At 41.2% G+C, this 144,179-nt stretch overlaps 1 protein-coding gene across 1 annotated transcript; it reads right to left on the bottom strand.

The window, feature by feature from the left end:
* Positions 1 to 69,235: 69,235 nt before the first annotated feature.
* Positions 69,236 to 140,275, bottom strand: SH3BGRL2 (SH3 domain binding glutamate rich protein like 2). The gene is made up of 6 exons (XM_068550863.1): positions 140,087 to 140,275; positions 125,105 to 125,322; positions 124,532 to 124,739; positions 92,583 to 92,768; positions 75,529 to 75,609; positions 69,236 to 72,173 (listed from the first exon to the last, which is right to left on the bottom strand). Exons 1-6 carry the CDS (start codon positions 140,273 to 140,275, stop codon positions 72,162 to 72,164), a joined length of 894 nt encoding a protein of 297 aa, XP_068406964.1. The 3' UTR covers positions 69,236 to 72,161.
* Between the last annotated feature and the right edge of the window lie 3,904 nt (positions 140,276 to 144,179).

Here is a 144,179-nt window from a genome sequence, read left to right as displayed (position 1 = left end):
TGTGCCCTGTATTTTCACTTTGCACAGGACCCCAGTGCAAATTCTGTAGCCCACCCTGCTAATGAAGGATGTTTTCTCAGGGGTACTTATAAACCAAGCTAATGTCATTTATTTCACTTGAAACCTCCAGGGATACACATAACAACATCTGAGCTCTTCTGCTGAACTAAAACCCCCAACAAATGGACGATGTTAATTACTTGATGAAGCATTCTCATTCCAGAGAGAAAGTCACAGTTTGATAACCTGGAGGGCCACAGAAGCTCATCAGAAGACCACCTGAGACCAGATTAAAGCAATGCAGGTCCTGCACACACCCTGATGCTTATCAGCAACCCTCCTTGAACCATTGCTATAAATCTCCTCACCAAATCCCCCTGGGCTGGGACACACAGTTTTGAAGGCATGAGCCCTTGTGTCCCCCTTTGCCTGGCAAAGCAGTAAAGCTATTCTTTTCTACTTCACCCAAAATTCTGTCTCCAAGATTCAATTCAGCATTGGTGCACAGAGGCCAAGTTTCAGCATCACTACCACCTGTATGTATTTTCTGTTTCTCCTTAAAGGAAGGTAAGTCTCATAGAGCTGGGCCTCTGTTGTGTTCACACATGTGTCACCCACACCTGCAACATCTCCACGTTCCTAGGAAATATTCAATATATGTTTGTTGGGCTTCTCTGGTGGTGCAGTGGTTAAGAATCTCCTTGCCAATGCAGGGGAAACGGGTTCGAGCCCTGGTCCAGGAAGATCCCACATGCCGCGGAGCAACTAAGCCCGTGCGCCACAACTACTGAGCCTCCGCTTTGGAGCCTGCAAGACACAACTACTGAGCTCGCGTGCCACAACTACTGAAGCCCACCTGCCTAGAGCCTGTGCTCCACGAGAAGTCACTACAATGAGAAGCCCATGCACCGCGACGAAGAGTAGCCCCCACTCGCCGCAACTAGAGAAAGCCCGAGCGCAGCAACAAGGACCCAACGCAGCCAGAAATAAATAAAAATAAATAAAGAAAATTTAAAAAATATATATACGTCTGTTGAAGTAGCCGACAAGTGAATGAGTCATCACTGTTCATTTCCCTTCCGCCCAGTTGCCTGCATGACTACCTCCCAACAATGACCCCTCTTTCACAAGAGAGCAGAGGAGAGGCCAGCATTACGGTGGAGAAAGATAAGGAAACCTGCAATAGGGCAGCCGCTCCCAGATGAAGGAAACTAGACTCACGTCTCCCTCCACAGAGGCCTTGGTTGAGATTTCCACCCTCCACTTTGCCACTTCCAGCAACGCTTCCTTCAAGTCAGGAGCTGGCGGAAGAGATATGGAGGCTGCCAGCTCCCAACTTCCTGCTTCACCTGTCTGTCTGTGGCTTCAAGCCCAGTACCCTCACACTGCCTCTCACCGAGATTTACGCAAACGCAGACAGGCCTCGCCCTCTTAGAAGAGAACAAAATAAGCCAGCTCTTATAAGAGAAATGGGTGGATCGGTGGGGAATTTAAGGTTCCTACCATTTGTAAGTGCAAATTTGTTCATCCTGTAAAATTTGCTAGCAGACATTCAGGCATCCCTAACTTCTTCAGGGACAACGTAGAATTCCATGGTGCAAAGCACAGAAAATATTCTACTGGCAGAAGTAGGAGAGGAATTCTCTACACTGCTCAGTATTATCCGGCCGCCCTTTCAGAAGAGCACAGGGGTAACGTGGTTGACTTGGGATGCCCCAGACGTCTGCCCACACCAGGCCATCTTCAGTGCACTCCCAAAGCACGAGTCTTGGTTTTGTCATCACTTTGATCTACTCTACCAGCGACATCTCAGATTCTAACCCAGACACCCGCTGCTTACCAACAGACTCTCCCTACCTCTCCCGCTCCAAGAACTTCCACCAAGTCTCCTTTCCTTTTCGACAAGACCTCCCAGTTCCTTCCACCCTCCTTGGGTATCTGGAATGCAGGATCGCTCCCTATCAGCGGTCTCCTGAACCACACTTTTAATTCCTTCCATCTCCTCCCCCGTGATCCCTCTGACTCACCTGCACTGCACCATCTTGCCCAGACCATCTCCTTTTTCTCTCTCCTCCTGTTCCAGCATTGCGCGTACTCTAAGGGAGACATTAATATGCCAGGCAGCTGATGGGCTGCTCTCTCTGCTGGATCGCTGGCCCCCGACCCCTCCACCAACACCCGCCCCCAACAGCAGTACAGACACCTCCATCACTTCCTTCAAGCCTTCGAGGACAGTGAAGACTTCTGATGTAAAGTCACAGCTCCCCAGCCCACACGTCTGATATCCTTTATCTTGATCTATTTCCATAACGCGCATCACCTTCTAGCGTTCCATTCTTCTCACTAATCAATTATACTTACTCTTTATTTTTAGTTTTCCTCCCCAACTAGAATATTTCCCAAAGGCAGGGATTTTTTTCTACTCGTTCACTGATATATCTTCATCTCTCTCTCTCTCTTTTTTAACTCTTATAATACAAGGTCTCTCTCTCCGCATTCCCCCTTTTCTGCAAAAGCGCTTCACCTTCACTTACTGTTCTCCTCCTCACTTTTGGACACGACATCTGTATCTGTTTCATAATGAAACATGGAGGGAAACTGGCCCTAGTTCTCCCCAGTTCCTTTCCCTCCAAAAGCATCTACCCACCCAGCCTCCTTCTCTCCTTTTAAAGTCTGACCGCCCCCCCCCTTCTTCTGCCCTCCCCATTTCTGAGGAGGGAGGGCTTGCTCTATAAATGTTCTGGCAAGTTGGTGGGGTTTGCACCCTGAATGAGGCACCCTTCTTTCTGTGCGAAGAACTGACAGAGAGGGGCGTTCCTGCACTCCGGGGTCGGGAGGAAAGCTCTAAAGAAGAAGAGGGCAAAGCCATGCGGCTCAGAGTTTGTGCCGCTGAAGCAGGATCCCTGGACCCAGCCAGGACGGCTGTGAACGTGTGCTTGGGGAGGTTTGGGTAGTAGACTGCTCAGGGAGACACCCCTGAACACAGTGAGTCAGCAGAGGCTCCAGGGGAAGAGGCAGGATCTAGCTCTCCAAATATCTTTTCCTCCTAAGATGGCAGCTGCACAAGAGGTGTGGTGGTGGGAGTGGAGGAGGGGTGGAGGGAGACGAGCCAGCCGGCAACCTCCCAGGACTCTGGTTCCAACTGAGCGCCACCTCGTCCCGCCGCCCCAAGACCACTGGAGAATCAGCACCACCTTGCGGCCACAACAACACTGGCTGCCCCTGCAGACAGAGCTGGCCTCCCCATTCTCTGTGCTTCCTACCACTATCCAATGGACGCATAGAGGATGCTTCATGGAGGGTTCAGTGCATAGGCTGATCTTAAACGAGATTCAGGGGCCTTCTTGAAGGATATCCACCGCACTGTCAATGTGATGCTTTCTTCAGGTCTGTGTATTCATTTCCTAGGGCTGTCTTAACAAAATAACAACAAACCGGGTGTTTTAAAACGACCACCAAGGGGTGGCTTAAAATGTCTTATCTCCTAGTTCTGGAGGCTAGAGGTCTGAAATCCAGGAGTCGGCTGGGCCATGCTCTGTCTGAAGCCTCTAGTGAAGGATCCTTTCTTGTCTCTTCTGGCTTCTGGTGGTCGCTGCCAATCCTTGGCATTTCTTGGTTTACAGATCCATCATTCCAGTCTCCGCCTCTTTCTCCCCTGTGTGTGTCTGTGTCTTCAAATTTCTTTCTCTTTGTAAAGATACCAGTCATTGGATTTAAGGCCCCCCCTAATCCAGTATGACTGCGTCTTAACTGATTACATCTGCGAAGGCCCTGTTTCTAAATAAGGTCACATTCACGGGGTCCAGTGGTTAGGGCTTCAACTATATTTGGGAGAGATAACACAATCCAACTCATAACAGCCTGTGTGTTGGTGTTTTTTTTACGATGAGAATGCATGACTTCTATAATCTGATTCCATTTATATAAATTTCTAGTGAACGCAAACTAATCTATAGTGACAGGAGGCAGATCAGTGGTTGTCTAGAGATGGAGGAAGTAAGAAGAGGTGAAGGGGAGGGATTACAAAGGGACCTAAGGAAACTAAGGGGTGATAGAGATGTTCATTATCTTGACTGTGGTGATGATTTCATGAGTGTATACATATGCCAAAACTTATCAAATTATATACTCTTAAGTGCAGTTTATTGTACGCAATTCCATCTCAATAAAACTGTTTTTAAAAACTTAAAAGAACACGAAAAATTCATTTTTATCCTATTGGACTAGCAAAGATTACAAAGAATGATAATGGCAATTAAAGATAGGCTAGGAGGGAAGAGGGACTCTCACACTATGGAGGAAGGTGGGATTGGTTCAATCTTTGTTAAAGGCTGTGTGCAAATAAGTTTAAAATTTTTAAATGAGCACGTGTACACTTTGACTGGAAATTCCACTGCTGAAAATTTAAATTAAGGAAATAGATGTCCATTGACAGACGAATGGATAAAGAAGATGTGGTACATATATACAATGGAATACTACTCAGCCATAAAAAAGAGTGAAATAATGCCATTTGCAGCAACATGGATGGACCTAGACATTATCACACTAAGTGAAATAAGTCAGAAAGAGAAAGACAAATATCATATGATACCACTCATGTGGAATCTAATTTTAAAAAATGATACAAATGAACTTATTTACAAAACAGAAATAGACTTACAGATATCAAAAAGAAATTTATGGTTACCAAACAGGAAACGTGGCGGGGGGAGGGATAAATCAGGAGCTTCGGATTAACATACACACACTACTGTACATAAGATAGATAACCAACAGTGACTTACTGTATAGCACAGGGAACTCTACTCAATATTCTGTGATAACCTATATGAGAAAAGAATCTGAAAAAGAATGAATATATGTATATGTATAACTGATTCACTTTGCTGTATACCTGAAACTAACACATTGTAAATCAACTATACTCCAATAAAATTTTTAAAAAAGAAAGAAAATATTATATAAAGCAACATGCTTCACTTTGGCGTTTAAAAATTATATCTGTTTTGATATAGAGAACAAACAAGTGGTTACCAGCTGGGGGGGAGGGGCAATACGGGGGGGGAGTGGGAGGTACAAAGTATTGGGTGTAAGATAGGCTCAAGGATGTATTGTACAACACGGGGAATATAGCCAATATTTTGTAATAGCTGTAAATGGAAAGTAACCTTTAAAAACTGTATGAACATTTAAAAATTTTTAATTAAAAAAAGGAAATAGACAAATGCTCAAAAGAATGTATGTGAAGATATTCACTACACTGTAGTTTTACGAAACAAGTGAAAAATTGAAAACTACTTAAAATGTTTTTTTTTTTTTTTAAGCAGATTATCAAACAGTATTTTGGTGAGAGGGTGTACGTGTGTGTGTTTACAGAGGAAAAGGTATGGAAGGATATCGATCAGAATATAAACACTCACAAGTGTACAGTGATGATGTTAAAAGTGGGGTAGGAGAAGGGAGAGTCCAGAATACCTGATCCTTACCTGAAATCATTCTCACCTCCTTCCCTAATGTCCCCTCATCCATGCAGGTCCTCTAGAAGGCTGGTGCCCGGTCTCTCTCCTGATGGTTCTCCCCGAATGGCTTTGCTGAAAAGCTAAGATGGGAGAATATGTTTACCCACCCCAATTCTAGGCTTATTTCTGGGTGGTGGGTTTTTAGGTAGTCTTTATTTCTTTACTCTACTTCTCTGTACTTTTTGACTTTTTTGCAACAAAAATGTGTTATTTTTATAATAAAAAAAGCATTTCTAGTCTTTTGATAAGGAGGTGGGTAGGTGTTTCCCAGGCAGATGGCTGGGGGCGGCTGGGGGAGGGCAAAAGCGCTTTGCTTTCCAGGCAAAGCGCAGCAGAAGCGCAGGTGGGTTGGAGGGACAATGGAGAATAGGGTGACATTTTAAGCAAAGTGCACTTGGATCAACATGATGAGAGTTTAGGGATTACAATGAGGAAAGAGGGATGGAGAAATCAGGCAGAGGTCAGCTCTGGGAGGCTTTGTTTGCCATGCTGAGTTTGCCTTTTTATATGGGTCATAGGAGAGAAAGATTTTAAACAGGAGAGATAATTGATCAGAGATTGCTTTAGAAACAAGACTCAGATGTATGATTGTAGTAAATAGATGAAGAGGGAGAGGGAGATGAGAATGGATGAAAGTTGGGGGACGACCACAGTATCCCAGGCCACCATGAGGGTCTGAGACAGGAATAAGGGGTCGGGAGAAGTAAATGGATATGAGAGATACTAAGAATGGAAATCAAGCTAGTCTATTGAGGGGAAAGGGGAAGAGGAAGTGTTTGGCTTGAGTGACCCAGTGGATGGTGGTGTCAATCACCGAATTAGAGAATTGAGGAGGAGGAGGAGCAGATTTGGGGAGAAAGTACATGAGTTCATTTTGGGACATGTTGGGTTCTGGGTGTCTGGGAGCCCTCCAAGAAGAAGAAGGGCAGTTAGGCAATTCCATGTGCAGATACAGAGCTCATGAGACAGCTCTGGGCTGAAGATAAAAGCAAGGAGTGGGCTGAAGCCATGGGAGTTGGTGGGATGCCCAGAAGGTCATGTGCAATGAGGAGAGAGGAGAACTCAAGGCCAAATCCTAGAGTATCACTTAGAGTTCTCTAGTTACAAGGAGAGAAAACAAGCCCAATAAATGTAGGCAGGAGATAACAAAAGAACATATTGGAAGCCTGATGGGTAGGTCACAGAATAGCTGAGTAACCAGGCTGCAGGGAGGATGGGATTGAAGGGAGCTCCAGGATCTCCGGGAAGAATTTGTGGCCTGCTGCCTTTGTTATTTCTGGTTGCTATAATAAGAATATCATAGATTGGGTGGCTTAGACAGCATACATTAATTATTCACAGTTCTGGAGGCTGGGAAGTCCAGATCAGAGTTCCAGCAGGGTCAGGTTCTGGTGAGAGCACTTTTCCTGAGAAAGAGAAAGTAAGTACTCTTTTTCTCTTTCTCTCTCATATAAGGGACGTGTCTCTTCTTACAAGGGCACTAATCCATAGGGCAGGCCATCAGGAAGGGCAGGCTGGGTCTCTCCTGCACAGTCTGAAGCTGCTGTCCGTAGGCAGAATTTCTTCTTTTCAGGGAAACCTCAGCCTGGATTTTAAGGTCTTTCAACTGATTGAATCAGAGCCACCCAGATGATCTAGGATAATCTCTCTTATTTAAAGTCAACTGATTATGGACTTTAATCACACCTACAAAACACCTTCACCATAACACTTAGATTTGTGTTTGGTTGAATCACTAGGGGCTAGAGCCTAACCAAGCTGACACAGCAAAACATCGTCACAAACATATTCTAAATATTTAACATACTCTAAACATTATTCCAAATATTTTAGCCAGAACATTCTTTTGAGGTTCTATGTTTACTCTTTTTTTTTTTTTTTTTTTTTGCAGAAGAAGACATTAAAACTCTGAATGAGTGAACAACTTGTCTAATATTTTGCAGCTAGTAAAAGGTGGAGCTGGAATTTTACTCAGATAATCACTCTACAGCCAACCAAATGAACCATTTGCCCAGCTGCCTCGTGGGAGCAGAAAAGGAGTAAATGCCTAGAAAGCAGAGACCAGCTATACTCATTCTGTGTTCTTAGCACCTAGCCTGGTAGATAATAGGGACCCATTTGTTGAGTCAACAGTTAAGGTATAACATTTAAAACAGTCTGTGTACACCCAAGGGAAGACCAGTGAAATCCATGTAATGGATTCTTTAAACTGCAAACTCCTAAAAACAATTTTCTTAATTTCTGTTTAATTGTTCTTTGGTTATCGAAAGGAATTAAGTGGTATTTAGTTCAGAGCTGAAGTTTTAAGAAAAATACTTCATGAGAGTTTTTCCTAAATTGGCCCTTTAATTTTCTATGATGTGGCTTTATCCCTTTATGCGTGACATGAAGCCAGATTCCATATTTAATTAAAATTCAATATTTTTATGAGACTACAGGAGGTATTTTTATGAGTTCTTTTTTGGATAACTAAATAGAACATGTTTAAATATACTTAGTAACAAAAATCAAATTGGGATTTTCAGTATTTAACTCTTTTACTGACAGTAAACTGTCAGTAAAAGAGTTAAATACTGAAAACTACAATCATACATCTGAGTCTTGTTAAATACTGAAAACTACAATCATACATCTGAGTCTTGTTTCTAAAGCAATCTCCGACTGTGAATCACTTATAGTGATTCACGATTTTTAAAGGTTATCCTCTATTTATAGTTATTATAAAATAGTGGCTTTATTCCTAGTGTTGTACTACATATCCTTGTAGCTTATTTTATACATAATAGTTTGTACCTCTTAATCCTTTACCCCTATCTTGCCCCCCGCTTCCCTCTCCCCACTGGTAACCACTAGTTTGTTCTCTATATCTGTGAGTCTGTTCCTCTTTTGTCATATTCACTGGTTTGTTGTATTTTCTTAGATTCCACGTATAGGTGACATCATGCAGTATTTGTCTCCGTCTGACTTATTTCACTTAGCATCGTGCCCTCCAGGTCCATCCATGTTGTTGTAAATGTTTTCACGCAGCTGTCCTGTCCCACACAGCCTTCTCATCTTCCAGAGAACAACCAGGCTCTCTGCCTTACTCCCCATTGCCGCTTCCAAGTCACTGTCTCATTTTTCCCCCTTCAAAATTCCCAGCCTCGGTCATGCATACGACATTGCATCGCATCCTCTTTGAAATCCTCGTTTGCAGGCTCTTATTCCCCTTTGAGACAATGCTTAAAACTCTGCCCACTCGCTCATTCTCCCTCCTGCCATAATGCATGCAGTTTCTGCTCCTGTCCGGCCCCCTGGAACACTCCCTGCCCCTCTCCTCTCCTCTTGCAGTTTTCTTTTTCCTGAATCACCCCTTTCTCCTCTCTACTGAAGCTATGAACATGCACTAGAATCTCCCACCTATAACATCCCCTCCCTTGGCCCTCCACCCTCAGATCAGACCCATCCTTGTTTTTATCTTCTCTCTCTCCCTAGGGGATTTCATCCAGTCTCGTGGCCACTCATACAGTCTTTAGATCACATTCTAAGTTTCCATCTCCAGCACTGACTTTTACCCTAAATTCCAGACATCTACCTGCCAACTTGACATATCCATTTGGAGAGACATCCAAATAGATGTCCCCAAATTAACAACTCTTCCTCATCTCTCCACCCAGTTCTTTAAGCCTATACTCGAAGAATTGGGAGACTCTGTCCCCATCTCACCTCTCCCCTGAGGCCCCTACTTTAAGCCACCCTCATGTAGCTGGTTTATTGCAATCAACTCCTAGCTCTTCCCCTTGCACCAAATCTCTTTCCTTTCCCTACACAGTACTTAGAGGGATCTTTTCTTAAGGAAGAACAGCTGCATAAATAAGACTCTGTCATGTTTCAATATAAAGTACTTTGATTACTTTTCATTGCCCTTTGTTCACTGGAATGAAATCTGAACTCTTCACCATGGTCATATCACACTCTATGACATGATTTTCTTTCCTCCAACTTCTTTTTCACTCTTTCCTTCACACACTACACACCCTTTAGCCTCTGCTCTCTTCCCGGATCACCCTTCTCCTCTTTGGCTCTCGATGTCTCTGACGCAAAAGCTCTTTCTCCTTGCTGGCTTCTCTCCATCTCTTACATCTCAGTGGGCCTGTCCCCAGTGCAGATAAGCCTTTCCTGGCCATCCTTTACCTGAAATAGACACTCCCCTCTACCGCCGGACCCACGTCTCATCACTCTGTTTACTTCAGCCACAGCAATGACCAGTTTCTAAATTTTTCTAACTTGTTTACATTCTAGATTAGAAGCTTCACGAGGGTAGGGCCCTTGTCCATCTCATTCAGAAACCCTGGAACTGGGGATGGTTCTTGACAAAGTGAAGTGAGCAGTAAATATTTCTCTGCAGGAATAAATTATGTGCCTTAAGCTCATATTAGATTGGGGGGGCATTGTCCTCATGTGGTACCTCTAGTAATTCCTAACATTTTTTCACCAGCACAGCTAGTTCATTTATCTTTGTTTTCTTGCTAACTGAGTCAGAGCTGTTCTGCTTTCTAACTTAAGTATAACATGGATAAAGAGGATCAATTTGGAAGGCAAAATGGAGTCCATTCCCTAATGGCCTAATTGTTTTGAATAGGAGAGAACAATATATGAGTATGCATGCCCATATATGATAGTCCTCTCTTCAGTGAAGCTTCTGTTGTATGGTAGGTGTTATGCACTGGGATGTGTAAGATATGCATTTCTATAACTTATACATATAATTATGCATATAGAGAAATATAGACATAGATCAATGTCTCCATTAAATATGAATACAGATACTCTCCCAAGACCCAGCTGTTCATCAGAATCAACAAAACGGGTCAGAATCTCAACCAAGGTAAACAAGCTAAACAAGCTAACAGGATGTGGAACAAGAAGAAAAGATGTGCAAAATGCATTCTAATCTTGATTCCTCATTTCTCAGTCCCACGTCACAGGGTTCTTGTAAGCATTGGGTGAGATGCCCACATAAGCCTCTCGCCACACAGCCTGGCACAGAATACGTGTTCAGTAAAAGCTAGCTCTTTCCAAGGACAGTTTCTACTCATTGTATAATGGTCTTGCCTTTGTGACTGCTGGGTGAAAGGGCTTGGCCTCTGGAGGTCAAGGAACTCTTACGGGGGCCTGGACGGTGGGGCTGGGGCTGGGCAGCCCCCCTCCACAACTTCCAGAGCCGCGCTGCAACCCCTGCAGCAGCCAGCAATGCCTGAGGCTCCTGATTTCTCCCCATCCTCCCCAAGTCTTCCTTTCTTCCTCCCTCCCTTCCTCCCTCCCTCTCCCTTCCTCTCCCTTCCTCTCCCTCTCTTTCTTCCTTTCTTTCTTTCTTCCTTTCTTTCTTTCTTCCTTTCTTCTTCCTCTCTCTCTTCCTTTCTTTCTCCCTTTCTCTTTCTTTCTTTCTTTCTCTCTTTCTTTCTTTCTCCCTTTCTTTCCTTCTTCTTTCTTTCTTTCTTTCTTCTTCCTCTCTTCCTTCCATCCTTTCTTCCTTCCTTCCTTTCTTTCTTCCTTCCTTCCTTTCTCTTTCTTTCCTTCCTTCCTTCCTTCCTTCCTCCCTTCCTTCCTTCTTTTCTTTCTTTCTTTCTTTCTTTCTTTCTTCCTTCCTTCCTTCCTTCTTTCTTTCTTTCTTCCTTCCTTTCTTTCTTTCTTTCTTTCTTTCTTTCTTTCTTTCTTTCTTTCTTTCTTTCTTTCTTTCTTTCTTTCTTTCTTCTTTCTTTCCTTCCTTTCTCTCTTTCCAGTCAAACTAGTGGATGTGAATGGTGTCTCACCGTGACTTTGATTTGCATCTCCCTAATGACTGATGATGATGTTGGACCACTGCCCTACCTGGATGCAAATCCTGAATCTTCGTTTCGTCCTCAACCTCAGTTTGCCCTGTATAGGCCACATTTCCTTTTACGTCAAATTGATCTCCTAATTTCAACTGTTCTTAGCATCCTCTGTGCCTGTCCTTCATTGATGTTCTTGGACATGGTAAAATCCATGGTCTCTACCTGCCCGTGAGTCTATCTGAACTCCCCATTCTGGCTTTTGTGACCTGACCCATTTCACAATACCCCATCTCTAGTTAGGACAAAAGTAGTGAAAGATCTGGGAACAAAGGACAAAGCTGAGAAGGGAAGAAGCAGGCCACTGCCCAGAGTCCCGGAGGCCATTCCAGAGTTTAAGGGTGAAACTGGTACAGACAGGATGAGTCAGCCTCGGACCTCCTTCACGTATTTCTTGTTAAATGTGAAAAGAAAATTCCTAAAGAAAGAACTTCAGCCAAGTAGATCACAGGTCAGTGTTTCTCAGACCTGACTGAGCATTAGAATCACAGGCAACACTTTTCAAAATCCCACTTGCTGTACCTCACCTCAGAGAATATGATTCAAAGGATCTGCTGTGAGGCCAGTGAATCAGCATTTGTAAAAATCCCCCCTCCCCACACCTCCAGTGATTTCCATGAGCAGCTTGGGTTAAGAACCACCAGACTAAGGGGAACCCTGATTGTGGTCAGCAAAGAATGGGAAACCCAGGTGAGCAGAAGTTGTTTAAGTATGATAGCTGCAGTTTGAGAAGAGACATGCCCTCAACCGCACAGAAAAATACAAGGGAAAACATCTGGCTCAAAAAAGCCATCAGTAGAACGTGATGTCAATAGAACGTGATGTCCACTCTAGCCATTTTTCCTAGAATGTTTCCTCTTTAGAATAAGCCAGGAAAATAGCATCAATGTCTAAAAGTGTATTCATAAGCTTTAAAAAATATATCACCTGCACTGTTCCATTGCTATGCCTTGCTCAGCACAAGGTTGGAAAAATGGCCCGTATTTATATACAGTGTTCCATACACATTAATCAGAGAAACGCTTCAAGGGTTAGGAAGGACCTGCCGGAGGTGAGCTGGAGCCTGCTTGTATCAACTCTGGAGATCCAATTGTTATTATTTCTCAAATCCGTGGCCAGTCACGCTGCATATGCAGCTTGACTCCGGCTATTGTGGGAGTATTTACTGCATGAAAAGTGGCAAATGCGGGCTTCCCTGGTGGCGCAGTGGTTGAGAGTCTGCCTGCCAATGCAGGGGACACGGGTTCGAGCCCTGGTCTGGGAAGATCCCACATGCTGCGGAGCAACTAGGCCCGTGAGCCACAACTACTGAGCCTGCGCGTCTGGAGCCTGTGCTCGGCAACGAGAGGCCGCGATAGTGAGAGGCCCGCGCACCGCGATGAAGAGTGGCCCCCGCTCGCCGCAACTAGAGAAAGCCCTCGCACAGAAACGAAGACCCAACACAACCATAAATAAATTAATTAATTTTAAAAAATTCAAACCTTAAAAAAAAAAAAAGAAAAGTGGCAAATGCTGCAAATCAAGACTTTTCTTTTGGACTGCCGATTCTTGTTCCCAGCACACCCCTGGGCCTGATCCAAAAGTCTGATGCTCACTTTTTGATAAACTCATGCCAGCTCTTCCCCTGCATCATTTGCTTTCACTGAAATGAAATGCTACTGCTGACTGTGCAGAAGGGTGGGGGGAAGGGTGGAGGGTCAGAGCACTGGGACGTGTCAGCGGGCGCCACCCCCGAGACTGAGCCCGGCAGGACGGGCACCAGGTGGGTCTGTCCATTCAGTCATGCTGCTCGCTTTTACCCACACTGATTGATCTCCATTGGCTTTGCATGTTTCATCCTTTTGGGAACTTTGGTTCGAATTCTATATCACTTAATAACTAGACAGTTCTATCGACAGTAATTATAGACGCTCTTTTAAGTCTTGCAAATTTGAAAACATAGACTGTGACATAGGAAACATCTAAAGAGAAAGCATGAAAGGATGTTCTTCAATCAAACTACTGAAAGAAAGTGGAATTCCTCTCTCATAAATAAAGACTATGCATTTTTTGTTGCTAGGTTAATGTATAGGCTATGTACTGACCTCATATATATGTATTTTTTAAATTTTACCTGTTTCTTTTAATTTTTTTATTATATTTTTTATTAAAGTATAGTTGATTCACAATGTAAAACATTGCAACTCATATATATTGTGTGTATATATATGAAGACTAACTTTTTTGCTCAAAGTAGTATCCTGGGAAATGTAGAGACAAAGCCAATGTCATCTCAGTTCAGATCGTAAAATTTCTTAAAAATCTTGTCTTCAGAGGTCAATTCCTATCCTATCCCAGGACTGATAGACTTGCTTCCTATTGATCCAAATCATTTTAATGTAGAAAGACAGGTCCCTTCTGTTACCACTTGATAAACCCCTTGATAAACACTCCTCAAACTCCTCACCCTTGGCCACAGCATTTAATCTCCATCTGACATGGTATATGCAACTGGATTCATTATTCTCTGAAGGGCTATAAACGCTGAATTTTTATCTATTGCCTCACACCATCAGCCCCCTGAATTATCTCTATTTTCTTGGCTTATTATTTGTTAATGTTTGGCATCATTCAATACATAAGGTGCTGCTGGTGACAGGAACGGGGCAGTTATTTACCTCAAGATGGAGTAATAAGTAATAAGTAATAAAAAATTACTAGATTTTTTTAAGTATCTAATCTATGCCATGTGTGGTTTTGAAATGACTGATAATTCCAAGAAAAACTGAGACAGAATTCTGAATTACTTAGCATCCATTTTCCCAGGGTTGCCAGAAATGACTATTTTGGGTCTTGGGTCAATGACTGCAATACATTTATGAACAGAGTAGAAACTTATTTATAGATCTCTGTTAGTCCACTTCCCAGTACATGAGCCAGCATCTCTCTTTGGAGTGATCCTGTCTGTATGTCAGCAATGAAAAGCAAACCTCTGTGTGCAAACCCTTGAGGAAAGAAACGTCTTCCAGCGATTCCCACGCTTTACCACTAGGGGCGCCAAAGAGCCAGTCATCCAGGTACAAAGCCAAGAGGCAACCAAAGAAATTGACGGACGTATTTCACGTAGAGTTTGCCAAGTAATTCTGCAAAAGGCCATAAAATGTATGCAACTTCGTTTTTCCCGAATGGAGTGTTCTCTTTTCCCGTGCTTTTTCCCACAGAGCCCAAGCACATGAAGCCTTAATGCCTTTCTGACATTTTAACAGAATTTCCAAACATTTATCTGTTTAAATCTCTAGATTCTTTTAAGTAGCAAAAGACAGGAAAATTAGGTAGTCTGAAGGAAAGTTCAATTCATTACGACTTATCTGGGAGCTGTATGCGCCATTCCAGGTATGGAGAATCAGTCCTTCTCAGGGAACTAATGAGCCCTAGCTTCTGCATTAAACTGGTGCCTGCCCTTTAAAATTATACACGGATGTGTACATACCTACATGCGGAGTGCGTTATTTATATGTAAATAGTACATATACCCAGTTTGTCTAAAAATCAATTCATTTGCTCCAGACTTTAAAATCTGTCTTCTTTACTTGTACTTTAAAAAAATATTTTATCAGAGCCCGAATTTATAGTTCTTTCTTCAATCAGCAAGAGAGAGTAGCATGAAAATCCTTGAAGAGATATGTGATGCGAAAATAACATGACTGTTCAATAATCATATCTGCGTGTCTGATCCCAAGCTTACGTCTGCCTCCAAATAGCAAAGGAAGGCCAAGTGTCCCCCTCCCCCTCTCCACCAAAGGGTACTAACGTGTTGGATTCTTTTTCCATTTTCCCTCTTCATCAGCACTGACATCCAGCTTCCATCACGGCTGTTAGGGCTACTGAGCCTGAGCCACATGACAGGGTGTGTAGAACCGCAATGGCTCAGATGAAAACAAAAGCATAAATAAAAGAAATAGCTACAGTTTCTGTGGGTGAGGAAGGTGGGGTCTGGAGTGAAGGCAAGTTCCCTCCACGGGAAAACTTGGGCGAGTCAGCACACCGACAGGAAGCTCATAGCCTCCGGATGGGAGAGATTTAGACATCCCAAGAAGAGTTGTTTGTTTTGTGAGAGATCTGTAAGTCGCAAAGTGAATCACCCTCTTCCTCTATGGGCGTTGTCATGTGATTGGCCTCAGCAAATACAGTGCATCCATCCAAATTTCCAGGCAAATGTTTATTCCTATAATTTTCAGTTATCTGTGAAATGTGAAAGTCTAAAAATGAGAGTGAATAGAACTATTTAATGTAATGACTCTAATGATAGAGCCCAGAAAAAAATTAGAGCAAACATGAAAAGGGCAATTTTAATAACAACGGAAATCTCAAAGTTTTACACTCAGTTGACACAGACTTTAAAGTCTTCACTGCTGTAATTTTAAAATTTTATTTCAGAGTTGAGTGACAAGATGGTGTCAATATACTAAAAACATTTATGAAATATTTGGGTCTGCCCTACACAAAATTTTGTAAGAGGTAAGTTTGTCTTCTGGGGTCTCAGCCTCTGCTTGGGGGGAATTTTTCTCTGCACCACTGTAATGTCTTCTGTCTTCTAGCTTTATTCTTTTACTTATGAAAAACTAATCTTAGCAAAGGAGCTGATAAATTCAATCGTGATAAGGTATAAAAACAGCTGGAGATGGACTCCCAGGGGTTAAGCCTTAAGCCAACACTAAAACAAATTCTGATAGTGGAATTCTAACCAAAATCATGATAAGAGCCAAATTTTAAACTTAAAAATATTAGAAAGGGACTGGCAATTTTGCCCTAAAGCGTAAATAATATCTATGGATGACATACCTTGGCTAAATTCTGTAATTATAAATGAATGTAATGTAAAATTTTGCCAGGACTGGTCATTTAAAAATTCATATCAAAATTCCATGGTGAGCTAAATCCATTTTAGAAAATCTCTTTATCCACAGTGAGATGCATATGACATGTACGTTTAGATTCATCACAGCAGTATTTGTAATAGCAAAAACTGCAAACAACATAAATACCCATCCATAGGAGAATGGTAAAATGATTGAAATATAAAGAATTATATGTATGCCATCATTTTTCGGTGATTAAAAAATTCTGGTAAAATAGACATATAAAATTTCCCATTTTAACCATTCTTTAAGTGTACAGTTCAGTGACATGCAACCATTTAAATATCAGGTTGATTTCTGTGTGCTAAAATGATTAAAACCTCCAAGATATATGGTTTAATGGAAAAAGTACAGTGTAGAATATTATGTACTGAATGAATCCACTTTGCTTTAAAATTTTGTATTAAAATACATTTAAAAGTAAGTAATGTACAGAGAATAAGTTTCACCCATGAACCTACTCTCGAAAGTGGCAATTGTTAACATTGGTCGTATTTCCTTCAATATGTGTGTATGTAAAAAAACTCCAGATAAATGTGAAGTCCCTTGTCCTTTATTCCTTATTCTTTGCACCTTACTCACCTCTTGAGAATCATGAGTTCAGTGTGTATCTGATTCATCTATTTTTATACTTTTTCATACATATATAAGTAACATGAATACAGCATTATTGTTTTGTGTGCCCTTTAAAACTTGCTTAAATGTATGGCCTCTTCAACTTGCTTTCTTATTTCTCTATCACCCTGAAGCTTGTTTTCTTCATTCAGCATTGTTTTTGAGTGTGAATGCTTTTTGTTAAAAAGATATATGTATATACTTGGTTTTGCAAGACAGCTTCGTGGTGGCACACATAAGACATTGTTAATAGTATTCAGGGAATTCCCTGGCAGTCGAGTGGTTAGGACTCTGCACTCTCACGACCCAGTTCAATCCCTGGTTGGGGAACTAAGATCCCACAAGCTGCATGGTGTGGCCAAAAAAATAAAAAAAATAAAATAAAATAACTCTCATACTTTAAAAAAAATCGTATTCACACTTGGAAAGAAATACTGGGAATCTGTGAGGGGAGGTAGGATTTTGCTTTTCATTTTATACCCTCTGAAGTGTTTGAAATTTTATTATAGTTGTTATTTTGTAATGAAATAATTAAAGATGTAAAATTTTGATCCTGTTCACGTGGCAAGGGATGTAAACCTATCATGGCAGCTTATATGGGTTAAATGATTTTTCCCTGTCCACACACCATGTGGCCCATGTGAAATGGGGCTGTCATGGATGTCATGCATTACAATGAAAGGAGCAGAACTTTTCCAGAAGTTATAGGTTCTAGGAAGGAGGTAGGAGGCCAGGAGATTTCGCTGAGGCCACTCAGCTTCCAGCTTGTTGAGTTTATGAAAACTGAAGGAAATCTGTCCTCTGCGAATGCGTTGAATATGAGCAGAGAAGGTGACTGAAAGGGCCACCAAAACATGCACACATGTTTAACGGGAATATGGAATTCTCAAGTTAAATGAGAATATGGAATTTATTCTACATCTTAAAGTTTAGACTTTTAGATTTCCTTAAAAATTTAAGTGTATGAACTTAAAAATGGCCGACCACATAAACTGTATAAGTAACTAATGAGAACCTACTGTATAGCACAGGGAACTCTACGCAATGCTCTGTGGTGACCTAAATGGGAAGGAAATCCAAAAAAGAGGGGATATATGTGTGCGTATAGCTGATTCACTTCGCTGTACAGCAGAAACTAATGCAACACTGTAAAGCAACTATACTCCAATAAAAATTAATTAAAAAAATAAATAAATAAAATGTAAAACAAAAACCAAAGATGGGTCATATAGGAGGTGGAGTCACTTATGGGGGGAATCTCCCTTTTCATAGTGTAATTGCCTATACAGCGACTGCAGTGATACCATGAGTCACGCCGAAGAGGTTTCTATGTGCTAGAGGCTGAGGAGTGTTCTAGGGCGTTGTCTAGGCTTCTCAGTGAAGAATTTGTCCATGAGAAGTGGAGCCAAAGTTGTGGATGAGCAAAAAAAGAAACACTGCCTGCCTTGGGATTAAATTTTGAGGCCCGTGATTTAAGAAAGTAAATTAGAATCTTGTAAAACGGGGTTAATAATACCTACTTCAGACGATTACCATGAGAAGGAATAAATTTTAAGATGTGGACATATGGTATAAACTATAAAGGGCTTTACAGGCATGAGACTATTATTACTATTTTAATAGGAGCTCTGGAAGATATAGGTAATGTATTTCCAGGAATTGTTTCATTCCCCGGACTCATGAGATGTGCCGAAAGCCCTGTCTATCTCAAGCCTTATCCTGTGGACAGCCGTCTTATCTCTTATTTGTGAGAAGGACTCTCATTCCTAGAGGGTAGATTATGTGACCTAGTTTAACATAGGTCTGAGGACACTTAGAGAAATATGATTTTGACAAAATCCAGGCGGAGAACTCAGATGGGCATTTAAATCAGGAAACACAAACACACCAGAACCTTAAAAGCCCTTATGGGGTTTGGCTCATGATGGCAAATGAGGAATTGAATTACAGTCTCTGTCTTTCTTGGATCATTCTCAATTCTTCCTAATTATGGCCAATACACTGTCCTGAGAATCTGAAATCAAAAAAGGCATTGTCAAAGACTTCCAAGCTAATAATGGCAATGATAAAATTTGTCTTGCATCTTTTTTTCTTCATATCCTTACAGTTTTTGTCACAAAAGATACAGTGCTCAATAGCTACACATTTAGAGAGAAATGAGCCCAAAGCTAAAACACTTTTGAAACTGCATGATTCTTTTTTCTGTAAACACAAACAAGAAAAGCAATTTCTTAGCCCAATACAGTCAATATCCTCAAAAGATTTTCCAGTGTTTCAATGATGAAATGCTTTCTGCATACAAAACTCAAATATAACAATTTCTAGTCATCATTTAAATGAGAAACTTGAATATGTTAACAATTTAGAAGATGTTTACAAAAAGAGATCATTTCGACTTGATAATTATCCAGTCCACAAGAAAATCATGGGACACTCCTCTGGGAAATACAGAGCAGAACAAATGGAAAGAAAAAGAAATAGAATACAATGGAAACTTGGAAAATGAAAAGACGAAATCATGTCATTTGAAAAAGGATAAGTTGCCCTGATTCATGCAATAGCTTTTGGCTAGTTAGTGAGAGAGAATTTTCTGCATGTTGGACCCAGGTACATATTTTTGGAAACAGCTTCAGAACTAAATGTTTCTCCCTTGGGGTTCTTGAAACCTTAGGTGATATGGTGATGAAGTCAAAGCCCAGAGGTTAATGTCAAAGGGAGCAAATCCCTGAAAGAAAATCATGGATCAGACCAGCACAAGCCTAGAAACAAAGGACAATTAGAACACGGGCCAGACAGGCAAATGGTGTAGGTTTCCCGCAAACAGCAGTATGGAGACAAGAGTGCATCAACGTGTCTTGTACCAAATGGCCCATGAAGAATCTGAACTTATCCAAGTACAAAAATGAAGGTTTCTATTTTCTTCCAAAAACATCTACTACCTGGGCATTGTTGACACCTCACTTGCATGCATTTTCCCAGTAGGTGACAGACCCCCCCCACACAAGGACATCTTAGTCTGATTCCATAATTAGTCAAACATGCTTGATTATTAAGACAGGGTCATTTTCTTTGTTAAAAGTTAATCCTCTCCACTTAGAGTTTCACTCCTATATTCAATTAAAGTCTCTTCCTACCCTCCTGCTTCTCCCCTCTGCCCACCCATTACCTAGCTTGTGGCTCCAGAGGCTTGATGGGACGACATGGGATGGGTTTTGGGGCAGGGAGGGTGGAAATGGAAAAAAGTTGTTCCTTATGAGGCTCCACAGAGCAAGTTGCCTTCCTTTTTTTTTTTTCTATCAAGGGGGCAGTTCTTTGTCCATGGTAATGAGGTTGCTTTTCCTGTTCTTTTGCTCATATGGGTTCATTATCCAGACTTTTCCCAAACAACTTCCCTAGGTGCCATAACCCAACTCCAGGGCCTCACAGGCATATGCTCGGAACTTTGGGGACAGTCTTGTCCCCTCTCCACCAGGCTGTGCCACTATGTGAGCTTTCTTTCTCCCAGTTGGAAAGACCAAGGCATGGCATCAAGCCCGATGGCCAAGCAAGCACTCAATCAGGAAGCAAGAAACCAGTTTCCCTTATTAAAATAAGACCACAGATCTTCAAAATGATTCTCTTGGCTGGAGAATCATTAGAGAACAGTGCTGTACCAAGACAGGGGTCCACAGTGCAGGCGGTAAGGCAGTGCGTTATCTGTAGAGAATTTGAAAACAATAATAAACCAGCTATAAATTAGTATGCTTTTTATCATCACCATACACTGGCAGTTCTAAACAACATCAGTGATAAAATACTTCTCCCTATAATTATCTTTTGTTGGTCTAAGTTCTAAACAATTATTGGTGTGTGTGTGTGTGTGTGTGTGTGTGTGTGTGTGTGCTTCCAATTAATACATTTTTATTGCTTATCTTTTAATAGATATTAATTCTATATGGAAGTTAATTTGGAGACCTCCCCATTAATCAGCTGGCTCCCAACACACAGGGATTCTGTAACTTGCATTCCCTTCAAGAGTAAGTTCATAACAGTGCAATTTGGACACCACCACTGTGCTTCTCCATATTACTTCTTTTCAACAGTGATTCAAAGTTAAATAGTGGGAGTCTGGGATTAACCTACACACACTACTATATATAAAAGAGATAACCAGCAAGGACCTACTGTATAGCACAGGGAACTCTACATAGTATTTTGTAATAACCTATAAGGGAAAAGAATCTGAAAAAATGGATATATATGTATATATAACTGAATCACTTTGTTGTTCACCTGAAACTAACACAACCTGTAAATCAACTATACTTCAATTTTAAAAAAGCAAAAAAAAAGAGAAACATTAATTCTCTAATTAATAAAAAACAAAGTTAAATAATGATAGCACAGCAATTGTGAAGAGAAAGAAAGAGAACTACAGAACTTCAGTTCTGTTATTTTATGTGGCCACTTGGAGTTTTTATTTGTGTTTGAAATGTAAAAGGGTAAAGTTACAAGCTGTGAGGTATGACATATCTGGTTGGTTTGTGCACACTTCAGTTTGTACGTGCAATATTTTAATATTTTACTGAACTTGAATGCTATCTTTTTTTTTAAGATTCTTTTTTTTTTTTTTTTTGACGTGGACCACTTTCAAAGTCCTTATTGAATTTGTCACAGCACTGCTTCTGCTCTATGTCTTGGCTCCTTGGCCATGAGGAATGCGGGGTACCAGCTCCCCGACTAGGGATCGAACCCACACCCCCTGCCTTGGGAGATGAAGTCTCAACTGCTGGACCACCAGGGAAGTCCCGAATGCTATCTTTAAAGAGTTGAAATATATTCTTCTTTTTAAATTGCTAACTAAAGAATGAATCAACAATGCTGCTATACATGTCTTGTACATATCTTTTGGGATCCATGTGCATGCATTTCTGTTGGGTATATACCTAGAAATGGAATTTCTGGCTCATAGGAAATAAGTATATTCAACCCCAGTAGAATATGCCAAATTTTTGTTTCCCCCAAATGGATATACATACTTACATTACCACCAAAAAGTAAATAAATAAATAAAATCCTAAAAAAAAAAGAATCAAGAAAATAAAACATTAAATCAATGGTACCATTCAGTAGTGGCAGATATTTTAAAAGCACAATGCTTAGGAATTATTTTTGCTAGTACCCTCCATGTTTCATACACTAATTGAACATGGAATGTATCAGATCCATCCATATTGAAGATGGTAAAGTTGAAATAAAGGAGTCATTCTTGGGCTTCTTTGCCATTTCTGGAAAATTCATTGCTGAGCCCGCAGAAGAGATATTGAAACAATGGATAGTGGATGAACATAATCATCTGTCAAGGTCAATCGTATGACAAAGCTGAAACTGATAGATACTTACAGTGGTGTCAGGCACCAATCAAAAAACTACTCCCAATCCTTCTGTGTGTCTTGTGTGAAGCACTTTTTGAAGCTTTGCAGAGTTCATTTATTTTGGAGGTGTTGTTTTACGTGTGGTTCTTCTGGAACGTTGGAAAACATTTATTCATTCATTCAGTTCCCATCTCATTGGTGGAAAACACCACAGAGTATGCGTTTAACAGTGAAAAGACCTTCCCAGACCAGATGGCACACCATTATGGAGCTATACAGTCAAAACAAGTTTGAAAAGTTGATTTCAATCTTCAAAGTACAATACAATCCAAAAGAAAATGTGGAACCAAAAACATTAGCTTAAAATTTCCCTCTGCTGCATGCAATTTTTCTTTTCTGAGTTACCTTTTTTCTGGTGGGAAGTGTTAGATGAAGTTAATCAAACCTCAAAATTTTTGCAAACAGCCCAAATCAGCCTTGAACAACGTACGGTGAAACAGCAAGCTTTAAAATTATTGCGTGAAGATCAACACTGAGAAATTCTAAAGAAGGCTGTAGTTATGCCACATAACATTGAAAGGGCCAAAAGCCCACCAAAATGGTACCAAAGTGAAAACAACTAAACTACAGCAGACGCAGGAAGAAATTGTACCTGAACTTTCCTTATCCTTTACAAAAATCAGCTGTCATAGAGGCAACTGTCCTTACGCACTGGGATATTCAAAAAATTGTGTAAACAAGCCTCACTGGAATCTTCTTCCATCCTCTGAAGCTCTAACTCAACACCCCTTCCCCTTATTAAGCTGCTGTATAAAACTTTTTTCCTACATGTCTCTGTAAAGTATTCCCACATGTATAATACATTTTTGTCCTGTTAATCTGTTTATTGTCAATTAGTTCACAGGCCCCTGACCACACGGTCCTAAGTTGATAGAGAAAAAGTTTTTCTTCCCAACAAGATATAAGAAAATGGATGTTTACATAGAAAAAAATCAAATTTTAAAGAAGAATGCCAAAAGATATAAAACAAGAGATGCTGATCTTACATTACTAGGAGATAGAAAAACAGCTAGGATTGAATCACCTCATTGTTTTTACCCAAAATTGGATACTTGTTCTAAAGTGAGGGATCAAATAGCATCTCTGATTTTTGCAGAAGAAGAAAAAGATCCAAAAGTTTGTATGAAAAATGATAAAAATTTATGTTGAATTTACCAAAGATATTCTAATGAAAAGTTTTGGTTTTTATTAATGTCTTCTATTTTTTTATTTATTTGTTTGCATTGGGTCTTCGTTGCTGCGCGTGGGCTTTTCTCTAGTTGAGGTGAGCGGGGGCTACTCTTCGTTGCGGTGCGCGGGCTTCTCATTGCGGTGGCTTCTCTTGTTGTGGAGCACGGGCTCTAGGCGCACTGGCTTCAGTAGTTGTGGCACGCAGGCTGAGTAGTTGTGGCTCAAGGGCTTAGATGCTCCGCAGCATGTGGGATCTTCCCGGACCAGGGCTCGAACCCGTGTCCCCTGCATTGGCAGGCGGATTCTGAACCACTGTGCCACCAGGGAAGTCCTAATGAAAGGTTTTTTGATGAAGACATTTGAAAGCTGCCGGAATGGAGCCCAAAGAAACAATGACATGCTCAGTATTGCAATTTCTGGAATTTATTGTGAAATGGGATTTTTATGAATCTCTGCCAAACTTATCCTTCTGCTTAAGACTTTTCACTACTCTTTGTATATGTATTGCATCGTGTGAAAAAAACTTGAAATTAAAATGAATAAAAAGTAGTTCTTCAACCAACCATGAGGGAAGAGAGATGGACAACGCCAGCAAAAATGTGAATATGCGAAGAAGACCCATTTTGAAAAAAATTAAGGTTTGAAGACAAAAACTGTAATGTTATTCATTACTGTGCCTGACCAATATGAAGGAATACATTTTTCCCTTTTTTCAAGAAATGTATTAATATAATTAAAATATATAAAGCCATTACTTTTTACCTTTTTCGGCAATATTTTGTTAATTTTGTATTGCTTTTTTACTAGCATGATTATAGTTACAGAGATGAATGAAGCACTCTTCACTGTTTACATTTCTTTTCTGTCCATTATTATGTACTTGTTTCAGTCTGTGATAATTACTGAAACAATCTTATGATGGGGGGTATGAAGAAACTCTCAAAGACCCTAGGTGGACCTCTAGAGGCACCACTGCTTGAGCCCCTTCCTCAGCCTGCCCCCACAAACTTGCATCCCACCCAGCCTCTCCATATCAATCAGGGAGGCTGAGGTGGAAATGCAGGCTTTGCGCCATTAAAGGTCAATCAACAACCCATCCCCACCCCCCACCTCCCCCACACCCCGGCCACACACACACCTCTAATCATTCCTGGAGCTAGAATGTGGGGTACTTAGTACCATTTGTTCTCAAAATTGCTTTTATCTTCAATTCTGGAAAACAGGAAAGATTTTGAACAACCCCTCACACCACCACACTTTTTTTTTTTAAATATATCTTTATTGGAGTATAATTGCTTTACAATGGTGTGTTAGCTTCTGCTGTATAACAGAGTGAATCAGCTATACATATACATATATCCCCATATCCCCTCCCTCTTGAGCGTCCCTCCCACCCTCCCCAACCCACCCCTCTAGGTGGTCACAAAGCACCGAGCTGATCTCCCTGTGCTATGCGGCTGCTTCCCACTAGCTATCTATTTTACATTTGGTAGTGTATATATGCCCATGCCACTCTCTCACTTCGTCCCAGCTTACCCTTCCCCCTCCCCGTGTCCTCAAGTCCATTCTCTATGTCTACGTCTTTATTCCTGCCACAGGAATTAATGTGGCCGTGCCACTAGGTTCATCAGTACCATATCTTTTTTTTTTTTTAGATTCCACATATATGCGTTAGCATACAGTATTTGTTTTTCTCTTTCTGACTTACTTCACTCTGTGTGACAGACATTTTAAAACAAGTAGGAGATCAGTTCTTGAATCACTTCTATTGAACTTGATCGTACCAGATTGGCATTGCTTAATATGCATATAAAATAATTTTAGTTTAACAGGATAATTTTGAGGCTTTCCATAATAAAAATTTTTTTAAAAAATTCTCAACTTTAAGTATCTTATATCACTTAAACTTATAGTTTTAAAATAGAACGGGAGAGAAATTTAAAATATGTGATCATACCCCTTTAATGCACAGGAGAAAAATTCACATGAATTATCATCTTTGCAGCTGCTGCAATACTGACAGTATTTGCCAGTAATGGAAACTTTGCTTCTATTCCCAGGTGAGAAAGACAAAAATGGTTCTGATATGCACAGCGTTATTTTGCAAAGATGTATCCTTATTAAATTAGGTTTAAAAACTTGAGACTGTGTGACATAAATCCTCTCTGCAATTGTTCAGAGTTGCTCTCAGGCAAATCATTTTCCGATTTCTTCATCTGCTTTTGCTTCTCCAGGCTGCACGTATGAGAGTTTGAGGGAGAATGAGTCTCTGTGTGGTTCCCTCCTGGGAAGAAGTCCTCAATGCAGGACCACAAATGAGCAGCCCAGGCTGTGTTCCTTGGTTGATGAGCAAGAAGCCTGGGCAAATGGAAGCCAGCTTTTGTTTCCTTTTCCTCCTGTTACTGGCTGGCGACTTAGGGTCTTGAGATCAGTGTGTATTTGATTTTTCTCTGTGTAAGCTAAGCCCTTCAGGTTCAGCCCTTGGTATAACATTGCAGAAGGGGAAAGAGAAAAACAAGATCGTGAAGCTTAGGTGTCTTCTGCTTTGGAAGGGGATTTGTACCTTGTTTAGTGATTTCTTTATACTATACACTGCATGTAACGAGAAATGAAGGCTTTTAAATGTCTGCCCTCCATTTAAAGAGAATATTGGTTCTAGGTCACTGACAGAGGCAGGAAAATTAGTAAGCTGAGTTCAATCAACCTAATTGATGGCTTCCTGAGAAAATCTTTAAAATCATGCGTCTTTTATCTTTTAACAAGAGAGGCTATCTAGATCTGATTTTTTAAAAAAAATCCAAAATGTTTAAAGACTGAGACTTCAAAGGAATAAAGCTTAATCATAATGGTGACAGTACAGTCTTGATCTACACAGTAAGGCCTTTTAATTTGGGCTACACCACCAGCATTAGGCCATTTCCTTTTTAACATTCTTTGAAATAGTGATACTTCAATGAAATACACTGAGACCTGAAATAAACATTTTCCTGATTAATTAAGATTGGCTTCCTGTCACAGACCCCTTGGGTTGGGTGCCTCAAAACTTTTTTTTTAATGCCTGTAGTGTTTGCCAGAGTAAGGAAACAATTGTGAAACTCTAGGTGCTGAGTAGGAAGAGAATACTGGTTGTGCTAATTTTACTAATTTATGGTTAATGAAGTTGACTGAGCCTGTGACTGGATTTTGTCCGCCCCAAAAAGCTTGCCAATCCCATTCTTCTCAAAACTGACCCTGGTCCTTTGGCCACAGGGGTGGGATGAGCTAATCCTCGTGCATTTTCCATCTTGGCAACAGCATTGATCAAAGTGTGAGTTTCTGTCCTCACAGGGCAACTCTTTCCCCGGAATTGATAAATAAACACTCAGAGGAAAAAAAGTGCTTTCTCTCTGCTAAATTAGGACTGCCGGGGGACAGGTTCCCTGACACAAGGAGATCGATAGGAGAGGATGACCACAAGTAGAAGACTTGAAAGCCAGATGTGGAGAAAGAATCTGGCCCCGGTGATCTCCAGGTCTGTCTCTGGTTCCCAAAGCCCTGCCTTTAGGTTTGGTATCTACCACAGTAGCTCGCCCTGCTACCTGAGCAGTGAATCAGCTAGCTCGCTCTCCCTCTCTCTCTCTCTCTCTCTTTTGCTTAAAAACCATTTGTTTCACTTATGGTTACCAGGGGGTAAGGGGCTGGAAGGACAAACTGGGAGATTAGGATTGACATAAACACACTACTGTATATAAAATAGATAACCAACAAGGATCTACTATATAGCACAGGGAACTCTAGCCAATACTCCGTAACGGCCTACATGGGAAAAGAATCCAAAAAAGAGTGGATATATGTATGTGTATAACTGATTCATTTTGCTGTACACCTGATACTAACACAATGTTGTAAGTCAACTATACTCCAATAAAAATTTTTAAAAAATCATTTGTTTCTGCAACTTGCAGCCTCAAAGTCCAAATTCATACATGTACCATTTTTCTGCATTCATTTTTTTTTTTTCAGTTTACATACAGGAAGACTCTTTTTTGTTTTTCTGATGTGCAGTTATATCAGTCATGTTAGCTTGAGGAAATGCATAGAGGCATGTAACAACCACTGTAACAAGATACAGAACGATTCCATCACTCCCCAAAATGCCCTTATGCTGACCCTTTATAGTCACTCCCTGCACCCAAGCCCAGCCCCTGGGAACCAGCAATCTGTTCTCCATTCCAATAGTTTTGCCTTTTTCAGAATGTTATGTAAACGGAAGCATAGAGTATGTAGTCTTTTGTGTATGTCTTCCTTCACTTAGCACAGGGATTGGCAAACTTTTTCTATAAAGGGCCAGGTAGGAAATATCTAACTTCCTGAGCCTTATGGTCTCTGTTGTAACTACTTAACTCTGATATAGTAGCATGAAAGCAGCCACAGACAATACATAAATGACTAGGTGTGGCCAGAGTTGGCCTGCAGATCATATAGTTTGCTGATTCCTGACTTAGCATAATGCTCTCGAGTTTCCTCCATCGTGTTGCCGGTTTGTTCCTTTTGATTGCTGAATAATATTCCATTGTATGAATGTACTACAGTGTATTTATTCATTCAACAATCAAAAGACATTTGGATGGCTTCCAGTTTTTGGTAATTATGAATAAAACTGCTATCAACCTTTGCATACAGGTTTTTGTATGAACTTCAGATTCATTTCTCTGGGGTAAAATATGCAGGCATAAGATTTTGGGGCTGGATAGCTGTTGTATGTTTAGTTTTATAAGAAACTGCCAAACCATTTTCTAGAGAGGGTATACCATTTTTACCATTGCCCACCAGTGATACATGATGATTCCACTTGCTCCTTATCCTGGCTAACACAATATTGCTAGCTGTTTTTGTTTTATTTTCAATTTTTGCCATTCTAATAGCAGTATAACAGTATCTTATGTTTTTAATTTGAATTTCCCTATTGAATAATAATGTTGAGTATCTTTTTAGGTGCTATCCATCTATCTTGTTTGGCAGAGTGTTTATCCAAACCTTCAGCCCATTTTTTAATTGGGTTTTTTGCTTTTTTGTTATTGTTGAGTTTTAAGATTTTTTCAGATATTTTGGATACAAGTTCTTCCTCATGCGTGATTTGTAAATATTTTCTCTCTGTCCGTGGCTTGTCTCTTCAGTCTCTTGAAAGTGTCTTTCACAGAGCAAAAGTTTTAAAATTTTGATGAAATCTGATTCATCATTTTTTTGTAGTCATGCTTTTGAAGTCATATCTAAGATTTCTTTCCCCAATTCAAGGTCACAAAGCTTTTCTCCTACCTTTTCTTCTAAAAGTTTTACAGTTTCATATTTTACATTTAGGTTCATAACCTATTTGGTGTTAATTTTTGTATAAAGTGTATAATGTCAAGGTTCATTTCTTTGTTTATGGCTGAATGACTATTCTTTCTCTGTTGAATTGCCTTTGCATCGTTGCTAAAAATCAATTGGCTATATTTGAGTGGGTCTGTTTCTGAACTTTCTATTCTGCTCCATGGATCTACACGTCTATCTTTTTGCCAATATGACACTATCTCGGTTACTGTAGCTTTACAGGAAATCTTGAAATCAGGCAGCATCCAACCTCCAACTTCGTTCTGCTTTGAAAGAATTGTTTTGGCTATTCCAGTTTCTTTGCCTTTATATTGATATATAAATTTTAGAATAAAATTTTTGCTATCTAAAAAAAATTCTGTTAGAGTTTTGATTAGTATTTTCTTGAATCTATAGATCAATTTGGCAAGAATCTACTTCTTAATGATATTGAGCTTTCCATTAACATGGCACATCTATTTATTTAGGTCTTCTTTGATTTTATTCATCAGTGTTTTATAATTTTCAGCATGGAGAAACTGCATATGTTTTGTTAAATTTATAATTATCTGGTGTTTTTGAAAGGATAATTTCCTATTATTACTAGTATATAGAAATACGATTGATTTTTATATATTAACTTTGTATCTTGTGACGTCGTTAAACCTACTCATTAGTTCTAAGAGCACTGTTGTAGATTTCTTGGGATTTTTCAGAAAACAATCATGTTATCTTTGAATAATGACAGTTTATTACTTCCTTTCCAGACTTGATGCCTTTTATTTCATTTTCCTGCTTCATTGCACTGTTTAAAACTTACATTATGATACTAAGTAGGGTAACTGTGGTGAGAAAGAACATCCTTGCATTGTTCCCAATCTTAGAGAGAAAGTTGGCCAGAAGTTTATGAATTTTATTCATCTTTTAAAAAATACTAGATTTTCATTGCATTGATGTTTTTTCACTGTTTTCTGTTTTCAACATCACTGATTGCTGCACTGATTTCCTTATACTTGCTTTGCATTTAATTTGCTCTTCTTTTTCTAGCTTCTTCAGGAAGAAGCATAGAACATTGATTTGAGGCCTCTCTTTTCTAATATGAGTTAATGCTGTAAGTTCCCCCCTAAGCACTGCTTTAGCTACAGTTGGAAATTTTGATTTTCATGCAGTTCAAAATATTATCTAACTTTGAGATTTCTTCTATTACCCATGTATTATTATTTAGAAGTATGTGTGTGTTAAATTTCCAAATATTTGGGGATTATTCAAATATCTTCTTCTTACTGTCGAATAGGCACATAAGATGTTACAAAACCATCTAAGCTTTCATGAGAATCAGAAAAGTCTGAGAATTTGTGGCAAAAATTGCCAACACATGGAAATATTAATTTTAGACAAAATTGTTAGTCCATTTTAGTTCTCCTCTCCTCTTTTCCTCCCATGTTTTTACACTTTAGAAATTTAGATAAATGTTTTCATACTCGATATATGCTTAGCAATTTGCTTTCCCCTTCAGTTTATCCTGAGATTTATACCTGCTGTTCTAGTTTATTCACATGACCTACTCTATTGTTAACCACTGAACAATGATGCAAGCATTTATTTATCCATTCTCCTCTTGATAATGCTGTTTCCTGACTTATGCTATTGCAAACAATGATGTCTTGCTTCTACCATCTTATTTCATTTTTTTTGTTTACCCTAATTGTAATTTTCTTTAATTTGCCCCCTGCTAATTTGGAAGCTATGGCTTGTATTTTATGCAAGACAAATTACCTTCAATTTTTAAATATAAATATTTAACTATATATTTTTCAAACAATACTTAGAGTTTTTCAGTATTGCAATTGTTTTCCTGAATAGAATACAGGCCATAGCATGCTTCAGCTATTCATTGAACAACTCCTTCCTTCCTGTTATTTTTATCTACTTTTAATTTTTAAATTTTTTGACACAAAAAATAGTAGAAGCTGTATATTAAATAGCTAATCTAAGACTTTAATCTCTTTCTGTGATGAATTTTGTTTCTTATAATTCAAGCCTTATGAATTCATTTCTTTTTGTATACAAAAAGGTTTTATAGGTTGTATACTTTCTTAGTTTTGGTCTGAAAATATCTAGTTTTTAATCTCAATCTTGAATAATAATTTACCTAGGCTTAAATAAAAGTCTAGGTTGATACTTTTTGTCCCTTTAGCACTTTAAGCATATTAGTGTGTTACCCTCTGTCTTTCTTTGCTGCCCGTGACAAATATGCTGTCAGTCTGTGATTCCTTTGTCATAACAGCTAACACTCTTTGAGTACCTGCTCTGTACCAGTGTGCTAAGCACAAATAGGAACTGACACTTCACAACAACCCTCTGAGGTAAGTATTGTTAATATTTTCATGGTATAGATAAGGAAACCAGAGCACCTAGAGTTGAAGTGTCTTGGTCAGAGTCTACAGCCAATTGGTGGTAGAGCTGGAACCGTGTATTGATCTTTCTCATGCTTAGTATTCTGACTGTGCTTCGGGATTAGTAAATCGTGTCCTTCAACTCTGGAAAATTCTCAGCTCAAATCTCTTCAAACACTGCTTTCCCACTATTCCCTTCTTACTCTCTTATCAAATTTCTATGTTGGCAAAGGTTGTGCAGGTGGCACACTGCACAATTCTAGCTGCACCATTCACACCCGAGGTTATGAGCCTTTAATTTTCAACTCATTTTCAGTCAATTAGTAGAGAGTCGATTTTGTCAGTTCTCCAAGAACTGATGTATAATTGAGAAATTTCTACTACATGTCTATAAAATAGCAACTACCTATCTGGTGCTCCAGAAAAGAAGATTGTTTCTGATGACAAATTGCTAAGTCATTCAGAATTACCTTGGCTTTTATGGTAATAAAAATAATAATGATGATGATGATTATAATGTTAATGATAATACCTTCCTCATGCTCCACTGTCTTAAAAATGATGCACATACATTATTTAACCAAACTATCTCATCACAATCCTGTGAGATAGTTTGGGAGTATGGTATCATTACCCCCATTTATTGCATAAGGAGACCAGATCTTAGTGAAGCCAAGTGGCTTACACAAGCTCACAAGGTTACAAAGCTTTGAATGGCAATTGGACTCAAGTCTGAATCTAAAACAGTGCTCACAGCACTCTCAGAGAAATAGTAATGTGCATAGTAAGGTCCAAGACCAAAGGAAGACCTGTGGAAATCAATGAGGTCTATGGTACCACCCTTGACTTGTCATTACTATTATTAACTTTACCATAAAATAAACCACATTCAGTAACGTAATTAACTATGGTACAGGGTAGAAACTTTTGATGTGACACGTAATTGTTTAACATAAATATCACCAGTGGTTTCCCATGACTGAAGGACAAAGTCTAAGCACCATAGCCTTCCACATCTTGGCTCCTCCTTACATTTTTCTGGTCACTTTTCTTATTAACCCTCTTCTAGGCATTATAGTTTTTCAACATTCCTGAGCACCTCAAGCCCTTTCAGAGCAGACTTTTCTCTCCTCTCTGGTTTCTGCTTCCTCTGCCCCTCTGTGAAGCCCATGGAGCAGGAAACCACTTATGAAGTTGCCATGGATGAGATCACCTCATCTGTGACTTCTTTGCCAATTTTCTTCTTTTCTGTGCCTGTTTCTTTCCCACTCAACTATGAGCTCATAGAGAGTGGGGCTAGTTCTTAGTTGTCTGTGAATCCACAGTTCGCAGCACAGGGCTTGGGCCATACACAGTGAGGGCCTAACATTTTGTGAATGAATGAATGAATTGAAATACAAAAAGTATTTCCAGATATAATAGTTTTATGAAGTTTTACGGTTTGAAAACCCTTTCATATGTTAATACTTAACCTTGTATTTTCAAGCTCTCTGAAAAATACTGAATACTGCATTAATATATGTCAAAAGAATAATAAATTAACTAATGAATAAATTAGTGGATCATAGCGATAAAATAATGCAATACCTCCATGTGTATTTAATAATAACTATTCTCACATTAAAATTTAATGCAGTCAGTTTCATGTGCAATTAACTCTTAACCTTTACTGAGATTTAAATCTATAAGCTCACACATTTAATCTTTAAAATGAATGCGATGGAAAATGTTTAAAGTTTGTCAGGGAATCTGAACAAAAAGGCACGAGCAAACACAACTTGCCATGTTAGATATTGATTTCATCATTTCTGACCTGGGAATATAAAAATCAATGTTTAATATGGCAGCCGATGATAAATGCTGAGGGCTAGATGAGCTTCCTGCGTGTATTCATTCCGATGATGAGTGAAACAAAAGGGATCCATCGTGAATTACGTCTGTGGCAAAGTTGATTAAACCTGCATGCGCAGTCACAGTGTGACTGAAATATCGTCGGATCCATGATGCGTTGCCCTTGCAGAGGCTGTTTGCCTGGAGAGAGCAGCAAGCAGGCAGATCCTCCGCAGTTCAGTGATCTTACTGCATATATACAATTTCAGATAAGTGCAACAGAAAATACTCAGAGTAAGGGCAGCCCCGGAAAGACAGCCAAGCCGTAAATGACAGATTGGCTGTTCTCAGAGATGCAAGGCACAGGGCTGTTTGATAAGCCTTAAGAAAGGAGCAATGGACGTCTGGCATTTCATTCCATTGTCAGAGCCAGACTAAAGAAAATCATGTCTCTGCTGGGTTTGCAAGCAGTCTAGGAAGGAAAACTACACGCAAATATTCAAGAAGAGAAAAACTGTAAAAGCACTCTTTTCACAGCTGGCCCAAGTACCACACTAAATTCGAAGAGGAATTTAAGAGCTACAGAGGGAGGAACGACCACAGGGAAAGAAAATTCCATCACAGGGTTGATTGTACTGGTCCACTTCCCTTTTCATTCAGCAGGTATTAATAAGGGTCTTGCTAGGATATATAGAGAATGCAAAGGGAACAGGTCACACCTGTGCTCAGGCAGCCTTATTTGGTTAAAAATACCCTTTATCATTATGGATGTGATTGCAGTTGGAGGTTACAATGAAGAATGTCTGGTTCTTGCATGAACACATTTTCCCACGGACTCCAGTGAATTCTCTATTATACTAGATTCCATTATTATTATGTCATCTTAGAGATATTTACTTTGGGGGGTGTTTAGCATCTTTGGGGCCATCAGAATGTTGTTTAGGGAGTGATTTCTCCAAGTGCCTGGGCATTAGGATCTATTTCAGCAGAGGGTAAGAGTTAGGGGTGTTTTATTTACTTATATGTTCAAATTTGGCAATTTATTTCTATCCTAAGGCTTTTTGTTAATCTGGTGTTCTCCCAGGCCATTTTAGAAATCTCTATGAGGCATGCCCATTAAAAACTGAATTATATTTCCTCAGCAGCTAGATAAGGTATTAATTCTAGGTGTCAGTTACTTATAAAGTTTTTTCAGCTTTTATTCTAGTATCACCATAAAATAAACATGGATCCAGATGCTCATAGGCTAAAATACCTGCCAAAGAGAAATTGGGGGGACAATTTTCCTTTTGTGGGATGCTCTGCATTTGTGGGTCTTCAGAACAACTGGATGTAAACATATTAACATAATCACTTCACAAGTTGAACTGAAGGAGGAAATATCAGCAAATGAATACAATGCATTTTGGGGGTCTTTTGCTATTTCAAATAATTCTCTGAAATATTATTCTAGGTTTCTTAATGACAAGTGGCCTTTATTGGTCTTGACTATATTTTCTCAATTATTTGGCATTTTGAACAAATACCTCACTTTCCATTATGTTACATGTGTTTAATTCAATTCAATAAACATTTAAAAGCTTCTACTTATACTCTTTTTAACTGAGAAATGTATATCCCAAGGGCCGTGTGCTGGAAAATCTAGCTAGCTAAAAAGCAAAAACTTTGGGGCAGTTTCTGGAATCCAGATTTTACACAAGAGTCAATTTAAACATTTTTTTCATGAAAATTACTATATGATAGATTCGAATGTAAAATTTACTTGAATTTTTAAGACAAAGCACAAAGAAATTTCATCCTAAAGCAGTCTTGGAGGCATATACTCCTCTGCTATAAGTGGTACATGGGGGAAAATGTGAGAACATTCTATGCAAGATAAGTGATTAGTCACGTAGTACTGAGAAGTACAAACAGTCTAGCCATGTTCCTCTTACTCATCGAGCTTACAATTAGGAGGCAGAAAATACATTTGCAATGAACACAAACAGAAGCTGTGAAAAGACACAAGGGAAAGATCAATTCTGATTAATACAGGTGCCATGTGGGTGTGAAAGTTTGGAAAGGGCCTGGAAATCCTAGCAGAACTCCAACAGGTAGAATGGGGGGGAGGGCTTTCCAGGTGGTGGGATCAGCCTGTGCAAAGGCCCAGCGGCATGAACCGGGATGGAGGATTTAGGAACAAGAAACCATGTTGTGTGGCTAGAATATAAGTATAGGACACAAGAAAGAAGATTTATCAAAGGTTGTGCTTAGGTGTAAACCAATATCCAGTCTTTCAAGGAATCTTCCTGTGAAGAATTAACTTTGTAAAGTGAAAATTATGACCCCATTTATCTGCATAAAGATTGGATTTTTAAATTCATTTAGATTGGGGCACAGCTGCATATTATTATCTTTTAGAACAGGTTAGGTGAGAATGTTTTTCTTCATTTACCCACAGAGAGATTTTTTTTTTTTAATTTCCACGTACAATTATGTAGTGCCTACCATTGCCAAGCACAGTGCTAGAGCCAACTGGCAAAGAATGCCTCTCCCCACTCAAAAAAGATAGAAAACCTTCTCTGAAAGAAGACTGAGCAGGTATGCTGTCTTCCTTTTACCAACACATCCTAGCTGAGGCCTGAATTTAAGTGCATGAGAAAAACCAGTCACCATGAGGCCACCAATTACAGACAATAGTTCCCAATATTCTCACAAACTTGGAAGAAAACAAATAAATCACATCATTTCACTCAATACCTGTATTTCCTCCCCAAGAATTGGAGGATTCCCATAGTGGCCTCCCCTTCCTTCCTCTTCCCCTCACTCAGAAGTGTAGCTTTGGTTTTCTATGAATAATACTGAGAAATTTTATACACTGTGAAAAGGCAGAAATAACGACCACATTTAAAACTTTACATCAGAATGAAAAGAACAGCTGTTGAGATGGAAAATTACTTCAGTGCCAAGAAGAATACTAACACTGACCCACTTTAAGATCACAGAACGACATAGAAAGCAAAATTAATTGGGACCTTGTCAGAAGAATTTCGTTCTGCCTGAGACAGATCGAAAGGGATGAGGTAGAAAGACTGACCAAGCCAAAGGGCAGTGTGCCGTGTGGCGAGTCCTTGCTATGGCCACTGCTGCCAGCATCTGTGTACCAGCTCTCTGGCATCAGGAACTGAATTTTCCCCGTGCTCTCAGCGCTATCAGGCTTGAGGGATACAAAAAACAAAAAGCAAAAAAAAAAAAAAAAAACCCTTTTATGTGTCAATGTCAGTGTTTTAATCTTGAGATCAACAGTCAGGAAAATCCCTGGTCATACATTTCCGCCACGGGAGCGTCCCCTCTGCCACCAGGATCCTGGGAAGGATGAGGAGGGCTGCTTGGCGAGCGTAGAATTGGAACAAAGGAAGGTGGGAGTCAGAAAGCTGAATCACACAGGTCTCAGCTCAGCCCCACAAGGGCGATGCCTGCCCTCTGTTGCACAAGACAAAGTGCCATAGTGATGGGCGGGTGGGTTTGGGAGTCGGTCAGATCTGGGTTTGAGCTCAGAGGGGCCATTTACCAACAATCACCCCGGCAGAGTTAGGCAGCCTCTCTTAAAGCTGCAGCTCCATCTGTGAAACGTTACGGGGTTAATAGCAATAGCTATCCCTTAGTGAGCACCCCGTGGACCAGGCTGTGTGCCCAGCGCTCTGCAGACTTCTCTCAACCGACAGCAACCCTCCAAGGTGACTGATGAGGAAACCAAGGCACGCTGCTCCCTGCAGAAATAGTGATGGGCCAGCCCCGCTGTGATACCTTGTAACTGTTCCATTTCATGGTGAAGGGCTTGCTCCTTCTGCAGCTTTCTCCTGGCTCCCAGAGGAAAAGTGAGAAAACTGCCCTCTGATCCCTTGACTCCTGGGGGAGGGTGGGGTTTGGGTTCTGGGAGGGAAGCGGGAACTCTAGTTCTGTGATACAGAGGGAGGAGGGCCAGTGGGGTCTTCCAATCTAGCTTGGGGCTCCTTTCCTCCTAAAATATCTAAAATCAAACACACATCACACTGTGACATATAATTTGATTCCTGTCCCACCCTCCAAATCTCCATCTGGCCCATGAGAGTGATTCGTATTTCTTTTATTTAAATATTTTACCCTTAGTTTGTGTAATACTTCTGACTTCAATTTGTTGAGTGCATTCACACCTCCCACCTCTGTGGTGTATACTTAAGCGTCCACTGACTGGCCAGCCCTGAAAGAGGTTGTGTCCAAAGCTACCTTCTCCTTGGCTTCCTCCCCTGGCTATGGAAGAGGCTTGGGTACAGTTATGTTTCACCCACTTCACCCAACCACAGGAATTCTTTGTCAACTGGCCAGAATATCAGCATTAACCAGATCATGTGTTTTTCTTCCATGGGCAGTATGGAAAGAACACTCTCAAGGTCTTTAGAAATGTGTATCACACATCCAGAGAAGAATAAACCTGGCCAAGGTGGTATTTAGTCAAGAGAGTTTCTAACCTGTTCTTCCCACCCAGGTTATCAGAATCTTAAGGATAATTACCAATCACTGTAAAATATAGGTTTTATTATTATTCAGGTATGGCAAGGTCAACAGATCAAGAGACATCTGCCTTAGAAGAGCTAGTCTGTTATATTTGCAGATCGCAAGAGGAGGGGGCATGCCATGCCATGGGGGTCCACACGGGGAAGGACCAGGTTTAGTCAGGAGGCAGAGGGAGGGAGGGGAAAATGTGAGCAACAGCCTTTATTGTAGTTCCTGTGAGAAGAAACCAGTGAGGCAGAGTAAACTGGTTTAGGATTGACTAGTTTGTATAATATCAGCAGACCCTGGGACACAGGGGCTAACCCTGGTTGTCTGGTACCTGACCTTGGGGTGATTAGGGCAGATGGATAGTGGCCCAAAGTGTGAGAACCTGACAAAGGAGGTGCTCGAGGGATGTGGGCTCTGGATTGGCTGGTCTCCTTAGGAAAGCTGCACTCACAGGTGAGTCGTTTGCCATCTCCGGGCAGTCCCTCCAGGGTCAGCAAGGTCTCAAGGTGTCAAAGCATCAGAAGTAAAAGGCACGGTTAATACACCAATTGAGATCAATCAGATACAGACATTAATACTAGAGAAGCTCATTAACTCAACTCTTAATAAAGATCACAAAAGGAGTAACTGAGAATAACTTAATGAAGACCATATGGAATAAGAATTATAAACACATTACTCTAAATTAGCTTGGGCATAATCCTTCCCTGCAAACTATAAGCACGATGCACAGTGGTATTTATAATCTCCAATGTCGTCTCACTACGAATTCCTAGAACCCTCAGCAGCATGGCTAAAGGAAGTTTTTAGTTTTTTGTCTTCTTCACCTCAGTCCTGATATTTCCTCATCTGCTGACCCCCTCTTTTATGATCTCATCCGTCTGTAGGAATGCCCTTTTTTTTAATCTTCCTTATAACTGATTTCAAAATTTTTTATTGTCTTGATCTGTAACCATTGAAAACTTAGATTTTAGGAAGGCAAATTTTCTCCAATTGTATTTCTACAACTTTGTCAATCTGTTATTAACTTTAATTTTTTTTTCTGGAGTTTCTCATGAAAGGCCCATTGATAGTTATTTACCTGAGAATCATGCTGATATGCAGCTAGAGTTTCACTGGTTTGTGTGCTAAGAGGTTTTTATCTAATATTTGGTCATGAAATAAAATGACATTTTCTTCATAATTGAGTGCATCCATTCATCCACTAAGTACCTGCAAGTTTTACCTCTCATGTGTAGGTTTAATCCATTTGGAGTCCACCCTGTCTGGGCTTCTCCTCAATGCCCCACGCAGACACATTCTACCTGTGCTGAACGACGCATCAGTGCTGTGGAGGTGTGGTAGGCTTTTACAAGGTGAGAGGCTTTTGTTGGGCGTATTATTTTATTGTCCCAAACCAAACTGCATGCTCGAATTCTATTTCTGCCACTTACCAAATATCCAACATTCAGCAAGTTAATCTCATCTCTATAGGCCCCAGTTTCTTCCTATAAAATGAGGTTCATAATAATAATACTCACTTCACAAGGTTGTTATGAGGATTAAATGAGATAGTGCATATAGTACAACACCTGGTGCATCATAAATGCTCAATCATGGTCATAATTACATCACAGATTTCCTAACATTGCTCTTCCTGGAGCCTTCCTGTATTTTAAGTAGTTTTTCTGAACTCTTGATATTATTCATTGTGTTGATTTACTAGTTTAACTCTTAAATGTAACTTTATTTCTAAGTGTCACCACCAAGTACCAACTACTAGAGCGAGAACACAGAGACTCTTCTAGTTTCTCTTAGGTTTCATCTAATCGGAAGTGTTCTAAATTCCTGTACATCAGGACCTATAGTGGATAGGACCACATTATGACTGGTGAGCCCTTTCCTCCATTAAAAAAATTAAAAATTACATTTTATGACTGAGTTGGTATAAAGATATAATCAAGGCTGCATTTATTATTACACATTCATCATTATTACGTTTATTTGTTTTTCTGGTTTTAGAAGAAACTAAAGTTAAAATATTTCATGGGTCTCTAAAAGTATCATGGACCATTGTGTCTACTGTATGTAAAGGATCAATTGCCCTAATGGTAGACTCAGACTACAAAGAGAGTTGAGGAACTCCAGTGACAGTGTTTCTGAAAACACAGCTAAAGATGTTGCTGTAGCTGTTTTATTAACAGGGATAATAAAGCTATTTCCAAAATCAATCGTGTAGTAAAATATTATAGAATGACAAAGGCATCCAACTCCCGTGAGACCACCTACTTCAAGACCCATGGTTCATAAGTGAAAAATGAAGACTCATGTCCAAGTGATCTGCTTGGATTCACAGAGATCTAGAGCTGGTACCTGGTTCTCCTGATTACCAGGTAGTGTTTTTCCACCACACTCTCTATTGCTATTCAAAGTCTTACTTGGGCTTATGCCAAAATGTAGTTAGAAATCATCTCTTTTGTTCCCCCAGCAAAGCTGTACTTGGTACTATACTTCCATGGGTATTTATAGACCCTCTTGGAACTGGACGTGAGCTCTGATTTATAGGGTGGGATTTGAAATCTCTCTCTTCCCCACTGCATTACTAGCAACTATCTTCCAATGTAAACTGACACTGGGTTTATTTTAAATAGTTGTTATTAGTTCTCCAATCTGAGATAAGCCAATTAGCCATTAGAGGATAATCAACAGAACCCTGATATGTTCGGTAGCTTTAGAAAATGACATGTTTATATAAATGCCCAAATGGGAAAAGTTAAAAAGATGGAAAAACAATAAATGATGTCAGGCAGTCAGCAAATATTCATTGACCATCTATCCTGTACTAGGCCCTATGCTAGGCACTGGTCACAGAATTTAAAATGGGGGGAGTATCTTTTGTCTTACAGTGTTAGATGTATAAATGGTAGTTTTGTTTTCTGATTGTAGAAATAGTATATGTTCATTGGGGTTAATTTGTAAACTACCTTAGAGTTAGACATTACATGTTATTTTTAGGCTATCTAGAGAGTTTGTAATGAACAATCTTGGTTTTTATTTGTTTGAAATTTTATTTTGCTCTCATTCTTGAAAGATAGTTTCTGTGAGCATACAATTCTAAACTGATAGTTATTTTCTCTCAGCATTTTGAAGTTATTCCACTGCTTTCTAGGTTTCATTGATGCTATTGAGAAGTTACCTGTTAACCTAATTTTAGTATCATCTGCCTAGATTCTTTTATAAACTTTTCTGTGTCCCTTCACATCAATGTGTCTAAATAAAAATTACTTTTTATTTATCTGGTTTGGAATTTATTTGGGTTTCCTGGATCTGGGAATTTGAATCTTTCTACAATTTTGGAAATGTTCAGTGTCTTTTTGGATATTGCCTTTCCTCCATTCTATTCTCTTCTTCTAAAACTCTGGATTGAATATAGTTAAAACTTCTTACTATAGACCTTCCTTTTATACCTCTTATCTTGTTTATCTCTAATTTAACTGAGTAATTTCTTCAGATCTATCTAGATTCCAGTTCACAAATCTCCTTTATTTATCTGTGGAGTTTCTCATTTCAATAATTACATATTTCTTTATTTCCAAATGTTTTATTTTTTTACCCTGCCTGGTCATTTTGTAAGTATCTTTGTTCCACTCATATTTTCAATACTTTTTATACTTCTTTAAGCATAGTAATACTTTATTTTACATTCTGGTATCAAATATGTCCAGTATGAAATCTCTAATTCTGCAGTTTGCTGTTTCTGCTCTCTTGGTTATGGTAGTTTATTTCCTCTTGCATTTAAATGGTTTTTAATTTGAGCTCATGTTTCCCAGAACATCTTCTGTAAGAATTTTTTGTGTTCTGGGTTTGTATCACTTAGAGTAGAGAACAATACCGTTTCCTGCTGTTGTGACCTTGTTTGGAGCAGTTGGTCAGAGCTAGTTCTCACCTCTGTACTGTCTCACAATCCTTCCAGGGCACCTCTGTTCCATGGAAGGAGGTTGTCTGGTCACAGTGTCCCTGGGAGAGGGCAGCTTTCAATGTGGCACTTCCCTGGTGACCGAAATCTCAAAGGCCAGGTAGCAAAGCCGGGGAAAAGGGAATTAACATTTGTCAGGTTATTATAATATGACAAGGTCCAAATCGGGTGTTTTATATGTAATCTTATCTTTTAATCTGGAAAGTAGTTATCAATATCTCACATCTTGACCCCTGCACTCCTACTGCTTGCTAAGTGACTCAAACAACTAGGGAACCCTAGAGATAACTGGTCTCCTGAATATGCTGGCCCTCTTAAATACCACCTTGTTTTGAGCCATAATTTTGGAGTGAATTCCACTAATTTAGCCTCTAGGGTTGTCTATCCACGCTTCTCCTAGATCCATGTGGATTTGGACACTACATACACTTTCTGGCAGAATGTTCAAAGTGGCTTGGTAACAATGATTCCAGCTTTGCTATAATACACAGGTTAATCACATCCTTGGGACTGTGCCAAAGTTTGGTTTCATTTCCAAAGGGACTGTGTTTATCTACAGTGATTAAATTAAGTATTCATTAACATTTTTGAAAAATGTCCCAGCACTATTTCAAAATCTTCCTAATCCAGATAGATCAATCCTCTTGTGTACAAACCATCAATATTTCCACAGGATAGTTTCCATAGGGATCATCCCCAACTTAACATATTAAAACAGAATTTAAAATGAAATATTTAGCCTAAATGGAGAGGTGTGAAAAACAAAGACCAGCTGTTGTGTCTATGAACTTGGTAAAGAAACAGCTGGAATCAATATAGCATTTGGACACATGGCTGAAGATGTGCTTTGTGTGAGGAATATGCCCTTGGGAGAAAAGAACCTTTGCATTTGTGTGCAGCTGAAGTGGAAAATAGAAGGGAACCTTGAAAGCCAGGGACTATCTTCAGTTACACAACGGAAGTGAAGAGTGAAAGCTTTAAATGTTATTGATTACAAGGCAGCCATGAGAAACCATGAAATTTTAATTAAATCCTGCACACTGGCAGTGAAAGCCCAGTCCCAACCTGGTGCTAAGTTTTAGGAACTGAGTATTAATGGAACCTCTAAGGGTATCTAAGTGGCCTGTACATAGTAGATTTGTGCTGTCCAGGGTGATAGCACTAGCCATGTACGGCTGTTTACATTTAAATTAGTTTAAATGAAAAAAAGTTTAAAATTCACTCCCTTGGTCTTTCTAGGCACATTTCAAGTGCTCAGTAGTCACAGGTGGCCACTGTGTTGAATAGTGCAGATATGGAATATTTCCCTCATGGCGGAGAGTTTCTTTAGAAAGCACTGTATTAGACATTCAATAAATAAATAAAATTCAATAAATAAATTGAATGAACAAATGAATGCCCCAAATTTGAAAGGGGATAAAAGGTACCACTTTTGTAAAAAGTTGAACCAGTCCTCTTAAAGAAGATATAATATTTATTTGGGAGGAAAACAACCCAGTGGTGAAGTGATAGAACCACCTTTTAAGAGTATAATGTCATGATTCCATTAGACATGGCTTAGACTTGCAACAAATGCCTCCTCTGAAATCTTCGGTAAAGTCTGTTTTATTCAGGAAGGCTTGTGTGGGTAGGGACTTCTCCGAGTTGCTCAGTGAAGGGGCTGTAATTCATAGGAGGGTGAGCAGGATATAGAACAGAAGGCAGACATACGGAAGGAGGAGCCAGGAAGTTGAGGGGGTCATATATCCACCCAGAACAGACAGGAACCTTAGGGACAGTTTTGAAATTCCACAGACCAGAAACTGGGCTCAAGCCAATTTTGCCTCTAATTAAATTACCCTGGCTGATGTCTAAACTGCCCTTTAATATACTACATCAGTGGTTGTCAGGCCAAATCTGGCCCACCATCTGTATCTGTGAAGCCTACCAGCTAAGAATTTTTTTTTAAACACTTTTCAGTGATTGTAAAAATAAAAAGAATTTTTCATGACATATGAGAATAATATGTAGTTCAAATTTCAATGTTCATAAAAAGTTTTGTTGAAACACAGCCATGTCATTTGTTTACATATGTATTGTCTATTGCTGATTTCGTGCTCCAATGGCAGAGTCGAGTGGTTGCAATAGAGACCGCAGGGCTTGCAATGCTTAAAATACTTATGCTCTGGCCCTTTATGGAAAAAGTTTGCCAACCCCTGTACTGTATGATCAATAGTGAGATAAGGGATCTACCAGATATCACAAAACACTGAGTCCAGGAATGGGTTGCACTAAAACATGGCTGCCTCATGGGAAACCAGAACAAGAGAAGTTTTTAAAAGATTAGAGATGGTGAGAGGAGTAGAGAATTACTTCACTGGAAAAGAAGACCTCCCCATCAAATGTAAACTGCTAGAGTTTTATTCATAATGATAGCAGGAAATTGGACAGATAAACAGAAGACTGTGTGACCAATTAATCAGCTAACCTTTCTGAGGATCAGTTCAACGTCAGGCAAATGTCCATCTGTGATACAGCAAAGTCCAGCACCAGATCTGTAGCTCATTCGGTCAACAAATGCCTACTTAGTGCCTCCCATGGGAAGGCCTTGTGCTAAAGTCAATGGGAGGGAAGGATGGGAAGCCTAAATGTTGGCCCTTATTCTCCAAAAAATATGTAACCTCCTTGGGGAGATAAAACATATTAGATTATTGGTGATAATCAAGTGGCAAATGGGAAATTCTGGAAACAAGTTATGAAACCATTCAGAAAGGAATGAGCTACAAATCAGCAGAAGTAGTCAAGAAAGTCCTCCTAAAGAAGGAAGGAAGGAGTTGGGTTGGAGCTTGAAAGATGTTTGGGTGGAAGTGGAGGGGAAGAAAGGCATTCTGGATGGGGTAATGGACAAGCAATGGCTTGGCATTGAGTGGGAGAAAGGTACCCTCCAGAAAATGGGGAGATCCGCCAGGCTGAAGCAGGTGGGTCTGATGGGGAGAAGCTGCAGACAGAGAGGAATGGGGCAGGGACAGGGGTTTGGGAAGGTTTTTGAAAGCCAGGATGAAGGGTTTGCCAGATTGACAATGGAGAAACATAGTGTGTCTATGTAGAGAGAAAGGATAAGAAATTGGTATTTTTCAAAGCTATAGCATAGAGAAGAGTTATAAGCACGAAGAAAACAGACAAGTCTGATGATATTCTAGTAGGAGAGAGATGAGAAGTAAGACTGTGCATCTTAGATTTTACAAGCTGGGAAAGAGTCCTGACAGACACATCATCTAGAGCTTCTGAAGACAAAATACAACAAGAGTCCAGGAATAAAGATGGAAGTGTACAGCCAGCACTGTGAATTCAGGCGCGTCATGGCAGGGCCAACTGCTGGCCACGTAGCCAATGGCTTTATTTGCACAAGGATCTGATGAGCTTCTAAAAAAGATTATGAGTAGAAGCATTGGCATAAACAACGGGCTCCTTAGAATGTGTCCTAATCAACTGGGGAAACAGAGGTGCCTCTTACCCTCTTGAACAAAGGATTAGAATAAAAAGAGAAAGTGGCTCAAGACGGGAGAGATTCAGAAGACACTTGGTAAAACCATCAACCCCAAATGGGGGAAAGGAGAGACATTCTGAGTGGAGCCCTGAGTAATATTCGTATTATCTCCTGACACAGCCTTCACAGAGCTTCTCTCCAAATTCCTGGAGAGAAAAGAGTGGAGAAAGTGTAATGCTCAAGAGTGAGTCAAAAAAAAAAAAAAAAAAAAATCTCTACTATTAGGGAAGCTGTTGAAAACACACGGCATAGTCACCATCTTTTTTTTTTTTTTCTATCTTTTTTCTTGACCATTTTAGTGTGGCAACAATTAGAGTGAAATCATGGCTATGACACCGACCTCAGTGGCTGATAGGTGGCCAAATTCTCATTGGTAATGTTGAGAAACAGTAATCAGAGCCATGAAACTTGGAGAAGACCATCATAAGGGATGCTCAGTACACATATGAAGGTCCATGACCCCCTGTCTATGAAAATGATAAAAAGAGCCTGAGGACTTCCATTTCAGAGATTTCACTAAAATGGCTAGTAGCAGATGCTACTGTTTTTATACTGCCCTTAAGAACCAAGATTTGTACCATTTAGTTTGGTGACCAAACCTAAAAATCTTGGTTCATGCAATAAAGCAAAATTATCTTATATAGACGGAAGACTAATAATTTTGTTAGTTTTATCAACAGATTTAGCATTGTATATGGTTTTTACTAGGAGTCATGGAGTCCCAGTGGTGCTGTACTAAAGAAGACTTTGGGTGCCCCATCAGTGAGCCCTGATTTGAGCAGATCAGACTGGCTTGGGATGAATGACCCAAAGGCCAGATTCATCTAATACGGAGGTTCTTGTCAACACTGAACGTAAATGCACTTATTGTTTGCAAGAGAACAAAATGACTGGAAAAAATAAATAAATAAAAATTATTCTACAATTAAGATGGCTTCTTGTAGGTATGAAATAGAAGATAATCAATTATCAGATTGACCTGGCACACTTGAGGAAACAAGCTTGCTTAAAAAATTAGCAAAAACTTTAAACCACTATTTTCTGATGACCAGAATTAATTGTCTCTATGTATAAGTAGATTTAGTGTGATGGTGAGAAAACATAGACTATATAGTTTTATATTTAAGAAAGTGTCCAAAACATCTAAACCTTCTGCTAATTAATCTACAACTACGTAACTAACTAGAATCAACAGGAATTGACAGCCCTGAAATTGAAACCTGTTTCTAGACTGATTTCTGTAAAATAAGGTGATTATACTGCTAAATGAACTAAATTCTATGAAAAATAAAGGGATATAATGATCTAATTTCACATGATTTATTTCTAACAACAACAGAGAGGGAAGATAAATGGTTACACCTGAAAATAAAATGTAACTGGTTTATGGTAAAAGCTTTTACATTTTCTATTTAAAAAATAACTTCCAGATTAAATTCTTCCTGTTACATTTTAATGTGATTCTTCAGGCAATTTAGAATTGATTATAAAGCTCTAGGAAACTCTTCCAAAAGTAAAGAAAAAACAAAACTTCAAAAGGAAAGACAAATTGCCAGCTCAGAAAAAATTGTTTGTGTACCTTTCAAATGAAAATAAAACATTTAAATGTCTGGTTTCTTTAAAAGGTTATTTTAAAAATCATGAAGTGCAGGTCAGTTCCTGCAGTGAATACTAATGAATGGTGAATAGTTATTCTGGTGCTTTCTCCAACTCCATAAATTCAACAATGGTGCAATGTCAAATTAAAAGAATATTTTACTCATCTACTGGGGGCACCACCTCCTGAACCCTAATTAGAGGGTGATGCATAAAACATTTTTTGCTAACATATTTGGAGCCAAGATACTGCCCAGGGCATACACATTCAAATGAAAAGGAGAACTTATTTTGGGTAATCATTAATCTTGATTATTAAATGTCTCTCTCTTCTCTGCTTAAAATTGAATCGCTCTGAGAGAAATATTTATTTTTATTTTTATTTTTTAATTTTTTATTTATATTGGAGTATAGTTGATTTACCATGCTGTGTTAGTTTCAGGTGTACAGCAAAATGATTCTGTTATACATGTTTATTTTAAAGAAGTGTTTATTTTAAAGCAGCAAATCAGGAAAATGAAGGTAAATACAACCAAGTTCACTGTTTATGGGGTAAAGATATACTTATAGATGGAATTTAAATGTAAAACACAGACAAGTTATCTAATACTTTTTGGCTAGAAAAAAAAGAAAGAAAAAAGAAGTACCATCTTTGAAAGTAACCGGTGTTTCGAACACAAATTGAGGAGTCCAGAGGTAGAAACGAGGGCACGTGGCACAGCGGGCCGACAGAACCCACGTCAGGGCAGAGCATGTAGCTCTTTGGCAAGCAGTGGTAGCCACTGAGACGGCTGACTGTGGATGTGTCTTAGGGAGGTTCCCTTCACTCTAACAGAATGTGGAATTCAACAGACTAGAACTGTCCCTATCAGAGGCGACAACAATTCCCAGAATATTAACAAAGGAATGTTTTCCAGTAGATAGACCCTCCCCAGACAATACACTTTCCACACAGCCCAGGGCCTCGCCTCCTACAGCTCTGGGGAAGATGTGTCTGCAGGTCCAGGGCGCCATCTTGGACTGCCAGCATCACAGCGACACAACGTAACAGGAAGCCTTGTTCTTCTGGGACAACAGGCTATTCTTAGTTAGCTAAACTGATGGAGATTTTCTTCTAGTGTTCAGGGGTGCATTCAAATTTTATGGGGCCTGGAACTTATACAAAATTAAGAATACAAAATTAGGTATGAAAATAAACATTGGTTAGAATGAGAAAAGATAACACGTAAAATTATAAATAAAAAAGAATTTGACTAATACCAACATTCCCAAATGCAAAATAAAAGGATGTTTCTTATGATTAAGTGCCTAACACATCTCTATCATAAATTTTCCTACATTTTTTATCGTATATTCTTTGATCACTTCATATGAAAATTATTTTAAAATCCAGTTTTCTGGAGAGAAATTAGAAATAATTCATTCTTTCCTCTGGCATACTTGATTGTACTTTTAGAAAATTGTTGATACCTTAGAAAAGTTTTTTCAAATCTCACACCTCATTATTGGTAATGGCTTGTATATTTTTAGGAAATTTCTAGCAAATTTCTTCCATATATGTGTTGTAAGATTTCAGGGCATTTCAAGGTCTTTTTAATGCAGTGACTAATCTTAAATACTATTTGAAATAAAATATGCCAGCTGGGGGGCAGATAAAGTTATGGAATTACTATGTTGGAAAAGGCATGTTCTCAACCAAAGTAGAAAATGTTGTGACCCTCTACACTGTTTCTCAGCAGTTATTTCACAAAGTATCTCTCGTTTTCACATGAGAGACAAATAAACTTCCATGTCATTTAAGCCACTGTAACCAGGGCTTTGCCTACTAGTTGCAGCCCATACTATCCTTAAGTGAGAGAGGGGAGAGTCAGGATCACCTGGGGAGGTTTCCTGAGTCACCTGCTCTTCCATTCTGCTGTCCTCTGATGCAGCGAGGGGCAGAGCATGAAGTCTTCTGCTGGGGAGAGGGGTAAGGAGAGAGAAGATGATGTGTTTCAGTTGTCTACTAAAACAGGCCACATTAAAGCTTAGTGGGTTAAAACAACAATTTCTTATTTCCCGTGATGGTGTGGGATGGATCAACTAGACTGGGAGGTTCTGCCTACACAGTGATTACGTAGGTGGATGCATTCAACCAGGCCCTCAGCTGGGACTGGAACACCTAAGATGTTTCCACTCCTGTCTGGACCTCAGCCGGGGCTGGCTGGGTCTCACCACTTCGTCTGCCATTGTTCAGTATTCTAGACTAAGCTTCTTCACACAGGAGCTAGAGCCCACAAGAGCAAAAGCAGTATCGCCAGGCCTTGTAAAGTCTGGGATTAGTGCAGCATCACTCCCACGACATTGTGCTGGTCAAAAGCAAGTCACTAGGCTAGTCCAGATCCCAAGGCTGGGGAAATAGGCTCCACCTCTTGGTGGGGCAAGTGGTCTGCAGGTACAAGAGTGGAAAATGTGTTAGCAGCCATCTTTGTAGGCAGCCTACGTGCGAAGAGATGGATAGAGAAGTAAAATGATCCCTAAAAGGACCAAAAAGTAGGGTGGAGTGGAAGCCATCATTTTGGTACCAAGAATGCAATGTCTCTGTCAGATTTCAGCCATTTTTTCTATTCAGTCACTTCAACTATCGATCACTTGCCCCTACAGAAAACGGGTAGTGCTTGAAAAAGGGTTGCTGCCTGCTTTCCTAGACGGGCCACCCAGGATAGAGCAACCAATAGTGACCATTTTCCAAGGTCCAGCTCCAAACTGAAGTTTTTCAGTATATGCTGGACTGATCTGATTCACTGAAACAAATACATCACACACAACTACACACACACACACACACACACGTTGTAAAAATCAGATTACCAATATATTAATCTGAAATTAGAAAATACCTGCTAAGTAATCCAGAATATTGTGTTTTCTGATCAGTACATTTTTTTCTTAGAAGTTGGACAATCTACTTGAAAAGACAAATTCCTTCCAGAGATTGCATAAGGAGAACTGAAATCAGAATGGAGGAATTAGGGAATTCCCTGGCAGTCCAGTAGTTAGGACTTGGCGCTTTCACTGCAGTGGCCCAGGTTCGATCCCTGGTCAGGGAAGTAAGATCCCACAAGCTGCACAGCACAGACAGGAAAAAAAAAAAAAAAAAAGAATGGAGGAATTCGATTATCTTAATATGATGTCCACTTCCATAAAACTTGAAGGAAGTGCCTGTCAATTGGGCAATTGGCTAGACCTCCACTGGTTAAATCCAATCTGTGGTCTGTTTGTGTATTAACTTTGAACTAAGAAAGAAAGTGTTATACAGAAAAACAAAGACAAAAATACAACAGAGACCATAAGTGACTAGCAAAGCTTAAGATATATATATATTTTTTTGGCTCTTTACAGAAAAAGCGTACCAAGCCCTGAGCTAGACAGTGAATTATTTGACAGAAGGGAGTCTCTGTTTCTCCTAGAACAGAGTTTAGGAACTGCATGTCACAACCCAATAGTGGGCTATGAAATTAAGTTCCTGGGTAGAAATCCGGGTTGAATTGTTATGGACTGAATTGTGTCCTCCAAATTTATATGTTGAGTTCCTAATCCCCAGTACCTCAGAATGTGACTGTGTTTGGAGATAGGGCCTTTAGAGAGGTAATTAAGTTTAAATGAGGCCATTACGGTGGGTCTCAATCTGATATGACTGGTGTCCTTATAAAAAGAGGAAATTAGGCCACAGACACATACAGAGAAAATACGATGTGAGGACGTCATCTACAAGCCAAGGAGAGAAGCCTCAGAAGAAACCAACCCTGCTGACACCTTGATCTTGGACGTTCAGCCTTCAAAACTATGAGAAAATACATTTCTGTTGTTCCAGCCACCCAGTCTGTGATACTTTGTTATGGCATCCCTGGCAAACAAACATAGAGAATTTTAGGTATATGCAATAGACCGAATGGAAAATGTCAGGAAACACTGTATATTGAAAGAGTAGATATTGTTTAATACAGCCCTGAGGAGTGAGCGGTGAGAGCCACAGGTTGGGCACCCTGTCCTCAGGTCCTCGGTGGAGGAGATGAGCCTTCTTGGGTGGTCAGAGGACCACTGGGACCAACAGGAGGGCTGTGGGGAGTCTGGACTCCACTAGCGAGGAGCACAAGTGCGCTGGCCTGCTGCCAGGCAGGGCGGAGAGAGGTCTGCTCTAGTGGCTGCTGGCTTCCCGTGAGCACCCCCACACATGCCCCAGCCCAAGCCAAACACATGTTCCAGCCCCGCTCACTCCGTGTCACAGCGTCGCGCTGGTGCTGGGGCAGCCACGACCAGGAGAAAACTCAAGCATAGGATGCAGAGGCAACCTGGTCCCAGCGCAGAGCCTGGGTGGGGCAGTGGTGTCCATTGCTGGCAGTGACTCAAGCAGTGCCTCAGGAGAAGCCCAGATCTCTGACGGTGGGCACTCCAACCACAGTTCATCCCCCTTACATGCTGAGAGGCCATCCTGGCCCCAGCTGTCCTGTGGTGAGGCTGCACAACAGGGTGAGGGCCGGGAAGGCTGGGGACAGTGATTGACTGTGAGGAATAAAGGGGACTTTGGCCCAAGGCTGCGTCTGAGCAGATCGAGGGACACAGTTGCAGGTGCCTGCACCAGCAGCTCATCAGAGACAGCTTGGACCTCTCTCTGTGGCCAACATGAGCTAGAGCTCACTCAGGCCCCACTTGCTTCAGCACTCTCCCGCTCTGGGGCAGGGGTCCCAGTGTGGGGAGAGGGGAAAACACACACTTCAAAGGGAACAAAGCCAGCTTGTACCTGACCCTCAGGGCTTCTGCTCTTGGGATCAGACCCCACCCCTAATAGGGCAGTGATGGCCACTGAGCAAAGGGGAAGTCCCACCTCATATCCAACTCCAGCTCTAGCGCATCCATCTCCAACCTCACCCCCTTCTAAGATGATAGCTGCCAGCACACCTTGACAAAAGACGTGACTGGCATCCATGTCAAATCCTGCTCTCCCACCAAAGGGAATGGGCACACGCAGTCTGCATAGGAATGCTCCCACATAAGAACACCCTCTCAATAAGTAAGTAACTACAATAAGTAACTGTTTCACCTAAATTCAAAGAGGCAAAGAAAGCTAAGCAAGATGAAAAGGCAGAGGAACTACTCTGAACTGAAAGAGCCAGAAAAAAAACCCTGAAAAAATAAATGATACAGAAATAAACAACTTACCAGAGAAAGAATTCAGAGCATTGGTAATAAAAATATTAACTCAATTAGGGAAAAGAATAGATATATACAGTGAAAATTGTAACAAGGAACTAGAAAATATAAAAAAAGACCCAATCATAAATGAAGAAATCAATAGCTGAAATTTAAAAACACTAGAAGGATGATTAACAGACTAAGTGATACAGAAAAGTGCATAACTGATCTAGAAGACAGAGTGACGGCAATAAGAACAGCAAAGAGAAAAAGAAATTTTAAAAGATGAAAACAGTTTAAGAGATCTCTGGAATAATATTAAGTGTATCAACATTCACATTATAGGGGTCTCAGAAGGAGAAGAGAGAGAGAAGGGGATTGGATATGTATTTGAGGAAATTATGGCTGAAAAATTCCCAAACCTGAAGAAGGAAACAGATATCCAGGTACAGGAAGCACAGAGGGTCCCAAACAAGATGAATGCAAATAGACCCACACCAAGACGTATCAAAATTAAAATATCAAAAGTTAAAGAGAGAATTCTAAAAGAAGCAAGAGAAAAACAACGAGTCTTATACAAGGGAATCCCTGTAAGGCTATCAGCTGCTTTCTCTGCAGAAAAACCTACAACCTAGGATACTATACCCAGTAAGAGTATCATTTAGAGTAGAAGGAGAGACAAAGAACTTTGCAGTCAAGCAAAAACTAAAAGAGTTCATTAGTAGTAAACCTACCCTAAAAGAAATGTTAAAGGGTCTTCTCTAAATGGAAAAGAATTAAGAATCTATAGGAAAGGGAAAATCTCAACAGGAAGGACAAAAATATAGTAAAGACTGGGGACCAACCACTTAAATAAGCCAATATGAAGCTTAAAAGACAAAAAATTGTAAAAGCAACTACAATAAACAATTAACAATAAACATGAAGATATAATATATAACATCAAAACCATGAAATGTGGGGGAACAGAGTAAAAAATGTAGATCTTTTAAAATGTGTGTCTTTTTTTTTTTAATTTTTGGCTGCGTTGGGTCTTCTTTGCTGTGCGCAGGCTTCCTCTAGTTGCGGTGAGTGGGGGCTGCTCTTCATTGCGGTGCGTGGGCTTCTCATTGCAGTGTCTTCTCTTGTTGCAGAACACGGGATCTAGGTGCATGGGCTTCAGTAGTTGTGGCGCACGGGCTTAACTGCTCCACGGCATGTGGGATCTTCCCAGACCAGGGCTCGAACCCGTGTACCCTGCATTGGCAGGCGGATTCTTAACCACTGTGCCACCAGGGAAACCCTTAAAATGTGTTTGAACTTAAATGACTACCAATTTAAAACAAGTAGATACAGTTACAGGTCAACATATATGAACCCCATGGTAATCATATATCAAAAACCTACAATACACACACAAAGACTAGAAAGAAAGGAACACAGGAATACTACTAAAGAAAGTCATCAAACCACAAAGGAAGAAAACAAAAAGAAGAAAAATAAACAGAGAAGACTACAAAAACAATGGGAAAACAAGTAATAAAATGGCAATAAGTACTTACCTATCAATAATTACTTTAAATGTTAATGGACTAAATGCTCCAATCAAAAGACATAGAGTGGCAGATTGGATTAAAAAAAAAAAGACTCTTCTATTTGCTGTCTACAAGAGACTCACTTCAGAGCTAAAGACACACACAGACTGAAAGTGAGGGGATGGAAAAAGATATTTCATGCAAACGGAAGTGCCAAGAAAGCAGGGGTAGCTATACCCAGATCAGACAAAATCAACTTTAAAACAAAGGCTATAACAAAAGACAAAGTAAGGCATTATACAATGATGAAGAGATCAATACAAGAAGAGGATATCACACTCATTAACATATATGCACCCAATACAGGGTCACCTAAATATGTAAAGCAAATATTAACAGACATAAAGGGAGAAATTGAAAGGAATACAATAATAGTAGGAGTCTTTAACACCCCACTTACATAAATGGACAGATCATCTGATCAGAAAATCAATAAAGCAACAGTAGTCTTAAATGACACAACAGACCAGTTAGAATTAATAGATATCTACAGGACATGACACCTAAAAACAGCAGAACACACATTCTTTTCCATGCATGTGGAATGTTCTCCTGGATGGATCACATGTTAGTTCACAAAGCAAGTGACAACAAATTTTAGAGAATAGAAATTACATCAAGCATTTTTTCTGACCATGATAGTATGGAACTAGAAATCAATTACAGAAAGAAAAATGGGAAAAGCACAAACATGTGGAGAATAAATAACATGCTACTAAAAAACCAATGGGTCAGTGAAGAAATCAAAGGGAAATCAGAAAATACCTTGAGACGAATAAAAATGGAAACACGACACTCCAAAATCCATGGGATGTAGCAAAAGCAATTCTAAGAGGGAAGTTTATAGCAATACAGGCCTTCCTCAAAAAACAAGAAAAATCTCAAATAAATAGACTAGCCTAACACCTACAGGAGTTAGAAAAAGAAGAACAAAGCCCAAGGTTGGCAAAAGGAAGGAAATAATAAAGATCGAAGAGGAAATAAAAAGAGACCAAAAAAATTAAAAACCCAATAGAAAAGATCAATGAAACCAAGAGGTGGTTTTTGGAAAAGATAAGCAAAATTGATAAACCTTTAGCCAGGCTCCAAGAAGAAAAGAGAGAAAACCCAAATAAACAAAATAAGAAATGAAAGAGGAGAAATGACCAATACCACAGAGATACAAAAAACCCTAAGAGAATACTATGAACAGTTATATGCAAACAAACTGGACAACCTAGAAGAAATGGACAATTGTAAATCAATTATAGTTCAATTTAAAGAAAGGAAGAAAAAAGAATGAAGGCCAGATCATCCGTATTTGCTCCCCCACCCTCCAAAAAAGGAGCACAACAATTATAGGAAGAAAAGGATACCTTCAAACAAGTTTCAGTGAGTTATTCTAGAATAGGGAAAGATCAAATTAGACACAGCTAGTTACCCAAGTGTCCAAAACTCAAGTGACGTTTTACCGTTCTTCTATACAGAATCCTTCCTGTGGGCTTTGCTTCCTGAGTAGAACAGATTCCTAGAAACATATATTTTTTGAAGACACTAAAAAGTAAATTACCATGATAAAAAAAAACCCACCTCTCTGTAGCTCATGGACCAAGAAGCACTAAGAAAGTACAAGAACTTGACGGAGCCCCACTCCCACTTCCACCCCCGGTTTCTAATGCACTAAAGAACTACACCTGGGAGTGAAATATGGAGAGGTAACAGGAGGCCTGGGGCACAGAGAGTTTCCAACACGTCATGTAGCATGAACGGCCAACTGAGAAGCTATTAGTTATGTAAGATAATGGGTAGGTTTAACTCCATATACTTGCTGTTAATGAGATAGCACTAAATTGAAGACACTCTTAATGATCACAGTTTGAAAAAGAGTCACCCTGTCTCCATCACTTACTTGCAACTTTCTTCTCTGCTTTCCTTCTGTAAAAATCTTCATAGAGCCTCTAACACCTCTGATCTCCATTTTCTCATTTTCTTCTTATTCCTGGGCTCCCCATGCTTCAGTTGGCTCTTATAAGATTTTTGCTGAAGGATTCTTCTTTTCAAGTGGCTTACCTGCTTCCAGGAGAGTCCTTAAAATCACACCTGCTACTACAAGTCCACTTGCCCCAACTTAGATTTCTTTTCTTTAGTGACTCCCTGCAAGCATTCACGGGTCCTGTTCCATTTCTAGTGACTATCTCCCAACTTCAGCAATTCTTTCTTATTTTTTCAGCATACAAATAATTAAGGAGCTCACCCCAAATTTCCAAAATATCAAATCCATAGGATATACTTGAGTGTTTGTTTGATCTGACATTTCTTTGAGACTCTTCTCTCTTGCAGCTTTCCATTCAATGCTTTCTCCTGGCTTTCCTACTTCTCCGGGTGGTCCTTCATTTTCTGTTCTCCAGGACTTTCCTACACTATCTCATCACAGCCACTGAGCTGTCCGATGGTGAATTTAAGCACCTGGGTGTTTCACCTGCTTCTCAGACTCACAGTATCCAAAAGCAGCCTCATTATCTCCCCTGTTTTGTTAAACTGCATCCATCAACCAAGCCAGAAAATGTGGGTGTCACCCTCCCTCTCCCCAACTGCTAATAAGACATCTCCATGGCCATGACCCTAGTCCAAGCCCTCATCATCCCAGAATTAACTTTCTAATTGGTCTCTCAGCCTCTATTCTTCCCAACATCACCCTTCCCCACACCCAGTCTTCTCCTCTTACTGCCAACTCTGTAATTTTCTGAAAATGCAAATATGATTCTTTGACACTCTCGCTTTCGACCCTTCAGTGCCTTCTAATCTCTACAGCAGTGTTTCTCAAACTTCAACTTGTTAAAATGTGATTTTGATGGGGTGGGTGTATAGCTGGCTCCCCTTGCTGCTGCAGGCTTTTGGACCACACTTTGAGTAGCAAGGGTTCCAAGTCCACGTCCAAATCCCATAGCCCCTGACAGTCTGGTTTCTGCTTAACATTACATCTGCAATTCCTGACATTGCCCAGGAATTACCTGTCAAACCTCGGTGGCTCCAAACCTTCATTCCACCTCAATCTAGGGACCCTCACGGTTTTCTAGCCAAATTTCCCATTTCTTTTGCCAGCCAGTGAAATAAGCACCAGCTGAGGATTAGTCCATATTCAAAAGATAAAATCAAATTTCCATAATAGCAAGGCAGTATGTGTTTTACAGGCTCTTTAGTGTGAAATGGTTCAATAATATCACATTTGTTTCAAATTTCTTAACAATTCACCTTTGGGTCTTTACCATGGTAATCTTTTTTTCTTAATGAAAATCTCACTAAAATGTTCATGAGGCCAGTGGTAAGAGAACAAAACTATACTGAGTCTTATGAAAAATATATTACACATCTTCCTCTAGATACTGTCTTTTAATATTTTCATGAGATTATCAATTCTTATCTTCATTCTAGCTTTATAGCTTCTTTTTCTTTTATTGTTAGAAGTGGATAATAAAAAAGGTAGATTAAAATACATTCAGCTGTTTGACCAGAGTTGAACAAAATTTCCTAACACCATGAATACTGGGAAGAAATGTTTGCTGTTTTAAAATTTTTATTGGAATATAGTTGATTTACAATGTTGTGTTAGTTTTAAGTGTACAGCAAAATGGTTCAGATATATATATATATTTTTTTCAGATTCTTTTCCATTATAGGTTATTACAAGATATTGAGTAGAGTTCCCTGTGCTTTACAGTAGGTCTTTATTAGTTATCTATTTTATATATATAGTAGTGTGTATATGTTAATCCCAATCTCCTAATTTATGTGAGAGAAAATCAACCTCCTTGTTCCTTGAGCCAGTACAGAACCTACTGTAGAAGAACCACCTCTCACCACATACATAGTTGAGCTGTTAGGTTCAGTCTCCTCTCCCACCATGTCCAGCAACACAACCCAACATATTATTAGTCATGAAAACTGCTGAGCTATTTTTACACATTCCTGTACTTTTGCATATGCTATTTGCTCTGCTTAAAATTCCCCTTCTCACCTCTGTAGCTAACTCATCTTGATCTTTCAGAACTAGGTCAAACGTCACCTGCATCAGGAAGCCTGAGCTGCTGATGGCTTCAGCTGAGATAGCTTCTTACTGAGTTACCTACAAGGACCGCCATTTGTAATGTGGAAAATCTGATTTATTTGCATGACCCCCGTTCCCACCCCATTAGAGGCAGGGACCTTATATCTCCTGTGCCCGGCTGTAAGAGTGTTGAATTACATGGTGTTTGTGGTGGGCAGAAGAATGCCCTCTCCTCTCAAAGATGTACGCGTCCTAATCCCCCGCACCTGCTTTCCATTGGTAAAAGGGATTTTGCAGATGGAACTCATGATCTTGGAATGGAGTTTATCCTAGATTATTATCTGGGTGGGTCCAATGTAATCACAAGGATCCTTCTCAGAGGAAGACTGTAGGGTCAGAGTTGGAGAGGGAGATGTGAGGTGAAAACAGGTTGAGTGGTGCAGTCTGGAGCTAAGGCGTCTGGAGGCGGAAAAAGGCAAGGAGATGGATTTTCTCCAAGAGCCAACAGAAAGGAATGCATCCCTGCCAACACCTTGATTTTGGCGGCTGAGACCCATTTAGGACTTCTGACCTCCTGAACTCTAAGATATATTTGTGTTGTTCTAAGCCACTACGTTTGGGCGATTTGCTACAGCAGCAAAAGTAAACTAATACAGTGCTCAACCAATGCTCTTTTACAGAATACAGGAAGAGAAAAACGCCTCGGGGCTCACCTCCTCTGCTTGTGCTGTTTCCACCTCCTCTTTCTCCCAGAGCTGCAGGGGAATCTGCAGGTGATGGCGCTAGGACCTGACCAAGATACATTTCACACCCGTAGGTGTTCCGCACCTCTCACCCCCCCACCCCCCCACCCCCCCCCCGCCATGGCGTTCTGTTGGCCCAGCTGGGTCAGGGCTGGGAGGGGATATGGAAGGGGCTACCTACGCTATCACTCCACCAAAACTCAAAGTCCTGCATCACGAAGTATTTTCTATCACCTACTGGTGCGAGGCCCAGCGGTTGGTGCCGTGGGGAATCTTATTCCGTCTATAGTTTACTTTAAGATTCTCGAGAACTCCTTGAGAACGAGTACTGCAACAAGGTAAATTCAAGCAAAACACCTCTGGCGATCCTCCGCCCTTCACCGGGTCTCTCCACGCTCCCCTTCTCCCCCAGGAAGACGGGACCGCCTACCTCCTTGGAGAACCCAGGTTCCCCGACCCACTTCGGTAACCTTCTGAGATACTGCAAAATTTTCCCCTCCCAAAGCCTTCATTTCCAGTGTAACGCATGTAAATATATACTGAAAAAGACCTTTTTGGAAAGGTAGATTTCCTTTTCACAGTTATCTTCACAGGTCTTTGAATTGCTATGGCGACGGTTAAGATGCAACACGAAGTCCACTCTGTAACTTGCAATCAGCCGTCGGGCCTCTAGGTGTCGCCACCACCCAAGTCCTGTTATCAGAGGGGGGCCGGCCCTGCACCTACGTGCTAGACGTTCGGTATTGTTTCAAATTATCCAGGAAAAAAATATGCATATAATATACATTTTATATAATATATATTATACACACAATGTATATATTTGTTCCTATATTATATATATAATATATATTTTCTTGGCCTAGATTTTATATATATGTAAAGAACATTGGCTTTTTCCTCCATTCCATTCCAGCTCTAGTTCTCTGTGCAAAATTCAAGCTAAGAGAGTAAATGATGTACCTGGCTACTTTTAAATTTTATTCTTTTATTCTGTTTTCCACATCAGCACTGGAAAATCCTGGACTTTGTTTGGCTACCAGAATATTCATTAAAGATGCACCGAGTTCCACAGACACACACAGAAAATTCTTCTCATACAACATGGTGTCAGTGTGTTCTCTTCCTCTGGATTCGCATGCAGTTTTGGAGACTACTGTGAGTTGAACTGGTTTTCAAAGAAAGTGGAAAGCAGCAAACATGGAAGTGTGGAGGCATTTAGAGTTCTGGAAATACGCTGAAATTTCACTAGTTAATCACTAACATTTGGTTCTTCCCCATTCTTAACTTTTACAACTTATAAATGTACATATATGGTATTTGGAATCTGAAATAAGAATGCTGGGTGGGAGAATTCAGAAGGGTTCAGAAGGGTCGAAAGTCTGCCCTCCAATTCTGCTCCTTTGTGATCTTATGAAGTTTTTCTCTAAGCTGCCTGTTCAGAAGATATGTCTGTCTTGATTTTAAAACATATGACAAACTTTTACAAAAATCATCAGTTCAGTTGTTCAACTTTTTCTCTTTATGCTAGAATTGCCTCCTTTGTTCCTGTGTCCTTATATATGCCATGGCATGGCTACGGCTTCTGCAGTTCTACTTGTCACTCTCTCCCCATGATTCTTCTTGCTCCTGACTTTGTAGTTATTGCATTTTACTTCTTATGTCTGCTGTAGGTCACATTTCATAGGCTAGGCCAAGACTTAAATTGAATAACTGGAAAGAACATTCTGTTTAAAGATATTCCTTGCCTCTCTTTTTTTTTTTTTTTTTTAAACTAAGATTTGGTAGAGCTAAAAATTGAGACAAATCTCCACTAAGATATATATGTATGCATGTGTTTGCATATACACACATACACATACACATAAATAAATGGGAACTTTCTAAGTCTTACATTTCAAATTTAGATAGTCATTTTCTGACAGCTTTGAATATAACCAAAGCTATTGTTAGGCAAAGAACTTTGACTGTAATCAAGGTTATTGTAAGACAAGAGAACATATGCTGTTTTTGTCATCCACCCTCTTGCTCTACCCAAGAAAAATACTGAACAGCAGTGAGCTTGTATTAAGGGCTATATCTAGTTACTGCTAAACTGGAAGGTTTCTGTCAGGCTTCTAAAAACAATTCGCATTGATTTTTTGACTTTGGAGCTAAAATTAATAAGGAGCCCAGGAAGGCCACGGTTTTTCCTTGAGCAGAGAAGCAACCCAAAGGCTATGTTAGTGAATGAACTGGCTGTGCTAATGAAGGGTTGCTGTTGCTGTTGTTTTTTTTAAGTATGTATATAAAATAATAGCAATCAAATTGAAAAAGTAGGGCAAACTATTATGTATAGGATGGATAAACAACAGGGTCCTACTGTATAGCACAGGGAACTATGTTCCATATCCTGTGATAAACCATAATGGAAAAGAATATGAAAAAGAATGTGAATATATATATATATATGTGTGTGTGTGTATATATATATATATATATCTGAATCACTTTGCTGTACAGCAGAAATTAACACAGCATTGTAAGTCAACTATACTTCAATAAAATAAATTTTTTTAAAAAATTGAGAAAGTGGGTAGTTACACAATAAAAGTAAGTATCAAATTTTGGTCTACTTCCATTGTCAGCCAGCAGTGACCCTTCCACTTGGCTACTGGGGAAATTAGAATGTTTCCTTAACTAATACTTTTGTAAAATAATAAAGTCCCCAACCTCCCTGGCATGCATATTAACAGTTGACAAGTCTGGGCTTGTGGGTAAGGGCAATTAATTACAGGAACTAACACCAATGTTACCACTGATTTACAGACACCTGTGAAATCTACACCATAGAAACTAAGAATTAAAAGGGTGCAGAGGCTGTCCGGGGCCGCTCCTCAGTGCCACAGAAGCCTTTTCTACAAGTGGGCTTGGTGACACCACAGTGACAGCCATACCATAAGCTCCTAAAATGACAGAGCCACCCTAGAAGTTACTTTTCTATTCCCAACAAAGTCCAGAAGGGTGCTGGTACTCTGAATATCTATTTGTTACTCTTGATTTAGTAAACATGTCTCGATGGCACACAAACGCCTCAGACGCCCTTGAGAAATCAAAACAGAAAACAAGCATTCCAGCAGCAAGCCGAGAAAGGCATTGGGAAGGAACAGGGATTCCTGGACTAGTCATCTTGTGAAGCCAATTACTTTCTCAGTAAAATTAATTTTTCTTTCACTTCAAGCTCACTTAAAAGTTAATAAAGAAGGCTCGCTGGCAGGATCATCTATCTCTTCATTTACCCATCCGTTTAATCACTGGCCACCATAGACTGAGAGTCTGGGAAAGCACCTAATCATTGGATTTAATTGGATCTGGCGCCTACCGTTTCCTAATAACCTTTTCTGCCTTGTCTTCCATTAGAGGTAGATCTTTTAGGGTGAGTAAATAGGTCAGACTTCACAGAGTTTTTTTTCAATTTTCTGTTTGCCACAGGAGTAGATTAAAAACAAAAAGAGCTAATGGCTCTGTTCTCTATGGAAGTATTTGGTTCTTGGTATTTATTGTTCGGGAATTCAAGAGAAACTCTAGTGCTAGGCTAAGACCAATGCTCTAAAAATAGGTTGGTGAATATCCTCTAAGGAACAGATTACATGAAGAGTCATTGCTAGAAGCTTTAAATATTATTCCTCAGCATCGTGCTTTCTCCTTTAAATTTCAACAGCTTTATAAAACTGAGAACCACAAAGGAAGGAAGGCTGACCGGAAGTCAAGGTTACATCCTGAGCTTTGCGTCTTCCCCTAACGTTTATATTTGTGACAAGACACCCACCGGCTAAGTTAGCAACTTAGTTACCAGCTTCCCACAAGGGATACTTGTTAGCCAGCCATCAGTACTGCTTGTAATGCAAATTTTCACTTCAACTACCGACCCTTCACAAAACATAGATCGTCCTTTGCTCTTAATGAACATGGCTAATTCCAGATGAAAAGTCACTGAGAGAATCCTTTCGTGATACGTGGCAGCTATCACTTTATTGTCTCTTAGCTCCAAATTCATGCGCCAACACATGTTCGGTGTCGGTCCGATGGTGCTGCTTTAACTCGGGCTCCCGGAACACCCGGTGCCTCGGGGACCTTGTGGCTCTGGCCTGGCCTGGTGATGGCCAACCTCCCTGCAAGCGCCCTTGACATAGACACACATGCTTCAGGCCTCCTGCCGGCACTGGCACCTCATCTCCATCACCAAGCACCTGCCGGCCAGGGCTCACCTGGCCCCGCCTACACTCCGGGGTCGGGGTCGGGAGGGTGGGCGTGGTGTTTGCTTCCTGTTGCCAAGCAACCGTAGAGCAGCCCCGCCCAGGGGGAACCGTGAACCTCTCAGCCAGCCAGTAGGCTGTAACTACAAGCTCTGAAGCCGGGCCACCCTTCCTCCCAAGTTTGTCCTTCCTTGGGTATTCTCCTTCAGCCCCAGGGTAAAATGTAGTTTTCTTATATCTGGGAGTTACCCTTTCATCAAAGTTTAATAATTCTTGATATTTAACTTCCCCTGTTTAAATCACCTTGGGGTGTGTATCTCCTGATTGGTCACAGTCTAATACAACACATTTCCCACTTAGCAACCAGTAGTTGTCAGCAGAAAAGACATAAGGCATCAAAGTTACCAGTGATACCATAAGAAAAAAACTAGACTTTTCAGTACATGGCCATATAATTAATTATCAAATAGACTATTGAACACACACTAACAAACCATGTATTTCATTTGACTGCAGGGTCAGCTTTTATCTAACAAATTTACTGTATCGAAGTAAAAGAGGACATATAAGTAATTCCTCTCTCTTAATACAAAGCTGACCCAGACCAAATAGTATAAGATAAGAAACACCCAAAAAAAGCAGCTTCTGAGATACTAAACAGTACACATTTATGCTCACGGGTAAGCTACAAAGAATACATCACACAAACGTAAATATTAATACAGGTACCAATGTAGTTATCAAAAAACTCCACACGATGGTCTTAACACAAGATAAGAGATACGGATCTGGTTTTTTTTTTTTTTATAGTAATCTCTTTTTTTAAATTTATCTATTTATTTTTATATTTATTTTTGGCTGTGTTGGGTCTTCGTTTCTGTGCGAGGGCTTTCTCCAGTTGCGGCAAGCGGGGGCCACTCTTCATCGCGGTGCGCGGGCCTCTCACTGTCGCGGCCTCTCTTGTTGCAGAGCACAGGCTCCAGACGCGCAGGCTCAGTAGTTGTGGCTCACGGGCCCAGCTGCTCCGCGGCACGTGGGATCTTCCCAGACCAGGGCTCGAACCCGTGTCCCCTGCATTGGCAGGCAGATTCTCAACCGCTGTGCCACCAGGGAAGCCCTGGATCTGGTTTTTATAACATCGTATTTGGGTTTAACTGGTGATTGGTGACTATGCCATTTCTGAAGTAGGAAAGGGTTTATTCTGTCCTTTCTCAGAGGTTTACAAGGTAAAAGATACAAACCAATGTACAAAGAACAAAACAAACAAAAAAAAACCCCACGACTTATTAGTATAGAGTTCTTGGGCTTTGGCTGGACAGCTTATTCGGTGACTTATGTCACCACACAAAGGACGCTGTTCCAACCAGCAGAAAATTAAAATGTAAACTAGAACAATAGCATATTGAGAATACCACCCAGTAAAGGGCCATTTGCAATGAGAATGACTAATAAAGTTTTCAGTAACAGTGGAGAAAACTTAAAATCCATTCTCTGTTAAAATGACCCATTTTTAGGAAGATAGCTGTCTCCCTGGGTAGGCACTACTATCACCCAAATTCCCCTTTCATCCACTTGTCATTTTGTCTGCACTACCTGATTCCATTATATCTGTCCATCCTCACTGCAGATGTTAAGTGTTTACATTTCGGGGCTGGGGTAAAGCTGTCCCTAGAGACCTGGGTCACTCTGGAATGGTCTAAGAGGCAGCCTGGTCCCTAAATGAGTCAACGATAAGGAACTGGTTTCTTGCTGTCGTCGTTCAGAAACTGCCCACAAGTCTGAATGCTGTGGTCATTTTACCTGCTAAATATGTAACCGCTCAAGTTCTGTTTGCCCAGTCACCTTTTGACTAGGATGGGAAACCTGTCAGTATTCAGTTTCTCATTTATGACTGGGATCCAGTAGAATAAATATTTCTTAGGCCTGTAAAACAGTACAGGAAGGGAAGAAGCAGCCAGAGTCCTTCCTTCTGGTCGCCAGTCTGGAGAGTAATAATATTGCTGCTGTCATCACTCTGTTCCCCCTGTACATGCTGGTTAGGATGTGGCTAGGAGCAGATTGCGTAAGAGTGGTTTATCCCGAAAGACAGGCAGGGAGAGAGAAAGGGACGAGTCTGGCCTAGGGAAACAGTGTCAATGTTGAATTGCTGGTGTTTCTGCCCCAGCTCTTGACCTCAGAGTCATCTCTGAGCCTAGCTGCGGGCTGTCCTAGAGCCCAGGTATTGTAACCTACTGATAATATTAGCACATGACATGAAATGGATTGACAGGGAGAAAATTAAGAGAAAAATATCATCCCAACTGAACAGATGGGAAAATAATATCAATAAGCTAAATCAAATTAGCATGAAAAATGTGTCTATCATTTATCTCAAGTTGTTCCACCCATTCCCAAAGGCTAAATTCCTTCCTAGGTGTGGTAGCTCATTAGAATGACAAATAAAGAGCCCCAAAGCAGCATGCAAAAGCAGCTACAGGAAACACAGATGGCTGGCATCTCTTGGTTGGCAAAGGCTATACTACAATCACTCTTTTATTTCAGGGAAGGGTCCCAAACTAAATAATTCAAAGAAACATTCTACTACTTAATGAGTACTGTTGCCACCAATTGTTTGCATGATAAAAATAATACAGGTTTTCCCCCCAAACTATTTTGCTAAGAGAGTAGCAAAAAGAAAATGGTTAAAAACCCTGGGCAGGGAAAGGAATCTATTTTCCCTTAATATTCACATTCTGTTTTAATCTTTGGCAATGAGACCAGAATGAAACTTTTAAGACCATATTATCCATATATTCTTTCAAGCTCAAATGAGTTTTACAGATACAGAGAACTAACATTTTAGGAAATCTAGGACAAAATCCTATTAATATTCATCACTGTTCTGCAGATTATAGATGGTATCTGTGATTCATTAAAGTCCCTCTTTTTTTTAAAAAAGAAAAAACAGAGAAAGGCCACCATGACTTAGTTCACAGGTGTGGACCGATGCAACAGGGGACATCAACTTTACGTGACAATAAAGGAACAAGAGGCTGGACACAGAGACGTCCCATGTTACAAGGCACACACATTACTCTTTTTATTCCAGGAAAAAAACTCTCCCCCTTCACAACAAAAATGCTTCAAGCTAGGGGGACAAAAAAGCAAAATGAGAAAAGCATTTATCCTTGGCATCAGTATTAGAAAATTATACTCCAGAAGAGGTTCACATTTCCTTTCATATAACAGATAAAAAAGGAGATATTTTGCCAAAAATCCAAAAAAGCATTGAAAGGTATTTCTTCCTCTACTGGAAATTCAGGTAAAGAGGCTGCAACAGAACAGAACTGTCCAAGAGAACTATAATGCAAGCCATATACGTAATTGAAAATTTTCTAGTGGCCACATTAAAAAAAGACAAAATTAGTTTTTGGTTTTTTTTAAAAATTAATTTATTTTTTTTATGTTTGGCTGCATTCGGTCTTTGTTGCTGCGCGCGGGCTTTTCTCTAGTTGCGGCGAGCGGGGGCTACTCTTCATTGCGGTGCGCGGGCTTCTCATTGGGTGGCTTCTCTTGTTGCAGAGCACGGGCTCTAGGCGAGCAGGCTTCAGTAGTTGCGGCATTCGGGCTCAGTAGTTGTGGCTTGCGGGCTCTAGAGTGCAGGCTCAGTAGTTGTGACGCACGGGCTTAGTTGCTCCGCAGCATGTGGGATCTTCCCGGAGCAGGGGCCGAACCCGTGCCCCCTGCATTGGCAGGCGGATTCTTAACCACTGAGCCACCAGGGAAGCCTGACAGAATTAGTTTTTAATATTTAATTTAACCCAATATATCCAAAATATTATCACTTAAAACATAACCGATATAAAAATTAATAGATAGTTTACAGTTTTCATACTAAGTCTTCAAAATCTGGAACATATTTCACTCATGGCACATCACAAAGTCAATGAGCCACGTTTCAAGTGTCCAATAATTCTATGTGGCTTGCTGGTACCACGCTAAGCAGCACTGTTCTGCACTATAGAGCTTTCATTTATTTCCATTACATTAATGATGATAGATATTTGCACTAGAGCTTTTCCAGTGGAAAGTTTGGTTACAGTGAGTTTTATCATTATGGAACCCAAAAGGATGTATATGGCAAGAGTGTGGACCGCTGTTTTAATAAAAAGGTCTAAATCTTTGTGCCATTCATTGTAAGCAGTACCAAGTTTTCAGTTAACATGCTTTCAAATGCCAGGGTCCTTGGTCTATTAAAAATGCTGTCCCCTGATTAGCAGGGGCTTCAGAAAAGAAGACTGCACTGTAGTTTCTTGTTCTTATACCTGCCAACCAGTTTACACACATGAAAACATGTTACTACCACAACATACTGGGTTATAGTCACATGATGGTCATATTTCATTCAGATTCAGAATTAGTTAATTATGAGTAGAGGTTCAATCCAATCTCCTATAACTCAAATAAATCATTATGTGGGGGGCGGGTGGTGAAGTAGAAAAGAACAGCTTTATTGCTTTGCCAGGCAAAGGGGGGCCACAGCGGGCTAATGCTCTCAAAACTGTGTGTCCTGTAAATTAATCATTTTTTAAATGTCCTTTTAAGTATAACATCATTTTGGCCTATTGTTGTAAGCCTATTCTATGTTAACATAGTAAGGAAATGTGCATATATAAACATGCAGTCTATATAAAGATTCCCTTCTGGTTTAATTCTGTAGCAGAAAACCATATCATGACATTAATTTCCTACCAAATAACTGGAATTGATCAGCCTTGAAATCTCTTCAAAGAAGGAACCCTTTGAGAGCATAGAGAGGTTTCCAAGGTATATCTTCTCTTGGCTGATACGCTGACAAGGTGAAAATTAGCATACAATAAAAACACACAATATCTGTGTTTAATTTTATTTTCTCCAAATAGAATAAAGTTTCACATGCTTTTTTTCATAATTCTGGAAATAGTTTCAGAAGATTTCCACTCCAAATATGGTTTCTAATAGGTGAGCATTAACCAGGAAAAGGTTAAGTATAAAGAACTTTTAAAAATTAATAAATGAAAACACACCACCATAGAAAAAAATGGTAAAAGACACAAAGGGGGATTTCCAGGAAGAAACAGTAATTCCCATAGTAAAAACATGTTCATCTTATTAGTAATCAAATATATGTAAAATGAAACCACAACGAGATACACACCTCAGCTTGACAAAACTTTGAGTCTGATGATCTTAAATGCTGGTGAACATTGACAGTACCAGAAATTCTAGTACACCAGTGGAGTGTCAGTTGGTACCATTACATTGGAAAACAATTTGACCTTACCTGTTCAGGTTGATGATGTGCTTTATTGCATGTGTGATACAGCAATTCTACTCAAGGTATACGTCTACTTGTGTATGTGCGCCAGAAATCACATAAAAGAATGTTTGTAGCAACATTTCCTTTCTCTATTTCAAAGAAAGATGTATTTCCACATTCAGCAACAGGAGAAGGGAAAAACTGTGATATACAACAAAATAATACTTAGCAGTGAAAATAAGCAAGCTAGGGCACTTGTTTCAAAATGATTATGCCCAAATGCAATGACCATAAAAAGAAGGTGACAGAAGAATAGAGTTTCATTCCATTTATTGGTTTTTAAGGATATGTACACAAAGGTAAAATAATAAAAGACAGGAAGGCTACGATCAACACGGCGTTTAGGACGGGCTCCCGCTATCAAACAGGGACGAGACAGGGTCAGGGAGGAGCCCACAGAGCCCTCAAAGGAAAGGCAGGCAGCTGGTGGCAGACACACGGGGGTTTATTTTTCTTTATATGTCAGTGTGTATATTATATATGTGTGTGCGTACATGTTTATTCCGTTGCATGTATGAAATAATTTAAAAAATTGGACTGGCTGAAACATACAAAGAAAAAGACTATACGTCACGTTTCAGATGACGAACCACCGCTTGGAACACTGTGAACTCACCTGTTTCTCAAGTCACTGCCACTGTCACTGCTGCTAAGGCGTCTCCGTTTCTCTCCTCCTTGAGGGTGGAGACTATTGTCCTGCTCAGACAGCCCCTGTCACATTCTAGGGGTTCAACACATGCTGATTAATGGGATGACCAAACTAACCTGGCCTGCATTTCTAGAAAGCTAGGAAAACTTTGAAAATCTGGGTTACAGGTGGGCGGGGATTACTTGGCTTCTTTGGCTTCACAATATAGTGCATTTCTGGAAACTGACAGCCTGTTCTCTTCATCTCCTCCTTCACCCTCCCTCATCTTGGTGTTTAAGTTAGAAACAGTTCAGCAATGGGCTTATTAACCTCAGACTCTGCCTTCAGAAACGTCTTCCGCCTTCAGAGGTGGCCTGCAGGAAAGGCAGCCCTGCTATTAAGGGTTGTGGCTACACTGTACTTTTCTCCTGCATGAAATTAGGGAAGGGAATCCACAGCCCATCGCTTCATTCTACTCAGGAAGCCACCATCATCTATTTGAACCAACCAGGGGATGAGTGATTTAACGCCATCCTTGGTCCTGGTCACTGTCTGAGATGATTCTGCAGTCACCTCCAACACACACGCATACACATACACACACACACGCACACACACACACAACCACAAGTGTGTCTCCTCAAGTGCTCAAATGATCCATCTGCATTTTTACAACGAATCTGCAGCTTTCAGGTATGGGGTTCATGATGGGAGCAGAAATACAGCATCCCAACTAAACAGGAAGGTTTCAACCAAACACAGAAGCAAAATTAGAAAAGGTGTAAGAAATGGTCGGGAACAAGCACTCCATTTTCAGAACATGTGTTTTCTGGAATTTATTCCTCTTTAATGCTGAATATAAAATCTGAGATTTCACCAATGCCTTTAGAGACAAATGCATACAAACTGAAATCTAAACACAATAATTTTGCAGATCAAAGTGGGCTCTGACACTTTAGAAAAGATGTAAGCATTTCTAGAAAAAGCAAAACCCTATACAGCAAAATCAAATTAAAAAAAAAAAAAACAACACAAACCAGAAAGAGGCTTTGGTATCTTTCAACAACAAAGGACAAAAATAAGTTTAGTTCATTATTAAATTCATGTAATATAAAAACATCTATGTGGGAGTGTTGAATAAATCTATAAAACAGAAACAAATCTAAAATATATTAGAGCCTGAGAGAAAAAAAAAATCTTCCTTTTCTCCTCTTTGATTTTAATAGAATACCAGAATCTGGAAAAACAAGTACTTCCCCAACTAAATTTTCTTCTGGTCTGCATATACCTAGCAGGATGGCACTCTGTATTTTATCTCATTTTAAAATGGCATAACTTGATTTTTAGCAGCACATTTTCTTTGCCCCAACAAGCCTACTATAGGAAATAAAAATTCTGTCTTAAAATGCTCTTGATATTACATTTATGTCTGCAATTCCCATCCACTTCTTTCCTAGATTTTTAAGACTGTGATTATCCAGATCTAAAGGCAGCTAGTTAAAGAAGGGATGAAGAAAACCATTACAGGTTTGGAATTCAGCTGGTAAAACACAAGTAAGGACACAGTATTCTCTGAACACGGTGTGGTCCCAGAGCGCAATACCTCAGGACTCTGCAGAGCCTGGGTACTGAGGGAAATGCCACACAGTGTGTTTCTAGCTCGCTCATAACAAGTACAATACCAGGTGAAGCTGGTCTCTCCTATTTCTTTGCTGCTCCAAAAAAAAAAAAAAAAAAAATGTGGGGTGGGGTAGATGATCTGTAACTGTGGTAAATAATTTAGCACTCCTATTCATCTAGTCTGTTTAGGACAGCCATACTGGGCCTGCTACAACCAGAGTAATTCAGAAGTTTTGAGACAAACAATTCTGAGTAGCTTTCTTGGTCTAGCAGGTATTATATTGATCCCACAACCCCAAGACTCAGCCTTACCAAGTTGCTTCTTGGTACTCACTGGCAAGAGTAGACAAAATGTAAGTTAGACCATTGCAACATTAACTTTTTAAAAATTGCTGTATCTTAAAAAGAAATTCTAAGTCTTCTTAGACTTCAACATGATATCCAGTTCCAAAAAAATTTCCTGGATAGTCCCTGGGATTTATCAAGTGGAATTTGACCTGGATCGTATTTAATGCCAACTAAGCAGTCATAGCCATGATTTTACAGCAGCTTTCCTTGCAGAGAAAATTGTGGATTATGTATCTGTTCCAGTCATGTAGGAATCAGTGGCCTGCTTTTCTTCTGTTAGTAGTCCTGGGACGCAAATCTCAGGCTGGGATGTCAGCTTTAGCATTCAACAAGTTCTTTAGAATAGTCCACATTTAGCAAATTAGAGGGAGAGAGGACACAGGTGACAGGGTCTAAATTCTTCTGTTCTTTCCATTTCTTACAAACGTCCTGCTCAGAATCTAAAGGGCAGGTCTCAGGCCCATCAGGACGCTGAGAATAGCAGAATATCTTAGGCAGCCCTCTGAATTTATTGTATTCAAGACTATTCCCAGGTGTGGCAACTAAAAACTCTAAAAAAACATGAGCAGGGACAAGGTTACAGAAAAGGAGCCTTTGCCCTAATGAAGTAGACAGGTTCAGTGTTTATCAGCACCCACTCCAAAGGAAGGAGAGACTTCACATGCCAAGTACAATTCAGAGTGAGTCTCTGACAGCCCCTTTCTTGTATGTACTCTGTTCTGAAAAATCACTGGTGTTCATATATGGAATAAGAACATGTGTCTATGTTACTCTGAAAATCCGGAACTGTGCATTGGTCAGAAACATGAGCTGGCAGAGTCAGAGGACCAATGAAAAGTAACACAGGAAAAAAATTTAAAGTGTGCAGCAATATTAGTATCTCTTAATATGCCTCATCAAGGGTTCACAAAATATATCTAACCGAGATCTTCCTTTCTCGAAAAATATAATCCCTTTGCAAAATACATAAGCAGCTATTCGTTAGGGGAGCTGCGTTTAAAAATATATGTGCACTTACGCATGCTAAGTTGCTAGAGCTGAAATGCCTTCAGGTACGAGTCAGATAATGTCCCTATAAATTAACTATCAGTGCACCTCTTTAAATATATCTTTTAAGTCATCTTACACATTAGGTGAAACTTCTCCTTTGTAAGAGATAAAGAAGCATGTGTTTTTCAAAATAGCAATTCTTTTCATCCCTGTCACTTGGTTCTGATCACACATTCTTGCCACAGTGATTTCTGGAAACATCTGTAGGGGCTTGGAGGATTTATGCGGGTAAGAATTTCCGTTACCAAAAGGAGGCTGGAACATCTAACTTTTTTTTCAGTTATGACAAAGCACTGGAATAGTGATGCTTGTGAATCTGCAGCAAAGATCTTTAGCCCTTTGTCAACCAACATTGCTTTTTTTCTTTCTCATCAAAATATTCTAATAGCCTGGCAGACTAATTTCAAGGACACCACCTAGGCAGCCTGAAGAGAAGCAGGTCTGAGCAATCCTGGCATCAACTACAACCCAGGGCAGATCCAGTATTTTCTCTCTGATGGTGCCACCTGCTTATCACTCAGTTATTCAGGAGGCACACCTGTAACAGGTGACAGTACCTCCGGGTGAGTGAGGCAACTGCAGGCAATTCTGAAAACGAGGAAAAAACCCACCACGGTCCTGATTTGGTTTAAAGCACTCATGCAATCCCATTAGACCCATGTCTTCCCAAAACACCTTTTCCATGGCAAGCAAAGTTACTGATAATGCATGTGGCTTCTGTCACAGTGATGCATTGGGTAAGCAGGTGTGTGCTGAGTACCAGGGGCGCTCCAAAATGCATCTCCGTCCTCTTCCGCTTGTCTTCGCTAAGGTTCTGCCTATTTATTTAAAAAAAAAAAAAAAAAAAAAAAGCCAGTTATTGCATTGTGCGGGCAAGAAAATTCACCCTGGCGGTGATATTTTAAATGTCAGGAACAGAGATGTTGGAAATCACAATAAATCACCGCCACGTGATGAATAAGAGCAAATAAATCCTGGGTTTAGGGATCAGAGCCCAGAGTTAAGTCACACCCACCTGACCTGCCAAATATAAAAGTGGAAAGAAAGCCGCATGTTTTCGACAACTGAGGAAACTCCTCTGAGGTACTGTCCCACTCACACCTGGGTGAGTGGCGTGGCCGGGGGTTACCTTACTCAGGGGCCCTGCGGAGGGTGACCTGAGGGGAAGAACGGCACTGGAATGGCCATACCTATTGGTAAATAGCTGATACCACTGTCCCCCAAGTGCTACCATGTTCCAGCCACTGGATGGCTGACCCCTGGCATCGGCTGGGAGTGGGCCTCTGAGACCTGCTCCCCGGCTGGTCGGTGCTCAGGGTTTACTGGTGGTTGCGTATTTTCAATATCACCCCTGAATGGCAGGGATCCGAAAGCAGAAACTTCCATTTCAGGCTCTGCTTTGAATCTATTACGATAAGAAAATTGATGATTTTCTACCTGAAAAGTATTGGTGAAAAGGCCTTCTTTTCTTTTCGGTAGGTACCACGGTGGGCTCCAGCCGGCCACAGGAGGATGTGAGACCCCCTCCACCCCCCACCAGGGTTGCAACAATTCAAATTCTGGAGAAAAGTGGGAAATCTGTATTTTAAATATCAGCAACCCACCTGAAGTCTTTAAAATAAAGTCCGTGCAGGACAAACACATCCAGAGCCAATGTGGCCTGCAGGCCACCATTCTGTGACCTCCTACCTTCCTCTGCCCCATCCACTTTGGAGAACTGCCCAAGGTCTAGAGTTGGGTCTGTGAATGTTCTTTTCCTTCGGACCTTCTCTCCCCTCACTGTGTGAGAGCAATTAGATGCTAATGGAGGCTTTGTATGTCCCCTGGAGGGCTTGCTCGCCTGGTCTTTCGTGCGTGTACCGCAGAGAGGGTAGGAAAGGAGACAGGAAAGGGGGCTCCATCTTTTGGTACATTACACCCATGAATGCTCCGTCTAGGCCTTAGAGGGTAGACTGTAAAATGAATTACTACCAAGGTAAAAAATGAATAACTAGAAAGGGGGAAAATGCTGACTTGCTCTTAAAGATATTTGCACTTCTTTCCTATGGAAGTGAAGTATGAGTTGCTATTAACCCTTTAGGCCCTGAATGGCTCACGAGAGGGGATGGCACACACACTGGCACTGTGGCCTTCCACTCTGGTTCCGTGGGCCCCTGATCATGTCTGACTGACTCAGGTGCCTGAAAGCAGGGGGCTGAATGGGTGGAGGTGCCTAGCGCCCTCACTGACCATGGAATGGTCTCCTGCAATCAAGCAAACCTCAATGGCATCAAGACCAACTCCAATCCCATGACCGTTAAGTCATGTGAGAATGCATATTCTACAGGTCATAGGTTTCCTGAGAAATTTCTAAGAGAATAAGTATTTTCAAAGAGTAAAAAAGTCAGCCCGAAGCCTCTCAAAGGAACCTACATCTTCGGGGAAAATGAGAACAAAGATGGCAAACACGCAGTATTTTTCAAAGGTTTTTGCACAGACGCTGGTGTCCGCTGGATTTATGCATCCGTTAGACTGCTCCTACCCCAGTTTTTTCCAGTTCTCTGAAGATAAATCTGGATGGTTTACATGTCTTTGCATGAAACATGTTACAAAAATACTTTCATTTTCCTAAGTATCCCAATGTTCCATCTTCATAAAGATAGTTTTAAGAGCCTTTAAGGATTTTCTGTGTGGGTTTTGTTTCTGTTTAAAACATGTGCACAGAAACCACCCACAAGCATCTGTGGTCTTACTGATGTATAACAAAGCATGATTTCACATCGGCGAGGAACTACAGGTGCTGCTGTATAATTTTCATTATTGATAGTCTCTGCCTTCCTCCCACAAGTGTTCCAGAAATGGCACAAATCCTGGGTAGCCTCAAAAGACCTATTACTTACAGATACCAAAGTTCCCAGCGATGTACTTTCATTTCAATTCAGTGTTACAAACAGAAGCTTTAGAATTCAGTCTCCATTTGAAATACAGTCAAAACCTCAATTGCTATGTATATAAAGATTGCAAGGAAATACACCAAAAATGTTTATGTGGTTTTCTCTGGTGACTTTTTATTTCCTACTTTATACTTTTTTGCATTTTCCCAATTTTTCCAAATGAGCCTAGGCTACTTTCATAATCAGAAAAAAATAGTATTTCTGAAGCGGAAATAACAATCAAAATACTGCCGTATTTAATAAAGAAATGTTATTTTTTATTTTGAAAGTGAATCCATGTGCTTCACAAAGTTACCATAATATGTATCATCTATAGCTCTAAATATTAGAAAAGTTTGAGCCTTTTACATTTTCTAAAAGACATATGACATAATAAAGTGGCTTCAAAAACACTCTGATTAGTTTAGGAATTGCCCTTTTTTTCAAGGTTGACCATTTGTTATTGCAAACCATGCCCCTTCCAATGTAAATGACTTAAATTGCAGACGACCTTAAAATATATGGAATCTAAGAAAAAAAAAAAAAAAAAAAAAAAGGTCATGAAGAACCTAGGGGCAAGACTGGAATAAAGACACAGACCTACTAGAGAATGGACTTGAGGACACGGGGAGGGGGAAGGGTAAGCTGTGACGAAGTGAGAGAGTGGCATGGACATATATACACTACCAAACGTAAAATAGATAGGTAGTGGGAAGCAGCCGCATAGCACAGGGAGATCAGCTCGGTGCTTTGTGACCACCTAGAGGGGTGGGATAGGGAGGGTGGGAGGGAAGGAGACGCAAGAGGGAAGAGATATGGGAACATATGTATAACTGATTCACTTTGTTATAAGGCAGAAACTAACACACCATTGTAAAGCAATTATACTCCAATAAAGATGTTAAAAAAAAACCAAAACATGGCTTTGATTCTATTTCAAAAAATGTAAAGTAATGTGAACTTGCACTTTAAAATAAAAAGCACCTACTATTTTTTGCTACCTTAAATTTTTCTTGGAAGGAGATATAAATTATAAATAAACTGAATTTTAAATAAAGATAAACTCTAATATACAGCAACAATTGAAAATGGGAACGAAAAAAAACTGGCTTCCTTGTGTGTCTACCCTGGGCAGTCCTAACTGTGCATTTGAGAAAGCAAAAGCTGAAAATTTAGGAGACTAGAGATGCCCTCCTTCAACCTCAATCCCTAAGAACAACTCAAGAATGATACATTTTGAAACAAGAAAAGATTGACCTACCTTTGATGCCAACTGTGATTTCAGGCCTAAAAATGAAAAGACTGTGTTGCTCTCCTTGGATTCAAAGAAACTGTCATAATCCTAGAAAAAAGGAGAAAATAAACAAAAGCAAACAATCATCTTTGTATTTGGTGCTGTTGACAAAGTCTCTTATGTAAATAAAAAATGTACCACTACTCCATCCAGGCCAGGGAAAAGCTACATAAATCGACTGGATTTGCTCTGTTTGAGCCTCAACATTTGAGCGTGATGATGAAGGTAACAACTTTTTAATCCAAAATCTGTGACAGGATTAAAATGTAAAACATTGAGGACAGAAATCAAATCAGAATATGCTCCCTTGAGTGTCAAACTAACATTTATGTGTGTGGAATCACTGTGACCTAAGGTTTTACTTAAGCATTTCAACCTGGAAGGCTGCCTCCCAATTCCACTCTTGATACTTTGTTATCTAGGGCTTAAAAAAAAAAAAAATCACTGTGTAAACAGAAAAGCCATAAAGGTCTCCCTGTGTCAAAGTGAGCGCTTCTATTCTGCTTTTGAAGTTTTCCACATTCCTTGAGACTGTCTTCAGAGAGAATAAAAAGATCAAATAAAAAACTAGAGGAAACTATATTCTCTATAACATTTACCTTTACCTCAGACACAGAATCATTTTTCTCTTCCTTCTTTCAGGAGAGGAGCCATTAAGGAATTCTGGCCAATGTGTTCATCCGTTGTTTTCTTTTCAAAAGCTTGCATGTGTAATACTATTGTACACAGTTGCTAAGTTGATGTGAAGCAGTCTTAAAATTTGAGAGAAATCCCTTGGATAACTTTAGGCAGAGGGTAAATATCACAGGCAGACAATGATCAAAATCATCCATAGGCAACTGCTTTGTGCTTAGTGCCAGATGATCAGCACATCATTTAATCCCAACCACTGCCCACCAGGTTAAGAGACTGGCTCAGAGCAAAGAAACATGGTACCCAAGTTTGACAGCCGATATGTAACAAAGCTGAGATTTGGGCCCAAGTTTCATTGGTGTTGAAATCAATGCTTTTTGTATGCTATGATGCTTCCTGCCCAAGAGGAAACCAGCTACGGGGCACCCTGTATATCAGAGCCCTCACGAACCCACTGCTGAGCTGGGTCAATGGCATTACAAATACTTTTGAAACCTGTTTAGGAATCTAAACGAGAGTTGATGACTTCGAGTGGAGATCTGCTTCTTGCAAAGCAGGCCTCAGCTGAAGAAATATCTTTGAATTATTTGACTCTGTGTAGAGACTCTCTTGTCCAAGTGCTTTAGCAAGTTGAGCCTCGTGTGGTTTGAAGGCAGCTTGATTGCAGTTCCCGGTCATCTCAGCCTCAGGCCTTGCAGGCACTCACTGCTCCTTCTGTAGATCTTGAAGCGGTCACTCCTGCTGTCATTTCGGGTCAGTCACCTGCAAAGGGAGGCCTTCCTTGACCATGCCGGGAAGGAGAAACACATCTGAAGGGGGAGGCTCAGCAAACACCTCCTTGGAAAATGGCATTTTAGGCTGAAATGTGAAGAATGAATAGAATTGGCCAAGTAAAGGGTTGGGATAGGAGCCTGTGAGACAGGAAACAGCGCCGGGGAAGAGCAAAGCTGGCAGATGTGACCGGGATCAGCATGTACCAGACTCTGTAAACCAAAAAAACGATTTTGAATTTTATCGTAAGTACAAAAGGAAATCACGGACGGGTTCTGAGCAAGGGAGGAGAAGGACCTATTTCCTTTAAGAAAATCTCTGCGTTGACTGCGTGGAGAATGGCCCAGAGAGAGGGCAGCGAGAAGAGAAGCAGGGACAAAGGTCAGGAGTGCACTGGGGGAATTCAGGTACGAGACGGAGGCAGCCTGAACCAGAGCAATTGTAATAAATACAGGATAGGACAGACTGGAGATATATTTTGAAGGAGGATTGATCATACTCAATCGTGGAATTGGTGTAGAGGGTTACGGAGAATTAAGAATTAAAGCGGCTCTCGTACAACTCATCATCAAAAAACAAACAACCCAATTAAAAAATGGTCAGAAGACCTGAATAAAACTTTTTCCAAAGAAGACATACAGACAGCCAACAGACACATGAAAAGACGTCCAACATCGCTAATCATCAGGGAAATGCAAATGAAAACCACAATGAGAGATCACCTCACTCCTGTCAGAATGGCTATCATCTAAAAGACCACAAACAACAAATGTGGTCGAGGGTGTGGAGAAAAGGGAGCCCTCGTGCACTGTGGTGGGAATGTAAACTATTAGTGCAACCACTGTGCAGAACAGTATGAAGATTCCTCAAAAAACTAAAAATAGAACTACCATATCATCCAGCAATTCCACTCCTGGGTATATATCCGAAGAAAACAAAAACATTAATTCAAAAAGATTTATGCACCCCAATGTTCATTGCAGCATTATTTACAATAGCCAAGATATGGCAGCAACTTAAGTGTCCATATCAACAGATGAATGGATAAAGAAGATGTGGTATGTATACACAATGGAATACTACTCAGCCATAAAAAAAGAATGACATTTTTTCCATTGGGCTTGCATGGTATTATGCTTAATGAAATAAGACAGAGAAAGACAAATACTGTATGATATCACTTATATGTGGAATCTAAAAAATAAAACAAACTAGTGATTATAGAAAAAAAGAAACAGACTCACAGTATAGAGAAAAAAAACTAGTTGTTACCAGTGGGGAGAGGGAAGGGGGAGGGGTAAGGTAGGGGTAGGGGATAAAGAGGTACAAACTACTATGTATTATAAAATAAATAAGCTACAAGGATATGTTGTACAGCACAGGGAATATAGCCAATATTTTATAATAGCTATAAATGGAGTATAACCTTTAAAAATTGTGAATCACTACGTTGTATACCTGAAACATATAATATTGTAAAAACTATACCTCAATTAAAAATTTTTTGGAAAAAAAAGTTAAAGCAGCTCTGACCTTTGTGACTTGATGGGAAAGACCAGAGAAAAAGCAGGTTTGAAGGTAAGGCTGGAGTTGAGTTTTAACATGTTAAGTTTGAGAAATTATATGAGACACTGAGTGAAGACGATCTCAATGGGGCAGTTGGAGGTTCCGACTGACTCTAGGTATTACAGGTTTCATAGAAATTTACGGAAAATTGTACAACTTTTAATAAGAAAAACTATGTCTCAATTTGATGTAGAATTTTAGGCAAAATCCCATGAACTGAAAATGTTGTTACCAATATTCTTTGTAACAAAGACAGTTCCAAATAATTGAGTAGCATTTCATTGACCTGGGCTCAAGAAATAACCCTGGTTTGACGCACACTTTCTCTATTGATCGTTTGTTGCTTATATTCAATGTGGTAACAAGAGGAAGAGGGCTAAATTACAGCCAGCTTATCTCACCCTTTTAGATATCCACCATATGAAAACTGGTGTACCTGTTTCTCTCTACACCATATTCTGCAACTACTCGGTCTAAATTCTTTCCCTACGGATTCTCAATTGCAGCCACGGCTCTAATTAAACTCAGATCCCTAGCTCTGGTTCTCCTCTCAATTCTGGTTCCATGTAAGCAACTAACTGTTCATAATAGACTATTAAACATAATGGGTCTAAATCGCAATTCATGCTCTTCCTTCCACCCCACAAGTTGAACCTCTCAGAAGACTGGCACCACCATCTAATGGGCTCTACACCAGGCAGAAATCAAGGCATCATAGGACTCCTCTCTTCCCTCAACCAATAACTGTCTTACATATCCCTTCAACCTCTCTGTTTTTCTACATCAGTCTCACTGCCCTAATTCAAGCTAGATACCTGCAATAGCACCTCAACATACCAACCCCTCTCCGGTCTACCCTATCTCCCCGCCCCCCCCCCCCCCGAATCATGCTCAAATGAGGACAGACTGATCCTTTAAAAATGCAAATTTGATCATATCATCCTCTGCTTAAGTCCTTTCCTTCAAGACTTCTCATTGCTCCTTGGGGGAGAAGAGGGGTCTTGAACTTCCACCTGCACCAACCACTGTCTGGGTCACAGCTTCACTTCTGGGAAACTGAGTGGTATATACACTCAGTCAACTATAGATGAGATGACCAGCAATCTACGAGCTGAGTTATGACCTTGACCAACTCCTTTAACCTCCTCAGGCTGCTTCTTCCTTTCTGTATCAGATACGACCAAAGTCCCCTGAAGCTCCAGAATTCTAAAAAATAATGGAGCATTCAGTGGAGTTGCTCTTAAACGGGCTGTTAGCTGTGTCCAGATGTGAAGTCCAGCCTACGTATTCCAGTTCCTAGTGACACCTGTTTGAAGAGTTTACCTCTCTCTGAACAGGAAACAGGTTTAACCAAATAGGAAAGGGAAAGGGCAAAAGTGAGAGAAAAAAAACTGAGGACTAGTCAGCAAAATGTCGTCCCTGTTCTTGAATTCTGAAAGGCCTTTACCTGTTTCTACCTGATAAATAATCTCTGATGTCAGTGTGAAAACGCAGGAATGAAAAAACTAATAATATAAGAAATAAAAAATGAGAAACAGTGCCTGACTCAATCTCTATAAATGCAGTGTGAATTTTACTTTAAAGACGGAAGTGCTGGGACTTCCCTGACGGTCCAGTGGTTAAGACTCCGCACTCCCAATGCAGGGGGCATGGGTTCGAACCCTGGTGCGGGAACTAAGACTCTGCATGCCGTGTGGCGAGGCCAAAAACAAAAACAAGAACAAAACAACAAAAAAGGAAGTGCTAACGTGAAAATACAGTGCATGCAAAAGATCAAAAGGCAAGTTACGAGACTTAACATGTATAATTCAGGTTTCAGTGTTTATATTAAAAACCTTAATCTTAAAATGATTACAATTCTCCAAATCACAAAACTAGAAATAAGGTCAACTTTCACAAGCGAGCTTCAAACATATAAAACAAAACGGAGAATACATACGTGTAGAGAAAATACGTAAACAATCTATTTAACCACACTGAACCAAAACTGTTCTCATAAATGTTGGTCACCAACAAAGGTTATTTAGAAATGTCAGATATTCAGAAATCTCCGAATGGCAACATTTCTTATTTATATAAAAAATTCTCTTGAACTGTTATTTCTGTCATAAAAGTTATAACCATTATTTTTAGTTTATGAACTTTAACTCGGGGCCACATCACCAGGGCTGGGGGACTTCTTACCGAATATTAAATTGGATGCTCCCAACAGTTTAGAAATTGTCACCCGAGGTAACTAACTCCCAAAGTGACCAACATAAAATTTGGTAATTAACTTTAAAAGCAGAATAATTTAAAGGAAATCATTTTTAAAAGTCAATGTGAGAACAGTACCTGACACACACCAGGCAAACTGGGTGAAGAGTGGTGTCTGCTAATTAATGACCGACATGCCATGTTTTAGGTAATCTCATGCTAATAATGTAATCTGAGTAAATCCTATTTCTACTCTATTACTTACTGATTTAAAGAATTATGTAAAAAATTTACTTTCTGACATACAAAAGCTTTTGAATGGCCTGATGAATCTCAAATTGTAAGAAGTTAAATCACCTTCTTTGTCATGTTGAGGCAAAGAGTAGATGATTGATAATTTAAAATCTAGAAGTTCTGAATACCCTCTTTTAGAGGTAATAAACTAAACACTATGATGTGAAATAATATGAGTAAAATAGTATTAGAAATCTTAAAATCACTTAATCTATTAAGATAGAAGTTCTTTCATATTCTGGCCTTAGACATTCCCCAATAAAAGAGAAAGATCTGCTTTCTTATCAAATTCATTTCACTTATCAGGCTTATATTGTAAAAGAAACAAACCACACTAGGGCTCATACTGCAAAAGTTAAAAGCAATGTATTTTTTAAAATAAATAAATTAATTAATTAATTTATATTTTTATTTTTGGCTGTGCTGGGTCTTCATTCCTGTGCGAGGGCTTTCTCTAGTTGCGGCAAGTGGGGGCCACTCTTCATCGCGGTGCGCGGGCCTCTCACCGTCGCGGCCTCTCTTGTTGCGGAGCACGGGCTCAGTAGTTGTGGCTCACGGGCCTAGTTGCTCCGCGGCATGTGGGATCCTCCCAGACCAGGGCTCGAACCCGTGTCCCCTGCACTGGCAGGCAGACTCTCAACCACTGCGCCACCAGGGAAGCCCAAAAGCAATGTATTTTTAAAACTCACTATAACGTTTCTAAATGGGCTTGCTGAATTCCTTATAGTCAAAGACACTCTCTCTGAAGTGTTTGCAAATACACGTCTGCAAATTGCACATTGTAAGACAATCAACCTCCTGTGACTATAAAATATAACGATCAGTTAACATCACCTTTGGAGGAGAGTACAAACACATAAAGCATATTCAAGAAAAAAAATCATTCAGTTTCAGAAGCTGGAACATTTTTAACTACATTTAAAACAAAGGCTGAAAACTTCACTTTGTTTCTAGTGCCAAATGAAAAGAAAAAATTCTGGGTTATAAAGATATCAGCCTAACTGAGCACTGTTACTAATGGAATATTTATCTAAATGCTACAATTTTAAGAAGAATAAAGCAAGCTAAACAGCTGTTAAGAAGAAAAAGGAAAAAAAAAAAAAGCTTCCATTACCTATACTTCTGTTTGCGTTTAAGTGAAAACCAATGTTAGAGACATTTATAAGCTCATGATAAAATCTACAACAGGCAGAGCTCACAGTAGTCTCATTCTTCTGAGCTTACTTAAGGACATTACCCGTTCACTACGGTTAGACTATTACGGACTGGACAAGCATCTGAGACAAAGGCCTTAAAGTTCTCTGCCCTTTTAGCGTTCCCTAAGAGAACAGCGAGGAAAACCCACGGTAGCCGCTCTGAAAAGCTGTATCGTTTCCCACGCGAAGTCGGTAACAATGAAGTGACAGACCCATATCATTTCTACATGCCAAGGGCCTTTCCAAACAGAAGGTTGCAGGGAACAAAAAACAACACGTGGCCCACAAGGAAATGGTGGCAGCAATCACTACGAAATGAGCCAAAGCAAATTTGGTTTACCCCAAAGGAGAAATTAAAAAAAAAAAAAATTCTTCCTAAGACTGCAAGAGTTACTGCTGCTGCTGCAAATGGGCAGAGACTCCTTCTGCCTGAAATTTCTTTCAAGCCTGAGGGTAGCCTCTGAGCAGAATTTTTTGATTCAGTGGTTAAGGACCATTAATGTTATATTCCATTTTGTGAAATCTTGATAGAGAAGGAAAAAATATTTGACAGCTCCAATCCCGGTAGGATATGTAAGATGTAGTTGTCTAAAACAGCTTCATTCAGCAATTTTTAGGCCAAATACCAAAAATACGAATAAGTCCAAAGCTGAAGATTTAAAATTCCTAACATGTTTAACATTTCTCACCATTCTGATACAAGATGGCAGAGCAAGCAAATACATCTACCCAAGCACCCACTGAAATTGGACGGGAAAAAATTTTGTGCTAAACACAGGAAAAGCAACCAGCAATAAAAGTTTAAGAAATACTCAGAGGAGTAAGTGAAAAGGCTAAAATCAATCAAGAAAATCTCATAAATATTTGTGTCGCTATTCAAGCCACAGGAATTTACTAAAATAGGATTATACACTTTCTTCTGTGACCGCTCACACAACTGAACAGTTCTGTAGAGAATATTTATATGTTTATAACAATATAAATGTGGTATATTTACATAGTATACAATAGTTATAATTACAGATGCGTATGTGACTGTTATAAACTTTAGCAATGCAGTGTGTGCGTGCACATGTGTGTAAGTCAAAACGGGGGAGAAATGAGAGAAGCTATAAGAATGCAAATTTCCCATCTTCCAAAGAAAAAAGTAAATACTGTCTAATTTAAAATCAAGGAATAGGGCTTCCCTGGTGGCGCAGTGGTTGAGAGTCTGCCTGCTAATGCAGGGGACACGGGTTCGAGCCCTGGTCTGGGAGGATCCCACATGCCGCGGAGCGACTAAGCCCGTGAGCCACAATTGCTGAGCCTGCGCGTCTGGAGCCTGTGCTCCGCAACGGGAGAGGCCACGATAGTGAGAGGCCCGCGCACCGCGATGAAGAGTGGCCCCCGCTTGCCGCAACTAGAGAAAGCCCTCACACAGAAACGAAGACCCAACGCAGCCATAAATAAATAAATAAATAAAAATTAAAAAAAAAAATAAAATAAAATAAAATAAAATCAAGGAATATAGATATTGGTCTATGAAACACAGAGTGGTGGTAACTTAAAACCACAAAGCAGAAACTCATAAAAGAGGCTACATCTTGGGAATCTGGGGGAGACTGACTGTTTACTTTGGACCCTCCCGTCAACAGACTTTATTGTCTTAACATTGATATTAACATGGCCTTAGTGTTTTAACAGTTTTGTTTTCTTTTCATTAACTTAAACTGTGTAAGGCTCAGAAAAGAGGAAAATTTTAACAAAAGGGGAACCGCCTGTTTGGATATTAGTTAAGATACACTGCTAAACACGCAGTTGGGGTGCCCTGAAATTGTCTGGACGAATACTGAAATATTGAATATTTCAATATTCAGAGCACAAACCATAGCTTTCATGAAAGACATGTCCCAGGGATTCATCACTGTAGAATACTGAGACAAACATCTCAGTAAGGTGAAAATGGGAGATTAAACATTTATAGACAGAAGAATAAAAACTAGGGTTATATAGAAGAGATAAGACTGCAAAGAATATGTAATTAAATTGCTATGCTTCTGGGCATCCAGCAATCAGCGATAAAGAGAAGTGATATCTCCCTTCCCCACCACCCTTTCCTAGTATCTGTGAGGATGCCGAATGAGATCATGTACAGTAAAACATCTGAAGGAGAAGATTCTCCTTGATTAGATAACTGATCTTTTAGACAGAAAACCTTGGAATACAGATTTTCAAATTCAGATCACAAGTTTCCTGAGAAAATTCTACCTGTGGGGTAGGCAAGCTTCTAATAGAGGTGATTTACCAAAGAGATTTCATTATAAAATTTAGAAGAAGGCTCAATAAGCTTGCTTTTGAGAGATCTGGCTTTGAGTTTTATTAATAAACCTGAATGGAAACGCTCAGAACCTTGACAAGGCGAGACCCAACAGAATGGGTTAGCTACCTGCTTGGCTGAAAATATGTGGAGCTATTCACCCACTTCTAGAACCAATTTTTGTTAAGTATGTTCTGTGTTCCCAGCTTTCTGATAGGCACCAGATAGTAAGATAAATATGCCACGTAGCCTGCTGAGGGTGAGTGCAAGGAACTCAGAGACCAGCTGAAGACAAAGACATGAAAAAAAATTCTGTGAACTAAAGGTCATAATAGGAGTAAGGACACACAGGTTTGCCGGGCATGGGGGAGGGGGAGGAATAACCAGAGTCCTAGTTAATTAGAGAGAGTCAATAGCAAGGCTCATTTGAATTGAGCTTTGAAAGAGAAAGAGGACAGAATTATGTAGGAGGTAAAAATTACAGGATTTGGTAACCAGGGGAGTATCGAAATGAGGAAAATGGGTGTGGGGTGACTTTCAGGGCTTTGCCTTGAACCTACATAAATAACATCCCTACTTTAGAGACAGACCACATCTCCTGTGGATAATGAAAATTTTGGACTTTAACTTTCCTTTTTATTTTTCTTATGGACTCTAAACAAAGTTCTATTAATTACTGCAGACAGTTGGACTTCAACATAGGTGGGTGATGATTAAGTTAGTTCTAATAATCCACCCAGGGAAATAAGAGGCAACCTCTAAAAAATTAGTTTACAATGACATGGAAGCTATTTTTGTTGGGAGAACAAAGCAGGGCACAGAAGGGTATATACACTATGATCATTTGTGAATTTTGGTAGCCGTGGAGAGTCCTGGAACCAATCCCCTGCAGATACCAAGGGTATGTGTACGTATGTGTGTGTGTGTGTTGTGTGTGTAATCTTGTTAAAAATAAAATTATATGTATGAGGCAGGGATCTGTAAAACTAATAATTAAGGGAGGTGGTTCTTCAGCTTCACAAAAGATTCCCAAACACACTTAAAATATATTATCCAGAGACAATCTTCTCAAGAGTCTTACATGAACACTGCACTTGGGAACAATACAATTGCATACCATTTAGGTATACTTGTGGTGTGCTTCTGAACCTCCACCAATGGTTAGAAAATGCTAACACACCTCCTTGTTTCCTTTCATACCTAAGAAAGAAAAGGAGAGGATACTCCACAAAGAACCACTGCTGGTCATTTAGCTTTTCTGTGCCTCGTGAAGATTAGTCTTAACCTGTCTGCCGTCTACTTTCAGGCTCCATTAACCGAGGTAATATGGGGAAAGGCTGTCATAGCTGGCCCCCAAATCATTACTTAAACAAAACTAGTCAATAATGGAATCTTATTTGGCTAGCGATACACCCAGTGCTTGGGTACAAATTTAACATTCTACAAGTATCATCTAAAAGTGCAAAAAAAAGTAATTCAGTAGTTTTAAAACATAAGTAATTTTATAAGTTGCCTCATGGAAAATAATCAAATGGTTATTTTTCTATAGAAGTCTGCCCTCTGTCTCTCAGCTGAACTGTCCTCTCTTCATTAGACCGGACTTTACATGAGTAGCTCCAGCCACACATTCTACCTCACTTCACCTCTCGCCCCCACCTTCACCCAGAGCCCACTTTGAAGTATCGGCATCCTTGGCCAAACATGCACCACCAGATCATCTTGATTATCTGAATGGTCATTGTGTTCTTCCCCCTTGATGGCAAATACACAAACTGGTTAGTGTGACCCCAGTCAAATAAAATTTGGCTGCAATCTCACTTCTAACTACAAGGTGTTTTTTTTTTTTTTAATAAAATGAAAGAATTAATAAATTCGTTCAGCAAAGTTGCAGGACAAAAAAACAACACATAAAAATCACTTGTGTCCCTATACACTAATAATACACAATTGGAAAAGGAAATTAGGAAAATAATTCTATTTACGAAAGCACCAAAAACGCCCACAAAACTTAGGAATAAACCTAACCAAGGTGGTAAAAGACTTGCACACTAAAAACTACAGAACATTGCTGAAAGAAATGAACGGGGACACAAAAAATGAAAAGACACCCATGTTCATAGATTGGAAGACTTAATATTGTTATGATGTCAATGCTACCCAAAGCAATCTAAAGATCCAACATATTCCCTATCAAAATCCTAATGGCATTTTTAGCAGAAATAGAAAAAAAATAAAAAAAAACTCCTAAAATTCATACGGAATCTCAAGGGACCTCAAATAGCCAAAACAAGTTTGAAGAAGGACAAAGTTAAAGAAATCATACTTCCTAATTTCAAAACATATTACAAAGCGACAGTAATAAAAACTGTGGTACTGGCACAGACCAGTGTAACAGAATAGAGAGTCCAAAAAAATATAAACCCTCACATATATGGTCAAATGATCTTGAACAAAGGTGCCAAGACCACTCAATAGGGAAAGCACCGTCTCATCAACAAATGGTAACAGGAAACCTAGATATCCACACTCAAAAGAATGAAATTGGACCCTTATCTTATACCATACATAAAAATTAACTAAAAATGAACTAAAGACCTAAACCTAAGACCCCAAACTACAAAATTGCTATAAGAAAACATAGGGGAAAAGCTTCATGACACTGTATCTGGCAAGTAATGATTTCCTGGATATGACTTCAAAAGCACAGGCAACAAAAACAAAGACAGACAAATGGGACTACATTAAACTTAAAAACTCTTGTACATCAAAAGATATAATCAACAGAGTGAAAGGCAACCTAAGAATGGGAGAAAATACCTGCAAAATACGTATCTGATAAGAGATTAGTATTCAGAATATACAAAGAACTCTTACAACTCAACAGCAAAAAGCCAAATAACCCAATTGAAAACTGGGCAAAGGACTTGAATAGACATTTCTCCAAAGATCATATACAAGCTCAACAACACTAATCATCAAAGAAATGCAAATCAAAGCCACAGTGAGATATCACCTCACGCCCATTAGCATGGCTACTCTCAAAACAAAACAAAAACAGAAAATAACAAGTGTTGGCAGGGATGTGGAGAAGTTAGAACTCTTGTACACTATTGATAGGATTATAAAATGGTGTAACCACTATGGAAAACAGTACAGCAGGTCCTCAAAAAATTAACAGTAGAACTAGCATATGATGTAGCAATCCCACTAATATGTACATATCCCCAAGAACTGAAAACAGGATCTTGAAGAGGTATTTGCAAACTCATGTTCATAGTAGCACTATTCACAATTGCCAAGGGGTAGAAGCAACCCAGAGTCCATCAATGGATGAGTGGAAAAACAAAATGTGATATATACATACAATGGAGATCTTAAAAAGGAAGGAAATCTTGTCACATGCCTCAATGCTATACGCTAGATGTTTGTATCCCCCCAAAATTCATACACTGAAATGCTGATGCCCAAAGGCCTTTGGGAGGGGAGTAGGTCATGATAGCAGAGTCCTCATGGATGAGATTAATGCCTTTTATAAAAGAGGTCTGGGACTTCCCTGGTGGCGCCGTGATTAAGAATCCACCTGCCAATGCAGGGGACACGGGTTCGATCCCTGGTCCAGGAAGATCCCACATGCCGCGGAGCAACTAAGCCAGTGCACCACAACTACTGAGCCCGTGAGCCACAACTACTGAAGCCCATGTGCCTAGAGCCCATGCTCTGCAACAAGAGAAGCCACCACAGTGAGTAGCCCCTGCTCGCTGCAACTAGAGAAACCCCGTGCACAGCAATGAAGACCCAACGCAGCCAAAAAAAAAAAAAAAAAAAAAAAAGGTCTGAGAGAGCTCCCTTGCCCCCTTCACCATGTGAGGATACTACAGGAAGTTGGCAGTCTGCAACCTAGAAGAGGGCCTTCACCAGAACCCAATCCTAGTGTAACCCTGATCTTGGACTTAACTCTGAGAAATAAATTTCTATTGTTTGTAAGCGACCCAGTCTGTGGTATGTTGTTATAGCAGCCTTAATGGACTAAAACATACAAGATGGATGAACCTTGAGGGCATGATGCTAAGTGAAGTAAGACAGTCACAAAGGACAAATACTGGGACTCCCCTGGCAGTCCAGTGGTTAAGACTCCGCGCTTCCACTGCAGGGGGCACGGGTTCGATACCTGGTTGGGGAACTAAGATCCCGAACGCCTCGTGGCGTGGCCAAAAACCAAAAAGAAAAACAAAACAAAGAAAACAAAGGACAAATACTACATGATTTCACTTTTATGAGGTCTCTAAAGTAGTCAAATTCATAGATATAGAAAGTAGAACAATGGTTATCGGGGGATGGGGGAGGGGACAAACAGGAGTTATTTAATGGGTATAGAGTCTCAGTCCTGCACGATGAAAAAGTTCTGCGGACCTGTTTTACAGCAATGTGAATACAGTTACCATTACTCAACCGTACACTTAATAGTGGTTAAGACGATAAATTTTATGATGTATGTTTTTACCACAATAAAAAAATTTCAATAAAAAATAAGAAAAAATATAAAGAAATCCAATTTTTTTTTTTTCTTCTGAATGGGGAGGGAGAAAAGAAATGGGAGGAAATGTTTTCCTTTTGTGTAGATATGCGTGTTTTTATTTCTGGTGCATTCCACACATGCCAGTACCACAGAGAGAGAGAACAGAGTTTAAACCTTGAACATGAGGATCTGAGCTTTCTAAAATGAGAAGAGCCTAGGCGTTGGGACGCTGACCTTTAGGAACCCATTTCCAGAGAAGAATCGTGCTTATGGTAGGACACTTCAGGGAAACAGGAAGAACAACCAGTGTGCCCCAATAAGCGTTCTTGCCTACAAACAACTGAAATAGACACTGGCAACTTAAAAGGAAAAGAATGTATGAAGGTAGAGCAGGGAGCTCACGGAATCCACATTAAGCCTGGAGGACCAGTTTATTTATTTATTTATTTATTTTTATTTATGGCTGTGTTGGGTCTTCGTTTCTGTGCGAGGGCTTTCTCTAGTTGTGTCAAGCAGGGGCCACTCTTCATCGCGGTGCGCGGGCCTCTCACTATCGTGGCCTCTCTTGTTGCGGAGCACAGGCTCCAGACGCGCAGGCTCAGTAGTTGTGGCTCACGGGCCCAGTTGCTCCGCGGCATGTGGGATCTTCCCAGACCAGGGCTCGAACCCGTGTCCCCTGCATTGGCAGGCAGATTCTCAACCACTGCGCCACCAGGGAAGCCCCCTGGAGGACCAGTTTAGAAAACAGGAGGAACTTCCGTGTCTGGGAAACCAAGAACACACCTAGGCCACACCCCCGGATCAGCCTCCTTAGGACACCAGCCATATGGTGTCCAGACACCAGGCTCTGCCTGGCCCCATCACCCCTGGACACTCACTGAGCCACCTCCAACTGATGCTGTGTTCTGGCATCATTTCCTCAGTGTCCAAATCTGGGGTGGGAAGAACTGACTGGACGTGCCAGGGAGCTTCCATTCGGTGGGGAATTCCTCCCAGTAGGCAGGATTTTCACGTGCTAAAGGAGAGAGAGAAGGCAGCTGTCCACACTGGTTAGCAAACAGCTTAGCAGCTGTGTATGTCTCACGTGCCTAGCTCATCCAGTTTAAAACAAAGTCATAAGTTTCCAGCCAATTCCGCGAAACAGGAGAACCTTCACGCTTACTGGATCCTGTCACTTGCAGTATGGCGGGTTTCCACAGGTTATCCAACCAGATACGACCACGACCACTCGTAAACTATTACCGGGCGATGCAAAGGTGGGATGCTTGAGGTCATGGTTCATTGCCCTCAGGTGCTTTTGCTTTTGTCACAGTCGAATTTATTTGACCTTGATAAGAGCAGACACTGTCTTCAGAACTCCTGCCAGAACAGACTATAAAGACAGAATGAATACACCAGCACTGCTGTCGCAACGGCCATGGGACTGACACTGCTCAAGCAGCCATTTATCTGGCACGGTTTAGTCAATAGGGAAGCCTCTAGCCGGCTCCCAGACAGTCTACCTGAAAAAACTTCCATAGCCTCTACAGGGCAAAGATACACAGAGATGTAGAAAGTCATAAAGAGGTGAAAATAAAGGGAAGGAATTAACTTCATTTCACGTCACGTTCTTTTTTATTCACTGAATACATTCCTCTACTCAAAAGGCCCTGAAGACTTTTGCTTTTATGGTGATAGAGTGAAGATGTCTCTGCCTCCTTCCTCTTGAGAGGTCTATGAAACAACAAGGATTAAAAAAAAAACCAGCAACAACTCCACTTTTAAAATAAACTTAGGAGATGTCAACAGCCCTGAACCATGTATGCAGGAAGTGGGTAGAGAAATGGAGAGGGAAGTCAAGAGCAGAGGACGGTCAAACCTCAGCGTCTGCAGAGGCAGCATCGACCAGAAATAAGCTGCATTATTACATAAGAATAAAGGTTATTATTTTTTGTGGCATTGTTTTACATCATGATCTCATATCAGGGAAAGTATATGGTAACCAAGAGTTTATCCCATTCATGATTACAGAGTCTAGACAATGTACTTTTGTGCCTGCAGACCAAAATAAGATAACAGATGAAAATGTGTGTAAACTGTACGGTTCAAAATAAAGCTATTAGTCGAACGGTGCTAGAAAACTTAAAACAAAAATCCATCGGTTCTCTGTTCCTCAGACTTTGCGGCTGTGAAAACGCCTTTATTCTGGTCTTACAGTTGAATGGTAGTTTGGGTGGGTACAGAGTTTTAGGAGTACTTTAGAAAACAGTGACAGATACCCTGGGAAGTAAGATAGACATTATCGTCCTTTGCTAAAGGTGAGAAAATTGAGATATAAAGAGATAAGTGACTTTCCAAAGGTGTCAAGCCAACATAAAGTAGTACTAGAACTCAAATCTGTGTCCAGTGCCAGGTTCGGTTTTCTCTTCATGACATGTACAAACGCTGGGCACAATCTTCATGGCTTTATGTTTCACCATCTCATTCTCCCTCATGTTCTTGGAGAACTGTTTCCTTTCTAGCCTCCAAAAGCACTGTTATCCCTTTTCCCCACCCTAACGACCACCCAGTTATTTATTTCACCTTGAGCGCCTCTGCCCTGTAGCCCCTTCCCCTTCTCCTGGCCACCCTTAAAGAACCGCGGTTCCGGTCTCAAGATAAACACTGACTCACATACTTAAAGCTGTGGCAGAAAGCAAATCCTAACTACCCATAAGAGAGACATTTCTCAATTTTTTTTTTTTCTTAACCTAAGAAGCTCAGAGAAGGAAAACAATCAGTCGAAAGTGCCTTCGTCTTCTCAATGCCATGTACAGCAGGAAGGCATCTGATGTATTTTAGTTGTTCATAATGATCCATCTGGCTCATGATCATAAAAAAGTGAAACTCCGGTTTATCATCGGCCATGAGCAGTTTTTTACACTACAGAGAGATAAAACATGCAAGAATAATTACCTCGGGGCTTCCCCGGTGGCGCAGTGGTTGAGAATTTGCCTGCCAATGCAGGGCACATAGGTTCGAGCCCTGGTCTGGGAAGATCCCACATGCCGCGGAGCAAGTGGGCCCGTGAGCCACAACTACTGAGCCTGCGCGTCTGGAGCCTGTGCTCCGCAACAAGAGAGGCCGCGACAGTGAGAGGCCCGCGCACCGCGATGAAGAGTGGCCCCCGCTCGCCGCAACTAGAGAAAGCCCTCGCACAGAAACGAAGACCCAACACAGCCAAAAATAAATAAATAAATATTAATTAATTAAAAAAAAAAAAGAATAATTACCTCTTCCCCTCTGCCCCCCCAAATGTATTAATAAAAGAATACGCTTTAAAATGTAGAACACAGTAAACACACACATACGCCGCTTCCCTTCCCACCCCCTTTTCCCAAAGCAAACAGGAAGACATAGTCTGTGACCTTGGACTCATATGCCCTCTCGAATTCACCCTCTGTTAGCCCTGTGGAACTGACCAGGTACTAGGTAAGGAGGTCAGTCTGCGTTGAAAAAAACCCAACTGCACTCCAGTTGACTCTGTTTTGAATCAGGCAAGGAAATGATGCGATAACAATCATTTGACACTTACTCCGCAGTACCGGTCACCATTAAATATCTGAGGTGGCAGAGGGTTGCCCTGAGCAGGCTTCTTCTCCGGGGGAATGTTCTTGTACATCCACTGCCTCTGCTCTTCTGACATCGTGATGTCCACCTCCTCAAACTCTATCTTGTTGGCTTCCAGAAATCTAACCACATCCTGCTGCTTCTTCTTTATCTGCAGAGAGAAGACAGACACATAAGGAGACATGCTCCTCCAAAACCAAGTGGAAATATTTCCAATTTGAACTAGATTTGACAGCTCATTGCCAGAGGCCACTGAGCCAAAAAAAAAAGAGGCGATTTTTGCAGACGGCACGCACCGCCCACTCCCTGGTGATCCAGCAGACGTCTCAGCAAGTGCTGACACAGTGATTTCTCCAAGGATTCTGGGGCACAACTCCCAACGGTCTGGGAGGGACAGACGAGGTCTGAGGTGGAATATTCACTTCGTTCTCAGGGGGCCAGAACTACCCACTCCCACCCGCCAGAAGTTGACATTTACAGTCACGAAAGCCCTCTCTGTCCCCAACCAATTGCAAACCACAGAGAGCCCATCTGCGATGTCGACACTTCATGGATTCCTGGGAGCGGTGACATTTTTATTCCCCTCACCAGCCTCTTTCAGACATTCCACAGCTATAGCTACTGTCATGAAAGCATCCTTTCATCCACTCACAAGAGTAAAATGTTCTCCACTTCCAAGGTGAGAGTAAACAACAAGCACCATCCTACTTTGAACTCTCTTTTCTTAACCCTTCTTGTTCCCCTGACGTTTCATGTTTCCTTCTCCAGTCACTAGGGGTCAGGTATGCTCTCAAAGAGCTGCAAACACATGTGCAGGGTTTCCAAATGTTACCAATCTTCTTAACTGAAGGTACGTATTAACTCATTGAGATGCGGTGACAGTATTCAGTATCTTAACCACAGCATGTAAAACATGAGAAAACAAGTGTGCTTTTTCTAAACGATCCTGGGAAACCCGCATAAAGAACAAACCTAAGCGGTGAAGTAAATGTTATAATGGCCAAAGAAAAGAATCATTTTGAGAAGTGAAGCAGCTAGAAAGACCTCTGGACAAAGAAAATAAAATGCTGAAGAACAAACTTTCACAGACTGACTGCCCCAGCCAATCCCCTCCACCCCACCCTAATCCGACTCCCCCCCAAAAGCCTCAGTGACATGCGTCTCTGATCACTGGGTTCAAGTCTATGAATGACTAATGACGAGATGGCATAGTTAGTATGGACAGAAATAAAAGGCTGGCAAGAAAGGACATCTTTTAAGCTCAATAATATTATAAAAGGAGAGAATTACTGTATGGTTGTAAATCCAAGTTGAAAATGACATTATCTCCATTTCTTGAATTAAGCCATTTCTCATGTCTGAAAAAGTTAACTTTTTCTCCTCACTCATAGAATTTCAGAATATATATATTATTTTGTAACTTCGGTGTGCAAAAAAGTATCATCCATCCTACTTAATTTCCCCTTACAACTCGACCAGGTAGAGTTTGTCGACCCTGAGGTTGAAAGCGTTCACCTATTTTGATCCAAGTCTTAGTGTGTGTTCTTATCAAGACAATCATGTCACTGTCCTAAAATCCTTCTTTAGTGGGTCCCCACTGGCCTTTGTAAAGCAAACAAAAAGTTACCTACAATCCTACTATCCAGACAGCCACTGCCAAAATTTAAATAGAGGAGAGGGTCTGGATTGAATATCCATATTTGGAGCTCTACATACCCAACACATTTCAATTGTTCATGAGCATGATCAAAAATGAGACTTATCCATAGTCAAACCTTGGTTTTCCATATATGATGTACAGAAATATCCACCACAACCCCAAAATGCGGGTACATAAAGGCTCAATATGAGGATAAATCAAGACACGTACACAGCTTCTCTACTCCCCCCCACCTCCTGGCCCTAAACACATAGGGACACACATACACACACACACACATACACACACACACACACACACACACACAGGGTATTTATTGCTGGAACTATAATCCCCTACAGCTCACCTGGTCTTTCCTTTCACACGATCACACCTGGTAAAAAAACTGCACCTTGCCCCTTTCACTGAACAATAAATATATCATGAGCACTGCCCTCTGTCATTAAAAATTTTTCAGAAGCATGAATTTTAATATCTTCCTGGCAATTCCATCATGTAGATGTACAGTTAACTATTACTCTATTGTTGAATACTTAGCATGCTTGTAGGTTTCACCACTAGAAATAACATCACGCAGTGAACATCTTTATATATCTCTGATGGTATCGCTCAAGACTACTTTAGGACAAAGCCCTGTGAATGAAACCCAGGTGAAAGGGCAGAGATATTTCTCAGACTCCTGAAGGACTCAGGGTAAAACTGTCTCTCATCAAGGCCACCTCAATTTACATTACCGTTAGCAATGTCTCTGAGTGTCCATGTCTCAACACCCCTCCTCCTTATAGCCAATATTTGAAAGTTACATCGTAGAATATTAAAATTCAAATGACGTAAGGTGATGGATGTTAACTAAACTAATTGTGGTAATCAATTCACAATATATACATACATCAAATCATTATGCTGTACACCTTAAACTTATATGTGTTGTATGTCAATGACATCCTAATAAAACGGAAAAAATGGTCGCTGTTTCAAGAAAAAAATTCAAATGCATCATTATACCCTAATCAAGGCTCAGGAAGCAAAGGACAGTTCCTCACCAACACTGGTGATGGCTAATGATAGCGTGAGGAGCGAAATGTAAGTAATTATATCTGTATTTTAAGAGGAAAGCAGGAGAGGCACGACCAGCTTTGTGTTTCAAAGAGATCACTTTAATACTATGCAGCTTAAGAAGAAAAAAGGAGAAATTCCGTAAGTACTGTTAACACTGCTATGAAAAGGTCTCCAAGACGTATACATGGGAAAAAAAAAGAGCAGAACTGTATATAGACTAGGCACATTAAAAAAAAAAAAATGGAGAAAAATAGGAACACTTCTGTATTTACTTGTATTTTCATTTTTTAGAAAAATGCTTGAAGGTTTATATAAGAAACTAACAAAAGCGGTTGCCTCAGGGGTGGGTGGGAACTGGGGGATGGGGACAAAGTGAGAGCAAGAGTTTTCACTCTGTGTGTGTAAACCTTTTGGAAAAGTGTGAATGTGTCAACATTCAAAAGATTAAAGAGAAAAAATTTAAGAGAGAAAGAAAGCCTCCCATAGAAAACAACCTGGAGGGGGCGGTAGTCCATGGCCGTAGAGACCAGGGGCATTTCGTATAAATCAGCAGGACATGAAGCTGGACTTGGAGCGTTTTGTTACTTGCTGGCCTCCCTGACTCCTTACACTTAGAAGAAAGGCCAGATGATTAAAAAGAAAAGAAAAGAAAAAAGAGCTACAAATCCTTGTTCCCCCACTTATTTACTGGGTGAGTTTGAGCAAGCTACTTAATCTCTTTATGCCTCAGTTTTTCCATCTTTAAAATGGGAATAATAGTATTACCTGCTTCACTGGATTATTGTGTGGGTTATAGATAAGTTATGTGTAGCTTACAATATTTATTGCCTGGCACATAACAGTGCTGTATAATGTCTTAATTATTATTGTTGAATTTGTTATTTGACATCCCATTAAAAAAAAAATCAGAATGCAGTGTCAGGGAAAAGTTCACTTTTTTGAGACAAGGTGAATCAAACTCTCATATTTTGCTTTGCTTTTGTTGAAGTTTAGAAATAAATTTAGCACATGTTCAAAATTTTTAAAAATTAAAAAAAAAAAAAGAGCTAAGGCCACAGAAAATTAATACAATAGCAGGTCACCCAAATAAACAAAGGGGAGAAACTGTACTCCAGAGAAGGAAGTTTCAAGGGGATGTTTGTGACATTAGCCTCAGAAAGGAAGATGAGTCAGGGCAGCAGGGCTGTTTTGAGATTTCCCAGGTGAACGCGGCTGGAACTGTGGAAGCCCAGGGATGAGCGGCAGGGACAGACCAGTGCAGGAGGTGGGACTGGGAGAAGCCGGGGTCGTAGGTAACGGAAGGGCTTCCCTCGTGGCAAAAGGAAGCCGTCAAGGGCACTGCACACAGGCTGGCATAAACCCAGGGTTCAGGTAACAATAACATATACCGTTACTTCCTTGACACAAAGAGTTTTATTTACGTTTCAACCGTTCTGAAACAAAACGCACCTTGCAATTAATATCAAAAGAAGTTTGGGGAGAGAAATTTGTGGAAGAGAAGTAAATTGTGGGGTGACAGTCAAGGCCTTCACCCATGTCAATTTAGCCATGGGTGATGGTACCCGTAACTCATGTGACTGTTTTTTTTTCTTCAAACACACTTAGAAGCCATGGCAGATAACGCTATTTATCCAGTAGCCCATCTCCCTTTCTTTCTTAATAACCGAAGCCTGATTTTGTTTTAGAAAGCAACGTGCTCAGCTACAAAACCTTGTTGACCCAACTCCTCTGCAGCTACGGGTGTTCACAGAACACAGTGCTGGCCAGTGAGACGTGAGGCAGCTGTTCCTTGGGAAGGCTCCACCTAATGAATGAAAAGACGAAGCCCATTTTGCACTTGGTCACTCTTCTCCCTTCTCTCTTGCAGAAATGCACCCGTGGTGCCCAGAGGTGCAGAAAGCATTTGGCAATTGTGAAAACCAACGCCATATGCAAGAATGGCGGCGGTCAAGCAGGATGACAGGAACCTGGGTTCTTGATGACATCTTACAGCTGCCACACGAGTCTTGTGCAGCCCACTCTAAACCTTCTGTGTTAGACAAACAGACCCCTAATTAGTTAAGCCACTTTTTAGCAACTTTTCTAGAGCTTGCAACCCAATGCAATGCTACTTGGAAAACTCTTAATTGCTACATAAAATGCCTTCGGCAATACTGTAGTATGATGGATTGAAAATAAAAGCTATTATTGCACAGCAGAGCCTAGAAATAAAAGCTGTAAGACATACATTTCATATAAGTGAAATGAGGATCTGTCACTGGATAAACAGATGAATTTTCATTCTTTTCTTTGTGAAGCAACAGCAAAGTTGTTGGACCGAAAACAGGCAGATATCTGCAAAAGCATGAGTTGCATTCCACCTTATCTTTCAAACGTACACCATTACACGTCATCCAAAGCAATTAAGGGGAATGGACACTGTTAAATCTCTTGGGCTCTATCGCAGGGAGGCCCACAGGCCAATTCTAGCCCACTAACTGTGTTTTTATGGCCCACAGCCAAATATAGTCTTTATCTTTTTAAATGGTTGGGGGGAAAAGAGATCAAAAGAATAATAGTATTTCATGACATACAAAAATTCTGAGAGATACAAATTTCAGTGTCCATAAGTAAAGTTGCATTGGAAGACAACTACATCCATTCATTTACATATTCTCCCTGGATGCTTTCGTCCCAGAGAAATTAGCATAATTGAGCCATTGTAACAGAGGCTGTACCGTTCCCAAAGCCTAAAGTATTTAACAGCTGCCCTTTTCAGAAAAAGTTTGCCAACTCTATGCTAGATCACAGATCTTCATTTCCGGCTCAAAGCTCACTTTCTCAGTGAGGCCTTCCCTGCCTATGTGATTTTACACTTTTACCAGCCTCCCTCCCCCAAAACTCCCTATTCCCCTTTCAATGCTTTATTTTACCATAGCACTTAGCGTCTGATATACTGTTGTTTTACACATTTGTTTGTCCACCTCGTCCTACTAGAACATAAATTCCACAAGGGCAGGGGATTTTTGTCTGCTGTTCTGTTCACTGCTGGATCCCTGGGGTCTAGAACGGTATCTGGCACGGTACAGACACTCAGTAAACGGTTGTTAATGAACAGCCAGGATTTTCACAAGTACGAGGACTAGTGTCACAGCAGTGCAGATTCTTCCATCATGAGGATGAGATACCTCAAGTACCACCCCCTTGGAGAGCCCTCTCTTGCCACCTAAGCTGAAGTTTTATTAGTTAAATTTATTACAATTTTATTTATCTGTTTACTTGTTTTTATGCTCACCTCTTGCTCCAGAATGTCAGCTCCGTAAGCACGGGGCCTGGCGTACAGGAGGCTCTCAGAAAATATTAACTGAGTGGATGATTCAAGAATTATTACCCCAGTGCTGAACATCAAAGTTTTCCAGGTGATATTCGAGAGATCAAACTAAATTGATAATTTAATTTAGGAACAAATGTAAAACTGAAGCTTAGGCAAACAGGAAAGTAGATCAAACACCAATATTTCTCAGTGAATACTAAAGCTGTATGAATTTAAAAAGGAGTGTGTCTACGATGTTACATGAAACAGTAAACACACTAAATAATTCAGAAGAATCTTTGGACCCCAAATGTGAAAAAGGCTTCCCTTCTAAAATTGACACTGACATTGAAGTAGGAAGTTGGATGTGATTCTATGTGTAAATAAATGCTATTGTCAGTTAATTTTTAAAACTGCAAGTGCATAATGTAGTATTTTGTTTTGCCCAAGTGTTTTTTTATGAGATTGTTGATACATTTGCAAATTGATAACTGAAAATCAAGCAAATATGTTGGTACTTCCCCGACCCTGCTTCCAACTGCTACCATAGAATTCTATCACCCCCTACCACTTTCCCCCCGATATTTCCAGGAGCTCTGAAGTGAGCTCCTCACATGTGCTCCGAAGCAGCCTTCTTGGCCACTGCATTGGTAAGTGCTATGGCCTGAATGTGTCACCCCAAAACCCCTATGTTGAAACCTACCCCCCAAGGTGATGGCATCAGAAGGTGAGGTTAATGGCAGGTAATTAAGTGATGAGGGTGGAGTGTTCTTATGAAAGAGGCCCAGGAGCTCTCTTGCTCCCGTCCACAGTGTGAGGACACAGCCGAAAGACTGCAGTCTGCTACCCAGAATTGGGGTTTCCCCAGCACCCAACCATGCTGGCACCCTGACCTTGGACTTCCAGCCTCCAGAACTGTGAGAAATCCCTGTTGTTTCTGAGTCACCCAGCCTGTGGTATTTTCTTACAGCAGCCCAAACTGACTAAGACAATAAAACTTAACCCTTTCAACTCCGGGGCCCTGCAGGACGCAGAGCTGCTGAAGACCCAAGCCCTGACGCACCGGCCCCGGTGATAAGCTGTCTGGGCTCGTGCCGCTGAATCTGCTGATGTAGCATGAACACTCAGTGACCCATGCAAATCTTAGTGAAGATGCTGGTAGCTTTCACTGGCAACCTCCTGACTCCAGCAATCCCTAGGGACTGGATCAGAGGCCAGGCTAACTAAATTCTACTGCACTTGACTTACACTTACCCCCTATTCTCAGGCACTGAGTGCAAGTAAACTTGCACTTCTCCACTCTCTCTTCGCGTAGGATTAGTTCTTACCCAGAAGGCTGCCAGTTAACTTATGTAATTAAGCAGCCCCTGCCAGATTCTTCCAGACGCTTCCAGACGTGTCTAATCATGTTTGAATTCCGGGGTGAACACAGCAGAGGCTGTACCCTGGGACCTTGGGAGTCACTAGTAAATAAAGACATTATCAATTTGAATAAGATAGGGCTTGTTTTTTTTTCTAACTGAGATTTAATGTGAGCAATTGTGGGAAAGCAAGTGTAAAGACAAAGCACAAAAAAAAAAGAATGAAATAATGCCATTTGCAGCAACATGGATGGATCTAGAGATTATCATCCTAAGTGAAGTAAGTCAAACAGAGACAAATATCTTATGATATCATTTATATGTGGAATCTAAAAAAAAATGATACAAATGAACTTATGTGTATACAAAACAGAAAGAGACTCAGACATAGAAAACTTATGGTTGCCAAAGGGGAAAGGAAAAAGGTGGAGGGGAGGGATAAATTATGAAGTAACATATACATACATCTATATATAAAATACATAAACAGCAAGGACCTACTGTACAGCACAGGGAACTCTACTCAATATTTTGTAATAACCTATATGGGAAAAGAATCTGAAAAAGAATACATATATATTATATATATAATACATATATATACACACACACACACACATATATGTATATCTTGAGTCACTTTGCTGTACACCTGAAACTAACACAACACTGTAAATCAACTATACGTCAATTAAAAAAAAAAAAAAAAGACAAAGCACAGATGGCAGACAACAAGAAAAACTGGAAAAAAAGAAAAGTATGTATTTTAGAGTTAGACTGTCCTGGTTTTAACCCTGGCCCTGTCAGTCGAGTAGCCTTGGAGGTATTACTAAGCTTCTCTTTTGGCCTTAGTTTCCAAATCTGTGAAATGGACCCAGGATCTTCTTTCACAGGTTTATTGGGAGGATTAAATAAGAAAAGAGCTAAACAGTAATAGGCACTGCTCAATTGTTTCATTCATTCAAGCATGTTAACTTTTCTTTCTTTGCCCTAGATGTGGCCTTCTGCAAAAAATATAAAGTAACTTCACAGAGCTTTCAAAGGCTTTAGGTATTGGATGTAACACTTCTTCATTTCACCTCCTTTCACACTTCAAATACACAGTTTTCTTTCTTCTGACTTGAGGCAGATGTAAGGCTGATTAGGGCCTTTTATGTCTGTCACAAGGAAAAAGTCAAAGGCAGGCAGAGGAAAGAGGACAGAGAGGACAGATTTTCTTAAAACTTAATAAGACTTACAGAGGAGGGGCTGGACTAGACCTGGAGGGGTAGGGGGCCCGAAGACAACTCCTCCTTCCAAATAAAAAGGAAAGAAAGGTCTGATGATCTTTTCTGGGGCAAAGACACAGGAACTTCCAAGCAATTGAGTAGGGTACCTCGAAGATCTATCGTTCCATGGCAAATTCTTTAACTAATACCACACTGTTGGACTCACTAGGCATTACATTCTCATAAAGAGGATGCAAATGGCAGGCGATAGACTAGTTACCCCAAGCTATTCACTACCTCTCCTGTGAAGACTAGAAAGTGAAAGCCCCGTGTTCCCAGCCACCCTTGCAGCTGGGAAGTCACTGACCCAGAGCCCACTGCTAAGCTGGGGGCCAAAGTCCAATGGGTGGAGCTTCTGCACGAGGCTCTGCTCTCCTGCTGAAGCTAATGGATCAATACCAGGGCCCTCTGTCCCTGCCCTTCCTCCCTCTTCTTGCTTGGAACCTTGGTGTGAGGGCTGGAGGTGCAGGGGCCGCCTTTCCACTACGAGGCAACAAGCATCAGGAAAAGGCCAAGAGAATCCCAGAAATACAGGCCCTGAACAAATCAGTCTCCAGACTTACCTGGAGAGACCAAAACACCTCTGTTCATTTAAGTTCACGTTACTCAGGTTCTCTCTTACCTGCAAACGGACACACCCCTCCCCTAAAACACCCACCGATATGTTTCCTTGCTGGGGAGCAGGACGGGGTGTAGAAGAAACCCCAACAAGCCACGGGCTCACTGGCAACATTCAAATGCTGTTTAACTCAACATGAGATTACACGTAAAGTGCTGTGCCGCTGGTGTCTATTTCAGTCTGTCTTACTAGAAAGCAAATACCAGGCTACCAAGCCGAAGATAACAATGAGAGAGGCTGTCTTGCAAGAGATTGAAACTTGAGTTTTAGGGAATCAGAGTGTCAGAAAGAGGAACTGTGAACTACAGGGCAATTTTTGAAAGAATCATTATTATACGTTGTAAATTAAAGCAATACAATTTCAATGATGGAAAAGATTGTGCTTTTTTGTCTGTGTATCATTAGCACAGTCACTGGTACTTACTAGGCCCTCCATATGTTTGTATTAAACAAATAAACATTATTGAGCTTGAATAAATACTTTCAACATATTTTCTTTTTAACCAGTAAATACTCTGGATCCTGTTTTCTTAACCAACTTGCATTGGCTTCTTTTTTCCATGTTTATAATGTTAAGTCATCTTTTCAATTAAAAAATAATAATAATATCATCCTGAAGTAATTATTTTTTATATTACCTTCCAAGGATTCAACATTCAGAAACAGACTTTATATGGTTGCCATAATAACATACACATTTTGGGTAGAATGTTTTGGTTGTATTACAAATATTTTCTGCTTTTATAATCTTCATAGTTATCTTATTGCATGCATGGATTCTATTAAGTATTTAACTCTAATGTTTAGGACATTATGCAACCATTGGAAATTTAAGTATATTCTAGATATATTTTTCTTTTATAAAAAAAGAAGGCTGGCGCTTCCCTGGTGGCGCAGTGGTTGAAAGTCTGCCTGCTAATGCGGGGGACACGGGTTCGAGGCCTGGTCTGGGAGGATCCCGCATGCCGCGGAGCAGCTGGGCCCGTGAGCCACAACTACTGAGCCTGCGCGTCTGGAGCCTGCGCTCGGCAACAAGAGAGGCCGCGATAGTGAGAGGCCCGCGCACCGCGATGAAGAGTGGCCTCCGCTTGCCACAACTAGAGAAAGCCCTCGCACAGAAACGAAGACCCAACACAGCCATAAATAAATAAATTAATTAAAAAACTAAAAAGTGGGACTCCTGATATTCATCCCACTTAAAAAAAAAAGAAGGCTGTTCCAAACGGGCTGACATTTTTCATGATGACAAATGATATCAACAGTAAGCTACCTAACAGATGTTGAAACACAGAGAGATGCTCGCACATACACACGCACCCCCTCTTCTTTCTTGATTTGTCCCTTCAAAGTAAAGATGATACTTTATCAGGTAACTATTTCACAAAATGGATTTTAGGAAATGTTTGATATTATTGTTTTGTTACTGAAATCAATGCTTGTTGTCTATAAAAGTTGTCCCTACGAAAACCTAGAAACAGAATTTTCTAATCTACTAAAAGTCTTTCAAATAAAAAATTTCAGTGAGTTTTTTTAATGTAAAAATCTAACGTCTTTCAATTCGTTTTCAGGAACAACTAATTGACATCAGGGAAGAGAGTAGGATTTTAACTACAAAATTTTCACCACTTTTGCGTTACTGATGAATGGGACCAGAAAAATGATTATCCCTGTCCTTTAATTCTAATGATGCTATCCTCCATTTGCATATCCTTTATAATCTGCTTTCTCTTGACACTAACACTTTGAAGACATCACATACTTCCACATCTTCAACTGTCACCTCTATGGAGACATATCTAAAATTTGCATTTCAAAATTGGCCTCTTTCACAAGGGCCAAATCCACAGTGCCAAAGCCTTTCTGGAAATGTATGCTTAAACGTCCCACCATCACCTCAAACTCCACTGCTAAAACAAAACAACAAAACAAGGTTTTTGAAAGGTTTTGTTGTCGTAAGATCAACCTACCAATCTACCTCCTTCTCCTAACGTCCCTGTTTCTGTTAACAATACATCACTGTGTTGATGGCTCATCATGACCACAGACCAGCCTGTGAGTCCAACACTTAACTGTTCCAAAAATAACCTACCTAAAGGAAAGCCTTCACACACACACACACACACACACACACACACACACACACTCTCCCTCTCTCCCCCACTCTGTTTCAGATGAAGAGCCTCTCCTATCTCAGTTTGGTAGCACTAGAACAGGAATGGTGTAGAGAAGGTATTGGAATTGTGACTTTGATGTCCTCGAGGGGCCCTGGTTCATCTGTGACTTTTTCCATGACGGTTAGAACATCTGATGATGATGTCAAGGGCAGTGGCCTGACCCCCATAGGGGCCACTTCTTTTTGATTTGTGTTCTAGTTCCGGACAACCAGCATGGGATGGATCTGTCACCTCGGGGAAGTTACTTCTTCTATCAAAGCCTCAGTTTCCTCACCGGTGAAATGCAGATCAGAATTTACGGCAGACAGTGGTGATGAAAATTAAATGACGTAATGTTCTTAGTGCACGGCACGTAGGGAAAGAGCTCAACACACGTTAGTCACTATTGCTATTACACTTTTAATTCTAAGGCCACAGACCTCATCGGCTATTCTGCTCTTTGGCAAGCTTACTCTCCTGCCAATCACTGAGGACACCTGGGCCCAGTACAACGCCATTCCTTCAGTGAGTCTCTCATTTGTTCACTCCAGAAGGACATTCTGAGGGTCGAGCAGGTGCCAGGCACTGTGCTAGGCTTAGTGGGTACACACCTGCCCCTGCCTTCCTTCAGCTCGCCCCCAGGAAAGCTGGGAGTTACAGGGAGTCGACAAAGTTACAGGGAGTCAAAGCACTGACCGTGCCCAAACTATAAAACTAGGTAACGCAAAGAGGACTGATAAAACGAAATGTTCACAGACTGAGATATGGGGAAGTCATTCTGACTTTCCCATAAGTTACATTGAATTTTATGCTGACTAAAATAGACTGTGGCCTATCAAACATACATTGTACATCTGCTTTAATTATTAGAGAAGAGGACACATTGATTAAAAGTAAAGAATGTCCATGTCAAAAATAGAGATTAAATGCCTCTCTTCCTGGGATGCCAATGCTGGTCCTTCTTTGAGGATAAGACTCCCTTCCCAGGGGCCAAGGCCATGCTGACTTGCTGGGTACTGGCCGGAATGTTCTTTTTCTGAAATCTTGAAGAAATGTAACCCTGACTAGTTTAATGTTCTTTGTTCTGACAAGATATAACACTGTGCTGGAAACCCTGCTTCTGCAGGGCAGTTTCTCAGAGTCACCTGGCAAGCGGGCTTCCGGCTAGTCCTCAGTTTGGCTCAAATAAAACTTTTCTATTCTTACGATTGATTGTTTATTGATTATTTCCATTGACAGGATCCACTCTCTGGGAACATACCCTTTGGTAAAAATGGGTTTCCCTTTAGAAGTGAGCATGATTGCTATCATGCTGGCACATATTCTGCGAGGCTGTATCCTCGTGCCAACCCTGTCGTCCTCCCATCCTGCGAGGCAGGCTAGGGCAGCCTACAAGGGACGAGGGCAGGACGGGGTCCCCTCAGGCACACGCTGCACGGAGCTCGTCACAGCCTAATGCGGCTCAATTGCCCAGGCCAGACTCCCCAAACCCAGGAACAGACAGGCGCTGTCCCTTGCTGTGTGTTCACGAGAGTAACCTTTTGGACTTTCCCGTCTCTGCTGCATACAGGGACTGAGAAAAGGAATGCTAGAGTTAAAACTAGAAAGTGCCGGTGGGGGGAGGGAAGGACCGAGAGTTTGGGGTTAGTAGATGCAAACTATTATATATGGAATGGATAAACAACAAGGTCCTAATGTATAGCACAGGGAACTATATTCAGTAGCCTGTGATAAACCATAATGGAAAAGAACATGAAAAAGAATGTATATATATGTGTATAACTGAATCACTTTACTGTACAGCAGAAATTAACACATTGTAAATCAACTATACTTCAATAAAAAAAAAAAAAACTAGAAAGTGGAACAGGGAGAACCACAAATGTCAGAGAAGTAAAGAGGAATTAACAAATGTCCCCATGGCTGTCCTCTAGGACTAAAAGTCCGTCCGGCGTATTTTTAAACTGATAACCAACATCAATTTTTAAAGCTGATAACCAACATCAATTTAAGCACCTGTTTATTTGGAGTCACAGTTTTGGAATCACAGATTAAGATCAAGAAGATGCAATTAAATCCAATCACTTCATTTAGTTCCCTAATCGAAACTTAGCCAGGTGTCAGCAGAGTTTATGGTCTACGGTTCTTGGGTTTAAAGAAATATTTTAGAACTGACCAAAGAGAGGTTCCAGCTGTCCTGCCACTGGCAGAATGATTCTTCCAGTGAACTCGAATCTAATCTGCCACTAACAAAAATGTTACCTGTAATTTTCTTTTCTTTTTTAAATTTAATTTATTTTATTTATTTATTTTTGGCTGCATTGGGTCTTTGTTGCTGTGCGTGGGCTTTCTCTAGTTGCAGCGAGCAGGGGCTACTCTTCGTTGCGGTGTGCAGGCTTCTCATTCAGGTGGCTTCTCTCGTTGCGGAGCACAGGCTCTAGGTGCACAGGCTTCAGTAGTGGTAGCACACGGGCTTCAGTAGTTGTGACACGTGGGCTCGGCAGCTGTGGCTCACAGGCTCTAGAGCGCAGGCTCAGTAGTTGTGGCGTGTGGGCTTAGCAGTTGTGGCGCGTGGGCTTAGCTGCTCCACGGCATGTGGGATCTTCCCGGACCAGGGCTCGAACCCGTGTGCCCTGCATTGGCAGGCGGATTCTTAACCACTGTGCCACCAGCGAAGTCCTACCTGTTATTTTCTGATTGTGAACTGGTATTTTCAGAATAGCGTAGGCAAGTCCCTTCACACTCCAGATCATAGGTTACTGAAACAATATTTGCTTCTAATTCTTGGTATAACTTTAAAAGACAGCCTAGTAAGACTATAAGAGAATAGAATTAAAGTGAAAAAGATAAAGGAGTCAATAAAATCTGCTACCTCAAATTTAATAACTTTACTCTTCAAAACTACACTTAAATGTTTAATCCCATGTGATCCCTCGTTCATGTTAAAAAACTACAGTCAGTGTCTTTCACAGCCTTCCTCTCTCTACAAGCCTTGCATCATGAGCTACAGCAGGCATAGGGTCTTCCAGTTTCCTAGAAACCATGAAGTCATCTCCTCTTCTTTGTTCTTCTCTCTTTCCTTCAGCTGCCAAGCCCTGAAAATTCTACCGCTCCGCTAATCTTGCTGATTTCACCCCATTTCTACAACTCTTATGCTGCTGCCAGCCACACCTGCAGGGACTTTACTGTCCTACCCACTCCCCTCTAAAGGCAGGCGAGAATGTTCTTCTCAAGCACACACCACTACCTTTTTCAGATCTTTACAATTCCTCATTGGCTCTCGATTTTAAAACATAAATAAATAAATAAAAAATTTAAGACAGCTCTACCGTCTGCTGCTCCTAGATTCTCAGGCCTCTCACCAGTGGTGTCCTGTCTCCATCTCACCTTCAGATCCCTGGATCACACCCTACAGCCGAGCACCTCACCTCATGCCGGCGGTCCTTTCAGAATTGGCCACGAGCCTCAGACCTCTTCTCTCCTCTCACCAAACACTCCATCTCTTTTCTCTAAACTACGGAAATTCACCTGTGTGCTTGGAAAGACACACACCTGAGTCCAAACACCTTGCTTACCTCTTTATTTTTCACCTTCTCGGACATTTTTTAATTTTTATATAGTTAGACACATTAATATTAATATTATGGTTCTAGATGTGTATGGCGTATCTCCCGAGAGTACTTTCCACGTAGTATGTACTCAAATGTCATCTGATAGGTTGTCCCCGAGGGTTGCTTGAAAGAGTAGGTTCCAGGGGGAGGAACAGGTGATTAACATATACCCACATACTAGAAAACCAGAAAATTCAGAAGATCTAGTGATGGCACCACCACCCACTCACCTGCCCAACCCAGAAACTGGGATTCCATCTTTGACTCTCCCTGATGATACAATTAATCATCAAGTCATTAATCATCAAGTTTCTGCTTTCAAATTTTTTCTTGAACCCACCCATGTTTCTCCAGTTTCACTCCCACTAGCCCATGCCAAGCTATCATCTCTGGTCAACCTGTATCTTCCTGTATCTTCTTCTGGCCCGCTTTCCCCCAAAGCCACTTTTCACAGAGAAGCTAAAATGAATTTTTAAAAATTTTTATTTATTAAAAAATTTTTTTTTAATTTTTATACAATTTTAAAAGGTTACTTTCCACTTACAGTTATTATAAAATACTGGCTATATTCCCTGCGTTGTACAATACATCCTTTTTAAAATGAATTTTTTTAATAAGCATAACGGTTTCAGATCTCTGCTTAAAAACCTTCCAGAAACTTCCCATTATCCTTGAAATGAAGGCAGAAATCCATGCCCAGGCCCACGAGGCCCATCTCTGCAGCTCATGCCCCTCTCCCACCCACCCTGCAGCAGTGGCTCTCCACCCATAAGTGCACCTGGGTCACCTGGAGGGCTTGTCAAAACACAGACTGCGGAAAGGAGGTTGACTCCAAAGTTTCTGATTTGGTAAGACTTGGATGGGGCTCAAGAATTTGCATTTCATATCCATCCAATGGAATGTTATGTGGCCGTATCAATGAACGAGGTACTGATACAGGGCACAGTGAGGACGAACCTTGAAAACGTTTTGCTAAAGTGAAAAAAACTAGTCATAAAGGACCATACATTGTAGAATCCCATTTATATAAAATGTCCAGAGAATAGACTCATCTACAGACAGAAAGTAGATCAGTGGCTGTCGAGGGCTAGGGTGAGGAGGATGGGGGCACTGCAGGTGTGGCTAAGGGCTGTGGGACTGGCATCTGAGGTCCCAGCTTCTCCATGTAACCTCGCACCTCTCCTCTCGCTACACTTAGTTCCACACCAAAGCGACTAACCCTTGCTTCCCATGCCTTGAATGCCCTCTTGACTTCTCAACAGTGAAGTCCTACCTCCTACAACGCCCAGCTTTGAGCCCACCTCTCACACAGTACCACACCTGTCCAGAATATTCTCCACTTACTTCTTTTGAACTTCCAGAGAACATGACCCATATTCATTGTGTGTCTAAGAGCTACTAGCTCCTGTCGAGTCAAGTGATTTCAATTCTGGAGGGCAGGGAACTTACGCTATACCTCTTTGACTTTAAAGTACCCTATACCCTGCCTTGGAAAATGATAAACTTGCAGAAACAATGGACATGAAATTGCCAATGCCTAGACCGTGATCCTGAAATGAGCCATCTATTCTACAACTATTCAATGACCTGTCAACCTACTCTTTTGACAAAATGATAGAACTGAGACACCGAGACGTTAGTTAAGGAACTTACCCAGCAGTTAGGACTGGAATCCACATCTCCTAACAAGCAGCCCCACATCCGCTTCCCCACTCTGCCGAGCGATTTACGTCTAGGAATTGGGAAACCAAGAATTCTAGTCCCAGAATATCATCCCAAACGAAAATACAAAGCCTTAAGTTCCATGCATTATTTCAAGCAACTAGTTTCAAGATATTAGCAAGGAAGCAGTTACTATTTAAAAATTAAGCATTCCAGAAACATACAATGCACCATGAGTCAGAGATGCAAAAACAGAAGGGAAGAAAAAAACTCACAAACGCTTCAGATATTAAAATGATCAGATATGGAACATACAATAAGTATGTGCAATATGTTCAAAGAAAGAAAAGAGGGGTAATTAAAAAGTAAGTGGCAGGTGGAGCAACTAAGCCCGTGTGCCACAACTACTGAGCCTGCGCTCTAGAGCCCCACGAGCCACAACTACTGAGCCCGCGTGCCACAACTACTGAAGCCCACGCGCCTAGAGCCCGTGTTCCACAACGAGAGAAGCCACCACAATGAGAAGCCCGCGCACCGCAACAAAGAGTAGCCCCAGCTCGCCTCAACTAGAGAAAGCCCGCACACAGCAACGAAGACCCAAAGCAGCCAAAAATAAAGATAAAATAAATAAATAAATAAATTAAAAATAAATAAATAAATAAATAAAAGTAAGTGGCAGAAGGGGGTGGGGTGGGGGAAGGAAGGATTGGGAGTTTGGGATTAGCAGATGCAAACTATTATATACAGAATGGATAAACAACAAGGTCCCACTGAATAGCACAGGAAACTATACTCAATATCCTGTGATAAACCATAATGGAAAAGAATACATATATGTATAACTGAATCACTTTTCTGTACAGCAGGATTACCACAATATTGTAAGCCAACTACACATCAATAAAATTTTTTTTAAAAAGTTCAAGTGGGAGGTGAAATTTCAGCAAACTAAAGTTCTTCAAAGCTTCTAGAGAAGACATGAACAAAGGACCATGGCCACAGGCTAAGCAATCAGCCTCCACAACCTGACACCAGTGCCATCCAGGGGTACAAACAGGAATCCAAATTATGAGTAGAGAGACACAGACCTACCAACACCACTATAAAAACAGTGCCCAAGGCACAGATCTTTTTCCATTCACAGAAAATGCAAATGAACCAAAACGCATTCTCCTTTATTTCTTTAGGGAACAGCTTTAAGCATTGCCAAATAATCACAAAAGTTACCCTGTGACAAAGACATTAAATTGTTTAAAAATCCCAAGAGAGAAGGACACACATAATGTGATCACAAGGTGTAAAACGTACAAATGAAAGTTTCAAATAGACAATGACCAGTTCAAAATCATGGTCCAAGGGCAAGCAACGAGAAAAGGTTTCTAAGTGGGAATAATCAGATGACTGAAGCCTAAATCCAGAGACAGGCCAAATGACAAATACCCACCTAAACGTCACTCCCACCTCAAAAATATCCACTGGATCCTTAACAAAGACCTACTGTATAGCACAGGGAACTATACTCAATACCCTGTAATAACTTACAATGGAAAAGAATCTGAAAAAGAATATATATATATGTATAACTGAATCATTTTGCTGTACACTTGCCACATACACAATATTGTAAATTAACTATACTCCAATATATAAATGAGTAAACAAGTAAATAAAGAAAAAAGAAAAAAAAGAAATTGACTGGGTCTTTACATAATGGCTTCTGTTAACTAAGTCATCTCCATATAGCCCACACTTCCTGTCCAAGTTCTATTTATTCTTCAAGGTTCAGCCCCAAAGCCCACACTGCGATCAACTACGCCTACCCAGTGGTTCTCAGTTGGGGCAATTTCGTTCCCCCCAGGAAACAGCTGTCAATGTCTGCAGACATTTTTGGTTGCCACAGTTGGCAGGTACAACTGGCATCTAGTGGGCAGAGACCAGGGATGCCGCTAGACACCCCGTGATGGACAGGACAGCCCCCCAGAACGTCAACAGTGCTGATGCTGAGAAACCCTGACTTACACCAACCAGAGCCCTCCCAGATCCTCTTTTCGTCAAACGCCCATTATACCCACAGTCACCACCATTTAATGATATACAGCCTGGCGCTGTTTATAACAGTGGCGTGTATCTGTGCCTCTTTCCCCAACTTAACCGTAAATTCCTCTGGCGGATGAAGACCACGTGTGTGTCACGTCTGTGTCCCCCCGGGGACTCAGCAGGGTGGCTCCGAGGACCTTCTCGTCACATACCTGTTAGCTGATTTGTCTCCTTCCCCACCTGCTTGATGCAATATAAATGGCTTTAACTAATGTCTCCATCAGCTCATGCAATAAATTGCTTTTACTCTGCATTTTGAAAAAAACAAAAACGAAAACAAAACAACTTGTAGTACTTGGCAATGCGAAGCCATAAAAAACATTAGCAAAAACCTGGAATGAAAGATGTGGGTGGTTTGATGTTACTGTTTTCACATTCCCTGTCAAGATTACATGTTTACTTCCTTAAAGGAAAAAGTCAGCCAAGTATAAAATATGAACTTAAAATGCCACTATTTTGCAAGACTATCTATGAAAATTATACACTACTGTTCACACACATGCTTCCTGTTAATTAGAGGAGAGTTTGTAAAAAAAACCTGCTCCAGCAAAACTTGCTGTAATAGTCCAAATCCTCTGCAGTAATGAGGAAATCCTGCTGAGGATGGTATTTTCCACCAAGAACGACAGGACTGCAGCCAAAAGCCATGCTTTTATCAACGGCCGGAGGTGCTGCCCTGCAACAGAGTGTTTGGAATAGGTTCCTCCCAATTCTACGTCAGTCCATTCTCAGATGTGCGAAAAGAGATCCTAAGAGGTGATCTAGAAACTATTATCTATTTACATTTGACAAATAATATGGGGACAGCAGATTGTTCTCACAATTACTTTAGGGGGATCATATAATGAATTAGTATTTCCATAGTGGGTGCACACTGATGCCTCAGAGAAAGTCTGGGCCTTCTCACCCGCATCCCATGGACCGGTCCCATCAGCTTTCTCTTCCCTCCTCGGGCTACTGAGCCAGGCTGGTTAGTGCGCCTTGTCTGCTGAAAATTCCCATTCAGCTGGACACTCCATTCTGTTTCGATGCCACACAACCGCCACTAGGAGCTTTCAAAGCTAGCTCGAATCTCTGCAAGCTCTCACCCTTCCCACAGACGACCCTGATTCCTGCAGCCCAGATAAGACAGTCTGTCTTGAAGAGTGCCTCCAAATTCTGGTGTCTCCACCTCAGATTCCTCATTATCTTCAGCCATGTCATTTCTGCATTCCGTCTTGACTCCAAAGAGTCAGTGGAGAAGTTAACAAAGAATGAGAAATTAACACAACATTGTAAAGCAACTCTACTTCAATGAAAAAAATATTAAAACTGAAAAAAAAAAAAAAGGAATTAGAGAGAGAGCAGAGAGATGCAGCACAAAGAAAAACCGAAGTCTCTAAAAGGTCAAGGAGGCATGGTTCACTCAACAGGTTTTACAAGACCTTGTGGAGACCTTGCGAGGCTGTAAACGCTGCCCTAGTAACTAGGGGAACGTAAGTGACAAACCAAGGCCTCCAGTGTGATGCAGTGCATAGTCGATGGGGAAGGGGGTGGAGACAGGGCTTGTCAACAAGTAACTTCCATATAAAACTGGCACTAACACAGGAGTGCCCACAGGGCCAGGGCAGCCCAAAGGCAGGTGCTCCGTGGGGAAGGTGCCCAGGATGGGCTATAAACGCTGCAGCTCATGTGGAAGCAAGGAAGAGAAGCACAGCATGAGAAATACAGAAAGAATATAAAATCAACGGCTCCTAAGATGATGAGGAAAAAGAGTCTACAGCTGTGATATCAAAAGGTAGAGAGAAAGAGAAGTGGCAGGCCACACGGGCACAGAGTTAAGAGCAAGTAAGTTACTTTCTCCTGGGACTGGAGAGTGGGGTTTTCCGTATAATTGAAACTTGGCCCTTTGAGCACAGATGTATTATTATCTTGTTTTAAGCTACTTTTATTTTAGAAATCTTTCTGAAGTGCACCACACGTGTTCCTGCATTGTTCAGCAGGGTACATCAAACCAAAATGTGCCAAACCTGATCTCATCTGTTCTGGACAAGGCATCATCCTTCTGGCCCATTTTTGTCCTTTGATGTGGTGCACTGACATTCTCAGAGCCCACTTACAAGAGCCCGCTGTTTTACTTTATGCCGAACAGAGCCCAAAGCTGTGCTTCTGGAATTCTCCATTTCTGCTTTCAGAAGGTGACTGTCCCTTCTCAGAGCTTCCCCTGGTGCTCCCTCAGCGGGGCCCGAGGCTGCAGGGGCCTACTGCGTTCCCAGTCTTCTGGGTGAGGCCCTGAGGGCAGCTCCGTGACCCCTGCTCCGCTGAATGTAGAACAGCTGACGGCCTCTCAGAGGTCTCCCTGCTTCCTCCCAAACGAAGGTTCTAGAATTATGATATCTGGATAAGAGACGTAACACTGTAATAAAGTTATCCCTGATAACGTAGATTCTTCATGCCCCTTATTTACAAAGCAGCGAAATAAATCATGGCCCTCGCAGCCTTTCTGTTTTCCAATCAGACTTTCGTCTACCACATACTCCACTCCAGTCCCGCCCTGGCGTGGTCACTAACTTTTATTAGCTTTTGTTTTTGATGTGGAAGCTACAGAAACAATATTTCTTTTCCACGTGATCAATAAATACAACATGCCAAGCTCTCTAACAGGAAACGTGGGGCAGTGGGTGATAAGAAGATGAAAAGGACCTGACCGCAACGAGCTTAGAACTTGGCATGCAAACCAACCTGGGTACAAAATAATTGTAACCAAGGGTGAAATGCGTTGGGTGCCAGGAGAGCAGTTCCACACCCTGGAGGGCTGTGGATACAGCATCCTCCCAGTTTGGAGGACGAAGGAGGGATGCCTTCGTTGGGAAATGTTATTGGCATGGGCTTCAAAGAAGGGAGGGGATTCTGACCAGTTTCAATGCAAGGTTGGCACAGTCAAGGCAAGGAAAGCAGCATGAGAAAACGCACAGAAGGCAGGGGTTTAAAAAAAGTCTGGTGTGTGTATACAGTGGTCTAAAGAATAGTGAAAGAAAATGCTGCGAAGGTAGGTCAGATTCAGATCAGAGGGCCCAAGATGCAAGGCCAAAAGGTGTGGCCCTGAAGGTAGAAGCTCTCTGCAGCCAGTGAGGTTTTCCTACACGCTCTGAACCTAACATGCAGACTTAATCTCGTTAGAAGGATGACGCTGTTTTCCCTCCTTCAATGGAAAAGGAATTTAAAAAGGTGAATTATTAATCATCTCATCTCGGTTAATTCTTAGAACCAAGCTCACTATTAACATATCACTGTGGAACTCACTATAGAGCATGCGTCATGCTCTCACTCGACAGGAAATGCACGCCAGTGGAAAAAGAATCATCCAGTCTACAACAAAAGGCAGCGCGGGTACACAAATCAAATTCATTTCTTTGACAAAAAGAGAACTGGGGGGCTTCCCTGGTGGCGCAGTGGTTAAGAATCCGCCTGCCAATTCAGGGGACACGGGTTGGAGCCCTGGTCTGGGAAGATCCCACATGCCGCGGAGCCACAACTACTGAGCCTGTGCTCTAGAGCCCGTGAGCCCCAACTACTGAGCCCATGTGCCACAACTACTGAAGCCCGCGCGCCTAGAGCCCGTGCTCCACAACAAGAGAAGCCACTGCAATGAGAAGCCCGCGCACCGCAACAAAGAGTAGCCCCCGCTCGCCGCAACTAGAGAAAGCCCACGCGCAGCAATGAAGACCCAATGCAGTCAAAAACAACAACAAACAAACTAACAAAAAAATCACACTGGGTGTTTTCCAGCTGATCCCAGACAAGGCTCCAAAACCCCTCTCCCAGCTCTGCAGGCAGTCACCATTCATCAGACAGAGCTGCCATTTGGGATGAAATCTACTTGCCAAGTTTAGGAAGCCTTAAATCAGATGAGGACTCTAAAATCATGTACTGTGCACAGCAAAGGAATAGTGCCCATTTGCATCACAGTAAGCACTTTGTAGGCTGTGAATAAATATGGTTTAGTGACTTGTGCACAGCATGCTGTGTCCCTATAAAGTGTTCAAAAATTACAGAACTCTAATTAAGTGGTTTGTTGGGGAACGACCTCAAATTGTAATGTTCTTCTTCAAATTTCAGTTGAAAACTCTTTACACTTAAATTTACTAAAAATTCTCCAAAAATTATATCAGCATGCATGCATCCTTGGCTTAGTAAGCATTATGTACTGTATGTAATATTTTGATGATTAAAGATCTTGCACAATTCAGGGTTATAATTTTTTTCATGTTTTTATTACTGCTATTACTACTGCTGCTGCTGTTAATAATGATATAATAAAAATAATAGATAAAATGCACCGAGTACTTTCTATGTACCTGGCACTGTATGTGGAATACTTCAGGCCTTCAATGCTCACAGCAATCCTACACAGAAGGTACCACTGCTGTCCCACTTTTACAAGTGAAGGGGCTGACGTTCCTTGCCTAAGGTCATGTCGCTCACCAATGGCAGACTAGGATTTGGACCAAGCCCCGCCTTAACCATGAGGCTACACCAATGTAGCCCATGTGCTGCACTGGGTGACATCTCTCCAATGGTAGATAATCCAAAGATGAGGCAGAAGTAGGTGCATGGGTTGAATGTAAACTGACTCCAGAATTAAATAAATCAGTAGGTATTCAATCCAAAGACCTACTTTGGCTAGTATGTAGTTTATCATAAAATGACAGTGTAACCCAAACCTCCTGTCAACTGGGGATCCAGGCTTATGGAAATAACCAATTTCCAGTCAAAGGAACTATCCTGATGAACATGATTACTAAAGCAGAGAACCTGGAAGCTTCAATCCACATGGGAACATCATGAATGGAGACCATACTCCCACTCCTTGTACAACCCACAGAAGGAAAACAAACTAACTCAAAAGCTATGTTGGCTGTGTTGCTTTGGGTTTTTTTGTTTTGCTTTGTTTTATTTTGTTTTGTTTTCACTTGAACTTATTTGAAATCGGATGGTGTTCATGAACTGATTTAAGTCAGATATTATCAACTCTTTCCCAACTTCAGTTGCACACAGGTGGTGAATTTTTTTATTTACCTTTTTTAAATTGAAGTATAATTGATTTACAATGTTGTGTTAGTTTCAGGTGTACAGCAAAGTGATTCAGATATACATATATCTATATCTATTCTTTTTCAGATTCTTTTCCCTTATAGGTTATTACAAGATATTGAGTATAGTTCCCTGTACTGTACAGTAGGTCCTTGTTGGTTGTTTTGTTTTTAATATTGGATTGGTGTGTAGCAATAGCTGCTGACTTTAACTACATATATTTGCCACTGAACTGACCTGTCAAGCAAGTCATCTCTTACTCTTAGCCCTCCACTCCCAAGCCACTAGAGCCAAGGTGACAAAAAGCCATTTCCACTGAAATGACCTGAACCACTGAAGAGTCCACTGAACTGACCTGTCAAGCAAGTCACCTCTTACTCTTAGCCCTCCACTCCCAAGCCACTAGAGCCAAGGTGACAAAAAGCCATTTCCAGATCTGGGCTATCCATCACCAGTAGGAAATGGAAAATGCATCCTGAAGTAGTAGAACTCTCTGCCCGCAGTCACAGCCAGTGTTCCCTTTCCGGCTTTGGGAGCTCTGAGCTAATATTGGCAGGGAGCATACAAAGGTGCCACAACAAGGCAGACACACCACTCCACTCTCAGGAGTCAGCTCCAGGAAACCCCCCTTGGGGTTTTGCCAGTTACGAAGCCAGCCCAAAAGAGTCAGGTCCCCTCAGGAATACATAAGCTGTCAATGGTAAACCAAGGTATCAGATCTAGGAGACCAATCAAACCGTTCCAGAGTCTCCCAGGGGCCATACCAGCCTAAAAGTCCCTGGGATTATAAGGTCGGGGGCCCCTCTGCCAGAATCTAGCTCAGCTTTCAGTCCTACAGCAGAGCTGTCGTGAGTCCAGAAGGGAAACATTCCATTAGGTACTTTTCCTCAGTTGATTTCTTTTTTAGCGTTTGGGAACAAAACAAACATAAAAGAAATAACAACTCTAACCTTAAATTACCACAGCCCAGTTCCTGGGGGACTAGCCTGTGCTGGCAGATAAACTCAGATAAGCCTTTTCAGAGGACAGAGGGAAACCACTGCTTTAAACTAGACGCTCAGTTGCAGCTGGTGTCCATTTCCAACCTCTGACTCCCCCGTCCCACGCTCCCAGCCACACCAACTGCCCATCAAAACTCCGGCAACGGTAAGTGCTGATCCCTATTGGTCTAAAAAACACCAAACAGAAGGTTTCAGCGACTTGTTGTTAAGCCACAATGAGAAAGAGGGCCCAAAAAGAGAATTGTACATGATCAGGAGTAGAGGATTTCCCTCACATGTTAAAAAGCATTGGCCATTTCTGAGAAAAAATAACTTTTCACTACATTTCTCATCTGGAAAGCTAAGTTCCTGCTCTGCAAAATGGATAAACAGTAATATAAAATTGATCACAGAAAAATAACGAATACAGGAATGTGATTTAAATGAGAACTTAAGGGCTTCCCTGGTGGCGCAGTGGTTGAGAATCTGCCTGCTAATGCAGGGGACACGGGTTCGAGCCCTGGTCTGGGAGGATCCCACATGCTGCGGAACAACTGGGCCCATGAGCCACAACTACTGAGCCTGCGCGTCTGGAGCCTGTGCTCCGCAACAAGAGAGGCCGCGATAGTGAGAGGCCCGCACACTGCGATGAAGAGTGGCCCCCGCTCGCCGCAACTAGAGAAAGCCCTCGCACAGAAACGAAGACCCAACACAGCCAAAAATAAATAAATTTATTTTAAAAAAAAAATGAGAACTTAAGTTTCTAACGAACTCTGCAGCTAAACTAACACCCCTTAAAGCAGTCCCTACTGAAAAACTGATGAAACCTAAAAGGGTCTCCTTCTGAGTTTAGAGTTTGGAGGGCAAATTTTTAAAAGATTAACCCTTGGCAGCTAAACTAATAATTTCTTGATCCAGTTTTTTTCAAATCTGCATTTCAAAATGCAGTGTTTCAAACTTTCATATATAATGATCGCTAAGTCATACTAACTTTTATGTTAAAAGTGAAACATTCACTAAGAATCTAGAATTTTTCTATTCTGTCACCCATTTCTAACTTTACTGAAAAAAAAAAACATTTCAGAACTTTTTATAAATTAAACATGAAAAATCTGAAGAAGAAATATTCTTTAGAGTTAGTATCTCACACTGGTTCCTGTAGAATTGTTGGGTTTTTTTTCCACAATAGCTGTTTTCTGCTTTTGACCAAAAAATTGAAAAATACAGAAACAAATAAGACTCAATTAGGCTTAACGTTCCTGCGATGTGGAAACCACCTCATACTTTTATAAACAGATGTCAAAATTTAGTTTCCTCAAATCGAATGAAATATTTATTTAAAATGTCTTAATGCACATGGATTTTAGAAAGTCCCTAATTTCGTAAAGGAGTCCATGCCCTTGATTATATTTACAAGTTTAAAGTATCATAGAATGGAAAAAATATCAAATTTGGGAATATTAAGATGAACTAGAAAAACTGAGGTCAGGTCTTCACTTGGGATATCGATACATCTCCCTTTCTAGCAATGGACCTTAGTATACATTGACTATAATTCCATATCCAGCTGCTGACTTTAAGATTCAGGAAATTCGCCCATAGTCTTTCCAACTAAAGGGGGGAAATGCCATCAATTAGTCCTTCTATTTCAACTGTCAACTTGCATGCTGTTATGGGAACTGAACTGTGTCCCCCTAAAAGATGCTGATGTCCTAACCCCCGGTACCTGTGAAAGTGACCTTATTTGGAAATAGGACCTTTGCAAACGATCAAGTTAAGATTAGGCCAAAAGGGTAGGCTGAAGCTCAATATAAAAAGGGGAAATGTAGACGCAGAGGACACACACACACACACACACACACACACACACGGGGAATGCCATGTGGACATGAAGACAGGTATCAGGGTCATAATCTACACGCCAAGGGGGAGTGCCAAAGATTACCAGCAAACCGTCAGAAGTTAGGAGAGAGGCAGAGAACAGAGTCTCCCTCACAGCCCTCAGAAGGAAGCAAGCCTGTCAACACCCTGATCTCGCCTTCTAGCTTCCAGAACTGGGAGACAGATTTCTGTTGTTTAAGCCCCACAGTTCTCGGTACTGTGTTAATGGCAGCCCTAGAAAACCAATACACAAGCCTTCCCAGCCTGACATTCCCTTACAACTTTGTCCTTGCACTCCCAACTTATTCCTGTTTCTCCTAAATATTTCTCATAATGCTCCTGCCACCTCCCTAAACTCACTCCCTCCCCTCCCCTGCAAATGCCCTTCAGCACTGTTTCTTGTCAGGGGTACCACTGGCATTTTGCATTGGGCAGCTCTTACAGGGGACTGTCCAGTACACTGCAGGATGTGGAGCACCCCTGGTACTTTCATTCCGCCAAGGGCCCATAGTGGAGAAATTTTGCTCTAGAAGCTTTGGAGCCACCTGCCTGCCAGACTTTGACTCAGCGTCCCACCATCTACTGTGTTTCATCTCAATCAGGTCAGTTAACTTCAGTCTCTCCATCTGTAAAATGGGAAAAAAAACCTTGCCCTGTGACTCAGGATTGAGTTAAAGATCCTAGCAAGCCCAGGCTTACCCTCACTAGCTTTTTTTGGCATTAGAATCACTTAGGAATTAATGCTCAGTCTGTTTTATATGGTCACATCCTGACTTTAACCACCTTGGAGCTCCTTTCAGAAGCTCCCTTATACAAACGAAGTTTCACAATGCATTTTGATCATTATCATGGATCTGATCATTGCACGTTTAAAACAGTCCTAAGTCACACAAAGCAAAGCATGGGCACGCCTTTCTGCAGCTAAAAGAAGAGTGTAACGACTCTGAGCATAGTTGCTACGTGTTTCCCCTCCACTCCCACACCCACCTGAAAACACAGCTGCAGCCGTGGACAGAGGTCCATGTCTTCCAACCCTGCTTCCAATTCTGCTTTCTTTGTACCTTTCGCTCCCCGTGACGGTCCCCTCCAACATCCAGGGATATACTACTTCTGTCTAACTCATTTCCCCTTGTCCCATGGAAACATCCCCCAAGCCAGCATCAGCCCTTCGTTCTCCTTGATGAAATGGTTTGCACCCCAAGTCTTTGGGCTGTGGAGCGTCCGCACTGATTTATGCCTCTTCTGCTGACCATCATACACCTAACAGCACCTACCAGAGAGCCTGGTACTTAATAGGTTTTCAATGATTGATAAGAGCAAGAGTCAATCACGGCATGAATGAATGCAGGGCTGAATGAATGCACAAAGGAATACATTCAGGAGTCAGGAGACCTGGCCACCATTTAACCCTCAGCTCGGCACTGACTGCCATTAATGACCTCAGGGCAAGTCATTTTAATCTCTAGGCCCAAATTTCCTTCTCTGTGAAACGAGGTGGTTGGACGTCACTAGAAAATCTCTTTCGGTATTCTTCCAGCTCTTACAACTGAGCCCAAGAACTTTTCACAAAGAGTGAGAAACTTTCCTTCCTTTTTGAGAAATTTTAGTCAAGGCAAGCAAGAGGGTAAAGATTCTTCTGAAATCACATACCAGGGGTCTCTCCCTGTCAGACAGCACCTTGTTCCCTGGGGACAAAAGGCTCCAGACAGCACGCCAGACCCTGCAGATCCTGAAGACATCTCTGAGATGTTGAGTACTCTGGAGTTTGTTATCACGGGCTGCTTTCAAGGACTCAGAGTCTACTCTGCACTCAAAAGAGGTCCACAGGGACCCCTGCTGCCTGCCCCGCTCCCACCTAAGGTTCCTCCCTTTCCAGCCTGAACAAGATGGGCTCAGGCACTCTCTCCCGGGCTCCAAATCCAACTCAATCCCTCTCGCTGCCATCTGCCTGAGGCTCCCACATGCATATTTTATAATTTCTGGCACATTTCCTCCTTATCTGACATCCTGCAATGCATCCCTCCACCGCCTATATTATTTCTATCTCTGGTAAAGAATGTTCCTGAAGGAAGCATGTGTCCTTGGGTTGTACTTTATTACTGGTGGTTTCACCTTTCCTATTTTATCTCCCCACCTGATCCCCACCTGAATTCCTTGAGGACAGAAACCACACCCTCTGCCCTCCTCCAATTCCCACAAGACCAAGGACAGAGCTAGGCAAGCAGCAGACCCTAAGCAAATGCTTGTTGAGTGACTAAGACAATGAACGAATGAAATAATCGACTGATTTCAATATTTTTACATTAAAAAGTCACATTAATATATTTCCTGGATAAAGTTACCAAGACCTCCCCTTCTGGGTATACAACCAGAATAAATTAGATTTTAAAACGGCACTTCTACGACTACACTGTTTTCTTAGGACTGAAATAAAGTGCCCTTCTGTATGATATGAATGACAGCAGTATGATCAGCTGCATAAGAAATCTGATTTTCAAGTATCCATAGCATACTAATGTGGCATTGCTTTTATTTCCTATAAAAGCAGATTTTACTTGGAGCTGGGGAAGAGAAAAGGGCAATCACCCCTTGTGTTAATTATTCTAACTACCACTGTTAGGTGTTGAAGCTGGAGAGTTCAGGCAAATCAGAACAAGATAGGAGAGTTTTCCCCAGATAGATTGTTTAAATCTATTGTTGACTGGGGCAGAGCATCTTTTTTTGGAAATTCCTGGGACTTACTTGGCCACGTCTACTTCTAGCCACATTCCTTCCTTGTGGTTTAATCCACTCCAGCTAAAACCAAACTGACTTGGGCATCACATTATTCGTTCTCCCGTGCACTTGCTGGTCATGGTTGGTCACCGAATGAAACAGAGCCGATGGTCAATGCAACACCGCTGGAGGGAAAACACAGCTGTTCCCTCACAGCTCAATACGGCATAATGCCATAAGCCCTAGTGAGCCTCTTCTGCTCAAGAGCTGACCTAAACAACTTCACTGTCTCTTAGAAATCACCATTCTTGCACAGAAGCATAAACTTATCCTCACCCAAAGTATTGATGTTACATAATTACAGAAAAACTCTGTACTGATATAGGAGATAAGTTTACAATTGGAGAGACTCAATGACTGACGATTGTCTGAGACCCGAAAAGATCAGATACTTTAAAATACATAATTAGCATTTATGGGCTGTACATATGGTATGTGATAACAGAGTATGTCTTCCAGCTGAAACCGTATCTTGTTGGAACACATACTACTGGGTGTGTTAGTGAGGGGACCTGAGCCATCCCAGTAAAACACCAGAGGAAAAGAATAAAGTCACTTTGATACTAACATGTATATTGTCAGTGTGAAAGAAGTCATTATGAGGATGTATCCACATTTACCCAACTAATTACTTCAAAGCACTTTAAAGCTAGAGTGCAATGCTGAGTTATGCATCACAACCCTTCATTCTATGGACAAGCAACTCCAGCAGAGATGAGGTACTTCAACCAAACTCACACCACTCGTCAGTCTGCCTCAAAACTGGGGTCTCTTAGGTCTAGCTTCATGTGCAAAACACCCAACGTTAAATTTAAAAGTTAAAAAGGCACACAGCAGGCAGGCAATAAATATTTGTTAATGGAATTGAGGAAACAGAGATGTGGGGTTCCAGAACTCTCTTGATATACGACCTTCTTACAGGATAAGCCAAGTCATTACCGTAAGTTTGACTTGTCCACCATAGGTAGCGTAGGCTTCTTAATACATAAAGCATCCCTTTTTCAATCAATAAAATGCTATTGCAACAATTATCGGAGCACGCAAGTTAACGGTGAAACCAAAAGCTTTGTAGCACTCTTATGAAGAAGTGAATTGGAAAAAAATCTATCCATGAAACAGTATGGGTTTCCAAACACATGAAGTGCAGCTTCAGTGCAGACATCTATAAAAGGCAGGTATGACTAAGCAGCCCCAAATAACAAGAAACACCAAAACTATCGGAATCTGGGGGACCAGGGCATGCCTGCAGACAAAGATAAGTTGGAATTTCCCATTTACTGTAACTAATGCAAAAGGGGGCCTTTTTTTCTATTGTAAGTTAATTCCTTTTTAAATAAAAAACCTCAGTGTTGTGTTGCAGACAACATTTTCTTCCATCCTCCATCTCACCTGCTTCAGAAACAAATTTGGGGAAAATCTGGTTGAGTTGCTGGGCAGGCAACCAACTGGCCAGACCAAATTTTAAGCTATCAGCATTGCACTTTTTGATGTATTTGATTCTGTATCTCACCAAAGAGCCTCTTAAATCTAGAGTTTAACTCTTAGCTAAGGTAACCAAATCTTAATAATCGTGTAGAACATATTGCTACCTGTCTTATTCAGTGGGCTATCAAGTATATTACTGAATTCTTCCCTAAAGTCTGACATCTAGCTATGTAACTTCTTCCTAAAAAAAAATTCAAGAATATCGACCAAACAAAACAGCTTAAAATAATTAAAGAATTAAAGAGACCACAATTTATATATCCCCAAGATGAAACTGAGCACAGCATTACTGCGGGAAAGAAACCAAACGCACCACATTTTACATATAGATGTAAAAATATTTATAGTACCCGAGGCCAAAGAAAAAAGACAAAACAAAAACCCCTGGCACGACAGGACAAACCTGGTTTCCTGTTCTCTCTGAGCAGGTATAAAACTGAAGAAACGTGCTTGGTGGCGGGGCACAGAGAGTGGAGAGTAAGTTCCACTTAAACTTGTTCCATTCAGGAGCTAGGTTAGCAAACCAAGCAGTTATTTAACTGCTCCCGTACAACACAGAACCGGGCTGAGTGTCCCAAATCGGCAAGAACTGACACCAAGGGAAGCGGGACCCCCGAAGCTCTCGGACCACCCATCCCCAAATCCCCGAGCCACTCAACTGGAGCTGGGGGCTTCCCGCCGACTCCATTTTCCTGTCTCCCTCTCAGGCCGTGCAGGGTGGGCACGTGGGTGAGTCCGGGGTCCCCCACCAACCTTGGCTCCCCGCCCTATTTCATTGTCCGAGGGTGATGGATCACCTGCCCGGCGCCGGCTCCCGCCGCCGGACGCGCAGCGCGCCGAGACGCACAGGGGCGAGCGCCGCGCGCCTCCCGCAGGACCGGCGCCCCGCTGCCCCTACCACGCAGACCCGGCCCGCGGCCGGTCCCCTACGTGCTCACCGCCACGAAGCCCGAGGAGGAGGCGATGAACACGCGGATGACCATCCTCTCGCCGCGCCGGGACTGACCGTCGGCCCCCGGAGGCGCCGGGCTGGCGCGGACGCGGAGGCAGAGCTCAGCTGAGAGCCGCCGCCACCGCCACCGCCACCGCCGGGCACAGCGCTCCGGTCTGGGAAGACCGCAGGGAGCCGGATCCCTCCCGCCCGGTCTGCAGATAAAAGCTGAGAGCTTCCCGACCGCCGGTCAAGGTAGAGAGGAGGGGCAGAGGGGAGGGGAGGGAGCCGGCTGCGGGGCGTGATGGGAGTTGTAGTCTCCGCAGCTGCCCGGGATGGCGGTGGACTTGAGCTCCTACCAACCGCCTCCTTGCTGCGCGTCGATGCCGGACGCGCGCAGGTGGCTGGAAGGCCACCCGAGGCCGGGAAGAAGCTATGACGGGGGTGGCGAGGATCCTGGCGAGACGAGGGGGGAAAAAAGAAAACTAGGCAAGAAGAGCTTGGTTCAAAGTCCGAGCTGGGGTTTCAGTGTTGTGGTTTACTGGTGTGGGAGCATCCCCTCCCAGAAACGTCCACAGACGCAGTGGTGCCGCGGAGACCCATCGTGTCCGGGTCTCCTGTCCGCCCAGCAAGCCCCCGCGACCCGCGGCCGGCGGGGTGGGGCGGGCCGGGCGCTCGGGGAGGTGGGGACGGTAAGGGCGGTGAGGACACGCGCTCCTGTCTTTTCCCAGCGGCTCTGGAGGTGCGGAAAGGTGATTCTTTGCGGGGTAAGTAAGAGGTTTTCTTTTTCGGTAGACGCTGAAAATTAGAAACCCCGGTGAGAGCACAGCCGATATTTTATTTTTCTAGCAAAACTAATTGTATCAGAAAAAATAAATACCAAGCGAAATTAGAATCCTACTATCAGCATCGGGAATCAGGACCCCGGCCGCCCCACCCCCTCCCCTACACAATGGCTTCGCCTCTGTGCACCTAATATTTACAGTTGAGCCAAATCGGTGCCTTTTTCAGACCTGCTGCACATTCCAGCGCAGTCTCCCAGGAGGATGCTGTTAAAATAAAAAGCTTTTATTTAGTTGCCAAGAGTTTAGGAATAGTTCTTCAGCAAGTGTTTTCTGTTTCACGAAAGCGCAAGCCTCTCGCAGCTCCGTGAAAATGAACCCGTTTTCCCTGCAGTACTGTATTTACTTTCTTCCTTTCAGCAGGGGAGTTCTGGCAGAGTTCTGGGAACAATGTTAATTAATAGTTCTAGAAACAGAAATTAGATGATGAGGTCTCCGGCTCTTTGGTAAAATTCTTGCACAAACACTAATCGTTTCGGAGCATTTGTTTTTTCGAGCGATTTTGAATATTTCAAGTGTATAACCGTCCCTATTTATCAGAAGTCATGTCTGTAGTATTCCATTTTTTATTTAGTACAGTGACAGAAGATACAATGCTAATGGGACTTTATTTCTTCTTAGTATTCAACAGTTTTAACTATAAATTTTGCTGGCTGTAGATAATCTCTCTCTGCAGATTTACTTTAATTTGGCCACCTAAACGCGGAAATGAATGTTTATTACTTTTACAATAATTTTCTTAAAGGTAGATACCGTATTTCCTGTATAAATGCAACTTTATAAAAGTCTCAATTTCTTCGGTTTGGAATTATTCAGCTTTGAGGATATGGTTAAACTCAACAAATGGGAACTCAGAGCCTGTGCTCTAACAGGTACCAGAGTGCGTGAAAAGCTGAATAAGTCATTTCCTCAGCCAGCAGAGCACCTATTGTCTGCAAAACAAAAAGTCAGGTACAGAAATAACGACAGAACGAGATACACTGTACCAGTAGAGTGTTGCATGGATATAAAGGAAAGCGAGGGAAAGGGTGGCCTTGTAGAAGAGACTTTAAAGGTGAGTAGAATTTCTGCTGGCAGATAGAAGGGATGCAGGATGGAATGTGCAGGGTCTATAGGAACAGCAAGGGGTCCGTTTTGCTTCAGGAAGGAAAATCAGGCTCCTAACAGCGGACAATGCTGAAAATACACCTTTGGTCGAATGCAGCAAGAGGCTCTCACTGGGTTGTCCGCCTGACTCCCTGCCTTTTTCTGGAATCTCTTCCTCGGCTTTGATCCAAGAGCTTGTAAGGGTGGTTTCCTAACACGCCCCTGGTTCATAGAGCAAGACCCAGAGCCCTGGCCACAGCTGATGGGTTGAGGGGTGAGCGTCTGAGCCAAGCAAGGCCAGGCAACATCTCTTCCCTAAGGATTTAAAATTAGGACTAAGAGAGAGAACGCTTGAACTTCATCTTGTGACGTGGAAGCTCAGTGCTTTCAGAAGCCCTGTTCCAACGTGAGAACCAGAGAAGCTGAGGAAGGTAGTCAACAGGAAGAGAACAACAAAGCAGGCGCGTGGAGGGCGATGGAGATGTTTCAGAGAGTCCTGATAATGCTTTAGCCCAGGGGCCCTAAAACTCTGGCCTGTTTGTCAAATCCAGTTGGTTGTCTGTTTTGTAAATAAAGTTTTATTAGAACACAATAGTTTTCCTATTGTCTCTGGCAGAATGCCAGAAACCATATGGCCTGCAAAGCCTAGTACATTTACTCTGTAGCCCTTTACAGAAGAAGTTTGCCAGTCCCTGTTTATGGCTCAGCCTGTTCCTGTATCCCTGCTATGGAGGCCTGTGTCATAGTCCTGTATTCATATCATAAATTCCTCATATTAACCTAAGTCACCCCAAATAGGTTTCTGTTTTGTGCAACCCGAAGTGCCTTAAAAAGGTTGTACTTAATTTGTAAGCATTCTGAGGAAGAAAAGAATGTGATCAGAACTATACTTTGAGGACGTCCCTGGTGCTGCAGTGGTTAAGAATCCACCTGCCAATGCAGGGGACACGGGTTCGAGCCCTGGTCCGGGAAGATCCCACATGCCGCGGAGCAAGTAAGCCCGTGCGCCACAACTACTGAGCCTGAGCTCTAGAGCCTGTGAGCCACAACTACTGAGCTCTCATGCCACAACTACTGAAGCCCATGTGCCTAGAGCCTGTGCTTGGCAACAAGAGAAGCCACCGCAATGAGAGGCCCGTGCACCACCAGGAAGACCCAACACAGCCAAAAAAAAATTTTTTTTAAACAAATTTGTTAAAACCAAGTCTTTAAAAAGAAAAAAGAACTGTACTTTGAGAAGATTACGCTGGTCATAGTTAGCTCTGTTTTTTGGACTCTCGGTGAAGAGGTTTATCCTTAAAGCTTGTATCCAGGACAAAGTGTTAGCAGTGCAGGAACCCACAATAGCCAGTACAGAGTTGGGACCCAGAGAGTGACAGAGAGTAGAAAGCAATCTGGAACATAAGCTAAGAGTCCAAGATCACCACCAGAGTATCATAGCACAGAGAGGATTCCGTGCTGATCTGACAAGTCAAGTCTGCAGATAGAGCAGGTGGCTGAAACTTAAGACAGAACTCAGAAAATGGAGTAGGTCATTAGGCATCACGGAAGCTCCTCCTTCATTGCCTAGAAATCGATCCCTTTTACAGGTCGTGATAGAACATCTGGCGAGAGTGAGTTTTTTCCTTAGTTTTATTGACATATAATTGATACATAACATTGTGTAAATTTAAGGTGTATAACGTCTCTTTTCCTGGCAGCTACACAATCCCGGCCAGAATATCTATGTAAAGCGCAGATAGTAAATCCTGTTCCTATAGGGGTCAGGCAGGTGACATAAGTGAGAGAGGTGGGGTAGGTCCAAGTGCACGTGTATTCGCCGAGAGGACTGTAGCAAACTGGAGAACACTGCTCAAAAATACAGATTTTTGTCTAAAATATTCTCATCTTTCAATATTGACTCGCTTTTTAAAAACTGAGCCAGCCCAGCCAAAACCATCTGCAAGTCCCATACGGCCCTAGGGTTCTCCAGGTTTCTCCCTGCAACGTAAATAAAGCTCTGAGCCTGGTGTTTGGCTCCCAGTAAAGCCACAAGAAGCACCAGGTGTTATTATAATAATGGTGTGTTATCATTGCTGACCTTTATGAGAGCACTTCCAGCAGGAGGGCAGAGGCAGAAGCCACATCGCAGCGGCCCAAGGGGACGATAGCTAATGAGGCAGTAGAGGGACCGATCCAGTCTTTTCTAATTGGAAGTTGAGGAGTAACAAGAGAATGAACAAGGGCAGAAGCTTGCAGGGGAGTCAGGGAACAGAAAGAAACATTCTTCTTTCAGGTTTATCTACAGATTAAATGAAGAGCTCTCTGAAACAGTCTGGAGTCCCCCAAGTGTCCAGATTTTATTTTTAGAGTGGCATTGAATCTGATTGATAATTCTGTTTTGTCAGGGCTGCCTGTTCTTAACAGCACTTAATCCAAGACTGTGTAGCTCCCCAAGGATTTCACTTAAAAAACAACCCACACTTTATTTATGTATTTTGGCTGCACCGGATCTTTAGTTGCGGCATGCATGCGGGATCTAATTCCCTGACCAGGGGTTGAACCTGCGTCCCCTGCATTGGGAGTGCGGAGTCTTACCCACTGCACCACCAGGGAAGTCCCAGGAATTTTACTTTTTAAAGAATGTCGGTCACCACACCACGCGTGTGACGATCCCTGCCCTACTCCAGGCAGTAGCTCCCCTGAAAGCTGAGTGAGCGCATTTGGCTGTTAGTAGACGACAGATTTGTGGGAGTGGAGGTTATAAGCCAAAGGGCAGGAGTAGGGCAGGGATAGGTCAGAGTGGTTAAGGAACGGGCCTCTGTGTCAGACCTGGATTGATGTCCCAGCTGTATGAGTTTCCTTAGGCAGTTTAGGTAACTTTCCAATACCTCCCCTTCCGAGTTGTTGTTGGGGGCTTAGTGGAGAAGATGTAAGTAAAGTGCTTTTCACACAGTGCCTGGGACACAGGACTCACAAAGTATTAGCTGTTACGAGTCACGCAAAGTAAATCAAGGAATGGCCTTCATTTGCATAAAGCATATAAATCCTGTAAATATTTCTGTCTCATGTCTGTGATTTGAACTTGCTAAAAATAACAAGGATCTGGTTCATATGAGCCTCTTTGTACAGTGCCCTGTCCTGTTAAAGTACTTAACAAAATCTTTTTGATGTTAATGAAGTTTAGAGACCATACTTAAGAGAAAAGGAGTATTAGTGAAATGAAGCAGCAATAAAGTCAAGTAAGGCAGCTTGAATTCTGTAAGAGAATTCGTTCGCTGCTTTTATGTGGCTTCATTGGGCCCATTCTGTCTATTCTTAATAAAATAAAATCTTAATTGAGAGAACCATACTAAGCAATCCCTGAATTGGATGGAACTTTTCAGCCCTCACGTTTAAGAACTGGAGGCAAATCGTAAAGCAAGGAATTAGGCTTGAAACCAACATTCAGGACATATTCTTTTTTTTTTTTTTTAAATTGAAGTATCGTTGATTTACAATGTTGTGTTAGTTTCAGGTGTACAGCACAGTGATTCAGATATATATATATATGTGTGTATGTGTGTGTATATATATATATATGTATGTATATTCTTTTTCAGATTTTCTTCCCTTATAGGTTACTACAAAATGTTGAGTAGATTTCCCTGTGCTATACAGTAGCTTATCTATTTTACATACAGTAGTGTGTATATGTTAATCCCAAACTCCTAATTTGTCCGTCCCCCACCCCCTTTCCCCTTCGGTAACCATAAGTTTGTTTTCTATGTCTGTGAGTCTCTTTCTGTTTTGTAAATAAGTTCATTTGTATCTCTTGTATCTTTTTTTTTTTTTAGATTCCACATATAAGTGATACCGTATGATATTTGTCTTTCTCTCTCTGGCTTACTTCACTTAGTATGACAATCTCTGGGTCCATCCATGTTGCTGCAAATGGCATTATGTCATTCTTTTTTATGGCTGAGTAATATTCCATTGTATGTATATATACCACATCTTCTTTATCCATTCATCTGTTGATGGACATTTAGGGTGCTTCCATGTCTTGGCTATTGTAGATAGTGTTGCAGTGAATGTTGGGGTGCATATATCTTTTCGAATTATAGTTTTCTCCAGATATATGCTCAGGAGTGGGATTGCTGGGTCCTATGGTGGTTCTATTTTTAGTTTTTTAAGGAACCTCCATACTGTTCTCCATAGTGGCTGTACCAATTCACATTCCCACCAACAGTGCAGGAAGGTTCCTTTTTCTCCACACCAGGACATATTCTTGAATCAGTTCACATTCAACCCAATCAATAGGGTTCCCTATCCTCTCTGACAGGAGAAAACACTTTCATTTCCCCAATACCTTATTCCCACTAGAATCTGAAAAAAGTTAGGAGGAGAGAGGTGAATGCACAAGCCACCATCTTGGAGCGCTATTGTAACTATAACAAGGAAGCTTCGAGGTCTGCTGGTAACCACAGGAAGAGCTAAATCCCTTGCATGCAGTTAATTTCTTGCAGCTGTAGTCATTCAATGTGTGTCACGTGCTATGCTAGATGCTGAGGACTCAGCACTGAATCAAACATAGTCCCTACCGTTGATCTCGGAGATACAGCAGTGAGCGGTCCTGAAGAGAGATCTTAGTTCCCTGCCCAGGAGCTGAACCTGGGTAGCCTGGATGAAAACCAGGAATCCTAGCCACTAAACCATCAGGGGTTTAGAGGCAAGAGGCAAAGTTCCCCTGGCTCTTACCCCCATTGAAAGCAAGAATGTTTCAAGGAGGCAAAAACTGTAAAAACAGGTACAAAGTTTATTATTAGAGACACAGCACAATGTATGGGAGAGCATACAGAAAAGCAGTTTATTTATTTAGGTTTATTTAAGTCAGAAGCTAGGCATCCTCTCTAATGAGGAGCGCAGTAAAGTAGTGATTTGAATCACTTATATAGGACAGTCCTTCTGAGTCTTTGTTTGCCTTTGGCCAATTATCTTGTTTCTTTTTTCACACCTGACCAGTCCTAGGACCCTCCTTCCCTGAGATGGGTGAGCAACTTTTTGCTAAGATGGATCCCACCGCAGAGGCCTGTGGGTGCACGTCCACACTTATTATGGGGCAGTGCCCCCTCCCTTTTTAACCCCCAAGGAACCTTTCTGCGCATGTGCAGACAGGGAAGTGTTCCTTGACCTCGGGAGTGGTCATTTTATCTCTTTACTTCAGCAGAGCTCAGCTCTTGCATCCAGCTTTGTCCTTGGAGGGTCTGGGTGAGAACAAAGCTTCAATTTTACTCTGCTTGACAAACACCAGCTGTCTGGCCCAGGGGCCCATCTATCTCCTACCTCACCCTCATGGAGATTATGGCTGCTCAGGAAGATGAAAACTGAACAATAGTATGCTAGGTGCTTGAAGGAAAGGACTATTTTTATTGTTTTATTTTGTTTTTTAATCTTGTAGGACTCTCCTAATCAACTTTTTTGGAGATACATATATACACACATACACACGTGTGTGTGTGTGTGTACACATCTCCCCCTACCCCCTCCAAGATTACATTCCAGATCAAGAGATGATGTCACCATAACAAGATAAAGGTTAAAAGTTGATATTGCTTTAATAGTTCTAGGCAAATTAGAGGAACTCCCAATACTCTACAATATTTTGATTATTAGTTCATTACTTTATAAATGATTGCCATATTATAGTAAACAAAAATTTACATTTAGGTTGTTGAATTTTGAAATTATTTTGATTCCTCATGAATACATTGCTAATGAGTTTTCAGTTCATTATAATTTCTTGTTATGCTAGGCATAAAGCCATTTAGAATAATTGCAAGAGAGCAAGTATAAGAAAAAGTTTATATATAGCTTCAATTAGAGAAGATGGAAAAGCCAGGTTAAGCAAATATAAAGTGATGTTGTTGTAGCAGTTATTACTTTTTATTGTTGCTTTTCCTATGATTCTGAAGGCCTACTCAATGGAAATGATGAACATTTGCTTTTAGTACTTCTAAATACCTTGAGCTATAATGATTTCGAAAAAAACAATGAGCTCTTTACCTTTAAATTTCTCAACTCTTTCCTAAAAAGTAAAATCAAAGGGCGACAAAAAATATAGAGCACTTTATTAGGTTACCACTTCTTTTCCTCGGTTTTGCATCCATCTCTAGCCAGTTTATTCAAAGCAACTTAAATTGCAGCCATCACTCTACGTTGGTCTCCACTGCAATGAGAGCTGTTGGGTTTAAATAGCATCTTTTTAGAGGGAAGGCATTTTTGCATTAAGTGGAATCCCATTTAACACCAAGGTCAGGGAATGAGACTTCTCTGTGAATGCACTCACTGTACTGGGAAGCTGTGATCTGACCCAGGTATCACTAAGTTTATGCCAAAATGAAGCACTTAATAATGAAGCTCTAGCCCTTCTAGTGTTAATTGCTCTCTGGTTATAAACCAGACATATTTGAAAAACCCATTAAATTCTTCTTGCCCTGGGAACAATGTAGTGGGAATGCCTTATTTTACTTGAACCACAATTTACATTTCCCAGAACATGTAGCTTTTTATTTTTTTAAAGATTTTATTGGAGTATAGTTGATTTACAATGTTGTGTTAGTTTCAGATGTACAGCAGAGTGATTCAGTTATACACATATTTGTTCTTTTTCAGATTCTTTTCCATTATAGGTTATTACAAGACATTGAGTAGAGTTCCCTGTGCTATACAGTAGGCCCTGTTATCTATTTTATATACTGTAGTGTGTGTATGTTCATCCCAAGTTCCTGATTTATCCCCCTTCCACATTTCCCCTTTGGTGACCGTAAGTTTGTTCTCAGTATCTGTGAGTCTGTTTCTGTTTTGTAGATAAGTTCATTTGTATCATTTTTAAAAATTAGATTCCACATATAAGTGAATCATATGATATTTGTCTTTGTCTGACTTACTTCACATAGTATGATAATCTCTAGGTCCATCCATGTTGCTGCAAATGGCATTATTCCATTCTTTTTTATGGCTGAGTAATATTCCATTGTATATATGTACCTCATCTTCTTTATCCATTCTTCTGTCGATGGACATTTAGGTTGCTTCCATGTCTTGGCTATTGTAAATAGTGCTGCAGTGAACATTGGGGTGCCTGTATCTTTTCTAATTTTGGTTTTCTCTGGATATATGCCCAAGAGTGGGATTGCTGGATCGTATGGTGAACATGTAGCTTTTAAAATCATTTTTTTAAATTTATTTATTTTATTTATTTATTTATTTTTAATTTTTGGCTGAGTTGGGGCTTCGTTGCTGTGCGTGGTCTTTCTCTAGTTGCGGTGAGTGGGGGCTACTCTTCGTTGTGGTGCGTGGGCTTCTCATTGTCGTGGCTTCTCTTGTTAAGGAGCACAGGCTCTAGGCGTGCGAGCTTCAGTAGTTGTGGCACGTGGGCTCAGTAGTTGTGGCTTGCGGGCTCTGGAGCTCAGGCTCCCTGGTTGTGGCGCACGGGCTTAGTTGCTCCGCAGCATGTGGGATCTTCCCAGGCCAGGGCTCGAACCCGTGTCCCTTGCACTGGCAGGCAGATTCTTAACCACTGTGCCACCAGGGAAGCCCCGAACGTGTAGCTTTTTAAAAGCCAATCTGTTCAGTTCTGTTTATTTGTTGAGCACCTGCTCTCTATTAGCAACTTATCAAACTTCCTCTCTTAAGCAATGTGCGTTTCTTTAAATGTTTAATAATTACTAAGAAATCATCTCTCAGGACCATAAAAATATGAATATGTCTTTGTAGTTCCTGAGATGCATGTAAATTGGATAGCTGTTCAATAGAGGGGATATTATGCAATTTTAATTCCATACTGCTGGTATATATCAAATTCCTACTAGGTACCAGGCACTCTACTAGATGTTGGGTATATGAAGATTCATAAAACAGAGTGTGTGCATTAGAGGTGGAATAAAACAGTTTTAGCACAAACTGAAGTCCTGGATAGAAGCACAAAGGCCAATGAGTGAGTGGTTATGTGCGAACAGTGCAGAGAAGTGGAGTGTGGGTCCTTGGAAAGGAATCTCTGTAGTATAATCTAAAGTTTACTTGCAATATGTATCATGTTTGTTCTGGTTTTAGTAGAATAAGTAATTTTTTTGGTAGTTAAAAATCTCATCAGTGTCTGTTTTCCTACAGTTTGCTACATTTTGCCTTTGTTCCTCAATCAAGCGTAACAATTGTGTATGTGGAGTCAAGGTTGAGGGTGGGAGGTACTGAAGCAGACAGAATTCTGTGATACTGAACAGCAGCCTATCAGCCCAAAACAAAAACAGGCTTCCTGTGTCCAAAATCCACTTCTGTTCCCATAACAGTTGACATACATGCAGCTGTAGGTTTGGCTAAATCTAACAAACTTCCGGCAGCAATCGTGACATTTGATGTGAAATATTACATAACAAGAAGAGGATAGGGAGGTGAATCCAGGTGTATCACCGCAATTCAGCAATGTCCTCAAAGCCCAGGACACTTTCCACTTTCCAGTGTGCCATCCTCAGCATAGTGATGTTCTTCCTTGGGCTCGTTGCCTCATGGTTGCAAGGTGGCTGCCTCAGCCACAAGGATGGCATTGTCATACTATCATCCCAAGTAGGAAGAAAGAAGAGGGCAGTCAGAAAATATGCTTTCCTCTTATCACAGAGGAAAAGCTTTCCCAGAAGCCCCCCAGTGGGTTTCTCCCTAAACCTCTTTGATCAGAACTGGGTCACATGGCCAAGGGAGGCTGGGAAAGTACATATCAGGAAGGAGAGTGCCAGAGGCAAGATGGGTTTAGGTCTTTATCCCCAAGGATTGGGGTGGAGGGTGGGCGTATAGCCAACCCAAACTACTGGGGTTCTGCCAGCAAGGAAGACAGGGTGAGTGGCAAAAAACAGTAACTGTCATTTGCTCAGTGTGACCTTGGGTAAGTTAATTAGCATCCTTGCCTCAGTTTCCACAGCAGGAAAACTGAGATAATTATAAAATCCAATTCCTAGGCTTGGGGTAAGAATTAAATGGCATAACCCATGCTAAGTGCTTGAATAAGGGCCTGGTACATGGTAAGCATTTGTAAATAATAGCTACTAATAAAAAGAGCCACTGTATTTCCCAGAGTTCTTGATTTACAACCCAATTCCTCAGATTCTTTGGGTAGCACCATGTGCAGAAGATACAGAAGTGGAAAACATGGTTTCCAACCCTGAGAGGAGAGTTCTTTCCACCAGACATACGTCTGTAACATAGTTTAGACCCTTTCTGCTCGTCTCCTGCAGTATGTTCCATTCCTCTCCTTTCTTCCCGTTCTTTTCTTGCTTCTCTTCCTTACTTGCTCTCACTTCCACTCTTCTGTCTTCTTTTCCCACACATGCTCCTTTTCTCTCTCATGAGCCCCTTCCCTTCCTTTCAGGCCAGGAAATCATCATTGCTTTGCCCCTGCTCCTGACTCCAAGGCTGAAAAGGCTGCTGACCCTCACACAGGGCTCCAGATTCCTATGAGACAGTTATTCTTCAAGGACTAATAAGTGATCTATTCAGAGCTCAGTTAATTTATTCTGCGTGTGCTGAAGCTTAAGTAATTCACAAGCCAGGGGACAGTCATGCACCTAGCATGTGTGGATTAGATGATAAACACACGTCATTGCATTAGTTTCTTTTTGCCATATTACTCTCAAAGGTCAGAATAAAATTGTTGTAGGGAAAGGCAAAAAACTTTTAATTTAACCAAAATGGTTTATCCACCTTTTTTTTTTTTTAAAGAATAGGGCAGAAGTAGGACCGATAACTTAAGAAATGAACTTTGAAAGAATATATTTGCAAAAGAATTACCCAGCAAGAAAGAAAGAACATTTGTTTATCTCAAAAAAAAAAAAAAAAGGCAGAACCTGGCTCCTGTGAGACTGATGAATGGAACACAGCAGAAAAAGAAAAGGAGAGAATGTGTGTGTTAAGAGTTTTGGAGATGAGCATGGAAAATAGTCAGCCTAAAGAAAACTCACGTACTAAATATTTAAAGCTCTTCTGAGAAACCTGAAACATTAAATTTGAAAATGGAAGCTCCAGCTTCAGTGTGCAGTAAAATCTTTCTTCAACCAAATGGTATGTCTTTGGAATGTTAGTAAAATCTTGTGTTGCTTTTTCTTTCTTTTTTTAATTGCCTTTAAGTTAGCACAAGAGGGAAACGATTCCCATTTGTACCTACTAAAGAAGGGAAGGGAATAAACCAGAAGTTAAAACCAAGCTGTGTTAAAGCTGCACCCTCCCCTTGTTCATTACACGCCAGCTTTCCATTTAAACAGGAAAAAGCCCAGGGTGCCTGGGACTGGATCTGAGGGAAAACAGCTGAGTTGGGTTCCTCATTATCCTCATCTCCACCAAAGAGAAGTGGGTTGACGTAATGGCTCTTTTGGGAATCAACCGTACCTGGGTTCCTGGCCTCCGCCCCACTGGAAAACCTTAGCAGACATCAGGACCTCAAATGCCTACGAGGACCGGAAGGGCATGAACAAAGGCAAAAAGAGCCACCAGTAAGATAATACAAGCAAAACTGCTTGTTTTGCGACTAAATAGCAACAGAAGTGTAGGACTGCTGAATAAAGGATGCAGTAACAAAAAAGAATGCGTAAGGTACTTAGGAACCAAATGGATTCTCAGGATATATTGTTAATATCATTAGGGAGGAAGAAAACAAGGTACACAGCAGTAAATATAGAGTGCTTTCTTTAGTGTAAAAAGGGAGAGGAAATCACATGTACAGTTAAAAAGTATCAAACCAACAGATTGATAAAATCGTTGGTTACCCAGAGATGGAGAAGAAGAGGGGCAGCTGGGAGGGGATACGGATGAGTATAGTTGAATTCTTTCACTATATTTTTATGTAATTTTGAATTTGAGCTACATAAATGCTCAAACATGTTTTTACCTGTTCAAAACTAAAATTTACTCACAAAGAAAATAAAAGCAAACCAAATTTGAAATCAAACCAAAACAAGTTACTCTAACTATATATCATATGGATGACATAATATATACAGAAAAATAGTTCTTTGGAGTGACATTGGAACACAATATTCTTATTGCCCATCTTTAATTGAATATATTATAAAGACAAAGAGAAATACCCCTTCAAAAAAAAAATCTAAAATTCACCAAGTAATTTTCTGCTATTTCCATTTTAAATCTACTTTATGTCTATTGTAAACTATAGCAAATTAGTAAATATGTAAATGTTATTAGAAACTGATATTTTTCTATGTAAGAGAAAAGAGGTACAATGTAAAATTTTAAAAGTTAAGAAAAGCCATGTAATATTAAATTTGAATTGGCAGTATCTGTATGAACTCATGATTTAAATACATTTCTTAGCTTTAGCCACTGAAAGAGCTTACAGGCAATGATATTACAATGGCAATGAGTACAGAGATCTTGGATTTCAAATACTGTTTTTCAGTAAAAGATCCCAGCGTTCCTTGGAGAAATGGCTAATTCTGGATCTGGGGCGGGAAAGGACAAGGTGAGCCCAGGACCTTTTCTTGTGCCAAAAAGCAAGGAAGTGCTCAAAGAATGATGGGGACATCTCAAAGGACACAGGAGCCAGCCAGCTTGAAGGAGCTCCCTCTGGCCAGATTTGGGGCAATTTCAGCACCAAAATGACTTCAATTGATCATAAAAATTGAATTAATAAAAAGCCACAAGTCTGTAGCACTGTTCAAAGACAGACAGAAAAAAACCGATTTGCCACCATCAAAAGTGACTGTAGCAACTCCTTATTCTGAAAGTTAGCAGAGGAGGAGGCATTTACCCTTCCTTTTTAAAAGGAAATCTAATTCATCCCCAGTAGGTAAGGAAAAGCTCTTGTTTATAGAGAGGTATGCCTGCAAAGAAATGAAGGAGAAAAGAAAACTTAGAAAATCACCAATTTGCAACTATCAATTAAACAATATATACAATTAAATATCAATGGATGTGTATATTATCAAGTACAGAACAGATGAGCCACACCCTGCCAAACAGATTTTCAAGAGAATCCCATCCTTACGATGGGAGAACCTGTGGGCTATCGCTTTAGCCAAGAGATCATATTTAGCGTCATATTCAACCTGGCATTGAGTCTCCTGACTGAAGTGGTACGAAGTACAAATCACCTATGAAGTATCCCTGCCAAAAGTGTTTAACATAATTCCAATCCAGTCTTTAGACCCAGCTTCCAGTTTACAGGAAAAATCAGGGGGGAACGTTATGTAACACCACAAGGAAACAGAGAAATCCAGAATATGGGTTATTCTACCAGACTTTGGCCTGGACTCTTCTAAGAAAAATCAATGTCATAAAACAAAACAAACATAGCAAAGTTTGAGGGGCTGTTCTGGTCTAACTTGCTTAACCAAATACAGTGAGTGAAACCTGATTGGATCTGGGTTCAAAAACACAGGCAAGGGCTTCCCCGGTGGCACAGTGGTTGAGAATCCGCCTGCCAATGCAGGGGACACAGGTTTGAGCCCTGGTCCGGGAAGATCCCACATGCCGCGGAGCAACTAAGCTCGTGAGCCACAACTACTGAGCCCGCGTGCCGCAACTACTGAAGCCCACGCGCCTAGAGCCTGTGCTCCACAATGAGAGAAGCCACTGTAATGAGAAGCCTGCGTACCGCAACGAAGAGTAGCCCCCGCTCGCCGCAACTAGAGAAAGCCTGCGTGCAGCAACGAAGACCCAACACAGCCAAAAATAAATAAATAAATAAAATAAATTTTAAAAAAAACACAGGCAAAAGCTACAAATGCAATTGGGGACAAGGAAATTTTAATCTGGACTGGCTTTTAAACTTGGATATAAATATGGAACTATTGCTAATTTTCTGAGGTGTGATAATGGTTTATGCTTATGTAAGAAAATATTGTTATTCTTAAGGAGATGCAGGATGAAATATTTAGGGGTGAAATCTTGAGATGTCCATTACTTCATTTCAAAAATTCATATAGATGATAGATAGATAGGTAGCTTGGTAGAGAGATAGATAGGTATGGAAGAACCAAATGTGTCAAAATTTTAATAATTGTTGAATCAAGGTTTTGATATTTTTCATAATCAAAAGTTGGGTGAAAATTTATATTTGAATTGAATAGAGTAAGAGACAATATCTGGCCCTTAGTAAACAGATACTCCATGCATTTTCTTTTTGCTTCCCTGGATCACTGAACAGAGCTTCCCAAAGTGACAAAGGCAGCATGTGAGAGGTGGTCGGGACCGTGGAGATCACCTGTCCAACCCCCTAATGTGACCATCAGGAAGACGAGGTCTGGTCCTTGAGCGCAGTGGCTGGTGAAGATTTAGGACCACCTCCTTGAAGCTTTGTCGTTCTTCCCAGTAAAAGAATGAGCTCTGGAATCAGCAAGGCGTGGATGCCAAGCCCCTGTGTGATCTCAGGCAAGTCACTTGACGGTGTATCTTCCGCCCACATCCTCCTAACAGGATAATAGTCTAGTCTCACATAGTCATCAGGAGGATGAAGTGAGAAAAATGTGTACGAAGAACCTTGGGCAGAACTGCCGCAGAGCTGAGAATCCCAGGAAACGCTGGTTCTTATTATTCTTGCCTCCCACTCCTCAGCACCCTCCGTGTCCCTCCTTCCCCTGCCTTTGGCTACAGGCGCCCTTCAGCATCCGTCTCACCTGGGCTTTCAAGAGCAAGGCCGGGTGCAACATCACAGTTGCAGTGGGCTCCTGCGTCTCCCTGTGGCTGTTCGTGCCCTGCCATCTGTCCCGAGCTGCACGGTGACACTGTGCCGAGGAAACGTCCTTAACAGCTCCTTGGGCCTCCTGCTCACCAACACGGCCAAAGAAGGTGGCTTCAGCCCACATTCTTATCAAATAAAACCATGAAGAAACCAGGGGTGGCTTAAAACAGATTTTGTAAAAAGAAATATAAAACGTGAAGAAAAATATAAATCCAGAAATCCTTTGATGGGTACAGTTTGTTGTGTGCTGTAGCTCACAAACAGGGGGAAACAGTGGCTCTTTTTTTTTTTTTAATATCTTGATCTTCATTAATTTATTTTCAGATACGTTTTAACAAAGATACTATTTTTCCTATATCATTCATAATTCTCCCAAAGAGCAGAGCATAGAGCATTCAGTTCTCTATGTAAGAGAACATACATATATGTACAGTCAAAATTAAAATTGATATCTCTCTTAATAAATTTATAAATATAACGCTAGAGCTTGCCAAACTTTTTGAAATGATTATGACATTGACTTAACGATATCTTATGATATTTACATCCATATCAATCCTAAGAAATGTTTTGCATGTGCACATCCCTGTAAGTATACACTTTGAAGAAACATGAATGTAACACTCCTGTTTCTTATTTAGCAAGATAACTACCATACTTGGAAGTATCAGCAATTAAATCCACGCAAGAGGAAGGCTATTATCATTGAAGCTAAGTTGTGCTACCACCGAGGTCTTAATTCTTCCCTTCAAGACAAAAACAAAACAACAAACTTTATTTTGCAGACAAAGTAAAGTTACCTGCCACATGATACAATCACCCAACCCCTAAGTTTGTTGTTTTTTTTAAATTGAGACAATGGTTCTTGAAGTAAAAATAAATAACCACAACTTGTGGAGTGTTTAATAGGTATCAGTTACTGCACTGGGCATTTTGCGGGTGTGATCACACTTAATCCCCATAGCAACTCCTTTTTTTTTTTAATATTTTAATTAATTAATTTATTAATTTATTTATTTTTGGCCGTGTTGGGTCTTCGTTTCTGTGCGAGGGCTTTCTCTAGTTGCGGCGAGCGGGGGCCACTCTTCATCGCAGTGCGCGGGCCTCTCACTATCGCGGCCTCTCTTGTTGCGGCGCACAGGCTCCAGACGCGCAGGCTCAGTAGTTGTGGCTCACGGGCCTAGTTGCTCCGCGGCATGTGGGATCTTCCCAGACCAGGGCTCGAACCCGTGTCCCCTGCATTGGCAGGCAGACTCTCAACCACTGCACCACCAGGGAAGCCCAGCAACTCTTTTAAGAGAGATATTATTCCCCTTTTACAGATGGGGACATGGAAGCTCAGAGAGATGAAGTGATTTGTCCAGTAAGCTGCGGAGCCTCATTTGCATCTGGGCCCCATGCCAAAGCCTGCACTTTTATTAACCAATACACTCCACCAGCTACAGAGTTATCCTGCCCAGAAGGGGCCTCACGGAGGTCACCGTAGCGATAAGGTCCACTCAGCTGGATTCTAACCTTTATTTTTTCTAAGCACATCAGCCAGGGAGGATGGTCCAGGTGTAAACTCAGGACCTAGTTAGTCTAGGCCTTCTTGCTAATTGTCTGAAACCCAAGCCTCATTTGCGCCCCTTGCCTTTACCCCAGGAGGATGTGATCCCCTCTGTGGCGGTCCCGAAGTTAAAGCATCCATGGGCCTCATGGCCTCCCGAGCAGTGGGGTGGCACCCAAGCAACCCAAGAACGTCTGAGTGCTGGTGCCGAGGCCACCATCCCCTGTGGACGTTAATAACGAGTCCTCCAGGCTGCCTCTGCCAGAGCCTGAGTCAGTCCCTTGTACAAGCAATCTTTAGGCTGAGCCCTGAGAGGGGACCAGGAGTGGCTTTCTTGGACCGGAACCCCCTCCCAGGGAATAAAGTTCCAGGCCACCCTGGGTCACTTCTATGGCTCTTTCTGTTTCTGCTGCCAGAGTCCCACCAAATCAGAAAGTGGTTTTAGCCCTCCTCTGCTGCACGGACCTGCCTGCTATCTCTCCTGGGTTACAATCCCAGCCCTTCCTAAAAACTGCCCTTTCCATCTCCTGTGGCCACTGACCTCCATGACCCAGGAAACGCATACTTCATTTCCATCAACAGACCTGACTCAGGGCTTGTCTCAGTTTCAATCAGAGCCTTTTCTATACAGTGTGCCAATTAGGTACTCAGAAGCTCCCCTGAATCCTTCCTGGAACTAGTTGGGTGAGGAAGTAAGTATCTACTATGTGCAAAGCTCTGCGGTAGGTTCAGGTCAGAGGGGGGATGCTTACCGCCCAGCAGAGGGTGAGACAAGGCAGAGGCCACGACAGCGTGAGGCCCAGTGCAAATGCTGTAGGAACAAGAGTTGGAAAACAACAGAAGACGAAAAACCTCTGGCTGTCAGGGATGAAGAAAGATTTCAAGGAGGCCATAGCATTTTACAGCATTTTGGAGCCCCGAACATTGTGTGCCGGGGAACAAAAACAAATAAAATTCGTACCTCGCCCACCTTATCTCTTGCCTTACCCATGCGTGCATACTACATTCCAGCCAGGCTAAACTGTTTGCTTTACCCATAATGTTGTCTATCAGTTTTCACCTCCAACTCTTTGCTCTTTTTACCTGGATCACCTCCTTCCCATCCAGAGTCTCCAACTAGCTAAATCTAATCGCGTTTCAAGACTCATGTCAGGGGTCATCGTTTCCAGAATGTTCTCCATGAGGTCCCCCCTAAGAGACTCCCACAGCAGCATTTGTCTCTCTTTATCATTGATGGTTATTAGCATGACTTCTGGAGCCAGGATATCTGGCTGCGATTCCTGGCTCTGACACCTACTAGCTAAATTGCCTTTACCTGTTTAAGAGGACTGAGTTCGTACCCACATAGCACGTAGAATAGTGCCTGGTCATAAGAAGCACCAAACAGATGTTAACTATTATTAACTACTATGATTATGCCACCACCAGCAGCATGGCATATATCACCCTGGATTTTACTTCTTTATTTGTCGGTCTGTCCCAAGATGAGGATCTTCTTGAGCACAGGATTGTGTATTATATACCTTGGTATCTTCCACTCCTCATGAATTTCCTTGCACATTAGTAGCATTTAATTAATTCTGGCTGGAATTGGAGATGGATGAGTGGAGAAATGAGATGAATCTGGGCAATTCCATAGGATAAGACCTGGGAACAGTGTCTAGTGCTGGTATGGTCTAAGTCATGACCTTGTTTCAGGTGATGCAGTTAGAATGGGGGTCATCAGAGTCAAGGGAGCATAGAACTGTGAATCCTGATGTTAGAGGGATCATCCAAATGGGTTTTTTCATCACCAGGGCTGCTATCGGGAAGTGCAAGGATGTCCTAGGAAGACAGGAAGCCCAGGGATGAGATCCTTGCTTCAGATGGGAATGTGGCAAGGGTTGGAAAGATGCTGTTACAAGGGAGGAGAGAAGGTATGGCATTAAGAGGAGAGATTGCCTCTCCCCTGCTCTCCAGCCCCACTACATCCTCAGGGCCCAGGCCACCAGAAGTTGAAAACATAGACTTTGTTGGTTAGCTGCCTATTTGAAATGCTTCTTGGGCTCCCACAGCTTGTGGAGTTTGTGTGAGCACACACAGAGTTTCATGTTGGCACACTGGCTTACTCACCTCTACCCTCCCCACTCCTTATCTCTACTGACCTCCCCTACATCCTCTTTCAGCCCTCTTTGCCTTTGAATTTGCGGTTCTCTCTATTTGCTATGCGACCTTGGATAAGTTACTTTATTTTTCTGGGCTTTCTTTTTTTTTCTCTGTATAACACGGAGAGGTCGAACTGGGATCTCTATAGCAGTATTTTTAAAACTTCAGGTCATGACCCATTAATGGATCAAGAAACCAATTTCATAGGTCTAACAGATATTAAAATGTGAAATAGAATAAATACAAATAATAATGTGAAATAGAATAGAATATGTATTTGTGTGTGTGTGTGTGAGACCCGGGTCATATGTAAATGTATTTCTTACTATGCACG

Source organism: Eschrichtius robustus, chromosome 9 (genome assembly GCF_028021215.1).
Source record: "Eschrichtius robustus isolate mEscRob2 chromosome 9, mEscRob2.pri, whole genome shotgun sequence".
Classification (NCBI taxonomy): Eukaryota; Metazoa; Chordata; class Mammalia; order Artiodactyla; family Eschrichtiidae; genus Eschrichtius; species Eschrichtius robustus.
The sequence above is the reverse complement of the archived record's forward strand: the minus strand, read 5'-3'. Positions and strand labels throughout refer to the sequence as shown.

Coding starts and splice junctions, on each gene's coding strand:
- SH3BGRL2 (XM_068550863.1), bottom strand. CDS start 140,275: ATGTGGGCTGAAGCCACCTTCTTTGGCCGTGTTGGTGAGCAGGAGGCC. Junction 125,323..140,086: donor CCTTGCTCTTGAAAGCCCAG/GTGAGACGGATG, acceptor TCTAATTTTCAG/CGTCTACCGAAAAAGAAAAC. Junction 75,610..92,582: donor ATGGTGACCGGTACTGCGGA/GTAAGTGTCAAA, acceptor CCTTTTTTCTAG/GATTATGACAGTTTCTTTGA.